The sequence below is a fragment of the Aethalodelphis obliquidens genome, unplaced genomic scaffold (genome assembly GCF_003676395.1).
Source record: "Aethalodelphis obliquidens isolate GAN/ISIS:26980383/991018 unplaced genomic scaffold, ASM367639v1 scaffold3, whole genome shotgun sequence".
NCBI lineage: Eukaryota > Metazoa > Chordata > Mammalia > Artiodactyla > Delphinidae > Aethalodelphis > Aethalodelphis obliquidens.
Window position 1 is genome coordinate 1,678,789 of NW_020837947.1, and position 144,179 is coordinate 1,822,967.

Genomic DNA, 144,179 nt, shown 5'->3' on the forward strand with positions numbered 1-144,179 from the left:
ATTGTATTTAACTTTTATTCATTTAAAGTCACAAAACTACATGTGGCAGGAAGCTACCTTATCAGGCAGCACAGAAGTAGATTAACAATGTGACAAGGCACTCTGTGAACACCGCTCCCAAAGCACTTTCGCGGACACATCACATTTTAGGACCACTGACCGCGGGACTGCACAGCTGTGCTAGGCGTGTCCTATTGTCAGGACCAGTCAACGAGGATGCTAAGGACTAAGGTGGCAAAATATAAGTCCTGAAGGAGGGGCTTCCCAGGTGGCGCAGTGGTTGGGAGTCCGCCTGCCGATGCAGGGGACACGGGTTCGTGCCCCGGTCCGGGAAGATCCCACGTGCCGCGGAGCGGCTGGGCCTGTGAGCCATGGCCGCTGAGCCTGCCCGTCCGGAGCCTGTGCTCCACAACGGGAGAGGCCACAACAGTGAGAGGCCCGCGTACCGCAAAAAAAAAAAAAAAAAAAAAGTTCATCCTTAAATTTGTTCATGTGGTACACTCGGTTGGGTGTATCAAGACGATACCTTTTAACAGCATCCTGGGCTAAATCTCTCAGGCATTTCAGAAGGTTTCTGAGATGTGGTACCTTTGCTCATTATCCGGACCCTCCGAGGGGCTCGTCTCAGCGCTGAGACGTTGCAGAGACGGAAACAAAGAATCAGAACCGGGCTGAACCTCCATCCAGCACAGAGATGAAGCCGCACCTTCCTGCATTCTGGGGACTAAGAAAGCTGAGGCTTATGCTATCTTAGGAATGAATTCATGGCAAGATCGTGTTGAGTTAGCCACACAGATGTGGCTCTGTTTCCACCAGGCAGTGCCTGGGTCGCTCTGACGACGAGGAAGTTACTGCCCCCGGGCGAGCTGTGATTCACTGCCCCACAGTTCTTCCCGGGACTGCGCTGACATCTTTCACCCGTTGCCCTCAGACAACTGCAGGAGCCTCTACCTCCTCCACAGGCCAGCTTGTCGGAAACTGCTCAGCGACCTCCAGACACCACACTCTCCGCTCACCCCACCGGCCCTCACTGCTCTGGGCCGCGTCCACCATCGTCCTGAAACGGCTAAAATCAACCCAGCCTGTTTGTATCTTTCCTGAAGCATCACGTCCGGGATGAGAAGCACGTCTCTAGCTGCGGGTAACGGCGAGGAGAGGAAGGAGGCTTCCCCCCTCTCTGGCACTCATACATCCTTCTGTCCACGCAGCTGGGCAAGCCACTAGCTCGCTCGGCAGCCACGGACGTGAAGGACCAGTGCCTGCAGGGTCGCCACAGACACCCTACGCCGCTGGTGCCCAGGGAGCTCTGGACCCACTCAAGGGAGCCGTCAGCTCCTGCCCCGTCCCTCAGGCTATGGACACGTTCCCGGGAAAGCAGGAGAAATAGTAGCAGGAAGGCAAACCTGCCAGAAGCCTCCACTACCCCAAGCCGGGATCCGGAGTGTGCGGAGGGACGCCTGCGTGGACTCACAGGACAGCAGAGACTTAGGGAAAGGAGGGGGAGGGACAAGGCAAGGGAAGCTGGGAGAAAGTGGATGGACGGGTGACGCCCGGTGACCTGGGAGGTTATTACCCTGTGGAGTGACGGGTGCCACCTCCCAGGAGGGGATGGCCGCCCTCACGCCATCTGCCCCTGGGCGGCCAGAAGCCGGTGGGAGAAGCCTGGAAGGCGAGGGACAGCGGCCCCAGAGGGAGCTTGTCCTCCGGGCTTTTGCCGCAGTTGGCGAGAGGGTCCACTGGCGACGTCAGTCCCAACATGTTCATTTCTACTTAAAAACTGACTGCAGCTGCAGTGCCACCGTTGCTGGCGGGACCGCATTCTCTCTCTTGCACCTGTGCACTTGGCATTTTGGGGACAAGTCAGTAGAGGCTGCCGCTCTAACCTGTTGAGCTATTTTGATATTCAACATATTTGCTATCTATTCCTTTCAAACTTGTCTCTTCAAACATAATCAACCTGCCTTTTTATTTCCATCAAGTCACATGTAATTAGGACCCAAAGAGTCAGGGGCAGAGCCCAGAGGACGTCCCTAGGAGCCTCACCCTGTTGTCACCTGTGCCTGGATCGCTGGCCGGGTGGACGGGGGCTCCTTGCGGGAAGGGATTGTGTTCCCCACGTGTCGCCCACCAGCAGAGCATCGTGCGGCCACGTCGGCTCCCGCTGCCACTGCTTGGTCACGCCGAGCGGGAGCGCTCCAGACGCCCCGCCTGTGCCCGCCGCGCTGCCGCAGGGGCAGGGCCACCCCGAGTTAGAGCAGCTCCCAGATGGGTCCCCAGCCCCCTTCCACCACTCCCCGCACCCAGTGCGCCGGGGGCCAGGCCCTCGGCACCCAAGCTACTTGAAATGCAACGTGTCAGCCTCCTAGCAGGACATGCGTCTCCGGACGGTGGCCCGTGGACGCTCCCCCCATCCTCACAACCCGCCCCATGGTGTGGACGGGGAAACATGCACGCGGAGGATTCCTGGGGCGCCACCGGGTGGGGGGCGGTTACACCTGCGGGCGTGAGGTCCGGGAGTTTCAGGTCACGATGCATCCTGGGGGAGCGGCGCGGGGCTCTCAGAGCGAAGGCAGAGCGGAGTCCACGGAGCCAGAGCCCTCACACGTAGGGGACCCTTGCGCACAGGGTCCGGACCAGCCGCAGCTCAAGGTCATGAAGGCCTTCCTGACATCACCCAGAGAAAAGGAGCATCGCTCTCGGTGGGGCGCAGGGAGACCCAAGCCGGGGAGGCCGGGACTCAGTCCCGCCTGTGAGCTGGGCCGGCGCTCGGGGCTGAAGGAGCTGGGTGCCCGCGCTCCAGGCTGGCTGGCGGCCCTGCGGGGCCCCTGCCTCTGCGTGAAGCACACTGCCTTTGGTCAGGGTCCCCGTCGTACGTAGCTAGCAGCGCCTTGTGGGGGAGCCGTGCTGCCGGACACTCTCAGAAAGACGGTTCCGACGCTCAGCCCGGTAACTCCTGAAAAGCCCCGAGAAGAGGAATGAAGCTCCTGTATGTCTTGTTTCAGCTTCTACAAAACAAGAACGTGCACGACTGGGGCGTCCCTGGTGGCGCAGCGGTTGAGAGTCCGCCTGCCAATGCAGGGGACACGGGTTCGTGGCCCGGTCCGGGAAGATCCCACATGCCGCGGAGCGGCTGGGCCCGTGAGCCATGGCCGCTGAGCCTGCGCGTCCGGAGCCTGTGCTCCGCAACGGGAGAGGCCACAGCAGTGAGAGGCCCGCGTACCGCAAAAAAAAAAAAAAAAAAAAAAAAAAAGAACGTGCACGACTAATACAATGCCTATGACTACTAATCATCACAGCATAACCACAAAGCTTCTGTAAGATAAGGACACAGTCTTAACACAATCAGACATGAATTTATCATGAACTAACTCTATGCAAAGTTGACGTCCTCAATCACAGACACACACGCCGATGCCAGCCAAGGGTTTCAGTGACGTGCGTGCCTGGGCTCACTGCAGATGTTCTGAGCCACGAGATCCGGGCTTTGCGCCTTACAAAGCAGCACACGTGACTTCACATACTTACACAGTTGGCGTATTTAAGAATATCAAGTCTGTCACCCGTGTCCGTAGGAAGCACAGCTCATCCCATGGTGAAGAGCTCGCCTAGGACGTTTTTCCACCTGCTGTTTACTTCCTGTGATGCCCGCCCTCCCCTCCTGGGAACAAAGCTCTAATCTACTATGCAGACCAGCCCCTGGAAGCCAACTGATCACAAGCCGTGGGGAAAACAATGCACGCCCGGCATATAAACGTGCGCAACGGCATTCCAGGCTCATAAACATGCCGTTTCCAGAGACCTTTGGGAACAACGCGACAATGCAACACAATAGCACCCTACGCGGAAGGTACGCTTTCTTCTTCCTGAAATTACTTGAAGGAATTTTGGCTTGAGGACAGGTCCATGGAATGACAGAACGGAGATGCTACTGTTTAATACCAAACACTCAACTCGTGGAACCTTAACTGAACTGAAACAGCTGTTCTTTGTCTCTTTTGTTAAGTCTTTTCTTGCTATGAAATGGAGATCACTTTAGTATGTTTGGGAAACGTTTTCATAAAACATCAAAATTAAACTGAATTAAAGTATTTTTACTATACGGAATGCAGGTAAAGTTATATCCTTTATTCAGAGATGGATTCATTTTACCCGGGTGGAAGAGAATGGAGAATTCATTCTGTATAAACCCGTTCTAAATACACTAAAGCAGTTCATGCGGGGCGGGGCAGGGCTGGGAACCCGGAACAAATCACCCCTAAGGGCACATTAATCCTGTTTACAGATGGTGTTTCCATTGTTGTAATAATTATCTTTTTTTTTTGTGCTTCTAATCTTTACCCTGGTCACATTGTTTGTAACAAAAAGTGAAAAATGCTCTAAACGCATCCACCTTGGAGACCTTCCAGCGGATCCGTGGCTACTTTTCCAGCTTCTTCCAGAAGCCACGGTCTTTAAGAGGAGCTGCTTTCTTTGACGACCCGCTGTATTAATGCCACTGGATCGACACAGACAAACCAGTTTTCTACCATTTGACGCAGAAATGAAAACGAGAGCAACCGCGATGTGTGAAGCTCAAGGACCAGGTAAACGCAGCGATCCGTCTCACGGCCAAATGCATTTTCCTTTCCTATTTTTGCTCAGGACCCCAATCGTGTTTTGAGGCTTAGTCTTCTATGTAGTTTCAGAAAGAACTCCCAAAGTGAACTCCAGCTACAATCGATTATAAAAATGGTAACAATTTTATAATGTAATCAACAAGGCCAGATCAGTCCCTTGGAATGGAACATCTATATCTAATACGCGGAGGGGCTTTACCTCCTAAAATTAAGGCTTCTTTTAATTCCATAAGAGTAGATCTACTGGGATAAACCATAATGGAAAAGAATATTTTTAAAAGAAGAATGTATATATATATATATGTATAACTGAATCACTTTGCTGTGCAGCAGAAACTAACACAAAATTGTAAATCAACTAGACTTCAATAAAAATAAACAAACACAGAGTAGATGTATTCTGACAGGCATGACTTACACAATTCACCAGAAAAGAATCACTCTCACTACTGAACAGCAACATTCATGGTGGAAATGAAGACTGACTTCCAGAGAAATTCTTCCTACCTGGGCAGCGCAGTAGAGCTGGGCCAAGGTCGAGCGCGTGCGTCTCCGCCCATGAGGCCGCTCCGCGTGAAGAATGGTGCCGAGCCAGCGGACGACTTCTAGCCCAGGTCCATGTTCACAAAGATCACTCCAGGTGTCTTGTGGGGAGGACAGGAGGGAAGGGGCAGACCGCTCAGACTACGGACAGAGGTCCGTCCATGGTGGCCTGGACGTCAGACTATCACAGTGGGGACGGATCGATGGATCAAACCCTCGGGACGGGACAGGAATGAGGCTCTGGCCTGAGACGCTGGTGGGGAGGTGCCACGAGGTACTGGGGCAAAGGTAATGAGCTTGGGATTTTGCTTCATTTTGTTTGGTTCCCAGTCTATTTATTTAGGTGTTTATGCTCTCACACTACATCCTTATAAGCCAGTAAACATTACAAACAGTTTTTCCCCCAGAACTGCAACCACATGTTCCCATACAGTGAAAACACCTGGTTGAACTACCAATACCACCCACCATCATGTCATCACCTGCATAATAAGACAGAGTTACCATGTACCCAGCACTGAGATGCACAGCTCAAAAGCCACATGAAATACGGGATGTGCACTCACTTCATTAGCGGGAACCCACTTCTTATCTTCGGGCGGAGCAGAGGGCAGAGACATCTGGGGGGTGATGGGGGGGAGGGACACCATGTGACACTGTCCATGGGGGCAGGTGGGGGACACGCAAAATAATGCCAGCGGCAGGGGGAGGCCAGGACAGAGGGCCCAAGGCACATGCTTGGAACAGTGGACATGGAATCGTGAAGGTGGAGCCAGGACTGAGCTAGGACAGGGACCAGACGCTGACCCCTGTGCCAAGGGACGGGTCTCAGCAGCTGAGCAGCCGGGGTTACGGGGTTACGGGGTGGGAGGCTGGTCCCAGCAGGAAGGGCATGCCCACCCCGGTGCTCCAGGGTCGCAAGCTGACACAGGTGTCCTGACCTTGGAGAGGCAGGAAGCCCGACTGTGCAACAGGAGGCCGGCGTCTCTGCCGGGAGGAGGGGATGCTTGGCAGCGGCTGGGTGAGCAGAGATGGGAGAAGATTTCGGAGGCTTCCCATGGGGGGCGCACACCAGGGAGAGGCAGGAATCAGGCTGGATGAGTACAAACACCGTCACTCGGGCAAAGGGTCCTGGACTTATTTTAGGCAAGTGTGAAACTGAAAACAGGAGTATTAGTCCCGGGCAGGAAGAGCCACCCTGGGGACATCGGTGGGCAGGAAGGGTTGCAGTAACCGGCGACATTATCTTAGGGTCAGGACGACAGCTGTCCCCGGGCTGCACGGTTGGGGGTGAAAATGAGAACACCGTTTCATGGCAGAGTCCTCAGTGCTGGACACGCCATCCACACACACCCCGTCCGCTCCCACTGCGGTTCAGAGGGGCTGAGGCAACGGTGTTGGAAGTTGGGAGGGTGCAGGGGGTGTGGGCCACAAACACGAAGACTTTCTGTTATTTAATTATCAAAAAAGAATACAGGGACTTACAATACAAACGCCCCAAATGTTGCAGACTTCATCTGGCATTCTATAGCTAATGGTCTTAAACATAAAACAAACATTTTTCTTGGTCTCAGTGATGCTTGGAAAACTGGTTGGCTTATCTCATTTTTCTAGAGAGAAAAAAACGGATGCCCGGGAAGATGAGAAATGAAATTTGACCTCTTATGATGGTTATCTGTGTATCTCTAGAAGTTTGCAAGTGACTAGAATTAGGTTTTTCAAGATGGCATGCAACTCGTGCAAAGACTGACAACCATGACAGCTGGGGCCTTGGGCTCCCGAATGCCCACTCCACGCAGAGTCTGTGGACTCCACCCGGGTCTCCATGCTCAGGGTCACCTCTGCCTCTGGACTGCTTGTTCTTTGCAGAGTTTTCAGAACGACTTGCAGGCACTCCTGGGAAGCCAGAGGTCCTGGCACCGTCTGCCCTCAGCCCCCCCCCGCAGGCCCTGGCCCTGCGCCTGCCCCAATGTTCCCCGCAGCCGCAGGAGGCTGTGCTCCCTGAAGACGAATCCCAGTGCCAGCAGGAAAATGTTTCTCCCTCGTCCTGGGTCTTCAGTTTGGGGCAGGAGAGAGCATTCAGGTGAGAGGTAGGAAGGAGAAGTCTCTGGAAAATCCCTCCGGTCTCTGAGCAGAGTCTCAAATGGTAGGTGGGATTGTGGTACAGTGATATGCCAGGAGTAACTTATTCCGCCGGGGAGGAAAAAATACCGAGTTCTGTACAAATTTTATTTTATTTTTTGGCCACGAGGCATGTGGGATCTTAGTTCCCTGACGAGGGATCAAACCCACGCCCCCTGCAGTGCGAGCGCGCAGTCCTAACCACTGGACCGCCAGGGAAGCCCCTGTGCAAATTTAAAACTGTCACCTTCAAAGGAGTAATAAGTCTTGAGTATATATTAATTTCTGGCAGATAAACTGTCACTGTTTTGCATATTTAAGAACTTCCAAAGTCTGTGCCAGTTGTTGCCATCAACCGATTATGCTGGAACCGTTTGCTAATGTTCTCTTAGTTTACATCAGCAGCTCAGGAAGCAACTGCACTGAAGCGTCTAGAAGTGTGAAGTCGGGCAGCCAGGACCAGCCCAGGGCTCCGGGTCCCCCTTCTGCTGACTTGCCCTGTGGGCCTCACACTGTGGCCCAGACCACCAGCCAACGGTGTGAGCTGAACTCCTGGCCTCGATTACCCTGTGTGTCCAGAAACGAACACGGTCTGCCTAATGTAACGCCAAAGTTGGATTCAGATAAACAGAGAAAACCCTTTGACGTGAAGTTATTAATAACAGTCAACACCAGTGGCAAGCACTTAGGAGCGCCCATCCGTGTCTTAGCACGTGACCTGGTCACTGGGCTGCTCGAGCATGTCCACCTGCTTCCGTCAGCACCGGTGCCTGGAGCCGAGTGACCCGCAGGCGCTCAGCACGGCCGGTCCACACCGAGACGTGCTGAGCGCAAAACACACTCCGGATCGCCGGGGCTGCACGAGGAGAATGTGGAACGGCTCAGGGATCCATCCTGCACTTCTTGGATATATTGGGCAAAATAAGGTATTTCACCCATTTTCTAAGTGGCTACTAGAAAATTTAAAGTTTCCTAAGTGGTTGGCATCGTGTTTTACTGCACCCTCCTTTATCTTAGGACGCGGGAACAGGGTCACAGAGCTGAGCTGCCAGCCTCAGTGCAGACCCGGGTCCCGTCTCCCACCCAGCGCCCCGGGGCCGGGTCCTCACGGCTCCCTCGCCCCACACGCGCGTCTTTGTGCTGCAGCCGGGGCCGACGGGGAGGCGCCTCGGTCCCCGTAGGCGCACAGCTCACGGCGTCGTCAAGGCGATGACCAGGCAGTGACGGCCTGTCACGTGACGGATGGCAGGCAGCGGTCGTGAGCAGCGTGGACCAAGCACAGACACTTCTGTGTGTCTCCTGGCTCCACCGACAGAGGGACACTCTCCTCGATGTGGGGAGCGGGGGTAAGTCCGATCCAGCTCCTGCTGTCTGTGCAGCGACACTCCATCGCCCGAGCCCCCCCCCACCGTCCCCGCTGCATCTGGATCTGAGCCCCGGCTGCACGGTCACCCCTGTGCTGCAGCGGCTCCGGAGCAAAATGCTTCCACCGCTGCCTGGCGCCGCTACGTGGTATCACCGGCCCGAGGGGTCTGCTCCCCGCCGCCAGCCCCGCCGAGGGGCGTCTCTCTGCTACTGGGGCCAGACTCCGTCGGTGCCGTCCCTGCCGGGTGCCAACCGGCAAAGTGCCCGCGAGACGGAGGCTCTGTCCTGGCCACCCGAGGGTGGGACCCCCGTCCACAGGCCACTCTTCCTCCTGAGTTCCTGGCGTTGACTGGACTCCACTAGTGTCTTTGGTTGCCACAGGAGATGGGGACCCTGAGAGGAGACCTGAGTGGACGATTCAGGGGGAAGTCAAGCGGCACCCAGTTTCTTCTGAGCCATCACTTTAATTGTATTAAAGATCAATTAAACAACTGGAAAGAATGAGCAAGAAACACCACAAACGGCCCGGAGAGACGGGTTCACTGAAATACGTCAAACTCTACGTCCCAAGATTGGGAGGCTTTGGGACAGTTTCCATGACTGTCAGTATCTTCAAGTACTCGAGTAACGACAGGTAAAGAACAGAAATCAGGGCGGCCGACACGGAGGCCCCGATCCCCGGCTACGCCTCACTCCTTGTCCTGGACACGCCGTGCGGAGCGTGTCACACCTGCTCAACTCAGGCTGTCCCAGTGTTTGGGCCCATCCCCATGGAAGAAAAACGTGGGGGAGACAGGACTTCTTCCAGGCTGCACAATTAACCTAGTGTTTTTCAGGTCTCTCCTTTCTTTGCTGCTAGATTACTTAACGTTTCATACTATGTTTTAAAAATCCCAGTTTGAAGCTGGAACCATTGTCACCAGTTTAGATTTAGGCCATTTGCACCTGTCTTCTCCATAAAGAATAAAATACAAGCTTGACAAGAGCAGTGAAAAATGACGCTTAACCCACCGACGACACGTGACGATACCGCTGTGGCCCTGCAGACACGCTGCCCACGCTCCCCGGTGGTACCTCCACGGACTCTGCCGACTTACCCCCGGACCTCAGCCGTGCCCCCGCCCCCGGCCCCTCCTCTTTCCCACCTCCATCAGCAGCCCATCGTCCACTTGGGTCATTCAAGCTGGAAACCCGCTGTGGGCAAGCCCCAGACGTGCGTGGTCCCCGTCACCCCACAGACGCCGCCTGCCCTTTCTCCCCACGGCGGCCAGAGCCGCCCTCAGGAGGGCGCTGGCTTCCTCCCTCACCTGCTCAGAGCCAGCAGGAAGCTGCGTGTCCAGCCCGCGCCCCCTGGCCCCCTGGCACCGCTCCGCCTGGGCTCGGGCGCCCTGGCCCGTTGCTCTGAGGGCAGCAGCCTTGCCTCAGTTTCCCCTTCTGCCTGTAACAGTCTTGTCTCCCAAAGGGAGGGCTGTTTTCTCAGTCTACCATCTCCGTGATTTCAACTGGGTCCTTCTAGTAAACCACCTAAGTGCCCTGGACATCTTCTTCATGCAAATTCATAGTTACTATGTTTATGTAAATGAACCAGGTATTTCTGTCGTCCAAGACCTGCTTTGGGACACCCGGGTGACCAGTGACTCACAGGTAGGCACTCATAAGGCATATTTGTTGAATAAACTGCGCAAGAAGTTGGCTTTTATATCCCGATTTCAAGTCGAATATATATCTCTGGGGTTACATGACTTCTTTGAATAAACTGCGTGAATATAGGCATGAGAACTGGTCACTTTTTGTACCTATTTCCCTTCTGCAAGCCATTCCACCTCACTTTTGCCAGGGCCTGATGTTACCCTAAATGTGTACCTAAATCTTTGAAATCAGCTTTCCACAGGCAAAGCAGAGAGGAATCCACTGTCCCCCGGCCACACTGGAAAGCTGTCTGGTGCTCGCTGACCCAGCAGACAGACCCCTGGGGTGCAGAGTCATTACTGCCATTAAAAGCAACAGAACCGTGGCCCTGGAATGAAACGGAATCAGTATTAACACCGTCTCTTTTAATTAAGTTTTCGTCCTCCCGACTTCAAGTACCTTTTTGGGCCTTAAAATACACTAAAAGTGAACACTTACAGTCCCAACATGTTAACAGCCGGTGCTACGAGAAGGTCTCCTGAGTTTCTACCACCGAGATGCCCCTTCCTTTGGGAAAGTCTTTCCTGAAACCCGACAGCCCCGCTCAGAGGCCATGGTGAAGGTGGATGGGACAGGCAGGCGACCACGAGCCCCCGGTGGGCGGGCCCTTGCCCTCAAGCACGTGGCACAGGCATCCGGTTCACACACACGGGCAATGGTGGGACGGCATAACCGAGCAGCAGCCTCGGTGCCCAGCAGGACAGAGCAGCCGAGGCGCAAGGCGAGTCCTGGACGCCTGCAGGCTGGGTACTGGAGCCGCGGCCAAGGGGACCTGGACCCTCCATCCGTCCGTCTGTGCGATCGGGATGGAGAACGTCCGCCCGACTGACACGGGACGGGACTGATGCCCGGTGGACGGATGAGTGGGCGGGAGTGGGAGACGGGAGGGGGACTGATAGCACAAAGGCAATCTTTTCAGCACTGTCAAAATCATAGCAAATACACTTAAATACATACAAAGTTTATTAAAAATAGGTTGCCAATGAAATACAGTAGAAATGGAAAACTACAGCAGTTCTGATGTCTTCTCCATAGTAATGCACAGTTATGACACGCACTTCTACACATATTCACATTTGACCTAATCGTCCAAGGACGGCCAAATCCACGTGTACGAGTTTACAACCACACACACCGATATCCCTGCGTGTAAATATTTACAGGTACTTGCATGTACTTAGGTGTATTTGTTGTTTTTCTATATATTAACAGAATCATAGTTCACCTGCATCTTTTTCTTTAAAGAAGGCGTGGATTTAGTCCCCGTAAGGCTGCCAGTGCTCTCAAGACGTCTGGGAGGAGCAAGCATGCACATCCTTCATAAACACTTAGAACCACTTTACTCTCTTACGTAACAAGGGAGCTGGTAAAGCACACTTCCAGGTAAGAACCTGACAGACACAGAAACTATTTACACTCGCGTTTTAATGACTTGCCATATAGCTCTCGTGAAAGTGTGCGTATTCTCCTAACACACCTCCTGGCAAGAGAACAACGTGGTACAGAAGAACCATCGAGACCCACAGCGGGGCTTGTCAAATAGAACATCTGCTCTTAATCACAAAGTAATTTACTGCTTGAACATCACATAATATAAAACAAAGTGAGGTCCGTTTCCCCAACACCAGCCACGTATTCACAGCTGCAGCAGTGACAGTGGTAACTAATAATTCCATACATGAACATTAAATAACTCTATCAGAATGTAAACGAAGAGCCTGAACCGCCATACGAACTTCTCTTACAGTGTTTAAGTTACAGACGCCAAGTGCGATCGAGCCCCCTCCTCTCCCTGGCAGCAGATCCATGTAAATCCAGTCCTTTCTCAAATTTTCAGTTTCCGAGTTGTGCTCAAGTGTCACCTACTAAGCTCTCACTCTTCTTAGATATTTTTGTTCCTATTCATGTCAACACTGTTCCGTAAAGATGTCCTCTTTTATAGATTCCCTTGGAATATTTCAAACAGTTAACTTTCTAACGTAACCGCCACCTTCAAAGTCACCGATGACTTACTGGTATAATAATCATCTGATATTTATAAAAATAAAATTTCCTAAGCTTAAATCCTCAAAGTTTTCTTCTTGGAGAAACTTGTTTTAATCAAATACTAGAGCTGAGCCGGAGGGCTGTCCCTGTAGGGCGCGGAATGGGGCATCTTACTTGGAGGACGCTTGGGTCTGGGCTGCTTCCTGGCTGCAGGGACAGGAGGACGCCAGCCGTGGACTCCTCAGCACACAAGCGCGTCTCCGCGTGGTCCCTCCTGGAAGGTGAAACCTGACTCTCCTGCAAAAGAGACTGCAGGTGCCGCTACACAGTGCAAACGACAGCCTGGGGAGTTCAAGCTTCTCTGTCTGATAAGCAAACATAAGGTTTCAGAAAAAGAACAGAAATAGGATTTCTTCGTGCTCCCTGGGGGAAGACAGGGGAGAAGAAGCATCTCATTATCCTCTGCCGCCCTTCATTCTGCCCCCTTTCAGGCCCAGACTCTAAAAGAGAAACTAAGAGAAAAAGTTATCTTCGTGGGCGTCAGATAATGAAGAAAGCAGACAGGGTCTAAATTGTAGAAATGACACTCTCTTGGTAAAATTAAATGGAATTTCTTAGCGCTGGAACGCTTCCAAATGCCAACGCTTCTAGAAACAGGAATCACCAGTGGCTTGGGAAGGTGGCCCGCCCCATCCTCCGGGCAGGCGCAGCCCGGAAGCACAGCGAGAGGCCTGGGCTGGACACAGGGCCGTCCTCACTTCGTGTTCAGCTCGTTCTCCAGCTCCGTTAATTTGCGAGAGGCTTTCACTTTGTTGGAGACGTCGTGGCCTTGGGAGAAGAGGCGCTGGCGCTCTCTGAACGTCAGGTTTTCAGGGGCTCCAGGACCCCCAGCTACATCCGCGTCTTGGCTGCATTGGAAGGAAATGCAAAGGGTTACTCTTCAAAATAGAAACAACCCGTCAACGAGTAGCTAAGTTTACATAATGCGCAATTACGTAAAAGTTAGAACAAAGACTCATTCTTTGTTAAATTTTCTCATACTCCTGCCTGTGGGCTGTATTTAAACCCGTGTAGAAAAAGGGCAAAATGTTCTCCTTACTAAAATGTTAACTTTCTCCAGTCACACCCAACTCTCAAAAGGCCAGCAACTTCAGTTTCAGCAAGCAGATGCTGCTCAGTAGTTGAGGTGAACTAAAGAGGGTCGTTTTCAAACCCAGCATTTTAATGAATCCTACATGTATCCGAGAGGCATCTATCAACATACTAACTTCATAAAAAGTTACAGTAAGATGCTAAAGGTTTTCTGGATTAGTTCAACGTCAATGACTTAAGAACTGTTTGGGCATCAGCCGTTCTGACTAAAACCTAGTTGAGGACGTTCGCTGAAGCCTGAGGGGGCGGCCTTTCGCGGTCCATCAGGACACCTGGGCTTTTTGCCCTGGACTTTGCGACCTTCTTTGGTGGAAGCGAACAGCAATGTGTCCAGCTGCTTCTAAAGTTCTGACCAGAAAGCCTGGTACCTACGCACCGTCTGAAGTAGAACTATGTTAGCAACACAAGATAAAACAAAGCCTCTGTGCTCACACAGTTCTGTACAATGAGAAACACCTGAGCTGACCACGAAGTCGGACATTTCAGCCCAGCCTCATAAACGGTGGTGCAAGAAAAAAGTCCTTGAGGACGAGACACTCGTCCAGCACACGTTCTAGCAAATACCTTTTAGACAGTTTCTCCCTCGGATCGCGGTAAACGTCGTGGGCCCCGATCAGTGTCCCAGCAGATCCCACGTAAGAGTTGGGTCCTTTCCCATAAAAGGAAAAGTCAAAGTTAAAGTACTTGCATTAGTTCCCAAACTTCACTCATGATGACGATGCAGTGCTCATGACGTCTTTAAGTCCTGAATAAAGCAGCCAAAGGCTCTTCAAATCAGTAAAAGATCCAACAACTGGACATTCACATCCCTCGGTGGCCTGAGCAACCCAGTCAGGACCCTCACAAGGCGCTAAGTGCCTGGCCTGCTGCCTTTTACTATTAGAGAGGAAACCAGCATAAGTCTCAGGGGCTAACAGCCGGAAAGTTCAAATCAGGTAAAATGTGTAAGTATCATGAATTCACGATAAAAATCCACAGAAGACTGACTCAAGTGGGGAGACGGCAACATTTTTCAGACACTCCTGACACGAAGAATTTTCTTACAAAATCACCAACAGCAAACGTAACCCGAAGATGAAGAAGTAATGCTCCTCTTTTCAGGACAGCTACTGAATTGTTCCCCCACAAAATAAATGGCTAGAATTCTTAAAACTTTTGGAAAAAATGAGGTACCAAAACCCCCTAACGTTTGATACTAACGCTGTGTATACAAAATCACTGACAAGACAAAAAGGAGACCTGGATCAGCACGGGGTGGCCGTCAAGACACCTGCCCGGCCCGGCCGGTAACTGTGGGCGAGTGACGTGGGCCGGCCTGGTACCAGCACCACGTGCTCGTCTACTGCAAAGGGCTGCTGAGGATCAAAAGGGAAGATGCACGTAAAAAGCTTCAGACACATCCGAATGTAGGTAATAGTGCCGCTAAGGATGTACGATTAAATCGGTGCTAAGGTACTTCTGCTAACGGTTAACATCAGCAAGAAAATTTCACACGTTGAAAAATCTTTTGCTTATAACCTAGGGTGAAGGAATAAACGCTCAAAGTACTCAGCAAACACTGACAGTGTCGTGCACTGGGTTAAACAGGCCACAAAACTATCACAATATTTCAACACTAAAATTATCCTTTTCAGACAGGTTGCACAAAAATGAATGCTTATGTTTCTTTCTTCCCTTTATAAAAGGAGCGTGTGACGTGCAGCCATGTCTGATACGTCCAAGACGGAGCTCAGTCACTTCTGACGGGTCCCTGCACGCACCGCATCTTCCCTCACGAGTTAGCACAGGCCACCGGATCGTGGCCCGGGAAGTCACCCTCCGCCAAGACTCAAAAGATTAAAGAGAAACACATCTCTAACTTAAAGTAATCTGTTCCGGGCCTTTAGATAAATTATTTGCAGAGTGGAAAGCTTTCAATTTTAATTCTATATTTTTCCTTCATTTTGCCTTAAAAACGTTGTGTTTTATCTTTTGAGCTTTAAGAATACTTGCTTCTTCCCACTGGTAAAAATCAGTTCTTGAAAAATTTCAGAATTTTTCATCAGAATATCGAACAGTTTCGGCTGACTATATATGAAGTAACACTATACATTCTTTTTTTTTTCTTTCTTTTTTTTGCGGTACGCGGGCCTCTCACTGTTGTGGCCTCTCCCGCTGCGGAGCACAGGCTCTGGACGCAGGCTCAGCGGCCATGGCTCATGGGCCCAGCCGCTCCGCGGCATGTGGGATCTTCCCGGACTGGGGCACGAACCCGTGTCCCCTGCATCGGCAGGCGGACTCTCAACCACTGCGCCACCAGGGAAGCCCAACACTACACATTCTTCAAATCATTTTCAAAGAGCTTTAGTAAAGAACATTTTTTAACACGTTGCTATGCTAAAATTTGACATCATCCATTCCAATCCGTACCCTAACCCTACTCCTCACAGCATCAGGGGAAGAACCGAGTCCAGGCCACAGAGGCTCATGGCAGAGGGGGGAGCTGAACAGGGTGAGACAGTGGGGGAGCTGGCGGACACGAGGGCAGAACGCAGACAGCTCTGCACTTTACGAGGAATCTTCAAGAAGCAGGAGCGACCAGACGCAGGGTGTAACCTGCTCCCATGCGGTACTTTTAGTGTGAAATAGAAGGGTTAGTGATGTGACTGAAAGCCCAGATGGCTAGAAGGGACACCGCACTACGATATCCCTCACCAAACCTATTTATCTGTGTCACGACACTCACAAAACAGCTAAGGTTCAGCCTGCAATCTGATGGCATCTTGCTTCAAAAATTGCTATTATCACACAGGTCTTTCAAGGTACCACATTCTAGATATTTGCAACAGAAATTTTACAGAAAGATTTAACGCTGGCTTCTAAGTGACTCGACCTAAGGATTATCTACTAAACCTCCCAAGTGACTCAGAGCTCTGACTCAGGTGGCAAGAAAGATCCTAGTAAAACTCGTTTACCTACGAGTCACGGTTACTTCAGTTTGACTAGTCAGTTCTTTTAGAACTGCCGGGAGCCCGATGCACGGACTCTGCAGAACCGAGAAGACTCAGTTAGAGCATGTTCACCGCCAGCCTCCCAATGTTTAAAGTGGCCAGACCAGGCTGAAGCCTGAATCTTGATAACGCACAGCTGTACTTTCAATCTAACTTTCAGCGCTGTCTCCAAAGCTGATTAGGAACACGGGCCTGCAGCACCCGTGGGTGTGCTCTGCGGTCCACGGAGGGTCACGGCCAGAGGCAGCCGCACGCCGCCTGGGCCTGGCCAGCAGGGCCGGGACGTATGAGCGTGGGAGGGACGGGGAGGGACGGGGCCGGCTCGGGCAGGGGTCGCTTCACACCCACCCCGACAGGGCGGCTCAGCCGGCAACACGAAGTTCTGCGTGTGCTAAACAGCTGGAAGTACACAGGGGCCGACGGCACTAGCGACAGGAAGAAATTTAACTGTGGACACCGAGATGCTCGAGCGCGCACCCACTTATTGAGGTAGGGGACGCGGGCCGGGACCAATAGCGCTTCAAGCGATTAGGGGGACGGAGGGCTGCCGCTGCCGGCTGACTGCGTAAGTGGGACGGTTTCCAGTGCGGAGATCACTGCTGGCGCCCTGAGAGGGCCTGCCCCAGAGCAGGAACGCCGGCCTTCCGGCTGCGGTGGAGCAGAGAGAGCCCCGCTCCATGGCGGGCGGAGCGGAGGGGCTGCCGGACAGACGGCAGAAGCTCGGCTTGGTGGCAGGGGCGGGGGGTGGGCTGGAGGGGAAGACGCCACCGCAGGCCGGCGCCGCGGCGGGGGGAGGGCCTGGCGCGGGAGGCGCATCCTGACCTGCCAGGCCGCCGTCCTCATCGTCGTCCTCCTCGGTGTAAGCCACGAGCTTGGCGGTGTACAGGGCGTCGGGGGAGAGCACCTGCGCCTGCAGGTAGGAGGCGGTGCGCTGGGGCGGCGGCGGGGGCGCGGGGGCCGAGGGCTCGTAGCCCCGCGGGAGCGGAGGGCGGCCCAGGCCCAGCTCCTCGGGCTCCAGCAGCTGGCGCTCGGCCTCGTCGTGCTGTCGGCGCCGCTCGGCCTCCAGGCGGCTGTAATACCCCTCCTCCTGTCGCCTCTGTGGCAGTGGACAGAAGCGCGAGGTCAGCGGGCAGGAAGGGACGGGCCTGCCCCGGGTCCCCCAGCACCACGGCGGATGGACCCGGACACCGTCTTCCCTTGGGACTCGGTCTCCGACGCCAGACCGCGTGGGGACGGGGGAGGGAGGAATGAAGGAGCTGTCAGGGCCCCAGCCCCAGGTACCACGTGGCTGTCCCATCCCCAGCCGCTTCTCTCTCTCTCCTTCTGTTGCCGGTGGGACAGTAACTTACCTGTCACTCCTGACTTTAAAGACACAGGCACCCCAAAGCTAGGCTGCACCTGCCTTTCTAGAGCTGGCACTCCCCGAAGTGCAGCCCTGTGTGCTTTTCCACCGAACCCCAGTAAGCTCAGAAGAGCGGTCCCTCCTTGACAAGAAGGACGTGATTAGGTCACCTGGCTGACTTCTAGGTATTCAGAGGGAAGCGACTAGGAAACCCCGAACTGTAAAAAAACATGACTCATCTTTCCAAGGTCACAACCAATATGCTTTCCACGGTTTTTAATTGGTATTTCAAATCTTAATAAACTCCCGCCAAACAGAAAACTGAGAGAGCCAGGAAACAAGACAGCCAAATGTATTTCGACACGGACTGCACGTTTTTTCTGACATGTATCTGCACAAACCACAGTTGACAGCGTTAACTTAACATTGAAAAAAGTAACAGCGCAGTTTTGTTAAAGATGACAGAAGTTTCAGAACACAAGAGACAAGTGAAGAAGAAAAGAGCTGAAAGATCAAACAGTAACCGCCTTAACTTGAGGAATGTTCAATGCACCATGTGCGCAGAACGGAAGCGCAGTGGACTTTAAATTCATTCAACGGGAGGGGCCAATTTCAGGGGCCTCGCTGGCATTAGGATTGAAGTTTTTAGTCCCCATTTCACTTTGCGCACTGTGTCTTCTCCCTACTCCCTCCACACCACACACACACACACACACACACACACACACACACACGAGTACACAGTGGGCAAAGCTTCACCTTCTGAGGGAGAAAACGCTAAGAACAGGTGCCAGCCTCAATCCTGGCCCTGGGCCCCATTTCTCACTTCATCTTCTTACACTATGTTGAGACACCCTGAAGGAAAAACATTTTTACCTTATTTTCTACACAAAATGAGCGTTCTCTTAGAGTGGGGAATTAAATCTGGAATGACCTCCGCAGAGCTTAAGTGGAGCTGTGAGGAATCTTAGTATTATGTGAACAAAGCTCACTTGGTCACATTTTAGGGAAACCACAACATGTTCTTTCAGTTACACTAAGAGCAGGTGTACAGGCACATGAACCGAGAAGACTTCATTCTACCCGAAAGTGAACGGCACGTTTTCCTAGGACAGAGAAACCCATCAATTTTGCACATTCTCTACAAAAAATAGGTTATTCGGCTTCCTTTTACACTGAGTGCTCAATTATAGAAGCAGTTACCCACACACAGGTGCACCTGACGTAATCACGAGTTGTGAGAACGCACACTGGAAAAAAGTCAAATAACCCAGGAATTTCCCAACGTGGAGAACACGGCCTGGCCGCCTCCCCGCGGGCACTACTCCCAGGTGGCCGAGGGCTCAGGCAGAGGTGGGACAGACAGCTGAGGGGCCCGGCCAGGAAAACACACCCTGCGAGCAGCCCCGGGACAGCAGCACAACAGACACTGTAAAACCCGGGTCTAGTGGCTCAAACTGTGGAAACCCCATTTCCTTAGATGCATTACTGACTTTGACAAGCTCGAGGGGAGCCTCACCACGAAACCCCAGACTCTGGGAACAGCGCACAAGCTCTTCAGGCACAGTTGACAGCACGATGACCGGGACGGCAAAGGCCAACAGACCGTAGACATGGCTCGTTTCAGTGCAGGTGTGCCCACGTCATCTACCTGGCTCGCACTTAACCAAGTCATCCGTCATTTCCACTGTCTTACTCTCTGCCTGTCGCGTCCCCACAGACCCCATCACTATCAGAGCCCCCCAAGCTTCCTCCTGCAGGGTGCGCCATGAGGGTGCTCGCTGGACTTTCCCCACCAGGAGCCATGACCTCAGAGCTCCCGCCTTCACAGAAGGGAAGTAACGGAAGGCCAGCTTCTCCCACACCTTGTCCAGGGACCGGCCAGCCCTGGAGAGACCCAGAAGCGAGCCCAGAGCCGCGGTGACGCGCCCACAGACGGCAGGGCCTGGAGGGCAGCATCACCAAGCGCCCATTTCTCAGGGGAGCTCGTGTGCTGTCATGTTAAAGGCAATTGAAAGGATTACCTGAATCTCAGAAACCCACATACGGAAACAAAGCAATAACTCGGGACATCTACCAGATTACACACTAAATTAAATGTCCTTGTATCGTGTTTTCTATAAGCCATTTGCTCTCTTCACCCCTGACCAGAATTAAGTCATGAAATAACCGATTTGAAACCCTTAAGGTTAACAGTGACTTCCTAGTTTCCTGTCCTTCCCACGGCCCGACCTCCCTGTGAACAACTGGACACTTGTCACCTTCACAGTGACAAGCTGGACCCCGTCCAGCAAAGACCAGAGCCCCGAGCACACAGAGGCCCCACAGTCCACAAGCTTGAGCGACAAGACTCGGAGGAGAGGGGGTGGGGGGAGAGCCAGGAGGAGAAGGGGGAGGGGGGACAGCCAGGAGGCGAAGGGGGAGGGGGACAGCCCGGAGGAGAAGGGGGAAGGGGGACAAGCAGGAGGAGAAGGGGGAGGGGGACAGCCCGGGGAAAAGGGGATGACAGCTCAGAGGACAGGGCCGGGGCCCGGCTGGCCGACCGGGCTCCAGTTTCAACGGCCCGGCTGGCCGACCGGGCTCCAGTTTCAACGGCGGCCCCCTTGCGCGTCCCGGGTCCCTCAGCCGCGCACCCCTCGCCCTCAGAGCACCAGGACCTTTTCTTCGGCCTCGCGCCTGGCCCGCTGCTCCTCCTGCCGGGCCCGCTGCTCAGCCTCCCGGGTCCGTATCTCCTCCAGCTGCTGCTGCCGCCGCCGCTCCTCGTCCTGCAACTGAGGACAGGTCCCGTTCAGTGCGCGCCCGGAGCGTCCCAGCGCCAGACACAGGACGCGCACACGACACAAGCACACGCACGGCTGAGAACAGACACCAGGCGGAGGTCACGGCGGACACCAGAGCCCGCCACCTAACGACTCCGTCCCCACCGCTCCAGAGCTACGCTTCCATCGACTGTGGCTCAGAGGAGGAGGCATTTACCCTGGACGCTCACACGTGAAACAGCACAGTTCTTTCACTAGGACATACTCAGCTTAAGCAGCTCACGTGGGGGCAGAGAAGGCTCCAACGTACGGAGCCGTGAGACACACTGGCCCACCCCCTTCCTTCGCCCCGGTTCAGTTTCCACCGTGAAGGTCAAGAAAGACTCCGCACTCTCGCGGCCCGTGGCAGGTGAACTAGCCTCTGGATGGGGGTGGGGCGAGGCCCACGGGGCAGCAGAAGCTCCAGGGGCCAGCGGCCGCCTCGTCTCAGGGACACGGCTTCTAGCTCTCCTCCTGCCCGTGCCCGTCCTGGCCCTTTGCCGTCCGTTCCCTCTGGGTCCCAGCCCAGACGCCAAGAATTCCTGCCCAGTTCAGGGATCCCCCAAAGTCTGATTCACAGAATGTGAAGCTGAAATTTGGGAGGAACCTTACTGGAACTCTGTCCCGCTACATGTCTGTCAAGTAACTGTCCATCCTGTTCGAGCACCTTCAGTGTCTGGGGCCTACAGCCTGCCTCCCAGGACAGTGGTAACTACTAGTCCAAAAGCCTTCCTACTGTTCTAAAATTCATCCCCTCATCGCTGTCTGTCTTTCGTCCTTCAGGTTCTGCCTTTCTGACACAATACAAAACAGATTTAGTATCTGTCCTTCATACCATTCAAGTACTTAAGGACACCTTCAAACACCTGAGACGCTCGGCTTTCAGCTCCTGCGCCCTCCTGGTCACACCCCTCTGTACACTACAGGTCGAAAACGCCTCAGGGAGCCGTGAATTAAAAGCGCATTTGACTAGCCGAGAACAGAGTAAGGGTCTCTTTTCGCCATGTCCGCAGGCTACAGCTACTTTTGTAGTTACAGCCTAAGGTAACGCGACTTGGAAAAGCTCACATTCACCATTTACTTCTTCTCTGTTCCAGACCTGGGCACGGCACAAGAGGTGACTCAAAATTTTACATTAAAGTAGCACTGAGGCCATCGAGTTCAACCTCTAACCACTGCAGGAACCCGACATAAAACCACTCAAGGTGTACTTCTGCATCTATATAATCACTAGTTACCCTATAGGTTATTCATAGCAAACCCAGAAAACGTTAACTTCTGGATCTGAACTGTTGGAGTGTATTTTTTTCCTAAACAAAAACAAAAACCGAACAACTTGACTCTTGCTTGGTTTCTGTGGAACAAAAACTGTATCTGGTGGGAAAGTAACTAACTTGTGTAATCACGCTTTTTCGTGTCAGTGAACAAAAATAAAACATCTCAGAAAAAAATTAAAATTCCCTTCTCAAGGAGAACAAATTAACTACCTCTTTAGTATACTCTAGGTATAAGCCTAGAAGGATGCTGGGACAATTATTAGGTTTTGGAGGTTTTGTAGCAGGAGTAGATGCTAATGATTAAGCAGCACGGAAACAGTCAGAAGTGCCCTGCTGCGTGGAAACGCAGAGGAAAGGACTTACCAGGAATTTTAGAGTCATCAGCACAAATTATGGGACACAGCATCCAAATAAAAATAACAAAATAAAAAAGCAATTGATCACATTAGACATCTACAGAAAAGTAATTTGTGGAAGAATGTAAAATTGCATGAATGCATCAGAAGTGTTTCTGTTACCCAATAAAGCAAAAACTAATTTCATTATGTTCTCTCAGTACTTTTTAGACCTAATGAAAAACAAGTTCTGAGCAAGAAAATCAGTACACACTGAATCAGCTCTTTTAAGTTAAACAGGATAATTTTAAGAAATCGGAGCAATTTCAATTCTCATAATTAAAGGTACAGAACTCTATCTTATAAATCTATCAACAGGCATTTTCTCTTAAAATCCTGACGGTGGTAAATGAGGAGCCTTTCCCTCGTGCTGTTTCACTGGTTTCTATAAAGGTAGCAAATGAACCAGTGCTGTTAGAACTAAGGCAGTTTCTTTCCACTCTTTGATAAGCTGTTTCAGGTATTTTCATTTTCAAAACACAGGCTGTTTTGCTTTTCAAAAATATGCTGCTTTACTCAAAAAAAAAAAAAAGAGAGAGAAAAGAGAACCTCTTACTTTTCCCCACATAACAGAGCCGGGTGGTACACCGAGGTGTACGGTTACGTCTCACAACAGTTAAAGAGCACTTCAACTTACGCTGGGAAGTTAATGGTTCTGAGAGCCAGTGCCTGACGGGGCCTGAACACTGTGAGGTTACATGAAATGCAGACAAGCTCGCTGTTTCACATTAAAGGAACGAAAAGTCGCATGCTATCAAAACAGTCTCGTAGGAAGTTCTACTTGGGGAAACTAGGCTTGAATAGACACAGTAATCATTCTTATAGAGTGAGTCAAGACAGCCCAGACTGAAGTTACTCCAGCCAAGAACTAGGCTGGGATTCTGAAAGCAGCACGCAAGCCTGACCCGAGGCCTTGCGATACTGAGGCAGTCCGAAAAAAATAGTTAAAAAAATAGTACGTTGAGATCTGTGTGTTTAGACTTTATACTTTTTTTGGGGAATCTTCCCGGACCGGGGCACGAACCCGTGTCCCCTGCGTCAGCAGGCAGACTCCCAACCGCTGCGCCACCAGGGAAGCCCTATACTTTATACTTTTGTTCCACAAAAATACAGTAACTTATATCTTTAATTTCATGTTGAAATATCTGAATACAAAACGGGGCCAAAACATCCTTTACTTTTTGACATTTTCTCTGAAAAGCAACTGTAAGTCTGTTAAGCACATCACCCTTTCTCTCTGCAGGCCTTTTCTGCTTATGCTCCCACCCATTAAAAATACTCACCCTAAAACAACTTTAAGGCCCCCAGATAAAGAGGCCCCGATAGGCCACTTATTAGGACAGGACTCTGGCGTCCTGTCCTAGCACACGCAGCTTCCTGCCGCGTCTCTTCTCGGGGCGGGGGTGGGGGGTGGAATTTCCCTCTGGAGGGAGGGCCCTCCCCATCAGCAAATGGGAAGGGCTGCCACTGGACGACACCAGCTCTCGGCCCTCCGTCAGTGGGGCTCCCTGCCCCGGGTGCAGCCGTCCCCTTCTTTGTAACTGAAGGAACATGATTCTGTCCAGAGTTCTAAGGGGAGACCTACAGGTGCAGGCCTACTCCAGCAGCAGAGACAGGTAAGAAGCGTGGCTCACAGCAGCCCAGAGCAGACATCTGACGTTCGCCTAGGGCAGCTGTTCTCCCCCGACACAACCACAGGAACTTCGTGTTCTACTCCCAAACGCACACATGCTGGTTTGAGTATGAACTTATTTCTCCTCCTTGAATAAAACTGACGCTTCCCGAAGGTGGGCTGTGTCTACCCTCCAGCCTCAACATCCTGGGCAGGGTCTCCCACCTCAACAGGCAGAGAACGCTCTGCTGCCTTCTGAGACAGGCGCCTCCGCAGGCACAACTCTCCGTTAAGGTTCCTACTGATTCTTGCTTGAGGTTTCTACAAAGCGTCTAATTCAACTGCTTCCATACCGGAGATGCTCCGGAGGACCATGGCCAATTTCTACATAAAGGCCGAACAAGAAGGCAGCCCACAGCGTCTCTGAAAACACCCCCTCCCTGCTCTACCCAAGGGGGAGGGATTCTTCCCGTGAGCTGTCGGGTCATCTGAGACGGAAGATGAACCACTCAACTGGCAGGAGACGAAGCTGCGACGGGCCAGCTGGCTGAGAGACTGCTGGTCTCGGAAGCGTCTCCTTGAAAGATGGTTCGCAGTAACCGTTTGATGAGCAGCAGACGTTTTCGTGAAGCACAAAGAATACTAAATATGAACCCAGAATATCCTGGTCAGGATCTCTACGCTCAGTCTACACGACACTGGGTACTAGGCCTGCCCTTCTCGTCTGCGCACGTTGCAGTTGTCACGGACGGGAGGGCCACAGAAGCGGTCACCCAGCCGCCTAGAGCAGTGAAGGCTGAGCTCCCCTCCTGTCTGCAGGGGGCAGGACCGGCTGCCCCTCAGAGGTCAGCAGGGCCAGCAGGCGCGGCCGCAGCGCCGGGTGGGGCCGGGAGGCGTCCTGCGGGCCGGGAGACCCGGGGCGCTTCTGGAGGGGCAGGGGGCCGCTGCAGGGTCGCGGGGCTTCTGCGACCTGCCGGGCGGCGGCGGCCGTGTGCAGGAGAGTCTGCAAAGGGAGCACGGGCCCGGGGCGAGCGAGCCACTCTGCAGGTGGTCAGCTTCCCAGGAAGCTGGGAATCCCTCTGCAGGGAGGGGAGAGGCGCCATGGCAACCGCAGGCTCCCCAGACTGGGCGACTGGGAGAGTCGGGCGCGGCGGGGAAGCTGCAGGTGCAGCAGACGGCAGCTCGCCGTCCAGTCCCGTACGCAAGTGCACGGGAGGCTCGGGTCCGGGAGGAGGTGGGTGAGCGCAGGGGAGGGCGGCCCTGGGCCCACGCGGGGCGACGGGCACTCAGGGACCCGGGGACCAGAGCCGCCAGGGCAGCCTCGCCACCTCGCCGAAGCTCCCATTTATCCCACGCGTCACCATAAATATCCCGGGACAAAGCCTAAGGAAAGGCCTTACAGACCGCACGGGCGGGGCCCTGCACAAGCGGGCACACGCCTGTACCCGGTCCCCATCGTCCCCAGGGGGCCAGTGCCTAACAGCCCCCGGGACAAGGCAAGAGCTCAACTTCTGCTGGGGAATCAGGCTAAGAAATGCTCGGAAACACGGTGCTTACCGCCAACATCAGCACTCGAAATAATTATCTTTTAAAGGAAGAAAACCCCGAACTACGCCTTTGAAATAAAAATCTTAGTGCACCCTTTACCCTTGGGTATTGTCACTCACCTGTCACCACCACGCTCCCCCCCCCCCCCCCCCCCCCCGCCCCGACTCAGGATTCTCTTGGGGCCTCAGTCGGCGCATCTCAAAGCTGAGGCCCCAGGCTGCCTGGCCTGCACGCGTGTGACAAGGACCTGGTACCTGAAGAGACGAGTGGGACTGACTGGTGTCTCCCACCCCCTTCCATTCGGACACCTTAACACACAGAGAGGCAGGGAAAGAAGCAGATTACTTCTCGTCTCTGTCTCATACGGAGAAAAACACAAAGCCCAGAAAACATGCCTCTCAGTCATCAAGGAGAGATGTTTTCAAGAGGTTTCCCTTTGGAGTGACACTGCCATCATGCTATTTACATTGAAAAAAAAGGACAAAACAAAACAAAAAAAGGAGGGCTGTTATTTGGTGAAAAGGCCATTAGCGTCAAACCTGGATTCAGAGATTTTTTAAAAAGTATTGTCAGATACTGGCCTTGTATCATTTAAAAGCTGACTAACAAATGTTGACTTAGAGTCAGTATCAATACACCAGAGCATGAGTGTCTGGCAGCCGCGAGAGGTACCGCCCTCAAGCACGAGGGTGCTAAACGAGCAGCTCAATTTCCCCAATATGGACATAAACGCATCAGTTACAGCAGAATGCGGCCTCAAGTATTTTTTGGCAATGAACTGGTATAGCCGATAAACTAAACTAAAATCATGTGGTGTTACTGAAGAAAACACAGACTAAATGTTTACTGGAAATTCCTCTTTCTCTGCCAATAGACAGTTACACCCTAGACAGTTACATCTTAAGTGACAAACAATGTCAATACCAGTTGAACTGAGCTTCTAATGATGAATACTTAAAACGTATTTCTAATGTAACAAGAAAAAAATAGATTACTCACTGCAAAATTTCTCATTTGCCTATGTATTTATGAGTACGTAAGAATACAGAGTACGAATTTTATGACTAAAACTGAGTAAAGGTCAAAACCATAAACAAACAGTAAGTAACAGTTAAAAAGTAACAGAGAAAAAGCAAAGAATAACTAAATCTAAACACATTCAAAAGCATGCTTCTAGAGTCAGGGAACTACAGATCCTGATCTAGGACACCCCTGAGAACCAGATCTACTGAAAACATAAAACCACCACCACTAAAAGGAAAAAAAGGAAATCAAGACAGGAAAAAAGTACCCAAGGGAAAGAAACAAGAACATACCAAATCTAGAACAGAGATTGCTGGCATAGCAGTCTGCTGCAGGTAACAGAGAAGGAAAAAAAAAAGAAAGATGAAGTGTGAAAAAAAGGTTCAGTTTAGATCTGTATCCGCCACCAGCGTATCTGTGGTTCCCATGCTCCATCTGTGTTTGAAGGACAACCCAGTGAGAAAAGTACGGAAACTACAGACCAATTTCCAGTATTCAGAAATAGAAAAATGCCCGCATGGTATTAAATCCTTGAGCTTTATTATTAAGACACACAGCAACTAAAATGAGTAAAATTTCCCTTAGCTCTCTTATTTGGAGACTAACATATTAATCTTAAAATAAGTAATGATAAAACACACAGATACTTTAAACTATCGTAATTCATACTAAGAAGCTTTGAAATATTCAGTGTTTTTTAATCACTTGGAAAAACTGAGAGACATTCAATAAAATTTTAGCCTTCAGAGGAAAGCATAATTATAGAAATACTGCAACGTGGTTTCTAACTTCTCCCTCAACAGTAAATATTAATGACATCCACTTATTTACCATAAACATCAGCTTTAGATTCAGAGCTAAGGCTGCGTCAGAGGTAAGCCTTCTTGCCTCGCATTGTGGGGACAGAGCCCCAGGGCCACGGCCACAGCAGCCTCTCGGGGAGCCCACCTGCAGCGCGTCCACTAGGACCCGGGTGGAGCAGGGGTGGCGGCCGTGACAGGCACACAGCTAACCACCTACAGACGGGCCAGAGTGCTGACCAGAAAGTGGACATAGTTCAAAGGATCCTTATGCGGAACATAATCAGTCCTTCATCAAACAGCTGCTCTTTCAAACAAAACAGTATTGATGGTAAATACACTTGTTTTTGAGGACGTTTACTACTGATGACTTGGAAACTACTAATAGAACAATGTAATGTTTACCATTTAGACCTTCACTTAAGAAATTTAAGTTTCCTCAGAGGAATTCCAGCTGAATTTTGGACCAAGTTACATATACGTCTGCTTGAGAACACAGAGCTAACAAGAAGTGTGTGCGGTGACATTCCAGGAGAATAATTCAGAGCAAAGTGAAAAGGCATCACAGTGCCGGCTCAAGGCACTCACTGCCGAGGGTCTAGGATTGAATTTCATCCTGAGCTGGAAAGATTCAAGGGTCTGACGGGACAGGAGACCCTTGGTTTAGGTCTCCAGTACAGATGACATCAGAGGTGGAATTAGAAACAAAATCCAAAAGACAAAAAGGACATGCCCTTTGCTGTTTTTTCTCAGAATACTGCATTATATCTGAAAAAAAAAAAAATCACTGAAGTGCATTAACGTAAAATAGTCCCTAGCACTCACTGCAAGTTAATACCAGTAAATGCTTCTCTGTCAACAACTGTCCCGATACACAGGGTAACAGAGAATCTCAGATGCGGCACTTTAACAAGCGACTGCATTAAACTAATATAAATTTAAGTTTTCTTCTTTGACTTGACACAAAAGGAATAGAAGCTATTTTTATAACATGGAGAACCATGAATAAAATTCTAAGTTCTCACTCCCTTTAAGCTACCACTGAAATATAATTGCTTAGCACTTTAATAACACTCGAGAGTCTCCCTCTATCTGGGCCGTGACGCCGGCCCTGACCCTGAGCTGTGAACCGCTCCTCTGCTACCCCTGGGGAGCACGGACCATGGAGACCAGGGGCAGCCCGTCCCGGCATGAAGCTTCAGGGCACTGCACGCCTGCCTCCGTGTGCCGGTGACGGCGGCAGAGCGGGGCAGTTAACAGCCTGTCCGGCCCACAGAGCCTGAGAGACGTTTACTCTGCAGCCGTTGAAAGACACGTTGCCAACCCCTGATCACGGTGATCACCGGTTATTAACGCGTCTTCTCCACCCACGTGCCAGCCAGACGGCCGCAGCCAGTGGGCGCCCCACTGCTGTCAAGCGCCGTCGGACCGCGCAGAACCAGCGCCTCTCCAGCACTCGTGCCCAGAGCATCTCGCCCCGGCGCCGCAGGACAGCATCTCCGGCCACGCCCACGCCCCGCGGAGGCTGGGAGCCCGTGCCGCGTGCCCGCCCACCCGCCCGCCCGGCCCCGTTACCCGCGCTCTGCGCTCGGCCTCCAGGCGCTGCATGAGCAGCACGGTGTCCACGTCGTCGTCCTCCTCCTCCTCGTCGTCCTCGTCCTTCTGCTTGGACTCCTGCAGCCGCTTCTGGAACTGCCACTCCAGCATGAGCTTGCGCAGGCGGTCGCTCTCCTCGGCCGAGCGCTCGGCCTTGCCCTGCAGCTCCTGGATCTCGCGGCTCAGCAGGTCCACGATGTGCAGCTGCTGCTGCTTCTCCAGCTTCTCCCGCGCGTCCCGCTTCCAGGGGTCGGGGGACAGGCTGTCCCCCGAGGCCAGCTCCTCCCTGCTAACCGTGATGTACTGCAAGTCCCGGCGCTCAATGGTGCGCGGCTGCTGCTGGGGCTGCAGCTCCCGGATGACGGTGTCCGGGGCGCGGGCGGGGGCCGGCGGGGCGGCGGGCGAGGGCGGCCCGGGGGGCGGGGGCCCGGGGGGCGGCGCCTGCGCCCGAAGCTGGCCCAGCCTGCGCTCTTGCTCCCGCCGCCGGCGCTCACGCTCCTCCTCCAGGCGCGCCTTTTCCTTCTCGTACCAGCGCTGCTGCTCCTCCCGCTTCTTCCGCTCTGCAGCCGCCTGGGCGCCGCTGGGAGGCGGCGGGAGGGGCGAGTCCGCGGGGACTCCGTCCCCATCGCCGTAGTGCCCGGGGGGCGGGTCGGTCCGCACCGGCGGGGAGGCGGCTGGGGTCTTCCAGCGCCCAGGGCCGCTCTTGGTGAGCGTGGACGCGGGGGTGCCCGCCTTGGAAGGGGGGCCCAGGTGCTCCTGGCTGGAGGTGCTGGAGCCCAGCGAGGAGCCCTGGTTGAGCCACGCGTCGCCGCCGTCAGACCTGCGCTCCATCGCTGCCTCCACCCTCTGCCGCTCCAGGTGGTACGCGACATCCTCCCGGAGCTCCTCCTGGGACCGGGTCACGCGCTGGAAAAAGAAAACGGGAAACCGTTGTGTTTCAGCCACCGTCAGAAGTTACTGAGAGTACATAAACAGTTCAGCTCAGGAAGAAAGGAGTGTTAGGGAAAGTGTGCGGTGAGCGTACAGGACGGGCCGAGGCTGCCCGCACCCAGCGCTAATCCCGAGACGGTGCTTTCCCAGAGGACGTCTGTATCTGTTAGAAAGCTAAAGGGGAAAAGGGAAAGCGGCGCGTCCTGTCCACATCAATGGCCAAACAGCGAAATGCACGAAGGCTCGGGCTCTCCACATCCGGCACCGTCCTTGTTCTGGGGCCTCACGGGCGTCTACACTGCGGTGCCAGACATGGGGCTGACCTTGAGCAGAGGAATGTGCTTAGTCTTGTGTCGTGAAGAGCGACAAGAACTACTTCTCTGCAGTAAAATTCTAATTAGCATTCAGACTAATTATCAAATCCTAGCCACGTGATCCATCCGCGACTTTCCGAGTCCCGCCAGCTGACCACGGGCCCACGGGCCCACGAGCGCACAGACAGAGCCGGGCGCGGCGAGGAGGGATGAGCCTGTACCCGAGTCTCAGAAAGGCGGCGGGATGATCTGAGGGACACACCCGCTGCACATGTACGAAACAGAGTACACCTGCTTCCGAGGCTAGTCTTGCGCGTGGAAGAGGCATGTCTGAAAGTGGCGTGATGCGACAGAAAATGATTTTTTTTTTTTAAGATGCTGGGGGTAGTTGTTTAGTAATTAATTAATTTTTGGCTGTGTTGGGTCTTCGTTTCTGTGCGAGGGCTTTCTCTAGTTGTGGCAAGTGGGGGCCACTCTTCATCGCGGTGCACGGGCCTCTCACTGTCGCGGCCTCTCTCGTTGCGGAGCACAGGCTCCAGATGCACAGGCTCAGTAGTTGTGGCTCACGGGCCTAGTTGCTCCGCAGCATGTGGGATCCTCCCAGACCAGGGCTCGAACCCATGTCCCCTGCATTAGCAGGCAGATTCTCAACCACTGAGCCACCAGGGAAGCCCCCAGAAAATGATCTGCTATGAATGATGTCCCAGCCAAACGGTTTTCTTTCCAGCCCTATTAATGAGTAGAAATTGAAGACACAAATCTGGAAAATAAACTGTTTCCCTTTTCTCAAAAGGCACACCAAGAACAAAAAAATGAAATGTATCACTTGAAACACCAGCAGCCTGCTAGAAAAATGGAACACGTACTTCCCACATTTTCTACAGCTTTGCCGTGTGCGCAGCAGCGCAGCTCTCTGACTGCTGGGCGCACGACCTGCAGCTCACGCGAAAGCACGGCCAGACTGCCTGCTGCGTGTGGACGGCGCTTCTCGAGTCCAAAGCTTTGGAGCTGGTGCGTCCAGACCACACGCCCGCTAGCCCTCGCAGCCCAGTGACAGCAAGGCCACCCCTCGCCTTCCTCGAGGGCCTCACTTCGCTGCTGGCGCCCACTCGCCCCCCGCGGTAAGTCCTGTCCGATTCGTGGCCATTTCGCCACCACGTAAGTGGCCCTTCAGCTCCCCGGCCCTCCTCCGGTGCTTATTACCCACGCTGGGAGGCCGAGGCAAACAGCACTCACAGGCCGTAGGCATGCAGGTCCCTGGCGCTGTCCAACCCCCGTGCCTCCATGCACGGAAGGAGGTCTGCCTCAGGGCGAACGGAACCGCCAGGCGACTCGTGCCCGGCCCGTCAGACGGGGCTCCTCCCGGCCTCGCTCACGCTGCCCCTGCCGAGGCGACCCTCCTCGGGCCTCGTACCCCCAGCTCAGAACCCAGCTCACGTGATTACGGTCCAGGTGAGCGTCCCACCCCAGCTTCAGCTTCAGCTTCACGGGCGGGACCACGGCCGTCTCAGCTTTCCCGGGGCTTGGAACAGCCGCCGGTGCGCGCCGAGTGCCGGGGACGCCTCCTGCTTCCCCCCGCCCCACTCCAGGATCGGTGAGCCTCGCCTACAGGCCCTAGTGAAGCCTTCAGCAAGAGAGCAGAGAACCACCTTTCACGCTCAGTATTCTCTCCTATGCCCTCTTTTCCTCAGGTGACCACGAAACCCGAGAGAAACAAAGAGAGGACCAGCAGTGCTGCTCTGCAGAAAACGGCAGCTGTGCCCCGGAAATCCCTCCGTTTTCCCGCAAGCTGGTCCCCTCGAGGGCCAAGGACGTGTCGGGACCCCGCCCCGCTCACCTGGACTGCAGTACTGGAGTGGCTGCTGTCCGTGTGCATGTGGGGCTTCTCCTCGTAACGGGGCCACTGGTCCTGAGGAGGAGCCGTGCGGTCCTGGGACTTGGAGGCCGGGAAGGTGAAGTACTCCCTGGTGTAGGTCTGCGTCGGGATGGGGTAGGCCTCAGCTCGGGGAGGAGGGGTCTGCTCCTGCAGACGGGCAGAGGAAGGCAGCTGAGCTTTCCGCAGTCCGCACCGCGGACCGATCCAATTTCCAAGGCCCGCTTTTAAAGCAGGGTCCGTGTATTTTACAAGCGGTGTTAAAAATTTAAAGTGCCGGATCCTGGACTGAGAATAATTAAAAACATTTTATTTTGCCCCGACTTACTAACTGAAAGCTCATTTACCCATTATATTAAAAATTCAAAACCCAAACACTCAGGAACCAGAAACCGTGAGAATATTTTCCTAGATAACTCAGGCCCCCTGGGGGAACCCAAGGGTCTGCTGTCGGAGCATCTGTGTGCTCACGTCTCAGACCTCAGCGCAGAGGTTTCCAGTGGAGACGGACGTTATCTTGGCCGCTGTCCCAGAGGTATAGGCGCCTTTCCCGCCGGGACTAGGGGGCTCATCTGTTGGTGGAAAACAGGAAAGAAAGCTAACGTTAAATAAGCAAGCCCCACGTAACATCGCGAGAGCTCTTTACAGGCAGTAACCTCGCGCCGGGCACCTGCACGCCGCCAGCGAGGTGTCGAGAGCACAGACACAGAAACAAGGCGCGTGGAGGTGAGGGCTCACCTCGCCCACTCCCGCCTCCTGAATCATCAAGAGCCCGGAGCCACGAAGCTGTATCTGCGAACCTGGTATCTGGGGCATGTCTCCTCCCAGGAAGCTGCTGCTTCCTGCTGACAACCCTTTAACACCATGAAGACTGTCTGCTGCCCCACGGGGCATCCAGCAACCTGTGCTCCCCCCTCATCAGTGTACCTGCCCGGAGCATCCAGGAATCGAAGTTCCCGGACTAGTTTTTACTTCCTGTTAGCACCTTAGCTGTAGCATCTTTCATGAAAAACACATCCCAGCTGGCTAATCTACGCAGGTAATAATGGTCTTTTAATGCGCAGCAAAGCCGGGGCGCCCTCCTCCCTCTGGCTGTGAGCGGGCACGTGGCGGGGCGCGCGTCTCGACGGGAGAAGGGCCGCGAGGCTCCTCTTACTTGCGACGTTGGGGCTGGAGCGGTGGTCAGCCCTGTTTTTCATCAGCCTGTCGTCGCCAGGCAGCTTCTTTGGTTCGCTGTATTCTGCCCAAGGCATCTGAGGGCTCTCCGGGGACCCGTTTTGAGCTGAATTGTTATAGAGCTCAAAACCCTCACTCTTTGGTCGGGGTTTACCTGATCCACGACGATCTGAAACTGAAATCAAAACACCTTCAAGATCTGTTCCTTTGTTCAAGATCTTATCTGAAACACCGTTTAGTCTTAAAGGAAAGGTGAAGCTACAAATACTGAAAACTCCACGAGTAAGAATCTGTTTTTACCAGAAGAAATGAGGGGATTTTTATATAAAAGTAAAATCTTTCTGAAGAATCTCTAGGCAGTTTTCAAAGGAAGCAACATTTAAGGGTCACTGACGAGAGAAACTACTCCTTCAAAGCTCATTTTCTCACTAGCGTACCTGCTTAGGCAACAGGATTACTGTTAAAGTGACTCTTCTGGCTGAAACATCAACTCGCTTCCCTCAGTTTTTAAAACGTGTATTAATTCCTTTAGTCACCCAGGGTTGCTGTCCTCATCGGGAACCGCTGTGTCACTGCTGTGATTACTCACTCTTTACTTTCTAGCTTTCCTGTCCTCTCACTCCACGGCCCTGACCTATTATTTATTCCAACAGTTTCCCCCGTTGGTCCTAAACTCATCACCTAGTCTGCTTCTTTCAAATGACTATAAACTAAGGCATCAGACAACCATATGTTAAGCACCATGTCATGAAAAAAGCACAACCACAGTGCCGTGTGGAGGCCTGTGTCTGTCTTCCAGGCTCTCAGCGCTTCGGCTGCAGTCACTACCAGGCATGGGCTCCGGGCTCACCCAGGGCACCGGCTCTGGGGATGTACACAGCCAGCCAAGGACGTACAAAGTATGTGGGGATTTCACAGACAATGGGCATCATCATGGTTTTCCCCTGGTTTCTCAGCTAATTCTTTACAAAGCCCCACATTTATACTGATTTTATTCTGAGGTTTTTGATGTACTACAAAACCACGGTTCCCACCAACAAATTACTCATTCAAAAACTGAGCTTTTTAGTTAAAGTGAACTCTCTACATAACAGTCATGCCCCATCTCAGAGCATGCAAGACTGAAACAACTATTCATACACACGCGTGTAAACATTCCTTCGGGAGAGGATTCTACTTGTTCTTTGAAGGCTTTATATCCCGCGTGTGTTTGTCTGTCAAAGATGAAAAGTCATTCCTCCACTTACTACCGACCAAGTGCCCCGAGTGCCGCTGGCATGTGGAACGTGCGGGGTCCCCTGCAGTCACCAGGCGTGTGCACGTTGTCAGTGGCTCTTGCCGGGGGGGGGGCCCTAATAAACTACCACCACCATAGCGCGACTGGCCCCCGCAGCCCATGATCTAGTAATCCTGGGCACCGCGCTCAGCCTCGCGTCTTTCTTTAAAACCGGGGTAGTAACGACAACAGGGCCTATTCCACAGGGTCTGTGAGTATTAGACGAGGCCACGACTGGAAAAAGCCTGGCACACGGCAGGTGATCAGTAAGCATGAGCTACGACTGGCAGCAGTCAGTGGGGGCGGCGGCGACCCGCAGTCCTTACTTCTCTGCATCATGGGCGACGGCTGATTGAGCAGGGTAGCGAGACCGTGATAAATGGCTCCTTGCTTTGCTACTTCCAGCGTCACCACGGAGCTTGTCCTTGTCATCAGTTCTGCTGCCCTGGGAAGAGAGCATCACGGCTGTAAGAGAAGTGATTCAGGCACCCGTCCTGTCCCCACGGCAGCTTGCGGTCAGGGCGAGGCCAGCACGCCCGCCGGCCTCACCCGCCAGCCTGAGTCAAGTTCTGACAGACTCCCTCCCTCTGACTATCAATAAGAACAGTAGATGACTTCCAGAAACTTCAGCAAGTGCTAAGAGTCAAAGAAACGTATTCAGACTAAAATACATAATTTTCATGTACACTAAGACTTTTACACTTAGAGAGGAAGGGCATAGTTTTTAGCATGGTTTTTCGTCTTCCAATTCCAAAATTTAATATGAAATATCCCTAAAAAGTGCTCTTCTTAAGCTTTAAACAGATAAAGAAACGATACCTTTCTTGAGAGAGTCCTACCAGACTCCGTCCATCCACGCTGAGGAGCTGGTCACCTGCAGCCAGCCGCCCGTCCTGGACACACCCGGAAGGCATGCGGACAGGAGAGGAGGGGGGGACAGCAGAGGGAGAAGGGGGGAGAGGAAGCCAACGGTAAGTACGCTCAGACTTGGGTTTTCCACAGGCTAAAACAGCCGGAACATCGCATGTCGTCTGTTAAACACACGGCGCACTGAGAGCTGGCCGCTTTAAGAGTCATACCCACCACGTCAGCAGCACCTCCTTTTACAACAGACTTGACGTAGATTCCAAGTTTGTCTTGACCAGCACCCTAAACAAAAACAAGGTGGAAAACACCGTACTGAAAATACACAGTAAGAAACGTAAAAATAAAACATGCATACAGATGACTGTAAGTAAAGTCTCAGCTATTGTTTTTACATGAAAATTAGAATTGCGAAAACTATATTAATAGAATCAACACTCCGGTAAATATAAAGAAACTAACAGGAAATGCACCCACTTTGTCTTTCCAAATTAAGAAAAACTACTTCTGAAAAATCAGTCAATCACCAGCCAGCTGGCGAGGTGACCACGACCGACCTGCAGTCCTGCAGGCAGAGGTGAGTCCTGGCGGTACAAGTGTACGTGGGCCACGCTCGCAGCAAGCACTGCTGCTCACCTCGATACAAGAGCAGCTCACCAGAGGGTTTCTGCGTTCCAAAGCTTACCCACCTCCCCTTACACCCGTAAAGTTTAAAATCTAAAACAAGGAAAACCTTCTTGTGGCAAACAAGAAGAGGGACTTGGGGAGAGACAATTATGCAGAAAATACTCTACACTGCTGCAATTTAAGGATCACGCATTGTAACCCTAAGGAAGTCCTGAACTACAAGCACCAGCCCGCGCAGCCCGCGCGCGTGCACTAGCTTCACTGCACGCTACATCACGGACGGGCGAGGAACCTCTGTGAGGCGGATGGAAGAAACAGATACAATTGCCTTACAGAATCGCCAGTGTTCTATTTGGACGTTACAACTCCAACGTAACATCTGAATTTCAGATAATTTATTAGGGCCACCAAAGGAAGCATTCATACGTATGAAACGTCATTTGGATGTCACTACCAATATTCTACAACCGAGAACGTATTTCTCAGCTCGAACCTCAGTACTTATGAAATATTGTATCACAAAAGCAAAAACATAAGGTATCACAGAAAGGTATAAAGATAGTTCAACCAATGACTTAATTGACACCAATTTTCTACAACACTCTGGAACTCCCAAATTTCCACTTGAAAACTTATTTTTCCCTTTAGTTGACAGAACAGGGTAAAAGAGGGCAGTCTGCCCAACCTCCCGCCTCAGGGAAAACCCAGCAGGGGTGCCGTTTTGTGAGCCTAAGAGCACCTCCCACTTACCTCTTTCTGAAGACCATACACACTGCCTCAACACAACAGCTCCACTCCAGGCTTCCGGGGGTTACATTATCTGGGAGCTGATTCTACAAAAGCTCTACCCACGGTAAGTAAAATCCGTTTTCTCCTCAGCAGCTCCTGACCCTCTGGCTGAGGTTTCCCGACTGTTCCCCTCAAGACCCCTCTCCGCTTCTGTCTGTCTATACGTCGACATCCACCACCCTGCCTCATTACACGTCTCCTGCCCGGTCCAGACACCCAACCACATGCCCCGAGGACTCAGCTGGCCCTGCTGCCTCACGTAAAAAATTACTGGGATACTGGGGAAATACTGTACTTTTCTGCGTACATTTGAAATTTCACACACACACGTGTGTGTACATATATGTATATATAGTCACTCAATAAACGGGAACTTTCTGAATTTTAGCCTATCGCTTAGCAAAAAAGCAATAAGTACAGCTTTCATCTGACTTCCCTTGTGCCAATATGGTTTCCTTGAACCTGAGGCCTAAGATGATCCGTGGGACACTACTTCTAGGGCAGCCCCCCCTGCCCCATCTGTTAAAGTGGGCACCCCTCCTATATTACCTAATTAAATGACTCCTTCAAATAACATTCTATACTTCGATGTAATCTATGATTAATTACCTAATTGGGCTGTTTGAATAACAGCTGCATTCATTCCGCAAATAGTCACTGAATGCCTGTACCACCCTAAGCTCTCTGGGTACGTGAATGAACAAAACAGACACCTCCCCACGTCCCCACCCCCAAAGGAGCTCATATTCTAGAGTAGGTTTCTTTGCGGATGTCAGATAATATTTCTGACTGGGGTACTGAAAATCCCTCTTTATCTTTTTCTGCAAACGCTGCGTGATTATTTCCTTGTAACAAGGCCAGCGTTTGGGGGAAAGGTTCTAAAAGCATAGTTACTTTTTTCTTCTGCTCTCTATTTGACTGACTATTAAACTTCAAAATCCCAGTTTTTAGTGTGAATGGACACACTACATTTTCACAAGCATTATTTTTTGGGAATGCAATACTGTCCTTGTAATTTAGATAATAAAAATTGTACTTTTAATAAGATAGTCAATCACTACTACCTTTGACAAAAGAAATCTCTAGCAGTAATACCAGTAAGACAGTATTTTTAGTAACTGATGTAAACAAAATACCAAATACATATTTGGATATTTTAGAACACTGAACCAAGCCCCCCTCCCCATTTCTGGTATGAAAGGTTATTATTAATAAAGAAAAAAATCTCATTTATTTGGACAAATTAAAGTGATAAGAAAACTTTAATCTTTTTAAAGTCACAAAATAGAAAGTACAAGAAAACCATGAAAATGCTGTTCTGCTTCCTCTGGATAAACCAAGAACTCGCAAACGCGCTCTTCGCCGCATACCCGTCAGGGCCTCCGTTAGTCACAGCTTTCCCTCCAGGAAGGTGCCCCGGCTGCACGTCCACGATAAACTGTAGCTTCACTACATTATTACTTCCTGTCTTCAACCTCTTCCTTTAGACCAGTAATCACACGCCTGCGGGTAACTACCGGGCTCTAGGATCTCACGACCGCCCTGTATTTTAGACAACTAATACGCAGGCTTGAATTCAGCAGACTCCACATGAGCTGCAAGTAGCACGGAAACAACCCCAAAGCCTCATGTTTTTAAACAGATAATTTATTACGCGTTACATGCAATACGAAATTTAATAAGTCTAAGTTCTAAGTATTCAAGTAACCGATCCTGTAATAGATATTTTTAACAGCATCATTTAAAATTTTTTTTTTATTGAAGTCACATCTTTAAACAAGCATTAGTTTACATTATAAATTTCAGAAAAATTCTGGCAAAATGAGGAAAACTCTCCTTATGACTCGCCCGCTGGCCCCCTCTATCCAACCTGCCTCACAAAATTCCCCTTCCAGAAGCGCACGCCTCCAACAAAGCTCTCCTGACCCAACAGGTCACCAGCTATCTGTCAGTGGGCGCCCAAGTTCAAGTTCGAGCACACCACGCCCACCTGATTGCCCTGCACATGCCCCCTCCCACCCCCGGCTGCCAGGTCCTTGCTTTCATTTATGCTGTTCTCACCACACAACGACTTTCGGATGCAACGGCTCTGCCAAAGTCCTTTTATCACTGGACCCCTAGGCCCACCTGCCGGCCCGCTCACCCTGCCAAGGCCAGGCAGGATGCGACCTCTCGCTGGCTCACGTTCCCATGGGATTTCCTGTGTTCCCTCAGACGGTTACAGGCGGCTCCTCCCCTAGCTCCCTGCCAGGGCCGCTTCCCAAAATCCCTGCAGTCAGGCTACAACAACAGGGTCAACTCCTTATTTTAAAAACCCTCTCTGGGGAAATCCAGAATCTTACTGAATGAATACGTTGGCAGGCTAAGAAGCAGCTGATATGTGCGTTATCTGGGAGCTGGCAACACAGCACTGCGGAGCTACTGGTGTAAAAAGTTAGAAACCTCAAGCATTTCTGAGACACTCGGACCCACCGCTGTCAGGCAGCAGGTGACGAGGAAGGCACGGCGCTGAAGAACTGCTGGACTTACTGCCTCGCATGACGGGAAGTTACCTAAATTCTAAGTCACAGCCGCTCCTTTTAGTTCCAAGTAAGTTCAATTTATGCTTCCTTGTCACAAGGAAGAAACGAGAGGTCATGATTATTAGAGACCTCAATTCAGAAGACCACGAGCATCTAAAAGCTCTACTGAAGGTTCGTCATAAAAACTGACTTTAGTTAAAAGTCATCAACAAAGCACCATGATAAAAGATGATCTTTTAAAAAGACTCTTGGGGGTAGGGAGATACATAAGTAATATTCGAAGACAGGGGTCCCCAACGGCCGGGCCGCACAGCAGGAGGTGAGCTGCGGGCGAGCGAGGGAAGCTTCATAATCCGCTCCGGATCCCCCCATTGCTCTGATCCACCCCCACCGCTCACATCACCGCCTGGGCCACCCCCCCAGTCCGTGGAAAAACTGTCTGCCACGAAACCGGTCCCTGGTGCCAAAAAGGTTGGGGACCGCTGCTCTAACAGGTATCCAAACTTTGGTTGGCATTTGAATCTTCCAAATGTGGTCTCAACCTCGCACTATTTACCTAGTGAATATTCCTTACTTAACAGAGCACTCTGCCTACACGTCTGTCAGCGTGTCCCTTTCTGCAGACTGCCTGTCTCTACGGGGAGGCCCTTCCCTCTTTCCAGGCTGGATCTCTCCCATCTCTCCTTATCTGAATCTTATCTGTACTTCGTGGGTAGCTCATGACTATAAACTGGCCATAAAAATCTGTAAATGCAACTGCTGTACAGATAAATTACAGTTTCACCGGTAACTACTTTAGAAAAACAAAATCAAAGATGAATATACCACCTGGAGATGAAAGAACTCTAAGGAATTTCTTACACTCTCTCTCTCTCCCTCTCTCTCTCTATAAAATCGCCATGGACAGTTACTTTCCACCCAAAGACCGCAATCTTTGAGCAACACTGAGGTGATCCAAGGCCTCACTCTGGCCAGAGCAGCCCTGGCTGGAAGGGCCCCCGTGACTGGGGAGACGGGGAGCTGGTGAGCTGTGTGGGTCCCTACCCACTACCATCTGTACTGGGAACAGGTCAGCTCTTGGAAAAGACGTAATCGTTCCTTAACATTACAGAGCGCTCTGCCTCCCACCCCATTTCATCTGAATAAAAATAAAAACGTTATAGACTATGATAAAAAAAATGAATAAAGCAAAATTTATTAATTCCAGAAATATTAAACCACTTATGTCTCATTTCTACACAATAATGCACACACTAGCCCAGTAAGACTGAACTTTAAAAAAACTTACTCGACAAATTCTATTAAGTTCCTCTTTTATTTACATACGCCCAAAATTAAAATTCATTTTATGGTAATTCTACTTCTCTAATTAAGAAATGAAAACGGAGTCCACAAGTTATACCTTTTTGCTGCTACGTATCAAGGCATCACATCTGTCATTAGAAGAACGTAAAGATGAGGGGCCTAAGCACTGACCAAAGGCCAACAAGAGGAATATACGCAGAGAGCTTTCCAGACGCTCGCTGGTGAAGGCACGTTAGGCGTGTCTGGCACGGCAGCCACGAGGTCCAGGGGCTGCTGGGCGCTGGGATGCCGCTCGTCCAGACCGAAATGTGTAGCTCAGTGCAAAGCGCACCCAACTTCAAAGACTGAGTGTGCAAAAGAAGAATCTAAAATGTCTCACTAACGACTGATATGACTACACGTTGAAATCATAACTACATAAAAGAAGACACACTATTAAAGTTAATTCCAGATTCTTTTATTTTTTTAAATGTAGCTAATAGAAGATTCTGAATTACCTACACGGCCCACGTATTCTATTTCTATTGGACATCACTGCTCTAAAACTATAAGCTTTTCATGGCATATCTATGTTATTAGTAACCAAAGATACTAGCAATAATCTATAATTATGCAGATAACTGTGTAAAAACAAGGTCTAACTGCAACACAATATATACGCTAACATTACACACCCTGATTTCCAACGATGAGAAGAGAACCACAGTATAATAAGTAAATATATAAAGTATTTTAAGAATTACTTGCCTAAAGTTGTCTAAACCGGCATTTGAAAAGATATTATTGTATTTTTGGTCCATGTTATTTGTAAAATTAAAATGAACAGAATAAGCATAACCATTTGGAACTATCCATTCCTCACCTGACAAATCAAATTCCTTTTTAAAAACTGCCTTCTGGGAAGCAGTGATGTGTTCCAAAGGCATCAGGAATTACGGATTTCACTAGACACAACTTTGGAATTAAATATTAAAAGTCCATTTAAAAAAATCAAAACCACACTTTCCCTTCCAGAGGCACTGATGAGGGTAACACGCAGTACAGCACTCGAGCTGTTTGGCATTTGTGGCCTTTAATGTAATTTTCGGGAGGTTAGAGAATGGGGACCACACACACTAGCCAGGGGCACAAAAGAAGGCAGAGGGCTAGATCCTCAGTCCTGAAAAAAGCAGTTAAAGTGAAATAACAAAGGTCACTCCTGTGTGGTCTCAGTATTTAACCTTAAAGTGCATCCTGGAGCTGTTTCCTTTCCCTTAAAAGGGAGAGAAGGAGGCTTGAGGAGAAGGAGTCTGAGAGGAGGAGGAGAGAAGGAAAGGGCAGAGGTTGAAGGGGGTGAAGCAACACCACACCTGGAATTTACCTGCAGAATAGGTACACGAGAGAACGGCGGTCAGCTGACAAAAATGATGCCCAAACAGAACGACAGACAGCAGAAGCCGCACTGCGCTTTCCCCAGAACTAAAGAAACACGCACCTGTCAGTCAGCTGCCTGATGTATCCGATGAGAACCGGCTACAAGTTTAGAAAAGGCTGCTCCTAAATATCTTGTTTGCTCTAAATCTTCTAAGGCACCTTGGGAAAGACTGAAGCACAGGTGCTCTCACCTCCCGCTCAGAGAGACTCAATCAGAAGGAACCCCGCTTCAAACATTCCAGCTGCAACGTCTGAGTGTGTGGGAGTGTGATATGAGTTACAGCATAAAAACATCATTAAAACACAATCCCCTGCCCCGCCGAAAAAAAAAAAAAAGGCAGCAGCAGGAGGAAGACAGACTGGCCAGCCACAGCAGCATGGGTTCAGCCTATTGTTCCCGGCGTGGAAACAGCCTGCACCCTCGCGAAAGGCTTTCAAACAATCAGTGGGCTGGGCTGACCTGAGAGCCAGGAGTATTTAAAACTCATCAGGCAGATTCAGTACAATGCTCTGCCCACCCGCCCCTTCCTCAGTGTTCGGAGCTGCTTTAGTTCTAGTCAGACAAGAGTTCTGATTCATAAACTACTAAAATTCAGACTAGAGTTTTTAAAACATTGTCAGGCTCTCTCTTTTTGGTAGCCATTACCTTAGTTCTGAAACAATCAGTTTTCAAACTCATACCTGAGACACTCTCCACCCTAGCAGCCTGGACGGCACTGGCGTGGTAAGTGCCCTTTCTGCCAGAGACGCACGCTCCAGGGTCAGCTCTGCCCATCTTCTACCGTTTGCATAAAGCACAAACAAACAACACTGTGTCATCTATCTTTTCACTCTCCGTAAAGTAAAGGAAGCAAACCACACTGATTCTGAACTGGGCCCTACAGATGGGCTGCAGGAGGCCTTGGAGCCCGGAAGCGTGGGCGCACGACCCAGGGTGCAAGGAGCGTTCTCCAGGGCGCGAGGAGGGTTCTCCAGGGCGAAGGGGCAGCTTCCCCAGGAGCCTCAGAGCGTCTGTGGCTCAAGAGTGAGACAAGGAAGGTGACCCGTCGGTTCCTGCACGGCTCAGGCAGGTGCCCCGGGGCTGTCTGGGCCTCGCCAGACTGGGCTGCTCCACAGCCAATCCCTCCACCCGGGGACCCTACAAATACCGTCATTCTCTACGTGTACCAACCACCACGTGAAAAGAGGGCTCTGCTTTACATTATTTTAATATTGTAATTGAATTCAGTTATTTCAGTGGACCCAAGAACTTTGCACGTAGGCCACTACCGTAAATGTATAGATAAAACATTGTTCTTCTATATAATTTACTATTAGGACAGAAATAGAAAGCATTGTTTCCAGATTCATAAGCCAACAGCCACGCAGGGCACCCGGTCGTTTCGCACGACTTAACGGAAAGTTATTCCCGGCATGTCCACGGGAGAAACTGCAGTCACCTGGTACTTTGGAATTGCTCTTAAAAGGGAACTGAGAATTTCCCAACCCATTTCTTTGACTAGGTCTTTCCCACCTGGTCCCAATAAGGTCACTAAGGAACACAAGGGTGAAGGTCTCAAATTCCTTAAAGGACTAAACTGTAGTTCACACTCGCTTTGTAAGTGGTGAAAGGCAGTATGATCAATAAACACTGCTTTTAGCCTCTCCTTTTTAAGGCACAGGAATTTTATTTTGTGTTTTAAGCTAAGATTTAAAACCTTAAAAACCGTATATAGTCAAAGCACAAACTAAGATTCAATTAACCATTCATTTTTAAATAAAATAGTAAAATATCCTAAGTACCTTTCAAATTGTCACTTTTATGCTCACTTTTAGAAAAACCAGGTTTTGGAGAAAGCCTGCAGTAAAAAGCACCTAAAGCGGCCCAGAAGAAGTTGCATTGTGGAGATTCCTGCATGTCCTTGGCAAATTCTACAGCAGCAGCTTCCACTGTTTCAAGCAACTTTCACTATACTACAACCGGCAGGAGTAGATTAATGGTTTTTCTTGTATAAAAAGTACACAGAAGCCTTAGAGCTTCACGAACCTCAGGAATCCATAGTGCTCAGCTACAGAGCAGTAAACATCTGGGTGTGTAATCACGAGCTCCCTTACACGGCTGCTGCACGGGCGAGTGAACCCCGGACAGGTTGAAGCACGTTACCCTGGAGGGAAAGCAGCCTCTAAAGAGAACATCCGCGTCCACCACGGCCCCGAAGAGACTCACCACAGACTCTGCTCTTCCGACAACAGAGAGCCACATTTTGGCCTCTCGGGCGCACCAGCTTCTCCAGCTGAAACACAACTGTCTACTTCCCCCGGTGGCAACAGCGGCACACAGCTGGCCTCTCAAGGCTCGCCACCACGAAGCTGAGCTGGACGCCACAACCCGGACGGCATTGAGCAACTGCAGCCAGACCGATGCAACACTCGGACTCTTACGTAACCGGGCAAGCTCAGAGTTTCATTTACTTTGTACTTTATTAAACTTTAAAAAGACCTAGAAAAATAAAAAGGAGGGAACGGTTGCTATTTAAAAAATCCAAATTAAACAGGAAGCACTGTGCCGGCCCTCAGCTGAGTGAGAAGTAGCGCCCCAAACGTCCCCAAAGCAGGGTTTCACAGAGTGGACAGCGCACGACGGTTCCAAGGCATCTGGATCCCATAAAACAGCCGCAGCCTGGAAGGGGCGTCGGCGGGCTGACATCAGAACCCTGCCCAGGCTCACGGCCGCGAGGCCACATGCTAATTAGGAAGAAGTAAAGAAGAACGGAGCCGAACACAAAGGCCGCAGGAGCTCACGGAAAAGACCAAATCACACAGACGCAAGCAAGGGTGACAGGGGTAAAATTCAACACGGCGGCCTGCGGGCTCTTCTGTGCTTAACAAGAACAAGATGACAGGTGACGGCACTGTGTGATCCTCAGGGACCAGCTGGAAACGCCCCACAGGCTCCTCTCCCCGAGACTCGAGGTGCGGGCACGCTGAGCGTGTGGCGGGAAGCGCTCTGCTCCGGGCGCCCACCACGGAGGACGCAGAGCTCTGCGAGCACCCCGGCTGCCCGCGCTCGCCGCATGGCCTTGGACTCTCCCGAGGCCACCTGCGCTGTCATGAGGGCTGACACTGCCCTAGCCGGGCATCAGGCACAGAGCGGTGTTTCAGCAACGTGGGCCCATCACAGGACTTGTTCACTCCTGCTCAACATTCCTTTGTGAGCACCAGACAGACTACAGCTCTGCTGGAGAAAAAGCCATGGAGTCCACAGGTGAACTGCTGGAGTCGTGTCTCATTGTAAGAACAGACATTGACACACTTTTTCATGCCTGAAAGCGGCACGCCATCTGGTTACTAGAGCTTGCTCTTACCCCCTTAGAGCACCCTATGCCTCTGACCCTCCCTCCGAGTTCCACACTCGGGTATCCGGCGATGCATGCGATAACGTGCTCGCTTGCCCAGCTCAACAGGCATCCACCCAGCTCTCAAGTCTAACACGCTCAAAACTGAGCTCTCGATTCTCTCCCTGCCAAAACGTGCTCCTTTTCAGGAGCTCCACCTTCAGTAAACACGCCCACACGCCCAGCTGCTGAAGACAGACCCGGGATACACTGATATTTCTCTCTTCCACTCACTACACACACCCCGTTCAACAGCCAAGGTGAAAGCTGCCATTCAACGAATACACATCAGCGCCCAAGATGCACCGGAAGCTGGCAGCCCTGCAGCGGCGGACACGCCGGGGCCCGGCAGGCGCACCGGAAGCTGGCAGCCCTGCAGCGGCGGACGCGCTGGGGCCCGGCTGCCTGCAGGGGTGTCTGTCCCAGCGACGCCACACTGGTCCACAAGTAAACGTGCTGCCGCGGCTGCCCGGCCTCCGTCTCCGCCGCCACCTCCTTCCCCCGCTGAGCGGACACTCCTCCCACTTGCAAAACCAGGCGTAGCTCCCTCACTAGCCCCTGGCTGCACTTCTGAGCCCCCCGGACCACGCTCTCCAAGGCAGGAGGAATAAACTCTCAGGACTGCACTCTGACGCCACCACGTCTTACGTGAGCCCTTCAGTGGCTACTCCCTCTAAAGCCTGAACTGCAGCAAGCCCTCGGGCTTCTTGGAATCAGCGTCCTGGGGACCCGGCCACACGCCTCACTGACCACTGCCCTGCCCGCTTTCCCGCTGTGACCACACGCCCGCGGAGCGGAGCGTCTGCCCGCCTGGGCCCCACGGGGGCCTGCAGACCCTGCTGCCCGGCGTCCGGCCTCGCCTGCTCTCGGGCCGCCTCCAAGGGCTCCCCTTGCCTCCGCGCGCTGGCCCCGGGGCCGCAAAGCCTGTGCCCGCCCCTCCGCCAGGTTTCACGGCTCACCCTCCGAGGTCCAGCGCACGAGGCATCTCCTCGGGGGCCTTCGCTGACCCCGACTCCGCGCTGGCAGGGAGAGGGCTTCCTGCGGCTGCTCTTCACCGACCCCGGCCACGCACCTGGCGCGGCGGAGCCCTGGGGCTAGCGCCCTTCGCTCCTGCCTCTCGCCGGCAACCGCAGGCACGGGGACAAGGCTGGACGGCGACTGCCAGCCTGGCTCCTTGTCCTAGCTGCCCACGGACACCTGGCAGCCGGGCGAGGCCAGAGGCCGGCCAGAGGGGGTTTGGGGGGCGCTCACGCAGTGCCTCACTGTTCGCTACACTCAGGACTCGGGCCAGAGGGAAGGGCCCAGAGACACTTAAGTAGATCCTACTTAAACCTACAGAAGACAGGTAGCTTTGTACTGAAAGAGATCAGGAGAATTTCAAATCTCAAGTAAGACACGTATCTGAAATAAGATTTTTATATACATATATACATGTAAAAATCAGAAAATGCGGGCGTTACATTTTTCCTGTATACTGGAGTATGGTGGGGTAATTTTTATCCTAATAACTTTTTTCCCGCCCTGAAAATGGGCATTTGACTCGCTGAGCAAAGAGGAGAACAGTCTGCGGCCTGTACCTTCCCGCTCACATCCCCCAGCGTTCTGAGCTGTGGGCCCACCTGATCACGACAGGCGGGAAACATGGCCCACGAGCCGGACCGCATTGGAAGGGGTGAGCGTGAGTCCTGGCCTGCGAGGCTCTGGCCTGGCTCCTTGGCCTCCTTGGGTGAGCCCAGGTGATGCTGTGTCCCAGACCACACCTGCCTTCCACGTGCTAATGCAGAGGCTCAGCTCCTCTGGCTGCTTCAGTCCCGGCGCTGTGCTGCCTCCTGCACACCAAGGCCCTCTGGCTGCTTTAGTCCCGGCGCTGTACTGCCTCCTGCACACCAAGGCCCTACAATCTCGGTTGCACCATGTCCCTTCTTCCTTCCAAACCCTTTCGTTTCTCTGAGAAACAGAACACCCCACCTGTCAACGGAGAGTCTTCAAAATGAGCGAAGGCCCTCTTTCCCCTCCGCTCTCCCCAGACAGGGCCGTGCCGTGCGGTGCTCCCTTGCTGCAGTGCCCGTGTGGCGCGTGCACGCGGCTCGCGGCCTCTAGGACCCCTGCTGCCAGGAGCTGCAGCCAGCGGGGGGCCAGGGACCCGGGGGCCCGCTGCACACGGACACGGGAGCAGGGTGTCGGGTCCCTCCCGCCCTGGCTCCCCGGGAGCACCACCTGCCCAGCTTGGGGAGCTCGCACCCTGACCCGTCCGCGGAGTAGTCACCCCGGGAACGCAGCGAGCCCGGGGCTCCATTCCCACGCCTTCGCCCCCTCCCAGACGCAGAACTGGACGCGCAGCTCGGCCCCGACAGCTGCTGGTCCAAGGCCTCAAGAATGAAGGCTGGCAGCCCGGCCACCACCTGTGCCGTCCTACCTTTGCTGCGACAATGCTGAGGCCCATCCCGTTCTGCTTTTTGAGGGTCACCGTGATTACTTCCGGTTCTTTCCTCAGAGGCTGAGCCTAAGAGATGGAAACAGAACTTTACCACAGGCCTGAAACGCAAGGACCGCCACTCGGTCACTCGTTTTCTCTCCGGTAGTGGGGAGAGGAAACCAACGGAGAGTGGAAAAGGAAACAGTAAAAATCAACGAACACAGATACTCCTCCTGGAGTGACCTGGAAAAGTAAATACCAATAGTCTTGACTCCAGAGCCTTAAAGATGAATCATCACAGATGCTATTTAAATGTTATCTAAAGAACTTAATTTATAAAATAAAACTAACCTTGCATTACTATCGCATGAGAAAAACCTGATCATAAAATTAAATTTTTACTTTATTATCTTTCAGCGCCAATTACTAGGTGTTTTTTAAAAAAGAAATTTACACTTACTTTACACTGTTTATGGGGAGGACTGCAAAAACAGTGACGACAAAGATGATCTCACATCTCTGTCTCTTAAGAAAATTCAACAGCAAAAATACAGCAGCCACAGGCTTCAGACAGTGGGACCCAAAGTTCTGCATGATTCTGTGAAGCCCGTGGCTGGGGAATAAGTTACCGACCAATGAGACAGGCCAGTTTTTGAACAGATCCACCAACAAATGAGCAAGTAAAATTAGCCACTGAAGTTCCATGTCCTGTACATGTCCTACCGCACGTGAAAGAGCCAACAAAAGTAAAGAAGAGACTCCCAGGGCCCACACTGACAGAATTTAATCAGTTAAACACGTAAGTATGCAGGCACGTGGCCAAGAAGTGGTGACTGTACACATGGCTTGTTAATTCAGAACCAAAGTCTGGATGATAATATTTTAAGGGAAATAAATAAGATTAGGTGACAAAGCTTTTTAAAATATCAAGACCTGAAATCTTCTCAGGGATCCATGAATAAACTAGAAAGTTGAAAAGAATCAGTGATTCCATCTAAGGCACTTGTTTTTCTATGATGTCTGGGAATTAGAAATTGCTGCTGCTGTTACTTGCTATGAGCTAAACAACAGCTAGTAAAGAGTATTAGCGGCACATTCACTGTATCGGTACTTAAATGTGATCTACTTGGTGTAACAGCAATCACCAACTAATTCAATTTTTGGAGATGCTCAAATCTAAACTTTGCTACTAAGCAAAAATAATTACTTTGAATTTAATATACAAAACACATCACACTGTTCACCTTACATTAAGTGTTGTCACCTTACATACTCTGGTTTTCTTAGAAATCAGGTAAGTACTAGGCACCATGTTTCGAGTAAGGAATAAGTTAGGACACCACAAGGAAGTTTCTAAAGCTTCAGTAGACTTGTGGCTGTTTTGCATAGACGAGAATCCCTGAATCTTGGCCTGGGCACACTGGTGTCAGGGCCAGGGGACTGACTGCCACGTCCGTCGCATGTAGCACACGGACCCTGCCCACAGTCACCTGCCCAACGTGTGGTCACTCTGCTTGGCTCCCCTGAACCCTTACGTGGCTTAAGAGGCAATTACATTTAAGGTAACGTTTAAGGTAAATGGAATGGAACAAAAGAGTTCTAAAAGGAAAAATTTCATTTGTTTGTGTTTTTCCTGGAATGACTTGCTAGTGTACGTAGCATATGACAACTCTGGTCTGGCACCACTTTCTAAGACAAGGAAAAGCACCCTTTCTTGTTTAAATCTCTGTGGGAAGCAAGGCAGAATTCTCCCTAAAATCTATGAGGCTAGTGAATGCCGGGATGACCGCGCTTTCAGAAAGATACAAAATATTAGTAAATGATTTGGCACACATTTAAGACAAGGCAGAACTGACTAGAAAAAACAAAATACTTTTACCAAAGAAAACTTTTCTAATAAAACCCATTGAGACTACCATATTAATATATATTTTAAATAGGTATTATGGTTGATGTAACTGTGGGTATAAGTATGCCTTATTTTTAAAAGTACCATTTGTTTATAGACAAAACTATACAGACATGGCCTGAAAATAAAGAAAATATTTTCAAATCGTTAAGGCACCCGCTTCTTTTCCTTGTCCGTCTGTCATTGTCACGATACTTGCCAGTTCCGTGTTCTCCCGCGTAAGGTGACTCTCATAATCTGCACCTTCAAAATATATCGTCCACGTGCCTGGCGAGCGCGGGTGAGGAATTAACCTGCAAAATCCTGCGGAGAAAACAGGCAAACTGTTAAGAATGCAAAGCACACGTCGGACCCATAATCTTCAACAAGGGAAGCAACCGAAAGCAGCAACTGCATGACGCCTAATGACATTTATTTTCCTGAATTACTTTCACTCTCTCTGAAAACGGCATCATCAGACATTTAAAACTGCGTATTTGCTTCGGTCCAATGGAATTTCAGCACCAAGCAGAGAAGTGAAATTGGTCTCCCCTCTTCTTTATTCCAAAGACTTTTTCTCTTACATCGATGAAAAATTACAGAAGTGCACGGAAATTGCTTCCTTGCAGACTGGCCTGCTCTGCTCAACTAAGAGCTCCTCAGTCACGCTGAGAATCTCTAACACAGGAAAGGAAAGAGGGGCCAGAGAACGGCACCAGCACAGACGTCTGCGCACAGGCTCACGCGCTGGGGCAAACGATTGATTCCACTCGTGTAGCAATTCTGGGGTAGGACTGGCCTCCTTCTCATCACTCTTTGCCCACATTTTCTGACAAGTCACACTCACTTAAATTTCTTCCAAACGAAAATTTAGAATCATTTTATACTGTTTTAAAGAATATCTCTGATATGTTCATCAGGGACAAATGACATCTTTACAACACTAAGCCTACGTCATTCCTCATTTGTCAGATCTTACAGAGTTTCTCAGAGATTTCGTGACAAAGTCAGATCACGCAGGCCCTGCACAATTCTTTTCTCCAAAGTGGTCTTATTAGCAGCAGCTCACAATTACGAAGAGCACACTGCTTGCCAGACACGCCCTGGTCCCCACGACCTGGGTGCTGGGGGGGTGGGGGGGGGGCTGTTATCTTTGGACAGTTATGAGGTTGTTTGTGGCAGAGGGAAAAGAAGACATCACAAATATACTCAATTAAAATACGGGCACAAATTATTTTTACTTAGTTTTAGTCCTTTTTTTCCAAAAAAAAATCACTGTTTCAATCCAGTTTCATTGAAATATTACTACAATTTACTTCTCTTTCCCATGCTTTAGCGAATCATAATTCTCACGGTTTTGAAACGTCAACAGTTGTAATTTTCTAATTTTTTAAACATCAGGTTTGCATGTCTGGACCATATGCACACAGACAGTTTACTTTCTCAGCATCAGGAACGCACCTCAGGTCAGGTATGAGTCTGTGCTGGTTTTATAGCTTCTCTCATAGAATCGTATCACACGAAAAAGCCAAAGGAACATACATTGAGAGCACACAGCAGTTCTTTCTTTGGCTTACAAAAAAACTGAGCATGAAGAATTAAAACCGCTGACGTCATAGAAGAAAACACCCAGTTCTCTGTAAGTCTTATTTAAAAGCGGCTTTGTACTTGGCTACGTTATCATCTAAGATGTACGAAAAGAGCGTGGGGCCGCCTAGACCGTGAGGAAATACACGTACGCCCCACAACGAATCATTCAGGAAAGCCTAAGGGGAAATCACGGAAAAAATGGCATCGTGCAGTCAGGATGGCGCTGCCCCCGGGCTGGCCAAGCCCCTCTCCGCAGTACCTACTGTGGAGCCGGCAGCTGGGTACCCAGCACGCCTAGCACGTCCCACGGGGGCTGGTGAGTCAGCCTCCGCAGGCTTATTCACAAGGCCCTGAAGAGCAGCTCTGCCGGCACGTGGCCCCGAAGGCCCTCTGCCCGGCACTGAGCAGGCGGAGAGCAGGGACGACCGCCAGCCCGTCCTGCTGGACGCACACAGACGGCTCACACACTGGCACCAAGTGTCACCGAAGACGGGGAGAACCACGGAGGGGGAAGGTGGCAGCAGTGTGAGGGAGAGGCTGAGTCCACAGGCAAAGGGGTGCTGCCTGGAATTTCAGAAAAACAGGGCCACTGCCGGGAGTCAGACAGCGGGGAGAGGAGTGGACGCGGGGAGCGACCACATGGACGCACAGCACACGGTCCAGTACTGGGAACACGGCTCGTGTGCTTGCAGGTAGGGGGCCACGACTGGCAGGAGATGGTGCCACGCCCAACGGCAGGCGACGGGGACGTTCAGAGCAGGAGAGCAGGAACCAGCCTGGCGGTGAAGGTGCAGGGCTGCTGCGTGAGTGTCAGGGAGCCCACGGGAGCAGGGAGGACACCCCAAAGCAGCCCCACGGCCCCAGAGCGGCTGCCCTGGCCACCACTTCCCTACCAGGCCCCCGCTCAGGCCACTGTGGCTCAGGGACTCCCGCTGCCCGACTGAAGCTCTCTCAGACGTGCCTGCAGCCCGCACCCCTCCCTTCCGCCCCGCTTGTCCCAGAGTCAGGGCTGAACTGCGGGCTCTGCCAGCCCACCGCTGCCCCCGCCCCTTCATCCTGCACACACCGATGCTGTAAGAACCACATCCCACCCTGCCTGTGCTTCTCCCAGGACAGCACCAAGAGCTCAGTCAGCGCTCCCGGGAGGGTTACAGACACGTCTGCCAGCTGCTGTACAAACACATTTCGTTACAAGCAGCAGCCTTTATAAAATGAATTTTTTAAAACGATCAAAACCTTTGAAGATGTAAAGACCTATTGTGGTGACTGAAACATTCACTGAAGTTAAAAGTCACACTAAGTTTATATATTTACATATCTACGGACCTTAATTTAAGCAAAAAAAAAAATAATAGAAAAGTTAACTCCTAAATTTTGCTTCTCTTCTGCTACTCATCTGAGCTCCACATTACACAAAAGCAGCAGACGAGAAGTGAAATGCAGTCTAATTTAAAAGCTCGTGGCTCAGGCGTAACTGTGGTAGGCAGACCTCATTTTATCGCACTTTGCAAAGACTGTTTCCCCTACGGATGGAAAGGTCTGTGGCAGCCCTGCCTCAGGCAAGGCTGTCGACGCCACTTTCCCCACAGCATCTGCTCCCTTCAGGTCTGCGTGTCACATTCTGGGAATTCTTGCACTCTTTCAAGCTTTTCCATTATTATCGTGTGTGTCACGGTGGCCTGTGATCGATCTGTGACGACTCAGACTTGCTGAGGCTTGGGCGGTGACCAGCATTTCTCAGCGATAAGGTACTTTTTTATCGAAGGCCCGTCCATTGCTTTTCAGACGTACTGCTTCTGCACGCCTAACAGACGGATGACAGCACGGTGTGAACATAACCTCCGCACACGTGCTGGGAACCAGAGCTCCACGCGCCTTGCTTTCCTGCGGCGTCCTCTTCATCGCCGTGGCCTGGAACCAGACCCACGGCGCCTCCGAGGTGGGCCTGTGTCTTCCTCGGAACACATCAACAAGAGGGTGGACGGAGGGCACAGAGTAAAAGCGGGAAGCGAGATGCGCTGTGCCGGTGCATCGGCACACACGCGCGTGCGAGCTTGGCATCGTGACGTGCACGGGCTCGCCCCGTGCCACAGTGCCAGGGGCTCCACACTCAGCCACCTGCTCAATCCTCAAGACAGCCCCGTGGGGTGGCACCGTCGACACGCCCACTGCACGGGGGAGGTCAAAGGCGACAGTGGGGTCAGAGCTCCGGCCGTCTGGTTCTAACGCTGGTGCTGTTCTTGCCTGCTCTGCTCTGGGGGCACCAACACTTACGGTTCGCGCTAACGGGGCAGATGGAGCTCCCAGGCTCTCACAGAACCCAGGAGGGAGGGGCGGCCAAGGTCCCTCCTGCTGTAACCTGACACCAGGCAAGCTCGCGGGTAGCCGGGGCAACACCCAGGACCCCATGGTCTGCACGCCTCTGACCCCACGTCCCCACGGGACGCTCCCTTCCAAGCCGCTGGACCCCCAGCTTTTCCAGCACACAGGGCGCACACAACGCGGGTGGGTTGACACACACGAGCGCAAGGCTCGCCTGCATGCGGGCCAGCTCGGATGCCAGGTGTGGGCACCGCCACCCACCTCTCTGGCACAAAGGGTCCAGAAACTCCTGTAAGCCGTTTGGGATGTTTCTGACAACGTCGCAGGAGTAGCCGTCCTCGGGCAGAAGGAACGGCAGCTGCAGGTCGGGGTCCTCCTCCAGCTGCACCTCCCGCCCGTCACTGCGTGCCAGCTCGTCGGCTGTGTTCTCCGCCACAGCCACCACATGCTCCATCAGGTCCTGGTTGGAAAACAGACACAGAGCTAAGGACACGCTCGGTGACGGGCGCAGCTGACCAGCAGCTGTCAGAAAAACGTCTAAGCACGCGTAGCGTGGCTACATACACACGCGCGGGGAGAGTGAAGTCTATCAACAATTCAGATCAGTCTGTAAAGCAATAGAACACTAGTACAGCACACACTCTTAATATGTCAGCTTCCATATTAATTATTAATTTCCAAAGACCTGTAGTTTTAAACAGAAAGAAATTCTTCGACCACAAGAAAACGGTCTTTTTCCCTTCTCAAAAATAGTTTTTTCCTTGCACAATTTTTTAACATCCATTTGCTAATAACCTTATTTTTATACTTCACGACATCGGAAAAATCTCACACAATGTTAAATGTAAAAAAAATCAGGACAAAAATATCTATTCCCGGCTTACGCGGGTTATTGCCTTATTATGGGTTTATGGGTGATTCTTGTTTAAAAACTTTCCGTTAGTGAGATAACGTACACACAGGACAGTTCACAACTCCTAACTGTACAGCTGAGCACACGAACGCTCTGCCCCCACCAACCAGCCCGCTCGGGGGACCGAACCACACCCACTGCGAAGCTGCCCTCACTGCCCTGTCCTCCGTCCCCAAAGTCTCTGCCACCCAGGCTTCTAACCCGCGTCCTCCTGTGTCCCCGAGTCCGTGCAAAGGGAAGCCCAGGGTGTAGAGCTGGTACGTGACTTCCTGCATTGCTGTGCAGCCACGTTAGGCTCCTCTACCGTACTGCGACACGGTCTATTTGGGGACAGGTAGTAGTTTCCAGGTTTGGGCGATTCTGTACCTGTCTTCTGTAGGCATAAACCCCACACTGGAGATCAAGCCATCCATCCAATTAGGTTACTTCTCTACCGAATTCTCAGGGCACATGCAGCATTCCTCTCTATAGAGAGCCAGCTGCAGCACGTACTGTTTTCTGTGCTTCTCACCCTCTGTCCCTTCTAGGAGGCATCCCAAAATAGCAGACTCTGTTCTGGACAAGAACCTGGGTTTTACCAGGCAGACACCTCTGCACAGGTTGGGGAGCCCCTGCAGCTATTGCTGCGTGAACACAAGGATGGCACTCGGGGTCTCGGGTCACAGCGCCGCGCCCGGGAACTCAGATGTCAGGGCAACTTCCTCACTCCCCGCCCCGGCTTTCCAACCATTTTCCAACAACCTCAATCCCCGAATTAAATCCCTTTCTACTTAACATGCTTATGTAGTTTCCACTTCTTGCACCGACCTCTAACTCATACAGACATCAATAGCAAAAGTGACCTCGTGAGACGACCAAGTGAATGATCTTACTTACTAAAGAAATAAGGGAACTGATTACATAAACTTCCCGTTTTCTCCACATTTCCCTGTGCAGACACGGCCCGCATGGAGTGGCAGTGTGGTGCTGTCACTTACTGTAGGGACAAAAGGCTCATCGGGTGCACAGTGGTAGTTCTGAAGTAAGGCTTGAAGCTGCAGCGAATTTAACTTGAAGCAGGTACTGTTTATATTTGGGATGTCATCGGGTGCGTACTTATCCATCGTGAGCAAAGTGGTTGCCTAATTTGGAATGAGCAACATGAAAGATCATGATTTAAAAGTATTTCATAAATATTCCCCTTTACATAACATTTGTAAAACTGCAATAACTTGCTAATTTGATTTTGAAATGCAGGGTGTTTTTAAGAAAATACAGTTCCATTAACATTACCTATATGTGTTAAACTGAACTCAAAGCATCGTAAAGGTTTTTAGATGAATTGTTTTATTAAAATATATATTTATAATGAGACTCAATAATTTATGTTCAGAGAGCATTTAAAACTTCTTAGAGGGCTTCCCTGGTGGTGCAGTGGTTAAGAATCCGCCTGCTGATGCAGGGGACGCGGGTTCGTGCCCCGGTGTGGGAAGATCCCACATCTTCCCACAGAGCGGCTGGGCCCGTGAGCCATGGCCGCTGAGCCTGTGCGTCCGGAGCCTGTGCTCCGCAACGGGAGAGGCCACGACAGTGAGAGGCCCGCGTACCGCAAAAACAAACAAAAACAAAAACAACAAAAACTTCTTAGAAACTTCAACATTTATATAACCACTAAGATCACCAATTACTAAGGTCTGAGTAAAATACCACTGTAATGACTTCTTTTTTAAAAGATTTATTTATTATTTATTTGTTTAATTTATTTATTTTTCGCTGCATCAGGCCTTAGTTGCAGCACGTGGGATCTTCGCTGAGGCACGCGGGATCTTCCGTTGTGATGGGCAGGCTTCTCTAGTTGTGGCGCACGGGCTCCAGGGCGCGTGGGCTCTGTGGTTTGTGGCACGCGGGCTCTCTAGCTGAGGAGCACAAGCTTAGCAGTTGCGGCGCGCAGGCTTAGTTGCCCCGCGGCATGTGGGACCCCAGTTCCCGGACCAGGGATCAAACCCACGTCCCCTGCACTGTAAGGTGGATTCTTTCCCACTGGACCACCAGGGAAGTCCCTGTAATGACTTTTTAAATAACTCGCTGATTCAATGAAAGTAAGAGGGCAGAAACCTCTTTCGAAACTAAATCTTTTTAAGAGACTGAGAAAAAAATACAAAATTATACACTGTAATAATACACTGTAATAATACACTGTAATAATACTAAAAAAATGTCCTAGGGTATGAGGCTCTAGATACTCATTTCCTTAACTGCAAAACACCAGTTCCTAGTCTTAATACCTAGGAAGTTCCTAGAACTGGTTAAGCCATCAGGACATGGCTCTGCTGTACTCCTTTGTTCCTTTGCTCTTCTCCTGCTCTGTTCCTGGTGACCTGATGATTTTCTGCAGTGGTGTGCTTAGATCCCTTTCTCTTTATCTGTGTATCTGCTATAGGTCTTTGCTCTGTGGTCACCTGGCTTTGTATTCCTAAAGAGGCAGTCACCATCCATTTTCAAACTGGACTTTATCTTTCAGTAAGGAGCTTCATGAAATATACCTTACTATTCTCAATTTAAAAAACCCTTTAAGGTATTTATTCTACTGAGTACCACCTATTACGGGCTGTACTGTGTCCTCCAAAATTCATGTGGGGAAGTCCTAACCCTGTTTACCTCAGAACGTCACCTTATTTGGAGACACGATCCTAACAGAAGGAATCAAGTTAAATCAGGTCAGTAGGTCTGGCGTCTTCATAAAAGGCGGACGTTTGGACACAGGTGTGCGTCCAGGAAGACAAAGGCAGAGGCGGGGACGGGTGGTGTGTCCACAAGCCCGGGGACACCAAAGACTGCCAACAGCCAGCAGAGCCTACGGAGGCCTGGAGCAGAGTCTCCCTCGCAGGAACCAACGTGCCCTGGCCTTGACCTCAGACTTCTGGCCTCCAGACACAATACATTTCTGCTGTTTAAGCCACCACATTTGTGCACTTTGTTCAAGCAACCCAGGCAAACTAATAAACCTACGTGTACATGTGAAAAACCCCAGAAGGAGGGTGCTGAGCTCTGCGGAGTCCACGTTCCCCCCGTGGTAGAACCAGAGACGTGTACGACAGCGCCACTGAGCGGGGCAGCGGGGCTGGGACCACCCACCTGCACGATCCTGCTGAGGTGGCAGTCGGCCGCCAGCTCCAGGCCCTGCTTCTCCGCCCAGGCCTCCACATGCCCGAGCTGCTGGCGGATGATGGCGCCCCAGTAGTGGGAGCACAGCCCCGACTCGGGGTCGGTCACCAGCCTGTTGAACAGCCACATGTTGATGAAGTGGAAGAGCTGGGAGAAGAGCTGGATGGTCAGCGCGGCGTTGACCCGGCAGCGGCGCAGCAGCGACATGGCCCCCGTGAGCGTGTGCAGCACGTCGTCTGTGCAGAGAGACGGCACTGCGTCACCGAGAGCGCTCCGGAATTAGCGGTAAATGCGCGTGACGTCCGTTCAACCTCTTTAGAACAGCAATCTCACCCCAACAGGGAGCAGTGACGTGGTCTCGAACTACCAATACGTAGCGGTATGAACTGTATCTACTTAAGTTCACCCGGACAGACCTCTGGGAAAGTCTGATGTCGCACCAGCAGGATGCGACAAGGTAACTCTTCTTAAACAAGACACGTGGTGATCACAATTTATTAGTTAAGAATGCCAGATCCAATAGGATGTCTCATTACTTTCATAATACCTCCCTCTCACATACAGCAAATATTAAAATGAAGCTAAAGAAACAGGAGAAGGAGGGAAGGAGGGGACGAAGGAGAAAAAGAGAAGCCTAACCTATTTTGGGTCTCTGCAGACTGTTCTCTTCGGGGTCGTCCAGAAAGGCTGGCATGTAATTATTCAGTTCTGACTGAAGACAGTGAACCAGGTATCTGAAAATACGTAAACAATTTTAATAATCTCAGAAGGACGCCCTGCTATCACCAGACATAATATCACAAGAGAAACAATTCGTACTGTTTAGAAATATCTTTCATGTAAAAAATATATGTAAGAGTTCTACTCTCAGGATTCTTGAAACAGAGCTAAGTGAATTAAATTTATTAAATCAACACATTTTACATATAGTTATTTATGCTTCTTGATATCCATCTTCAATTAGGGTAAATAAAAACCCTTAAAATTAGTTTTGAAAGTTTAACCAGAAAACATGATTTAAATCTTTACAGGACAGTATCATCTCCAGACACACGCTCTTACTTAAAGGCCGTCTGAACCAAGTGTGCTAGAACATCCTGGGCGTCCAGCGTGATTCGACTCAGATCTCGGTCCTGCTTTATGAAGTTGAGCAGCTCAGATGCATTTGCCATCCAGAAAGCAAGCGCCCCTGCAATATTCTTCTGTTTCTGTAGACAGAACACGTTTCCATAGCAACCACAGGACAAACAACAACAATAAAAATAAAAAGGAATGCTCTTGAAAAGCTGCTGAAGATAGACCAGTACCTTCCCATTTTCACCAAGGTATTTACCACAGATACCAGATACTTGCAGAGGAATTTGGGTACATACATAGCAATGGAAAGTAAAAACCCACTGCAACTTCTTAGGATTCATGTATAGACACACGGATCTAGTGAGCTACAATTTATGGAATCAGTGGGGGGAAGGAGGTATCGAATAATGCAACACCAAATTGGAGATTGTGCGTTATCTGGTAATCTGTGAAGTATACACACGTGTATCCATGGTTACCCAACAGCCACCCTGATACTCAAAGTCACTGGCTTGGACACCAAGCAACTCGGTATCAAGTACTGATCTATCGTGTCATCTCCCGACCACATGTGCAGGCCAGGCAACCTCAGATGAGATCCAAAGAATAGGAACCAAGGATAAACGATAAAGAGAAGAAACAGAACTTCTGTCATTTCATATCCACACTGAAGTGCATTAAGCAAAAGTTATGAAATGCTGATAAAGGCTGCACAGTCCAAAAAGGGTTTTAGTACTGCATGTTCCAGCTGCCAAATGAGTGTTATGAGCCTCGGTCCGGTTGTTGTTGTACTTTGACATGGAAGCAGCATGAGAAACTCAGCTAAGCCAACACAGCCAGGAGGATCGGCTCCCAGCAGTATGTCCTACCTGATCAACCTGGTCTACTTCCTGGAGAAAAACAGACGCGGGGAAACCAAGCAGAACGAGAGAAAGAAACTTGTAAACAATCATGATAGTTAAAAAAAAAAAAAAAAATCAAAACACTAACACGAAGGTACGACATGAGGGTACGACATTTAGTTACGCTATTCCCACGTTACACACTCATTTACAGTTCTGAGGCAGCTTTGGAAGCCTAGGGCATAAACGATTAGTTTCATGTTCTTAAAACTGGCACAGTAACGAAGGGAATTCCTAGAGTTTATCTATAAAGAAGATGTTACAATAAACAAATGAATACACTGATCTCTTTAAAAGATTTACAAAGAAAAGGACTTCTTAACATCTCGTAACAGCGTTGCGTGTTTGAGACGACTTAAACGTACATAACTTGAGCGTCTATTCTCCTGGACCAGTTAATAAGAATGAAAAACAAGAAAGACCAGCAAAAACAGTAAGAGCTGAGAACTTAAAAATGTATTAAAGATGCATTATTTCTATACTAGAAGGGAGTAACTTGTTTTTTGAAAGTAGGTTTTTACAAAAAATGAAAGAATTTTAATTATTCCATAATTACTCTCTAAAAATTGAAGATTTTTAGATCTCCAATCACATCCTGAACCTAAATCTGAAGTCTGAAAGGCTTGTCCTGATAATGGTGATTTCACTGCCTAGTTAAGAAAAGTCCATCAAAAGTAGTTTGCTGATGGGAGTCTGATAATTTGAAATTCAAACGCGATGGAAGACAGACAATGGCTCTGAATGACAACTGGAAAGGAAATCCACATCTGTCTATAAAATAATAAGAGAGTAACAAAATGGTATCCAAATAGAACGACTTTCCTTTTTATCTGTTTCCTCACTTGGGTAGAAGACTCATAACCTCCTCAAATTCACAGGCTAACCACTCAAACATAAAAGAAACCCTTCTTGCAAATGTCTGGCCTTTTAAAACAGTTCTGAGGGAATTAAAAGACTAGTCTGCCTCAAACTAGTCTTTTCTAGTTTGAAAAGTATCCTGACAGGAGAAAAACAATCAAACCATCTAGCCATGCTATGTAACATTATATACCTAGAGTTTCACAGCTGAGTAATAAATAGTGTTGACAAGTGATTTAGAAACACTTTTTAAAAAAATCTGTAAATTTACTTTTAAGGACTTTAAACCTCCAAGTTATCTAAAAGTCTGGAAAACGATTACGCCAATTTTATCAACTACAGACAAGACAGTACTAAAGGAAACAAACCATTCTGCCACGAAAACATCCTAATTTCCCGAAAACTTTAAAACTGGTTTATGAAAGAATTTGAATCTGATTTTCATCGTAAGTGAGAAATGTCACGATGTCCATTATACCTACACAAGTTTGCTATCAAAAAACCCAGATGCTAACTACCAACATCCTAGTAGGCTCATTATAAAAGAACAAGTCCTTTTTCATAACCATTAAAAAATTCTAAGGAGGTGTCAGGAACTGATGGGGCGGGTAATGGAGAGAAACTGCTCGGTGGGTGAGGGGTCTGTCTGGAGTGATGGAAAAGCTATGGAACCAAGTTCAGGAGGCTGCACAACACTGTGAATGTACTGATGCTACCCAACTACTCACTTTAAAATGGTTCATTTTATGTTACGTGAATTTCACCTCAGTAATTTATTATTATTTTTTAAATTCTCAATGCCTTCTCACAACTAGTGTAATTTCAAGGGTCTTTTTCATGATCATTATGTTACCATGTACAGTCTCTCTTCCCTTATTTTAAATTTTGGAGGGAAGAAACAGAAAAGAAGTTTACATTTCTTTTCAACTTTTAAAGCTACACGATTTCTAATCCTACTTATGTAACTTTCGTTTTAGAAAAAATTAAGACGAAGTCAAACATGTAAACAAATCTGAAATGTTAAAAAAACTAACTTAACTGATTTAAAAATTATAAACACGGTCATTGAACTGGCTTTGCAGGCTGGCGCTTACCTGAATGACCCCTTCCATCATGCTCACCATCTTGTTGACAATGGCAATCACTTTGTGCGTCCGTTCTGCGGGACTGACATCGGGTCTGTACTGGCTGGACAATACATACCGACACGCCATATATAACACGTATGTAGGTGACAACTTAAAATGGACTGTAGAGCTATTAGTGTAATTTATAATGGCAGATAAAAATGAATCTTCAGCTGTGAAAAGATTTCAAAAAAGAAGAAGAAGAAAAAAAAAAAAAAGAACAAAAAAACCCCATGAAAATCAGATGGAGAAAAATGGAACAAGAAGTAATTCACTACCAATGGAATCTGAAATTACTCACAACTTTCCCTGAATTCAATGCTTGCAGGCAGTATTAGGTCAGGCCCAGGAGCGTCCTGAGTTCTGAAAGAGGAAAATGGCCATTTCTTAAAATCCGGTCACATTAGCTAATAACATCACTGACAACCAGTGCAGATTTCTGCAACTATTTCTTAAATGTCTATATATAAAATTTTTTCAAATAACACACAGCCCAATGACTGGTTTTCACGTGGAACCTATTCAAACGTTCAAATGAGTGAACTGGGAGTGACCACGTCCCAGCTCCTCACAGAGGTCAGGTCCTTGAAGTATCTGCTTCCCTCAGGAGAACAGATCTGACCCTGTTTCTTTATTATTGATGAAGACGTCGCGTGGAGCAGAGAGATCAGGCTGCCAGGCACCTGCTACCGCGATGGCTCAAGTGACAATGAAGAGACACTGCTGGGAGACACAGAGAAAATCTAAACCACACTGAGCTTGAAACTGAGCTCTCACACAGGAAAAAGAAAAGTGTCCTAAGAGCTAGACATCGCCTTTCTCTCCCAATAGAGGTTAGACACGTGACCCCTGCCATTCCAGGTCCCCTTGACCACTCAGTGTTAGCATTTGTCCCCACGCACGGTGACCACGCTGTAGGATGACTAACACGGCTGACTACAGATCCGCAGGTACAGACGGGCGAACTAAAGTGATTCCTTTCCAACAACAAATGTTCTGGTCCCTCCATCCTCATCTCCACGCACCAAAAGATGAATAAGGAGAAATATAATGTGAGTTCATTCAAACTATCATAAACATGAAAAGTAAAAACAAAAAAACCTTCTTTTCACCAAATTACATGCTTCAAAGTTCATTATCCAGTCTATGATTTATTAATTTGGATTTAACTCAATAATTTAGGTATAAAAATGCTCTTAGAAACAGAAGTAATTCAAAAGCTCAATTATTTTAATGTCTTTCTTATGCTGCCGTATTTGTAAACATCTGAAATTGTAGCTAAGCAGTTATTTTCAATTTAATACCCATAACGTGAACCTGGATAAATTTTTACCAAATTTTTTTAATGCTTCATCACTTCAACACATCTATTAAAAATAAGGAATTTAAATTCTCATTGAAAAAAATTTTAAAATGTGTCAGTGGTACTTTAAAAGTCTTTTCCATCATTCATAATTGTTTTCTTGACTAAGGTTAGTATTTAATCGCTCATGAAAGCCACTTAGATTTTTATGACCGTACCAGTGTAGAAGAACTGCTTATACTAACAATGTATTATATACACGAAAAACAGAGACTGAAAATGGTAAGAACCATCTGTTTCCATCACTGTCCTCATATCAACAAAGCAACACATATTTATATCCAGTAAAACTTAAACAAGTCTTGGCAAAACAAAAGAATATGACCTTGCAAAAAACTTAACTAAAATATATGCTCACAGGAAAAAATAATCTCTGACATATAATTAATCATCATATGGCTATTCTGACACTATATTATCATATATTTATTAATGTATTAATAAGTTAGTAAGTATATACTTATTAATTTTGCATACCCTAAAAACATTATCCTAATCAATCTTCCCCTCCCCTAATGATGATTTGCTTATTCAAGTATTTATGGGCTAAGAACTATGATACACACCTCTTGATCACCTTATAAGCAAATGAGGTTAACTCCTTATAATACTAATTCACCGTTCTGAGCATCTAATTCTAGAATATACTACCAAAAAGAAGTCCGGACACAGAAAGTAGGCTATTTATTATTATATCTAAAAAAAATTCTCCATGTATAATGATTCATATTGTAATTGTAAAAAAATTCACAAAAAAATACTGAATAATAACCAAAAGCCCATAATAAAAATGAGGTAAAAACTTGAGATTCCCAGATGAGTCCACAGATTTAATTACTATGATGAACGCTATTAAAATCTTATAATGTACAGTGCCCTCTGCTGCAAGACGGAAAACTTAAGAACTGTATCAGTCGCTTGTCGCCTGTCACCAAATGTAAGCGACCTGCCTCAGCTAATGCCTTGGTTACTGGATCTGCGAAAGGGAACGGTCAGCATGGCCTCATCAAAAGTCTGAAAAGCACCAAAGACGAGCGCTCCCGGCTCCACTGCTGATAACGAGAGCGTTCACACCCAGCTCCCCCGTTTCTGTGCGAGGAGGGCTCACCACCTACAATGAACCACCGTGCTTTCCTACACCGAAACAATTTTAGAAGCCACAAGGAAGCAGAATTCTGACTTAAGGTGAGATATATTTAAAAATCTTAAGAAAAGGAAATAACAAAAGGTCTATGTTCTCTGTTCAAAAAAACTAGGCAAGACCAGTGCCAGCAGAGAAAAAGACTCATCTCCGTCTCTCAACGGGGAGCCGTCAGGGCGTGAGGCAGCAGGATGCGCTCCGTGACTCTGAGACACTCAACCTCAACCTCATTCTTGGCTCTGTGTATTTTTAAACACGTGAGGATTTCCTCTGGAAATGGGTCAAATGATTAGTCTTATCTAAATATCAAAATGATCAAATATTAAAATCCTCCAAAAATTCCCTTTCTCCCTGTTTTTACCAAGTAGCACATTTAACATGGAAACATCTTAATTCAAACTGCCTCCCGTTTCACCTGGATGAGGCCGTGGCACGTAAGCGAGGGATGTAACTGTTGATGAAGCTTTTTTTTTTCAATTCAGTAACATGAAAAGGAAATAACCTTAAAGTACTGCTAACACTCTAAAAATGTCAGCCAAACCTCTGGAGTGAGTAACCTTTAACCCAAACCCTCTCCAGGTGTACTTTCACTCCTTTCACAATTCCAAAGGCACCCATTTCCCACCTGCTTTCTTGCCTGCGGTAGTCCAGCTGCTGTTCCACTCTGACCATGGGCTTCACCATCCCTCGCTCGGCGGTGCTGGCGGCAGACAGCCCCCTGTCGCCGTCCAGCCTGGAGGAGCTCTAAGTCCAGGGGAAACACAGGGCGTTTAAACACAGCACGCGGACCAACCACGCTTCACACTCAGTCAGCGTCGCGGGGGAGGCGGGGGGGGGGGCCGCAGAGGGACAGGAGAGGCCAGGAGGGGCCCAGCAGTGCCGAGGATGCCACGTCCACGGCAGTGTGCCCAAGAGCACAGTCACTGAGAGAATAACAGCACACACGGCCACTTTCCCCGTCTGGCTCTAAAACACAGGCATGCAGGCGTGGGGCACACACACCAGGGCCCTGCAGAAAGTCCAGTAATAGCAGCGACCTGACTCCACGGAGTTCTCCTGGGTCAGGACACAGTGGACAGGGTATGTGCACAACGCGAAGAGGCGGCTCTCTGTTTACTTGTGAGTTTTAAGGAAGGATGTAAGAATTCACTCATCACAGCTCAAAACCTAGTGAAGGGTTCAGTACCGAAACTGGCTTGCTTCCTGCCCTTAATCAACACAGGGAAAAGACACCTATGAAGCAACCCCACACAGTCGATGTAAGTCCCTCCAAGCAGTGCCCAGTCCTAGCCAGCCTGTGGCTGACAGAGGGATGAGTTACTGATGTTCAGAAAACAATCAGAACAGAATCAATAAATTTAGGTAAAAAATCCATTGCAGCAAAAAATTTATGTAAGACTTCTTGCTACATCCCTTACTGTAGAAACTGAGCACAGATAAGTAAATAAAAATCATCCTGGTCTTACCTACCAGAATTAACCTTGTGCAGCATGTATCTTTCCATTCTTTATATCTCCCATAAATGACATTACACAGCCTACACTCTGTAAAAGATTCTTTTTCTGATGCTGTAGACATCTCGTAACATTATTTTTATGTTACAGAATTGTAATGGCTGTATTAACATTCTGTTGTCTATTCGTCAAGGTTCATTAAACCAATTTTTATTAGGTTGTTTAAAATGTTCATCAGTATAAAGTGTCAGGATAGCTGTGCTTGTTTGTGTGTGTATAAATACACACACACACACACACACATATATTCACACACAGCAATTAATTACTTTGTTAAGGTATGGCTACAGAAATAAAATTGCTTGGTCAGCGGATGGCGACATTTAGACTACAAAAAGTTGTTATAAATGAATAATGGTAAGGCAATGAACAAATAAACTGATACGTTTATAAACTAACATGTTACAAAACCACTTTAGCTGTTTTCAAATGATTTTTAGAACAAATGCTCACAAAACAGCTGAAGGAAGCAGGAAAGAAAGGTGTGTGTCTGTGTAGAGAAGGATTTAATCATGTTAAAATACACATGAACACACACACGCATAGGAGTTCAGAAAAGGATCTACCAAAATTTTACCAAAAGCCAACCATGAACTGTTTTCAGTTTTTTTTACACGTTTTCTCAATTTAGCCAAGTTTTCTATATTGACTATGCGTTTTTATAAGAAGCAAAATTTTTTATAAAGATGGTTATTATATTGGGTTCTGAGAGTACTTATTCATTAAATTGCTTAGAAGATCTTTACTGAGACTTTTACGTACTACCAGGCATTTTTCTAAGCAGCAGAAGTGCAGCAGTGAGCACACAAGCCCTACTACCCTCACAAGCTCACACTCCACAGTCAATCGACAAACAAGTAGCGTACGGTATCAAGGGCTGCACAAAGAATGTCACGTACGGTGTGCACTAGTGCCAGGGCGCTCAAGGAAGACTCCTTCATGGAGGAGACTGCAGAGGAAGCCCGAGGTAAGAAGGGGCTCGCTGGGGGACAACCAGTGGAAAAAGCGTTCCACGAGAAGCAGGCCCACCCGGCCTTTGGGTGGGAAGGGGGTGGGCGTCCCGGGAACAGAAGCAGTGGTGGCACATGCTGAGCTGAGAGGGAAGGGGGCCGGGCCCCAGGAGCTGTGTGACACAGAGCGACGACCGTGTGACAGCGGGACAAGAAACCACCCAGAGGCTTCGGAAGCAGGGCAGTAGCAACGTCTAATTCACGTCTTTAATACCTCGGTTCAGCTGCCGGGAGGAGAATGACGGGCCAGGGAAGAGCAGAGGAGGGGCTGCCGTGTAAGAAGCTCTGCGGTCCCTCCGCCACAGGACGGCTGCAGCCTGAGCCAGACTCTCCCGGGGACGACAGACAAAGGCGGGTCAGAGGGCAGGGGCCGTGCCGGCGGGACCTGCCGATGACCGGGTGAGGGCGTGACCAGGTGAGGGGACGAGAGGGGCCAGGGTGGCCCGCGACAGGTTTCTGTCGAGCGATGCCGAGGACGCTGGAGGACGGGACGTCAGGCCCCGAGGTGGGGAAGGGTGAGGGAGAGAAGGTGCGTGAGAAAGAAAGTCTCCGTTTGTCTCAGCTGCGTTGAATGTGACGGGTGCTGCAGAGTCTGGGGGGCTGGCGCCCAAGACGGGAGTGGCGCGCACAAAGGGCATCCAACTGTCTAAGGTCAGCTGCGAACAGGTACCAACGGAAGAGGGGGGCCCGAGGTCTGAAGCCTTGGCCCCCAGTTTCAGAATCAGGTGGGGGGGGGGGACGGGGACCCACCAATCAGACTGAGGAGGAAGGTGCCGTGAGACGGGGGCGAGAGAGGCCCTGGGGCGGAGGGCGTGCACCCGCTGGGTGGTGCTGGCACCGCCGAGACGGACCACGCGGGACCTGGAACCGGGGGCGTCGGTGCCCGGGACAGGTGCGGCCCTACGAGCGGGAAAGGAGATGGAGTGCAGGCCGTGGACACGGCCACCGCCGATGATCCCTGCCAGAAACCGTGCTGAGAACACGAGTAGGAAACGGGCAGTAGCTGGAGAGGACAGCAAGGAAGGGTTTTAAAAATCTGTTCCGGTGCCCGAAGATGAGCCCCACGCGAGCAGCTCCTGCCCCCGAGCCGGGCCCGTGAACGGCGCGGTGGAAGGCGCAAGGCCTGGGAGCTCAGCGCTTCTCGTGAGGCACTAAGACGTCCGCCGCCCCCGTGGAGAGAGATGGGCGAGGGGTCCCGGCCACCAGCCGTCCCACACAAGGAGCCACCAGCAAGACCAGCAGAGCAGACTGAGCCCAAACCGCCCTGCACAGCTACGAAGAAACAAAACAGCTGCTGCTTCAGTCCCCGAGTCTGGGTGCGGGGTGTGACCCAGCAGACGGGAACCAGAACGAGGACAGAAGTAAGCCAGCTGCGCAAGAGAGAGCGCACAGCGCCCACGGGCGTGAAGCGGCAGGCGGGAGCCGGGGCCCAGGCTGAGGGAGGAAGGGCAGGAGTCCGCTATCTGCGGGGGTGGCCTGAGCGAGAAAGGCTGGCCACACAGAGGACAGGCCTAGGACACACTGCTTGGGAGAGAGAGCACAGCCTCCCGGCCTTAGCGGAAAAGACGGTCTGCTGCTCACGTCTCACCACGAGACACACAAGTGGTTAGGACACCCACACGCAGGCCACTATTAAAGTCTGTCTGTACAATGCTTTTACGAGGATGTCATCAGTAGTTCATCAAAGACGTCCTGTTATGCGAAACAAGCACAGTCCTGTTAGGTTAAGAGACAATCACCCACCTTGCTCGCTGGTAATGCTGTCCCACTATGAACATCTCCTCCCAAATCAAAAGTTGTCTCCTGAACGATTCTGTTGAGACAGAGAAAGGAATACATAGAATTAGCAACTGTCCAGTGGTGAGAGGTTAGGGTTGGCTCTTCTCCATAACACAGCTAGCTAAACACCGCAACGTCCAAGGGCCTGCACGAAAGCACTTCGCTGCCAGAATGGGAGCTGAATGAATAAAACTACTGTGACTTTGTGAGCTGTTCCTACCAACGTATACTGAATACTCTTGAGATCAGATTTTTTTTTTTGACTCTCTACTCTGAAAGGTGAGAAAGTGAGCCTTCCTTCTCCACCTCCCATGTTTATTCTTTATTATCATTTTTCTTTTTCTTTTTTTTTAACATCTTTATTGGGGTATAATTGCTTTACAGTGGTGTGTTAGTTTCTGCTTTATAACAAAGTGAATCAGTTATACATATACATATGTCCCCATATCTCTTCCCTCTTGCGGCTCCCTCCCTCCCCATCCCATCCCACCCCTCCAGGCGGTCACAAAGCACTGAGCTGATCTCCCTGTGCTATGCGGCTGCTTCCCACTAGCTATCTACCTTACGTTTGGTGGTGTATCTATGTCCATGCCTCTCTCTCGCTTTGTCACAGCTCACCCTTCCCCCTCCCCATATCCTCAAGTCCGCTCTCCAGTAGGTCTGTGTCTTTATTCCTGTCTTACCCCTAGGTTCTTCATGACATTTTTTTCCCTTAAATTCCATATATATGTGTTAGCATACGGTATTTGTCTTTCTCTGACTTACTTCACTCTGTATGACAGACTCTAGGTCTATCCACCTCATTACAAATAGCTCAATTTCGTTTCTTTTTATGGCTGAGTAATATTCCATTGTATATATGTGCCACATCTTCTTTATCCATTCATCCGATGATGGGCACTTAGGTTGTTTCCATCTCCGGGCTATTGTAAATAGAGCTGCAATGAACATTTTGGTACATGACTCTTTTCGAATTATGGTTTTCTCAGGGTATATGCCCAGTAGTGGGATTGCTGGGTCATATGGTAGTTCTATTTGTAGTTTTTTAAGGAACCTCCATACTGTTCTCCATAGTGGCTGTACCAATTCACATTCCCATCAGCAGTGCAGGAGTGGTCCCTTTTCTCCACACCCTCTCCAGCATTTATTGTTTCTAGATTTTTTGGTGATGGCCATTCTGACTGGTATGAGATGGTATCTCTTTCTGGTTTTGATTTGCATTTCTCTGATGATTAGTGATGTTGAGCATGCTTTCATGTGTTTGTTGGCAGTCTGTAAATCTTCTTTGGAAAAATGTCTGTTTAGGTCTTCTGCCCATCTTTGGATTGGGTTGCTTGTTTTTTTTGTTATTGAGCTGCATGAGCTGCTTGTATATTTTGGAGATTAATCCTTTGTCAGTTGCTTCATTTGCAACTATTTTCTCCCGTTATGAGGGTTGTCTTTTGGTCTTGTTTATGGTTTCCTTTGCTGTGCAAAAGCTTTTAAGTTTCATTAGGTCCCATTTGTTTATTTTTGTTTTTATTTCCATTTCTCTAGGAGGTGGGTCAAAAAGGATCTTGCTGTGATTTATGTCACAGAGTGTTCTGTCTATGTTTTCCTCTAAGAGTTTGATAGTTTCTGGCCTTACGTTTAGGTCTTTAATCCATTTTGAGCTTATTTTTGTGTATGGTGTTAGGGAGTGATCTAATCTCATACTTTTACATGTACCTGTCCAGTTTTCCCAGCACCACTTATTGAAGAGGCTGTCCTTTCTCCACTGTACATTCCTGCCTCCTTTATCAAAGATAAGGTGACCATGTGTGCCTGGGTTTATCTCTGGGCTTTCTATCCTGTTCCATTGATCTATCTTTCTGTTTTTGTGCCAGTACCATACTGTCTTGATTACTGTAGCTTTGTAGTATAGTCTGAAGTCAGGGAGCCTGATTCCTCCAGCTCTGTTTTTCGTGCTCAAGATTGCTTTGGCTATTCGGGGTCTTTTGTGTTTCCATACAAATTGTGAAATTTTTTGTTCTAGTTCTGTGAAAAATGCCAGTGGTAGTTTGATAGGGATTGCACTGAATCTGTAGATTGCTTTGGGTAGTAGAGTCATTTTCACAATGTTGATTCTTCCAATCCAAGAACATGGTATATCTCTCCGTCTATTTGTATCATCTTTAATTTCTTTCATCAGTGTCTTATAATTTTCTGCATACAGGTCTTTTGTCTCCTTAGGTAGGTTTATTCCTAGATATTTTATTCTTTTTGTTGCAATGGTAAATGGGACTGTTTTCTTGATTTCACTTTCAGATTTTTCATCATTAGTGTATAGGAATGCAAGAGATTTCTGTGCATTAATTTTGTATCCTGCAACTTTACCAAATTCATTGATTAGCTCTAGTAGTTTTCTGGTAGCATCTTTAGGGTTCTCTAGGTATAGGATCATGTCATCTGCAAACAGTGACAGCTTTACTTCTTCTTTTCCGATTTGGATTCCTTTTATTTCCTTTTCTTCTCTGATTGCTGTGGCTAAAACTTCCAAAACTATATTGAATAAGAGTGGTGAGAGTGGGCAACCTTGTCTTGTTCCTGATCTTAGTGGAAATGCTTTCAGTGTTTCACCATTGAGGATGATGTTGGCTGTGGGTTTGTCATATATGACCTTTATTATGTTGAGGAAAGTTCCCTCTATGCCTACTTTCTGCAGAGTTTTTATCATAAATGGGTGTTGAATTTTGTCAAAAGCTTTCTCTGCATCTATTGAGATGATCATATGGTTTTTCTCCTTCAATTTGTTAATATGGTTTATCACATTGATTGATTTGCGTATATTGAAGAATCCTTGCATTCCTGGAATAAACCCCACTTGATCATGGTGTATGATCCTTTTAATGTGCTGCTGGATTCTGTTTGCTAGTATTTTGTTGAGGATTTTCGCATCTATGTTCATCAGTGATATCGGCCTGTAGTTTTCTTTCTTTGTGACATCCTTGTCTGGTTTTGGTATCAAGGTGATGGTGGCCTCGTAGAATGAATTTGGGAGTGTTCCTCCCTCTGCTATATTTTGGAAGAGTTTGAGAAGGATAGGTGTTAGCTCTTCTCTAAATGTTTGATAGAATTCGCCTGTGAAGCCATCTGGTCCTGGGCTTTTGTTTGTTGGAAGATTTTTAATCACAGTCACAATTTCAGTGCTTGTGATTGGTCTGTTCATATTTTCTCTTTTTTCCTGGTTCAGTCTTGGCAGGTTTTGCATTTCTAAGTATTTGTCCATTTCTTCCAGGTTGTCCATTTTATTGGCATAGAGTTGCTTGTAGTAATCTCTCATGATCTTTTGTATTTCTGTAGTGTCAGTTGTTACTTCTCCTTTTTCATTTCTAATTCCACTGATTTGAGTCTTCTCCCTTTTTTGAGATCAGTTTTTTGAAAACTAATAACAAAAAATTGAAAGGAAGCATAAAGGAAAACAGAGAAAGCTGTTCCATCAGTGAGTCTCTCTAGGTGGCAAATGGCATGTGTGGGCTCAGGGAAGGCCGGGGTGTGTGAACACAGCGCCGACACCTGAGGCGCCAGGAGCCCACGTGTGGGCTCAGGGAAGGCTGGGGTGGGGTGGGGGGGTGGAGTGGGCATGAAGACAAGGCACAGGCCCAGCTGACTCCTGCCTGAAAGCCAAGCTGATGGTTTTTTAAAAGCTCACGGATACCACCATTAGGCTACAAATAAAGAAATGGAGAAATTTTTGATAATGTCAATAAGTAGATCCAGAGTAATTCTAAACAGTTTTTAAGAATATCTCAAAAATACCAAAACTGTTAAACTTATCATTATGAAAAATTAGTTGAGAATATAAACGAAATCTCATTTCAAAGAGTCAATAATCTGAGGCAAGCTACAGCTCTTTGGCAGAAATGAAGGGTGAATGCAATCCATTTATTCCAGTTCACGAGAGAGGCCCAACCGAAGGGGAGAAAGAGCCCTAAAACATCTGTTGAGAGGCTCATACACCATGATCAAGTGTGATTTATTCCAGGGATGCACACAGATGGTTCAACAGCCACAAATCCACCAACGCGGCACACCACGGTCATCTCCACATATGCAGAACAAGATCTGACAAAATTCAACAGCCATTTGTGATAAAAACTCCCCACAAAGAGGGCACAAAAGAAACATCCCTCATCATCACAAAGGCCACGTATGACAAACCTAAGTCAACATCACACTCAACAGCGAAGAACTGAAAGCATTTCCTCTAAGATCAGGAACAAGACAAGGACGCCTACTCTCACCAATTTTATTCAACAAAGCCAGAGCAATTAGGCAAGAAAAAGAAATAAGAACCATCTAAATCAGAAAATAAGGGAAACTGTCACTATTTGCAGATGACAAGATGCTATATACAGAAAACCCTAAAGACTCCACTAAAAAAATGTGTTAGAATAAGCCAATCCAGTAAGCTTGCAGCGTTCAAAACCAATAACAAAAATATGTTGTGTTTCTATACACAAGTAATAAAATATCAGAGACATTAAGAAAATAATCCCATTTACAGCCGCATCAAAAAGAATAAAACACCTAAAAATAAATTTAACCAAGGAGGTGAAAGACCAGTACACTGAAAACTCCAAGACACTGATAAAAGAAACTGAAGAAGATACAAATAAATGGAGGATATTTGTTATTTTGTGCTCATGGACTGGAAGAATGGATATTGTTAAAATGTCCCTACCACCCACGGCAATCTATACATTCATTGGAATCCCTATCAAAATTCCAATGGCATTTTTCACAAAAATAGAACAATTCTAAAATTTCTATGGAACCACAAAAGATCCCAAGTAGTAAAAGCAACCTTGAGACAGAACAAAGAAAAAGAACAAGTCACTCCCTGATTTCAAACTATATTATTGTACAAAGCTATAGTAATCAGAACAGAATGGTATCAGCATAAAAACAGGCACACAGATCAATGGAACAGGATAGAGAGCCCAGAAACAAACCCACACATGTATGGTCAATTAATCTATGACAAAGGAGCCAAGAATATACAATGACAGAGAACATACAGGACAGTCTCTTCAATAAAAAGTGTTGGGAACACTGGACAGCCACGTGCAAAAGAATGAGAATGGATCATCATCTTACACCAAACACAAAGATTAACTCAAAATGGATCAAAGGCTTGAGTAAGAGCTGAAACCATAAACTCCCAGAAGAAAATATAGGCAGTGAGCTCCTTGACACTAGTCTTGGTGACGAGTTTTTGCATCTGACAAAACAGGCAGCAAAAGCAAAATAAATGAGTGGGACTGCGGCAAAGTAAAAGCTTCTGCGCAGCGACGGGGCCGCCAGCTGCAGCGTGAGCGAGCGGGGGGTGCTTGCAAACCACGCACCTGATACGGGGCTAATACCCAAAGTATACAGACTTCACACAGCTCGGTAACAACATCGCCTCCCAAACAAGAAACAATCAACAAACGGGCAGAGGATCTGAATAAACATTTTCTAGAGACACACAGATCACCAACGAGTACATGACAAGATGCTCGACATCACTGACCACCAGGGAGACGCACATCAAAACCGCAAGGAGGCATCACCTCACACCCACCAGAATGGCCATCATCAAAAGGACAAGAGGTATGTGTTGGTGAGCGTGTGGAGACAAGGGAACACTCGTGCACTGCTGGTGGGAATGGAGACCGGTGCAGCCACTATGGAGACCGGTAATGGAGGTTCCTCAACAATTAACACAAGAGCCACCGTACGACCCAGCAATCCCACTTCCGGGTGTGTATCCTCACCTCACGTTCACTGCAGCCTCACTCACAACAGCCAAGATACGGGAGCAGCCTAAGTGTCCACTGATGGAAGAGTGGATAAGGATGATATAGTGGGAGTGTGTGTGTGTGCGCGCGCGCCTGTGTCTGTGTATACACGCTCACAGGAATATTATTCAACCATAAAATGAAGGAAATCTTGCCACTTGTGACAACATGAATGGAATGTGAAGAAACTGTGCTCACTGGAATGTCAGAGAAAGACAATTGCCATATGATCTCACTTACATGTGGAACTTAGAACAACAAGACAGCCATAAAAGGAATGAAATTTTGCCATTTGCAGCAACATGGATGGACTTGGAGGGCGTTATGCTAAGTCAAGTCAGACAGAGAAAGACAAATCCTACAGACACCACCTGAAAAATACAACAGACTAGTGAATACAAGAAAAAAGAAGCAGACTCACAGACACAGAGAACAAACTAGTGGTTACGACGGGGGTGGGGAGAAGGGCAGTACAGGGGCTGTGGGATGGGAGGCGTAAACCGCCGGGTGTACCACGGGCTCAAGAATATGTTGTACGACGTGGGGAGCAGAGCCAATATTTTGTAATAACTGTAAATGGGAAGTGGCCTTTGAAAACTGTATATAAAAAAACAGTAACAACAAAAAAACCAAACTCACAGATACAAACACTGGTGGATACCAGAGGCAGGGGTGTCCGGATGGTGGGGGGAATGCCAAAATGGGTCAAAAGGTACAGGCTTCCAGTTTTAAAATAATTAAGTCCTGGGGATGTAATGCACAGCACAGTGACTACATTTCCTGAGACTGTGCTGCATAACTGAAAGCTGCTAAGAGGAGATCCTAAAGTTCTCATCACAGGAAAAAACTGCATAACTACGTGTGGCGATGGACGTAACTAGACTTACTGTGATCATTTCACAATACATACAAATACTGAATCACTATGTCACACGCCTGAACTAATATGCCAATTATAGCTCATTTAAGAAATATACATACATGTGTGAAAAAAAGGAATACCTGAGTTATCTACCTAGAAATCTGCATAATGGTTTAACATGAGAACAGTATTAATTTTTATAAAAAAGGAAAGTCCGTTCTACTTTATGGATGTACGTGTAAGTACTGGTATATTCAACCACTAAGCAGTTTTGACTAGTTTTGCAGGAAAAAGATGTAATAAAAATAAAATGTCACAGCAGCACTACCCCTCAATGAGATGTTCTCCATGTCCTTACACGAACTCTGCTTTCAGCCAGAGACAAGACAAGAATCAACAACCGCAGGCCTCCAGAGCAGGAACCATTAAGGCAAAAAGCAGTAGGAGACGGATGTTCTCACCCAGGAAAACGTCGCCCACAAAACTGAAGCGCCGACTGCAAGAGTGGGACAGAGACAGTTTGTAGAACTGTGTTTATGACAGTAACACTACCAACTAACACCATCAAAATAAATATGATACAAAACCTAGAAGTAAAGCCCAGTTGCAAATAAGAGGCAGTAATCGTAGGCACTGCTGAGAGACGATACACACCACACCAGAAGAACTGCTCACACGGTAAGTTCTCCGGAGAAACTTCCGAGGAATAAGCGTGAGGCTATTAAGCAGGCGGGCTTTACCCTGTCCAGTTGTCTGGTTCTGAAAGGAAGAAATGGGGCGAAGGAAAGCTGCTAATTAACATGGAAACCCTTTCAGCAAGACCATCTGCTGAAGAGAAGAGCCAGTGGGAAGGTCACGACAAGAGACAGGAAATGGGGAGACGGCTGATAAACAAATACAACCTGAAGAAAGGAATTTAAACAACCTGGTCCTGCCAGACACAGTAGGGAAGGACGGGTTTATCGCGCGCCCAGTTTAAAGATGGAGACAGGGACCTTCCTGTGAAGAACAGACCCACGCCGGTTCTTTCGGGGACGAAGGGCTCGGTCACTTGCTGAACCCTGGCACTGGAAGGCGAGACGCTGGGACGTCAGATCCCCACACCCGCACGGCAGTCCCTACATCCACCCTGCTGACGCGAACATGCGCGAACCACAGAGCGTCCACCCGGGAGTGGTGTTACGTCTTATCTGCACCAACCGCGACTGCCCTTCACCCTTCTCCACCGCCAGGATTCAATGTGGACAGAGTGAGACGAGAGGCCAAGACGTCCTCAACTGCCTGGCAGCAGCCGTCAGGGTAGAACTCCTAGTGCCGACAGTGAGCTAGCGAAGGGCCAGCACGAGGGAACGGGAACGATCCCCACGTGGCCCCAGGTGGAAGCTCTGCGCGGTTTCACGCAGGAAACCACGGCACAGGAACGAGGAGCGCCACCCCTGGGATGCTACGTCTGTGCTCTCAGCAGGGCCGGGGAGAAGCTACTGCCCCTGTCTTCCCAAGATCCACACCCTAGCAACCTGTAAGACGGGTAATAGTCACCGGGCAGTATATTCATGAACAAAATGTTATCAAAAAGGAAGTCCTATTCCCTTCCCCTCAGAGAAGTTTTCCCAGACGGTAAGGAGTTTCCTTTTCCAGCACCAGGCCCACGTTGCAAGTCCTCAGACAGGCACTAGGTGGAGCCAAATACCTTGAATTCCTTAACAAAGAACAACGTGCTTCACTACTAGTAACAGAGAAGGCACACCTCAACAAAAACACCTCGGTGATGTAAGGCTCATAACACACACCACCATAATTCAAATAAAGTGTTGTTTTAAAGTATCAGCTAGGGCTTCCCTGGTGGCGCAGTGGTTAAGAATCCACCTGCCGATGCAGGGGACACGAGTTCGAGCCCTGCCCTGGTCCGGGAAGATCCCACATGCCGCGGAGCAGCTAAGCCCACGTGCCACAACTCTTGAGCCTGCGCTCTAGAGCCCGCGAGCCACAACTACGGAGCCCGCGCGCCATAACTACTGAAGCCCGCACACCTGGCACCCATGCTCCTTAACAAGAGAAGCTACCGCAGTGAGAAGACCGCGCACCGCAACGAAGAGTAGCCCCCGCTCGCGGCAACTAGAGAAAAGCCCGCGCGCAGCAACGAAGACCCAACGCGGCCAAAAATAAATAAATAAATTTATTTTTTAAAAAGTATCAGGTAAAAAACAAAATTTAAAAGTAAAAACCAGCCACAACTTCCAATTTCAAGATGAAGTCAAGACCTTTCTTCTTCTTCTTCTCTGAAACCAACCCAAATCAACAAGAACCTGAACCACAAACCACAGTCTTTGAAAACACAATAAAACACATAACCTGTGGCGAATTCATTTCATTTTCAGCACGATCACAACACTCTGGAATTCTTAAAGTGACGGATGCTCCTTACCCAGGCCTCTGTCTGGGACCCTTCGCCATCAGGCCTCCATCCACGGATCTCTTGGGCAGAGCGTGGTCCTGGCTGGGGTCCACGAACTTAAACACATGGGACACCCCAAACTGCACCTTCATCCCGCTGTGCAGCATCGTCGTCTCCGAGATGCGCTGCCCGTCCACGTAGGTCTCGGCATCCATGCTCCTCGGCGTGACCGTGACCACTCCATCCATGTTTGTGAGGTCACAGTGATGGGGTTCAATTCCTGAACCAAACAACTAAAAAGAAAGGAAAATCCAAGGAGCGTCCATCACCGACTACAGAGGATTCAAAGACTGAATTTTAAGACTGTAAGTCCCTCTTTTAGGATAAATATAATCTAATAAACTCTGGATTTTTGGTGCTTTCAGGGAATTTCCCCTTAATTTATTAATTAAATAAACACTGTCAAAATAACTGAGTATTTTCACCAGCCAGCAGCCTGATTTAAGGGGTACCACAACTCTGCATTAAAGAGCATATGGGGCTTCCCTGGTGGCTCGGTGGTTAAGAATCCGCCTGCCAGTGCAGGGGTCACGGGTTCGAGCCCTGGTCCAGGAAGATCCCACATGCCGTGGAGCAACTAAGCCCGAGAGCCACAACTACTGAGCCTGCGTTCTAGAGCCCACGAGTCACAACTACTGAGCCCATGTGCCACAACTACTGAGCCCGCGTGCCACAACTACTGAAGCCCATGCGCCTAGAGCCCGTGCTCCGCAACAAGAGAAGCTACTGCACTGCGAAGCCTGCGCACCACAACAAGGGTAGCCCCTGCTCACCGCAACTAGAGAAAAGCCCGCGCGCAGCAAAGAAGACCCAACGCAGCCAAAAATAAATAAACAAATTTATTAAAAAATAAAACGTGGTCATCTTGAATATTAGACAATTAATGGGTAAATCTACACAGATCATCAGGGCTACAAATCCCTGTTCACCTGTTTTACTGCTGTGCTGAGGACGGGGTTAGAACTGAAAATGACATTAGTAATCGGGCCCCTCATGCCACAACTGAGAAGGGAGAATACAGAGAAGGGACATCTGCCCACGCCCAAGCCCCAGGAAGCGAGCAGCCCTGCCCTTCCCAACGCACAGGCACGCTAAGCTCTCCTCTAATCCAGCCTGAGCACTGTGGTTCAGCTAACATTTTAACTATACTTCACTGAACGCCTCCTACTGCGTGTGTGACCCAGTGACAGGCACTTCCACCTACGTTATCCCCCTTAATCTTGTAATCTTGAAACAACCTATAAAACCATCACCATCTTTTGGAGAAAAGCAACAGCCCTGGAGGTCTGGGGGGGAGTGGGACAGACACTCACACTCTGCTCTGTTCACAATGAAGCAGAGAGAAGTGACCCAGAGCAAGCAAGCTGCTTCCATTACATACAAAGGCTTTCCCTCCCTTCCACTCACCCGCGGCGCGGCAGGCCCACACGCTGCCCTATGACCCACCGAAGCGGCAAAGCGGCAGCCGGACACGCACCTGGATGGAGCCGTCGTCGAACTTCTCTGTCCCAACCTCAGTGACACTCAGCTGAAGGCGGTAGAGCTTTGGCTTGTCTCTGGAGTCGGAACCATCTGCGACGAGAGAAGGACAGGGCTTCACTAGCCAAGGCGCATGTGCTCATCATGTTATGTGAAACAAACAAGCAAACAACAGGTTACCTTTGAAGCAACACTACTGTTCTCAATTCTCAGGATTTCTGTTCAAAGAACTCCCCAAATTTATATCATGCAACTTAAGTAACTGAATACACAAAATTCAAAGTAAGACATACGCACATCAGCTTCTGTTTAAAACATAATTCAAGGTACTAACACCGTCATTCATACCGACGTTTTCTTATCACAGAAAAAAATGTTTCCCCACCACACGGTCCTAGACTTGTGTCTGACTCTGAAGAAGACAGGGAGACGCTCCTTCCAGACCAGACCTCCTCACAGACCGCCAGGCACAGTGGAGCTACCGATGGAAGGAGTATGACCTCCCAGCTCACCCCGGACCTTCGGGACCAGACCGACCCCAGAGATGAGGCCCCAGCGCGTGTCCCCACGTGATTCTGACGGCCACCCCTGGCAGGAAGCTCCAGTAAGAACTGCCGTGAAAAGTGCTCACCTCCACGGAGTGGAGCTGGGGTGAAGGACAAAAGGAGAGCCTGGGTTTTTTACTTCTGTGTCATTTCATACTTCCGGGAACTGTTGAGATGTTTCCCTTGCCTGCCATCACTTTGTCTGACGGGCTGGCTTTGGGGGAACCACAAGAGCCGCGGCCCCTGCCCACTGACCCCCGGATGGGCTCCTCCTCTCCTCACCTGCCAACCCAACCCACCTAACACAGAGGGTCATTCTGATCTCAGCGCTATCGCACCGGGGGACATGGGCCTCGGCACTCACGCGCCAGGACACGGTCCCAGGGCCGTGACAGCAGCAGCCTCGCTGTGCCCATGCTGTGCAGGCCCCGCTGCCCCAGAGCCTCAGCGACTTCAGAATCGCTCACCGAGCTGCAGTTAAGATCTCTAGTCCCCAGGATCAGGAGTGTAAACACTGCAGTGTACACAGAGTGCAGACTGCTAAAATCTTAGTGCAGTGTGGTCTCAACTCTCACAGACCGAAGACACCAGGAACATGGGTGTGCAAGCTGTTAGAACGGTTGCTCATTTGAGAGTGCACAAGATCACACGCTAACCACAGGTCTGCAGCGATCTCTGGGATCTGGGTGAAGGTAAGACGAGACTGAAGCAGCATTCGAGAGACACACGTCTCACAGGCACTAAACGCCGGGCCCCGGGTCTGCGTCGCTCCACAGCTCATCCTCATCAGATCTGCTGGCAGCTGAAGCCTCGTTTAAACAACTTTATTTCAACTCCAAGCACTGATCCAAAACGGGGCCTCCGAGTCACGCGGGGCTTTCCCTGGACAGGACTCAGTTCCCTTCTAGACCTGCGGAGCCCAAATCCCTGAGGGATGCTTACCACCCTGCTGGCTGTAAACACCACAGGCAGCCTAAGGACGGTCCTCGTCAAGAAGCACCCTCTCCGGCACCCACCGCACCGAGAGCCACTTCGTCTCAAGCCCACTGGCCATGTCCGGTGAGGGTCTCTGCTTCCTCACCTCTCCCACCCGAGCTCCCAGGCGGCTAGGTCTTTAGAACAATCTCTCCACACCTGGTGCTCAGTGCAGCGTGCGCTCAATAAAGCGTTAACGTATTAACAGTGAAGAGTTATTAACTAAAAATGCGGAGAACAGAATAATGCGATACGGTCTCGCACAGAATTATACGAATGAATTATAAAGAAAGCAAAAGAAGCAAATAAGTGATCAAGAACAACTGTTTCAATCACAATGTTTAAAAAGCAGAAGAACATGAAAAATATGTCTGTTTAGGGGTGAAAGAAAACTCCACATTCGCTTTCTTCTGAACTTTGAATGCTGCTGAAGGGTCCCTTGTGAGCTAATAAATGGGTATTATATACTTTTCTGCATCAACATTTACATCCACAAATTTAGAAATATAAAAAGAAAGGGAGAGATACAAACGTTCTCAGTCTCTCCTTTCTCTGTGACAGAAATCTATCGACAGACGGATCAGAAATAAACCTTCCCAATCCCTTCTTTCTTTCTGCTTCACAGTAATAATAGAAAACAAAGATACCTTTACAGGTATATCCTGAATAACCTAAACAGTGGCCACTCACGTGGCAGATAAAACAGAGTTCTGGGACCTCGGGCAGAACCCAGAAACGGAGGCGAGTAACGTTCACAATGTAACTGACAGCTCCTTGGAGATCCAAGGCCCCTCCTCAGTAAGAGCACAGTCACCTCACAGGCAGTAACAAACGTGTAAAACTGTGGCTTAAAACAAAAACCTTAAAATTTTATCCCCTTCCACAACAGGGATTCTACAAATGCTCTATTTCTGGCTTAAGTACCGGAGCACATCTCTCCTCACTTGAGAGCTACGATGGATCCGCAGTGCCTCTGAAGGCGGAGATAAATCTTCCGAAGTAACCCTACCACACAGACGAGTGCTTCTTCCAGAGGCTTTAAATGCTTTTTAGAAATATTTCATACTTTTACCTTAAAGACACGTACCACGTTCATATGGTGCAAAATTCAAAAGGCACAAAAAGGACCCGGTGAACCGCACCCTTCCCCACCCGGCCCCTGCCTAGTCCTGCCCCACCCAGAAGCAAATCTTCAGAGTCTATTTTGTGCGCATATAATTACACCTCCCGATACTCATGTTCTTCCTTCTCCTGGCTTGCACAAGCGTTAGAATACCATTTGGGGTTACCGAACGGAATATGCAACAACCAGTCAAATGTCCAACGTTTGGGACGCACTTAAAATAGACGACTCTGAGCAAAGCCTGAGAACGTTTTTCAGGACACTTCCGGTGTCACTGCACAGCATGTCTACACATCCAGGCCTGCTTCTGCCTCTGGGCAGCTGGGTGGACGACGGCCTGGGGCGTCTCTTGCAAACAGAGGGCGGGGGACTCACGCGTTTAAGGAGTGCTGACCAGCGCTTCCGTGTCCCAGGCGCCGCGCGGACGCCAGAGGTCTGCGGTGAGAAAGTAAGCTCATGTCCTGGCCCCCAGAGAGCTTCCGTTCGCTTACGTTTTAGCGAACCAGTACAACAGGGAAGAAACTGTTTTCGGTACATACCAGGTAAAAGAGGAAACGTATTTGTCTCTCTGTTTGCTCCATTCTTTTACAGTGTGAAAGTAACCAACACGTGAAAACATTAAGGAATCCTTTTCAGGAATAAAATAACAACAGAAACCTGTCTTAGACTCTACTTACGTATTATATCAAAATAGGTACTAAATATCCCTTGTTTCCATTTTTCTTTAAAAGAATAAAAAACTAAAACTCCAAGTTTGGTTAATATCCAATGAAAACCTGTATGATCAGTTTGGAGAAAATTCAACAAACTGATAAGATGCCGAAAGGCTGAGTCAACTTTATATACAAGAAAGTTTTGATTGTTACATCGACATGTAAAAAATGACACTTGAAATATAAAAACAGACAAAGGAAGTATTTCCATGTACTATTTAAGATGATAGATGCTAATGCACAAAATCTGAGAAACAAGTTCCAAGTAAGAAGGTCCAGCTGCGCCAACCAGAAATGATCTCAAGCAGGAGGGCAGGCCGAGGCCAAGGACGCCCTAAACCTGCTCACGATGGCAGCGAGCGCCTCGCGAGAACGATACAGACACGAGCGGCACTAAGTGGGTGGCGGCCTCTTCCTTCTCAGCCTCCTGGCGTCACCGGACACGTGGCCCCGATCGGCGCTCCCTCCCCCACCCACCACCCCCATTTCTCCTTCTGTCCTCCTCCCCCACCCCCATCCGCACCTCCTCCCCCCCCCCGTGTCTCCCCCTCTTCCTCCTGGGGGCGCACAGGGTCGAAGGACAGGAAAACAGCTCTCTCCCTCCTTTAGTCCAAATTCCCACTTAAAACTTAGCCTGAACAAAGACACCAGACATTTCTGCAAAATAAGCTGCTATTAAATGAAATGAATCCTGGATACGGAAGAGTTAACTAGATAGAGATAAAATGAAAGTACATTAAACTCTTAAGAAAAGTTATTTATATTAATTGAAAAGCCAACACATCCAGCATCTGGTCAGTTACCGCTGTTCTGCCCGCGAGGTTGTTAGTGCTCGAGATGAGACAGTAGCAGGAAGCGCGCCAGCCGTAGCAGGCAAAGCGACCCCTTCTCCCTGGGGCGCGCACACACGCGCGGGACCCGGGTGAAGGCAGCAGCGGCGGACAGAGGCCATGCAGACGCATGCAGGGGAGAGGAGGAGAGGGTGAGCTGCAGGGAGGCGACTGTCCAGGGGGAAAGGCACGTCCCGCCCCAGCCCTGGGCTGGAGGACACGGCAGCCATGCTCCGCGCGGCGTGGGCACATTGCTGAGGGGGACACTGAGTTGACAGGGAGTCCCCGAGCAGCAGGGGAGCAGCTGTCTGTCCGTGACAGGGAGACCCACCCCACTCCTTCCCTGCAGAGCACAGCCCAACCCAGAGCAAGGGACGAAAACGACTTCTACCCCCGTCCCTCCAAAAGACAGTGGAAGCACCCGCCCACATCTCAAAAGCCTCCAAGGACACCTACAGGACCTCGGCCCAACCCCGAGGACACGTGCTTGGCTGACAACGTGTCCAGGGAAACAGTCGCTCAGTAACAAGTCAGCATCCACGAACACAGGGAAACTAAGTCCATTTCACTCCGCGTGCTGACTGGGCTCGGTCAGCAGCGACACCTTAAGAAGACAGCGTGACCTGGTGAAGAGAACAGCTCTGGAGTGAGACAGACCCCGGCCGGCAACCGGGCCTTCCCCCATCCCCCCCCACCGTCACCTGCTCACCTGCGAGTGCTGCGCGGAGCTGAACTTCAGGCACCTGCGGAGCGCTGCAGCTCTCCAGCAGGCAGCCCAGGCGCTCGGGCGCGTCAGACTCACGGGGGCCCCGGCTGCCCAGCTATTCGGACCACGAGTCTCTCTGGAAGCCACCTGAGTCACCTGTGTACCTACTGCACGGCCTAAAGCAGCAGCTCGGTAAACGCTGGCTAAAGTGGCAGAGGGCCGTGAAGGAAGCCGTGTTTTAACAAGCATCTGACAGATGCTGTCGCCAGTACTTGGTAACCAGTAGGACACAGCTAGCGTTTATCTTGGATCCATCAGTTTCTTACACCGACAAAAAATTTCTCTCTGTTTTATTACCCGGGAGGCCGTAAGGATGAAGCAAGCAGTCAGAACGCCAATTCCCACTAGAATCTACGTTCCCACGGCCAGGGGCTTAATGTGCTTTGCTGGTGTGCTCCTATCTCCAAGGTCCAGAACGGTGTCTGACACACAGTAAGCAGTCAGTAAGTACTTGTCAAAGAAATAAATGGATGAATTCTCATCCTGTCTCTGCTGCCCACCAAGTCAACTTTCCACTATTCATTTGAAAATCATCCTACGTCAGGTGCTATTCATCAACTCTCTCTGGGTTAATACTCCTATTTTCAAAAATTTCAGTTTGGGAGAAAACAATCATTAGCTTCTAGCACGTAATGCAAAATCTTGAATGGCAGACCCAATGCCCAAAGATGATCCTAAAAACTTCTAAGTGCAAAAACAGATGGCTGTCTTCCAGTCGCCGTTCACTGCCTCGGACCACTGAGCACCAAACCCTCACCACTAATCATGTCTGCAAACCACTGTGAGAAAACCAAAGTTTCATGAACTTTTCAGCTGGAGAACTGAGAGGCAAGGCAACACTCACATCTTCCTCATAAACAGCTAATCAATTTAAAAAAACCTTCAAACATAATTAAGCATAAAAACCACGACCTGCAGCACACGGCCACGGACTACTAATTATGGAGTATCAGTCAAAACAACAGCATTTTCCCTGTACCAATATAACACAACCCAGTTGTGCCATGGAGACCCCTGGACCACAAGTGCCACATCTAATCATTAGTTATAATCTTGTCAACAAAAATAAATACTCAGGAATCAAAGGGAAAAACATAACTGCCGCCCGAGGAGACACAGGCTATCTACAGAACCAGTCTGCTTTCAGCTCACTTCTTCTATAATTACTTACTGAGCTCTATTTAAAAAGCAGTTCTGGGTGGGAGGGACAACACTCTGTTCTTCACAGCATTTTACAATAAAGGTCACATACCATCATTTTAACCAAATAAATAAGAAATGATACAGTTCAGCTGAACAGTAAGCAAACGTGTCACACATATATTAAATGTGCGTACGAATACGTACACTACATACGACGCGCGTGTAGAAAACATTTCCTTAAGAATGTCAGTGTATCTCTCTGCCTGACGGCTAAGTCATGACAACAGCTTTAGCTTCAGAGAGGAGAGCTCAACAAACGAAGTGTCTGGAAGGCTTAACGTGAGCAGACTTGGTCTATTATGATTGTGAAACTAAGCAAGCGTCGCTCCTCTTACAGGTGGACTTCTTAGGTGTAACTAAATTTACAAATGTTCTTTTGACACTGTTCATCCATGAAGCAACAGTGTGATAAACACACACACACCTGCCTCCATGACGTCTGTCCTAAGAGGACTACATTTCAGCTTCTCATTTTTAGTAGTGAAGTATTTTACAGGGTTATTTTGGAAAAAAAATTTAAAAGGGAGTAAATCATTTAAACTTCTTAAATTCTCTATATTCACTAAAATTTTGTTTTTCAGTATTTATTTCTGTGCAGGTGAAGTTTATTTTTAATGCATATACATATTTTAATGCATATACATATAGATATACATATCCTATAACCTTAATTAAGGGTTTTTGTTTTTTTAATGAATACCATCTTATGATGGTTACTTTTTTAAATAAATGATCTTAAAAAGGTTGTCAGTCAAAAGAAAGACCAATTAAAATAACATTCATTAAAAAGAACAACATGTAAAGCTGAGAATGTACACTGGTAACACCTCTCACCTGGGCTCAGCTCTACGAGGTAGGGCAGTTTCTCCGGTGGGAGTGCAGCGCCGTAGCCAGACCCATCAACTCGCTCCTTCCCGTGCAGCGGCTTCCCATCCATGTGCTTCTGGCTTTTCTTTGGGATGTAGTCTGGTGGCCTCCTCTTCAGCTGAAAGACTAAAATCCCTAGAACAGTAACACTGTAAATTAGCAACCAGACTCAAGTGAGTGTCGACGGCCAGCTGACTGGCAATCAACTGTTCAAAGATTTATCAAGAAAATGTAATTTAATAACATCTCCCAGGGAATAATTAAGCAAAAGCTTTACCCAATTTACACTTTCCCTCAACAGAGGAAATACTACTCTCTTGACATGTTCTTGAAAACTCTAGCAAGCAATTTCCAAAAATTATTTTAAATTAACCCCCTCCCAAGCATATCACATGCATGAAAGACAACACTCCAGTTTCAGAATACATGAATGTTTCTATTGGTAAAGAACCCTATGATCAATAAATACACTCATACACACATGTAATAACACATGCGCACACAAATACACATACATTCTTAGTTAACCTGATCTTATTTAATTCAACTGAATTAACTCAGAATTCAAAGCAATCTGACTTTAATAAAGTTTAGCTTTATACTGTTGAGAAAAGGTACTAAGCAAGTGTATGTTTAAAACTCGCGGTCTACACTCAAGTGGGACTGGCAGTCAGTTTTTATGTCTTTATTAATGCAAAGGCCCTCCACAGAGCGACAGGTAGCTTAAGATGTGTATCTGAAAGCAAGAAAACTCTATTTCATAAAAAACATACCTTTAAACCCTCACTGCTTTGACGTAATTAGGAGAAATCGTTTCGATAGTGAAAAGTCTGGATTCATTACATGAAATGACTGAATTACTAGACGGTATTTAGGGTTGAAGGCTATTTTCCCTATCACAACAAATCTGTCCAAACATCACCAGTCCATCTGGTCGGCAGGGAAAGGATCCCGCTGCTGACAGACACCCACCTCCCACGTCCTGACACGGGGCTGAAGTCCAGCTTCTTCAGGACACGGTACTCCTGCTGCCACAAAACGGTCTGTGCCAGGTCTCCCACTAGACCCACCAGCAGAGAGCGGCCCTCAGGATGCGGGGACCCCCTAGGAACCACCCAGCAAGTCCAAGAAGGGGGCAGAAACCTGCACAGCAAACAGCCCTCAAAAGACTGCCACGCGCACCTTCCTACACCTTCCAGTAAGTTAAACGACTAATATTTCAAGTCGGAGTGTAACGCATCACAGAGGTAAGTCTTGGACAAATAAGATTACTCTTCACCTCTGTCATTCGGCCACTCCCTGAAGATCTGTAGAGGACACTCGTCGTCATCAAGGATGATTTCTTCAGCAGCTTTCTCATCAGAATGCTGGGCCCCAGGAGGAAGCACCACCTGGGAGGGAAGAACAATGAGCTGTGACTACACCCAAAACGTGAATTAGCAGGTATGTAAAAGAAAGGATGTATTGTTTTTGAGGAAATAAAAAAGTCACTGTAGATAGAACTGAATTGGTCAAACACAATGAACAATTCTCAAAAACACTGACAGAAGTGACGGAAAATAGTTTCCAATTGAAAGCCTGGCCAGCCAGCCGGACCGTCTTCCTTCACCTGCTTCTCTGCGCTGCGCCCGGCTCCCCGGCCCATACTAGTCTGAGTCTGCTTTCTGACAAACTCTCTCTTGGAAAGACTGCACGCGACAGTCAACCTGTGCGTAGTTCCTTCGGGAAAGGGGACTGCAGGACCCAGCTTTCATAACCAAACGTTTTAGTGTGGAGTTTCACCTAACAGGTAACCTTTTAGGGTGTAACCATCACATAACCACACAAGAGATTAGCTTTCTTTTTCTTGTAGAAAATTCGTTTTTATGATTAAATTTTAATCAGATCATTTAGACGTATTACTGGGCCGTTCATTCAACAAATGCTTTGAGATACTGCATTCACCACACTCAAAAATCTGTAACACTGGATTACTCTTTATTCTATGTTTTACAGCAAACGACTTTTCTCAATCATTCGAGAAAACTCTCTGTAACTCAGAGAACAGAACCAGCGGCCGCAGGGCTCTGTCTCCGACCCCCCGCTGACTTCTGCCCCACCGCTCGCACCAACCAAAACACGGTTACAGAAAACAGGAGAAGCCAGGCACTGGCACCTGAGAATTATTTTCAGCCTGGAGTTCCTGTAATAACGTCACCCTAACAGACCTCACTCCCAATTAGATCATCGTGTGCATAGACCAGATGGGTTAGACTTCCACAGAACTGTAAAACTTTGCTCCGCACTGCTGCAAATTACCCCAAAAAGACAAGTTTATTACAACACACCCTTATGCTAAAGTAACCAACCTTTCCTTACAGCGTCTTGTATTACATGTAGTACAGTGGGCTTGGAGCACACACTGCTTCAGGACCTGAGCCTCACTCATCTCTTCAAGTCGCAGTCTTTGTCACGTATCCTCATAGATCCAGTCACACAGAACTTCTCCGAATTCTCGACTGGGCCACGAAAGCTCATGCTTCCACGATCCCTTGTGCCTCAAAGGCCCGTCCCCAGCTTTCGGGTCTAGCTAGCGTGCCCTCTCACCTCCCAGCCCAAGTACAACTCCTCCAGGGAGCCTGCTCTGACCTCCGTTCTAATTTCGAGCTCCTCGCCTGCATTTCTTTCTCGGACTCTCTGTCTCCCTGTACTGTAACCTCTTGAAGGCAGCTCTTATTCTTGCATCCCAGCACAGTATCTAACAAATAAGAGGAACCTACATGTTTATTGAGTAATTCACTGAATAGGTATAACAGATGAATGAATGAATATGAAAGGGCTACATATTACATGATGGATGAGACGGCAAGGAAACAAAGGGCTTCCATCTCAAGGCTAAAACAATAATCAACTCCTAATTTATCCTCCTGAAGCTTGCGAAAGAAAATGCGCAAGAACAGAGAGGAATAAAAACCAAAACTAGGCGACCCTCAAAAGAAGTCATCAAGTGATCTCAAAAGGGACCGTCAGTAAAAGCCCAATAACTTCATGCCCTGGTTAAGGTGTTCTTTCACTTTCTGATTTTCATCAGTAAAAACACGGCAGAAATTAAAGAAAGGAAAAAAATGTTATAAAGTTCACTACCACATATCCTATCAAATGCACCTCTATGGAACTGAGAATTATTTAACAGATTTATGTACACTTAAAAGTTAACATTGCCCTGGCGAACGCTCGAGCAATCCCAAGTGTTCGGCAGTGGCAGCTAAGCTCCTGCCCTTGGGCTCACAGCCTGACAGGGACCCAGCTGGAGAAGGGTCAGCCCTCTGTTTAGCAATGCAGACCCTATTTACACCGCTGTCTTACTGGTTTTATCCTAAGAACACTTTTTACAGCAGTTATTAACCAAAACTATGAGGAACGTGTATCAAAATCTACCATTAATCCATGGACACAATTATTCTTTAGGTGTAAATATATTTTCCATACATACACTAATGCTTGCTCCATCCTGCTATTTCTCCCAAGCAGGAAAGCAACGAAGCCATCATGACAACAGGGTCCCCCTGTCTCAAACTCACCTGCAGGAGGAAAACGCCCAGTGTGGCCTGAATCTCAGGTTCTTTCCCTTTGGAGAGAATGCGTGATTATCCCGATGACCTATCCTCCCAACCTCGCCCTCCCAGCCCCTCCCTCCCCAAAGTAAGGCGGGTTTTCAGTCTCTTTCTAATAAGACCAAAAGAAAGAAAAGGCGCAGCAAAAAGCAAACGCTCACGAGCATCCATCTACCTTCCTCCACCCCACAGTGAAATGAGCTCTGCTGTCCTTCCTTCTGATTCTACATAACACAGGCTCAATGCAAAAAACTCAAATACAGAAAAGCATAAGGAGGAGGGGAAAAAAAATCTGTGAGACAATAAGTGTATTTTCCTGATCATGCTTTCTATAATTATGCTTTTTTTTTTTTTTTTTACATAAGAAGGTGCATGGCTTGATCACATGTAACATTTTGAAGTCTCCTGTTCCTCTCCCTCCCCTCATGTAGGTAGTTAAGCTGGTGTGTATTCTTCCTATGCATGTACCTTTCTTGGTGCGCACGTATACATACACACAGAATTTTGTTGTTTGGTTTTATTGTATGGTGACTGTTTTTCCAAAAATAGGGTATTGTATAAAATGTAGATACGTCTAAGTCAACTGGTATTGGTCTAACTCAAAATGTTTCATAATGACAAGGTATTCAAAGTATTCCTTAAGTGATGAGTATTTAGTTTATTGCTGTAACACACAACACGGGAAAAAAGTTTTTACAGAAATACACTCAGGAATTTACTATTTGTTTATTTTGACGTTAAAACTAATATTTACCACCGTACTTCTAAAGAATATTTTCCATCTCAGACATCACCTCCACTCTGAAACAGGTGCCGCAGAGGACGGCTACACAGCGACCCCCAGACGCTCCTTCCCCGTCGCTGGGGACTCCCTTCTGCTGTGCTAGAGCCCGTTCTGCGACACCCCGTTTTTCCCTTTCTTGGCCTACACCACGATTTTGCTGGAGAATGTCCTCCAGCACCTTACTGACAGAGGCTGCGTGGGTGGTAGATTTTTGCCGTGTGTGTCTTAAAACGTCTTTATTCCAGCCGCCCGGCGCCTGACAGAGGGTGTGGCTAGAAGTCGGTTCCCTCTGCATCAGGAAGCGCCGCTCCCCTGAATTCCAAAGTCCACGGCTACTGCTGAAGTGACTGCTGCAACTGTGCCCCCCAACCCTTTATACAAGCCCTGAACCTGCTTCTTTGCGATCATTACCCTCTCTTTTTCTCTAGTTTCCTGCACTTTCACTACACCCTGGTTTGGGCCTTTTTCAAAGCAACTGTCCCATTACTTAGTGGGCCTTTTCAACCTAGAGACTCAAATCCTTCAGTCCTGGGAGATGGTCTAGCATTGCTTCTTTGGTAACGTCTATCTCTCCATTTCTTGTTGCTTTTTCTACCTGGTCCTCCTTGGGCTAAATGTTAAGATATTCTGCACCGATCATCTAAATTCCCGAGCCCCTCTCTTTTTGTCCTCCGGCAGATTTCCTCCGCTTGCTCTTTCATCCCTCCACTGACATTCTGCCCCCACCCCTCATTTACCTGGGCTTTTCAATCCCTAGGAGCCCCCGCACGCTTCTCCTCACTGTGCTCCGGATGCACCGTCCGCCGAGTCTCTTAGCTCTCCCACACTCCATCTGCTTTGTCTCTTGTGTCTGTCTGTGTTGGTCTGTCTTTCATTTTAAAGGCATTTGCAAATGTCTACTGAGTCTGGGCCGTCCACTCACACAGACAACGAGTCACAGGAAAGCTGACGGTAACGGCGAGGACGGCTGCTGGACCAGACGTCCAAAGGTCAGTTTCCATACAGATCTTTCTTCTCTGACCAGAAAGTGCCTTCCGGGAGGAATCCTTCAATCTTCTGGGTACAGCCTTCCCCTCCATCCTCCTGCTTGTGGTAAAGACCCTGCTATGCCAGTTACCCCCAAAGCCAAGGCCTCCTCCCCCAGCGGTTTTACTCTGGCCTTCGGATGGAGAGACGACGCAGCAGCTGGATGGGAAGGCAGTCTGCTGGAGGCTACTACTGCTTATAAAAACTTTCCACCCAATTTGTTTTCAGCCCAATTTTCAATGCCGCCTCAGAACGTGCCAGAGCCCCTCATGCCGGAGTCCGCTAGGGGCTGGGAGACAGGCAGCTGCGCGCTTCCCCTCGGCTGCCCCCTCTGCAGGTCCAGCAACTTAGATACTAACCCACCCGCTGCTTCAGACTCTCATCTACAACTGCTCTGCTGGCCCTTCGCTCACTCTCTTTGTTCTCGTGCACTCCCACAGGGCTTTATCCTTTATTGTCATCTCAGTGGAATCAAAACATCTGCTTTCTCATCTATTTTCAGATGAAAATTGAACTTTATTCATAAAATTACACATCTAACCAAATGGTTTTTCCAACCGAATATAAAGTCTCAGCTTTTCAGCAAAAAGAAAAAAGCCATAAAACTCAAGCAAGGCCTTTTATTTAATTCTCTCTGTAGCAACACTAGAAACCACTGCTGAGAGCTTACAGAAGACCACTCACTCTGTCCACAGCCTGGAAAACTGAACACTGTTAGCATTCGGATTCATCTACAGAGTTAATGCAAACCCAGTCACAACTCCAGCAGGTTTTATGTCGAAATTGATAAGTTGATTCTAAAATTTATTTGTAAATGCAAATAACCTAGAATAACCAAAGCAGTTTTTAAAAGCCAAAGGAGAAAGCAAAATTGGGACTTTATATGATTTTAAGACTCACCATAAATCCACAGTAATCAAAACAGTTTGGTGTTGGTGAAAAGATATAAGATATACAAATGAAACAGAAGATTCCAGAAATAGAACCAAACATATATGGCCAACTGATTTTCAACAAGGTGCCAATGCACTCAGTGGGAGAAAATAAAGTCTTTTTTTCTGTATCTGTACAGAAGAAAATGAGCATCGACCCTAATCTCACACCATACACAAATGTCACCTTGAAATGGAACACACAGACCCAAATGTAAGACCTAAAACCATGAAACTTCTAAAATAAAATATAGGTACACGTGTCTGCAGCCTTGGAGGAAGCGAATTCTCATACAGAAAGTACAGAGCACTAAGAAGTTAACAAGCTGGACTTCAACAAAATAATAAATTGTTCCTCACGGAAAGATACCATCTTAAAAATGAAAAGACAAGCCGAGCCACAGACTGGGAAAAAAAATATTCACAGTACATGTGTCATACACAGGACTTGACATGTATACAGATAATCAGGGAAACTCAAGTTTCCTCCACAATGAGATACAACTACACCCATCAGAATGCCTAATAGTTTAAATGACTGACCAAACCAAGCATGGGCGAGGGGCAGAGCAACGGCATCTCATATATGACTGTGGGGATGCAAATGGCATACTCAGGTGGGAAAGAGTTTCTTTAACAGTTACACATATGCCTCCTACGGAGCCGTTCACTTGAGTATTTACTCAAGAAAAAAAGTACTTCTATGAGAAGACCTGCACATGTATGCTCACAGCAGTTTTACTGTAAGAGCCCAAAACTGAAAACTGGAAACAACGCAAATTCTAACAGGTGAATGGATGAACAAAGTGTGACATGTCCATACAATGAAACACAAAAATACAAAGAGGCATCAGGAAACTTCTGAAGGGGAAGGAAACGTTCACTGTGCTGCAGGCCCAAACCGATGGTGTTATAAACTTTAAATACATGTAATACCTTGTACTTTAATTATTTCTCAATAATCTTGGCGAGGGCAAGAACTAAAACAAGTAACCACACTTTCATTATTTAATAATCAGTTGCTAAGATGAGAGAAAGAAGGATATCTTCTTAAAAAAATCTACTTCCAATGAGATTTTGACAGAGAAATAATGCGTATAAAGAAGTTATTATATACTTGCGACTGACTTAAAGGTTAATAATTTTCCAAAAAGTCTGTCTTAGAAGAGAAACTCTGCTTGATTTTATTTAGTGTCACCAATTCAACTCTGAGGCATAAAATTTCACTGTATTTCTTGAGTACTAGGGTCAAAGATACACCCTTTATCGCCAAGAAGTTACGGATGACTACTAAACCTATCAGCCAAACGTCGGTTAATGATGCACAGCAAACCAAGATTTATTTAAAGTTGGGTCGTTAGGATACATCTTAGTAAAAACCCTAAGGAAAAATCATTAAAGCAGATTTTACTAAAATAAAATTGTTACCTATAGATATGCAAAATAAAAACTGGAAGGATATACATCAAAATGTTAATAGCGCTTATCCTTTGGTATTAGAACTATAGAGGATTTTCTTCCATTTGCCTTTTTATACTTTTCTTAGTTTACAGCAGGAAGACAGATTACTTTTGTAATGGAAAGGAGAATGTTGTTTCTTGTATATATTTACACGTGGTTTCGGTTTACCAGATTCTAAGTGATACAGTGTGGAGAAATTTAGCCTAAGTTTGACTTCCTTTAAAGAATACCTTTCCATTTAAATGCAAAGTTCTAGCACGTGTAATATGGGTAAGTACCGACGTGGCAGGTACTCACGCGGGCAACGCAATAATCCTTAGGATTTTCTTTCTCCAGACCGTACTTCTCTAGAGCTTCAGCCACAGCGAAGTCTGCAGGATCTGTGGTAGACAGCAGGATCGTCTTGTAGGGAATATTTGGTTTTAAACTATCTGCATAAATTCTCAATGTTCCACCTGCAAAAAACATTGTGACATCTTCGATCACAACTTTTATTCCAATACCAGAGATCTGTATACGAATTCTATCCCCACTTCCTGGTAGGTGACACACACTGGCAGGGACGTGCCGACCCAGTGATCCTGTGCTAGACAGGGTGAGTAGTTCTGTGTGACTAGGCTGCTTCTGTCCTCCCTTCAAGCCCGTGCAGTTTTTATAATGACGAACTGATTTCCACTGTGGGGAAAGGACAGAAAGGGAAGAAACCGCGGAGCTTCTTCCAAGTGCTGCTCCTGCTTTGACTGCCTTCTCACTTCCTTACCTACACAGCGTTAGACATCTGCTTTCCCCACTTCCGCTACTTCCTGACCAACAATCTGAAACTTGAAAACCCCAAACAATATTAATCCCACTAAATAACTCAGTTTTTTAAAAAAGTGAACCAGAAATCAGGATACTTCAGGTGCTGGAGTCCAAAGACATTTCATAAGGAACCTGTCACCAAAGCACTGGGCTCTATCTACATTTCCAGGTGCTGCAAACCACAATGTCATTTCTAGCTGTGAACTCATTCGGGAGGGAAAAAAGTCAACTAGGGCAGAGCAATGCAGATCCTCAGCTTTTCTTTTTGTCTGTATATTTCTTTTTAATGCAATCCTACATACGCTATATTACTGACATTTTTGGTGTCATAATTTGCTTTTTACTTATGATCTAAGATTTTTAAGCCCTAAAATCTTAAGTCTAGCTGAAAGACTACTGGGGGCAGGTAGGCAACTCAGGCAAGGTGCCACATCCCCATGCTATGTGGGACCTCGGGGAGGCTTCCCGACTTCCTCTGCTCACCTCTACGTTAAAGAGCTAGATTAAACATCTGTGGATCTCTTGAAGCAAATTCTAAATCTCTATGACTCCTTTTTGCCTCTTCTGAATTCTAATGCAGTTACTCTGGCTACTGAATGTTTCTCACACCCTCTTTTTCAACAAGTCTGGCACACACTGCATTATGACAACTTGACTACAATAAAATAACACTGGTCTTTTAAGAATAATCAGCAATGACACGGGGAGGGGGAAGGGTAAGCTGGGATGAAGTGAGAGAGTGGCACGGACATATAGATACTATCAAACGTAAGGTAGATAGCTAGTGGGAAGCAGCCACATAGCACAGGGGGATCAGCTTGGTGCTTTGTGACCGCCTGGAGGGGTGGGATAGGGAGGGTGGGAGGGAGGGAGACACAAGAGGGAAGAGATATGGGAGCATATGTATATGGATAACTGATTCACTTTGTTATGAAGCAGAAACTAACACACCATTGTAAAGCAATCATACTCCAATAAAGATGTTAAAAAAAAAAAAAAGAAGAAGAACCAGCAAGCCCAGGCTGGTATTAGAACGCGGACCTGCTGACACAGGCCAGGGGTCAGGCTATCTACAAACCCACAGGGATTATAAGGTCCCCCTACACCGCCCGTCCCAACGCTGAGGACACAGCATGAGCTGGTCATCGTCCTAGGCTCCGAACAGCTTGTAACCTGATTGCGGGGTCGAAATCAGGGGGAGAAAACAAACAAGACAACAACATGAAGACATAAAATGTGACATCAGAAACACAAAGTGCAGGGGAGGGAAGTAAAAAATGCAGATCTTTTACAATGTGTCTGCACTTAAATGACTACTAGTTTACCACAAGTAGATACAGATCAACATATATGAAACCCATGGCACCCAATAATCAAAAACCTACAATAAACACACAAAAACTAGAAACAAAAAAACAGGTACCACTAAAAAAAATCATCAAAATACAAGGGAAGAAACAGAAAGAAGACATGAACAGAGAAGTACAAAAACTAGCAGAAAACAAGTCCTAAAATGGCAGTGAGTACACAGCTATCAATAATTACTTCAAATGTCAATGGACTAAATGCTGCAGTCAAAAAACAGGATGGATGATTGGATAAAAAACCAGAAGCCCCTATGCGCCGCTTACGAGAAACTTACTTCACAGCTAATGACCCATACAGACTGAAAGCGAGGGGAAAGAAAAAGGTATTTATTTCATGCAAGCAGAAATGACAAGAAAATGGGGGTGGCAATACTCCTATCAGACAAAACAGACTTTGGAGCAAAGTCTATAACAAAAGACAAAGACGGGCATTATATAATGATAAAGGGATAAATACAAGAACACTCAGTTCATATATATGCACCCTACACATGAGCACCTAACTACATAAAGTACTAGCAGACATAAAGGGAGGAACTGACAGTTACACAACAGCAGAGAGGACCTACACTCCACCGACATCCATGGACAGATTAATAAGTAACTGACTGGATACAGTCTAATTTAAGAGGTTTTTAGTTTACAAGCATAATACCATAGTATCATCACAACAGAAATACATACCTCCCAATTTCCTAAGGAAGGGGAGATAGAAGAAAAGCTAACATTTTAAAATTCTACCATCGACTAAAATCTGTTTGTATAAATAAATATACATTTCAGTTCTAAAATTAAGGGAGGATGATTCCCCTATTCAGAAGATGAAGAAAGCGTGGCCCACGGAACACAAGGGTCCCTACCGGAACCCAGCTCCAGAGTCCGTGTCCTAGCACTCCACAGCTCCAAGACTGCTGTCCACAAGAAAACTGAGGCAGAAGGGCTGACTCCCAAGGGCATTCTGAGGTCAATTATACTTGGAAGACATCAAGAAAGTAAATACGTCTGAGTGTTAAAAATACTTTATGAGCTCCGGGGCCAAGGCTTGTTACAAGTTATGACTTCTGATCCACTGTGAAGTGAGTCAGATCTCTTTAAGTACGTCATCAGAACTTGGGGAACCAACGCTCGGGCGAACAAGACAGGAAAATTACAGACTTGGCTGTTACTCTCAGGGAACCTTACCCACCCGTGACAACATTCTTCACCAACCTAAGCGCTAAGCTAACAGCCTCAGTAGGTTATAAGGATATCGTTTTGTAAGTTGTTTATTAAAAACCAACAGAACACTTGAACTTACTATATTTGACTGCATTAATATTAACCACAAACAGCTATTCTGCCAACAGTATCCAGTTTTTTAGGGTTTCCTAGGAGCTTGTACAGAAAAATGTTCCTTCCACCCAACCACCCCTGTAACAGACAAGCTCTACTCCAGTGGGTGTTTTGCTGTTTCTTCTCCTAATTCTCTGGGGTTTTGTTCCTGTTGTCTTGGCCTACTGCTCAACAATGGCCGTGTATTACCGGTATACTTCCTACCTCCACCAAATCTCTTCCATGCCCATGATGCTGCATCCCAAGAACAGCTTGCTCCCGAATCTTTCTCTCCACCTGGCACCGCTGACTAGCACTCAGCCACCGAGCTGGCAGCCTAAAGGCACCCCCCACACCACGCCGGCCCCTCCCAAGACACACAGACGAAGCCCGTCTTCTCCTCCGGATGCTCCTTCACCCAGACCCACATCCATCCTGCTCAAGGCAGGGCGGCATCCGGAGGGCCTCCTCTCCTCAGAAAACTCAGGCTGGCGCTGCTTCCCGATCATTCTCTCTTAACATCGCTCCCGCTTTTCTCTCTTCATGACCACTGTCCCCGACTGAGCTCAGAGACTCGGTCCTTCCGGGGCCACACGAGCCTTTGAAGGGGGACACCTGCTTCTGACCACAATTCCCTCAAATCAACCCTAGATTCTGCTCTCAGAGTAACCGCTCCAGATTGGAGGCCTGGGCTAACTGAAAGCGTTCTCAATCCCTAGCTTAAAACTCTTTCAGCAGTTTATTAACAGATCATACCAAATACTTCCATCAAAGGACCCCCAATGGCACAGGAAAATAAACATGGATCTCTGGGGACACAGGCTGAAGTTACCTGCAAAAAGCTTCCTGCTTAGGGCTTCCCTGGTGGCGCAGTGGTTGGGAGTCCACCTGCCGATGCAGGGGACACGGGTTCGTGCCCCGGTCCGGGAGGATCCCACATACCACGGAGCGGCTGGGCCCGTGAGCCATGGCCGCTGAGCCTGTGCGTCCGGAGCCTGTGCTCCGCAACGGGAGAGGCCACAACAGTGAGAGGCCCGCGTACCACAAAAAAAAAGAAAAAAAAAGCTTCCTGCTTTATCTTAACAACATATATAATGTTACATCCTGACCCACATTAAAGACATACTTTTTATAAAAAGATTTTGTTAAGTTACTTATAAAAACGGACACTCTAAGCCAGCTCTCCTTAGTCTGACTCACATACCCCTGAGCCTATACTTGAATATTCCTCAAGGGGTCACTGAGGAAGTTACTTCCATAACGATGCCAGACTCCTTCCCGTGGTCGGAAGCGTGGTCAGCACGTGGCAGGTACCTCTGAGCATTCCTCTCGTCCTTCCTAAAACTTTTACTACATTTCTCCTTCCTCACCTTTGTAGTTTCTCCCTCCTTTCTCCTTACTTTCTTTTTCTTGTCTTTTTCAATTCCTGATTGAACAAGACAGAATATATACAAGCAGATAATCATTTAGGTCTCAAAAGCCATCTATCAAATTATTTATAGAACTAATAAGTCTCTCAGTGTCCTAGTTTTTTTGAATCACTGATACTATAATTCCCATGAAACATATAATTGAGACTCAGTTCATACAGGCACTAAGGGTCAAAGCAAACCCGTGATGCTGGAGAGACAACCAGGTCTCAGGGCCGGCTCCCACCATGGCTGGTGCCGTATGACACGCCACCCTAACACAAAGCTCTGGGCAAGCTCACCAGAAATGGGGTCACCAGCAGTTTCTGTCAAGTGGGCAGAATCAAGCAACCATGCATTTCAGAACCATGGTCCACAGACTACCTCGTGAATGGAGGTAAGGTAAGAGAGACCACTAATAAAGCAGAGAATAACGCTGCTCCCACGGGTGTGACGCGAGTGTGAGCACAGCTTCCCCTGACAGATCCCACCTGCTGCCACATAAACATATCGGATAATAGGAGGGTCTGGATAGGGACTAACACCCTTTGACTCAGCCCTGGAGCTGAGAGAATGGGCCCACAATTAAGCAACCTTCCCAACCAAAACTGCTGTAAACCCGGCTCCAGAGAAAAGCCGCCAGTCCCAGCACTCAGACCTTAAAACTCGTGCGTGAGCTAGCAGGAGCGCAGTGCTACACCAGAGCCGCAGAGGCGATGACGTACCAGGTCAGACGTTTTTAGGAAAGGCTGGATCAACGACACAGCCTTCTAATACAAGGATTGTTTTTGAAACAAATGATTATGCTATTATTTTTTAACAAGCAAAACCACTTTACTTGCTAAGTATAATTACAGGTTAATTACAAATAAAAGTTTTATATCAAATAGCTAAAAATACACAAAACCAATTTATAGCTCACAGAGTAGTCATGTGTTTTAACTTCTCGTTTTAACCTTTATTTCCCTCAGAAATACAGGGTGATCTCCAGGAAACATCACGGTGGGACATGTGTACAGGATGTTGCCTTTGATTCAAGGGGTCCACAGGGACAAAAAAGCTGGACTTCTCTAAACGTACCTTGTTTTGCAGATTTGACTTAGAAACTGTTAAACAACACTAAATTTTAAAGAAGCAAACCTGCAAAGTCAAAAGTAAAGTAAAACAAACCTCAGTATAAATCAATGTGGGCACACAATCACATACACAGGAATCGAGCATGCGATTTCAAACACAGCACAGATTTCACAAGAGGCTTAAGCAAAATGTTTTCAGTATCATATTGGTATTAATAATAGCCCTATTTTGATTTTGGTATTATACCTGATTAATATAATTATGTTGTTAATAATTATTCTATTGTTCTTAGGAGGGAAGAATTTTACCTTTAGAGAAAAGACACCCAGATTTTCTAAAATCCAAGTAGTAAAAAAACACATATTTCCTAAGCTCTGTCCACCAAACAGGCTTAGAAGCAAAGACTAACCAGTAACAGAGAGCGCTCCTAGCAACCAGACACTTATCCCAGCAAAAGGAACAGGATTCCTCCGAGGAAGAGCTGACTCCTGGGCTGGGGCAGGAAAGCACGAGGTGAGCAGACATCCTATCCTCCAGGGAAGCTCTCGAGATCACTGGGCCACGTCACAGACCCGGGTGCCAGCTGGAAGACAGCCCCGCTGGCTCGAAGCCACCATTCAAGAATCAGACGACAGTAACCGCAAAAGATGGACAAACATTGAGAAGCTTTACATCCATGAGCTTATTAAAATTTTACAAACCACTGCTCACCTGGGGATGACACTAAGGTGAATATTCCTGTCCCACCACCTACCACCAAAAACGCTAACCCTGTACCTCTATCTAATCCAGGAAAACAAGAGGAAAACCGCACAGGATGCCGTCAGCAAGACCTACAAGACATCCAACCCAGGGTTTTAAAACAAACCAACAAACAAGCAAACTGAGAGGTTAAGATACAGGAGAGGGGAGGGGTTAGAATGAAAGGCAGGAAAGACAAATTAACCAATTGCAAGCGCAACATTTAGGTTTTATTTGTATCCTGGCTCAACTAAAGGAATTAACTGAGGCACACCAGGAAAATCTGAACAGTGACTAGGTAGCTGATGATTTTTAAGGAATCACTGTCGATTCTCTTCTACGTGACAGTCGTACTATGGTTTCCTTTATTTTTGTTTTTGCTTTTTTAGAATTGCTACCTTTCAGGTAAATATATCAAAATATTTATGGATGAGATAATGAGAAAGTTGGGATTTGATTCAAAAATAACACAGTCTGGGAATGAAAGCAATACATGTAGAAGCAGAGATGAAACGTGTTAATTATGGAAGGTTGCTTGGTAATAAACACATGGGAAGTTCATTATATCTCTATTCTTTTGTATATACTTGACATTTTCCAGAATTAAAAAACAAAAAAGCCATACTGGGGATAAATACGTAACTAAACGTATTGAAGGCAAAACTGACTTTGTACCAGACACACATGGCACACGCTTGCTATGAACAGGCCACATCGCCCATTAACTTCACTTATTCAGGGCCTCATGCATATATAAAAAGGATTATGAAATTAACAGACTTTACAACAAATATAACAGAAAAACAATTCAAAGTCTGCACCTGAATCAGGCCGCCCATCTGAGCTCCGAAATTCCTGCATTCTCTTTTCCAGTTTTTGTTGTCTCCGTCGTTTCATAACCACCTCGGGATTAGAAATCGTTCGGGTAAAGCTAGTTTCAGGCATGTCTTTGTAAACCTCAGCAGCCAGTCGAGAATTTTCACTGTAAGGAAAAAAAGGCAATAACAAGATTTTTTAAATTTTATATCAGAAACAATTATACTGAAATCATACAAAACTCAAAATGGCAGACGTTATTAGCCTACACAGTTCTGCCGCGTACCATTCACCACGTGCTAATTACTAGGGATAGAGAATACACTTCCTCTCAATACCAGCTGAAATACTGAACTAAGCAGAAATTTATAATTAAAATTTTATAGTGAGTTTACAGAACTTAATTATTGAGTATTCATTAATAAAGCTAGAATGTATAAATTATACATTTCAGTTCTTTCTACCACGGTTATCTTAAAATAGACTAAATGAGGGATACAACATTCCAACCACTAGAAATAAAGGATTGAACATACTTTAGTAAAAATCTGTCTTCAAATTACAGTAATCCTGAAGAACTCAAACAGCCTGATTGTTTAACAACTGAGAGATTTACCACCATTCACTCTCTGGAAGCGAAAGTTTTAAAAGGAAATTGCTCCGTAAGTTCCTATAACGAGTCAACTGTATAGAATGATGGGTTGAAAACTAAATATTTAGGTAAGATTGATATGCTTGACTAAACTTTGATAAATATACTTTAAGGATGCCATTTTTAAAATCACAAAATAATTTCATTAAGTCAGTCAAGCTTCGAATCAATAAGTTAAATTTAACTCATTCTAAGTAGCTCATTTCCTTAACACAAATAGTTTATCCCCCATAAACTAACTAAATAGAATAAACTGTAGCCTAAGTTCTAAACTCTCCTTTTCCTTGGTATTTTTCATATATGAACAATCTATGTATACAAGTTCTTTCTCTTGTATAAATACACTAAGTAGAGCCTTACTATGTAATACTATAGTCAAAAGTTCATGTGCATCCCATAGGCATCTCTGCCTAACAGATTAATATCTAAATCCATTTGGATGCACTCTACAATGGGCTCAAATTCCACTCTAAAGTAAACTCCCTTCACTGACAAATGGTTAATATCCTCAAGGCACACACAACACTTAGAATCAACCAAAAAATGGAAAAAAGACTTGAAGAGGTCACCGCAGCAGCAGAAGAATAGCAACAGTTAATAAACGTGCAGAGAGACATCTACCTTGTTAATGATACAGTAAGCTCGAGTTATTGAAGGTCTCGCATACTGCAGAGACCGTACTCTGCTCTGTTACACTCAGCAGTACTAAGGGTATGGAAACGAGAGGGCCCGTGGGCTGTGCAGACCTTTCCAGGGGCTGTCTGGCAACACAAGCATCCCAAGGGGTCTCTGAGCCATTCTTCCAGAGCATTTCCTTAGGAAATATTCACATGAGTCCTCAAAATTGTAAAAACAAGGATATGCACCAGAGTATCATTTATAATACCAAAAAAACCCTGTAAACTCTCCACAAATACATGAAAAGGGCTGGTTTCATAAATTATGGGAAAACTATACGATAGAATACTGCACAATCATTTAAATTATTTAATATGTATGTTTTTTGTGAACATATATATATTTGACTGTGTATTTACGTGAAATACATATAATTTTAGTGGAAAAATGTCATGTGAAAAGTTCTGGTTTCAAAAGACTGATTATACTTGTTTAAAAACTCTCTACATAGATATATGAAGTGCACATATTTGTGCTGCATAAACAAACTACAGCTCTCTTTGGGTTCATACGTGACAAGAAGCTCCTTTTCCCTTTCTGGCAAGTCTATCTACTCTGACTTTCTAAAATAAGCTGTAAACAGAACACTATGCCGTCAACTCTAAGGCAAGGAAGAGGCCTAAGAGAAACCACGATAAGAGAATGACATGAACTGAAAACTGGCAAGGCTACAGAGGCCAGGAGACTCCAAGCGACGAGCAAAGGCCAGCTTCTGCTCACGTGTCCTTTCTGTTACAACGAAACACAGCGGTTTCCCTTATTCCCTCAGCTCCGAGGTCAGAAGCTCAAATCCCTTCAGACAGGCAAAGACACCTGTGATGGGGCTGCTGTGCGAGAATAAGGAAGGGGGGTGGGCGGGGGCTGGAGTGAACCTGACGGTGCATTTGAACCTGAAAAGCGAACACCAGCTTTTCTCACTGGTCTTGCCAACCTCTGATCAGGTGTTAAGAGGACCTGAGGTGTCTAAGAATCCACTGCTGCCTTAAGGACCAAAACAACAGAAAGGAAAGGAAAGGCCAGGCAGAGACGAAGAACACCCTGCACCCAGTCTACCCAGGAACGGCAACACTGTTCATCAGTCCGCATCTTTAAGAAGAGCGCACACAGCGAGACCAGCCCTGTGAGCGACCCGTGCAGCTCAGTCAGAGCCCCACCGGCTTCCCTCGACGCCGAGGACCCAGCACGAGCCCCGACGCACTTACCTGAGGCGCACCCTTCGGCCTTCACTTGGTAATTTAAGGAGGTCTGCCACACGGAAAACACCGGGCTTAGAACACAAAGAAACAGGAATATTTCCAAAATTAACTTACGTGTCATCCCCATGGAAAGGTCTATCGTCTCGATCAGACGCCTGCCTCATTGCCTCTTTTTCTCGCTTCTTTTTTTCCTTCTTTTCTTTCTTTGAGAGAGTTCTCTTGAAGTTCTGGATAACACCTTCTTTTTCCTGCTTTTCAGGTCCGTTACTTTGAGCCTTCTGATAAAAGTAACATTATCACTACACTGGCTATGACACAGAATGACATAAAGCTATCTATGGCTTGGCTAACTTCACCTCATACGCTGCAGCCAGAAACAGAGCCACTGGGGCAGGGGAAGGTCTGGGGTGAGAAACGTTCTTTGTCTTGATGGGCCGACAGTTACGTGAGCGTACTGATCAAAACATACACATTCAAGATCTCATTTCACCGTGTGTAAATTGTATCTTAATTCAAAACTATAACCAAGGAAGCAAACACACAAGAAAATCCAAACCCAGTTAGAAAACTGGGGTTGGAATCACACCAGCTTATTTATTATTTTTAACAAATAAAAATCCAAATAATTTACATGAAGTAACTTAAATAAAAGGAAACTAATGAAAATATGGAAATAACTAAGTGTTTGAATCATCGTCTACTTTAAATATGTTTTCTTTAACTTCAAAAGAAATGTTAAGAGGAGCCCTAATAAACTGGCTTTGATGAAGCAAAGTTATAAGTACTGTGTTTGTGCAAAAACTTCTAATTTCTTTTCCAGATCTTACTCGTTTCCTTATTCTTAATTTATAACTTGGCCTGCCAGCAGATGACACAGAGACAGATTATTTTTATGTGACTTAATAGGTTGGCTGGTAAAGAATCAAGAAAAATAAAAGATTATCTTATTGGGAAAGAAAACCGCCTTCTGCTTTGAGAGCGAGCATCTCCGCTTCCTTGCAAGCTACCCCAGCACCCTCCTGTCATCCCGACCCCAGAAGAGTTCTACTACGTAGCAAACGGGATCTGTGGCTCCGTGAAAAGGTACTTTAGCTGGAACCATGGTGCAGAAACAAAATAAAACATGGACACACACACACACACACACACACACACACAAGTATCCGTTCTTGTATCACATGTGTTCGCCGCAACGGCAATAAAAGTCCCTGGAGTGCAGGAACAGGAACACAGAGGACATGACACGGACAATGTGAAAACTGCTGCCCTGAGTAAATAATGGTACTTTCCCCCCAGTCTGCTGGGGCACAAAATTAAATACAAGATTTTTCTCAAAATATTCTTAACCTCTGCATTTGCTATCACTTGTCAATACTGAATTCTAGTGTAAGAGGCCACTTGACTTAAAACAGAATTGTAATTGTTTTAAAATTGTATCAATATTTCATAGTATTCCACATAAAAAGAACAGTAGCACAGGAATTCCAGACATCCTACTACCTGAGAAAGTTTTAGACTCACTCTATTTCATCATCCAAAGAAACTCAAGGAAGTTTACTAATTTCTAACCTTACACATAAAACATGAAAAAGGTCTTAAATATGCCTTATTAAGTTGTATCTAAAAGTTCACATATGAATAGGTTATTAAAGTTTTATTTTCCCTTCTGATTCCTATTAAAACCTATTTTGACTTTATAATTTAGGGAAAAAAACCTGAAGCTGATTTGAACATTAAGTCTCTTAGGAACAAAAGCTTACATAACTCTTCTTTGAAAAGGAAGGAGTAATATTTTGGATTATTCAGTGAAACAGAGGATGAAGCAGGGAGAAGCTGGGCTACTTTTAAATTATGTTCCAGGACGGGGGTAAAAGGGTAGTTCAGGAAGAGAAGCGAAACAGAGAGTGAACCCCTCCGACACGACACGCGGTCAGACGCAGGCCAGGCACAGCACGGGCCGAGACCCAAGGCCTCACCTTAGCAGGAATGGCATCGTTCTCATTCTTAAGGACAAATCTGCCCTCTCGATCATCCTTATTCCAATTCAACTGCACAACAAGGGGTTTCTCGTCTATATCCAATCTTCTTTCTTCTTCACAACATGAAAAGAAAAAGAAATAAGCCGTGGTTATCTAACGGCACTAGCCAATGCGACATTCTGATACACGATACATTTTATAGACAAACACACCTAATTCCCTTGATTATTTACTGGTAGGCTGAAGTGTAATTCACACTGTGAAGTTAGAGTTTCAATGACTAATTCAGTATTTTGGTGCTACTGAATGTGTACTAGCACGTGTCCAATGCCAGACACGGACCAGGCACAGCTTCCTGGCAACATTTAGAATCTAACCCAGAAAATAAGAGAAATACACATGGACTAGAAAAAATTATAAGCAGGGCTTTGCCGTACGTTTGTTTCTATAAATCAAATTCCCTCACATACAACTGGAAAATACAGAAATAATGTTAATATCACACAGAAGTTCCACTGATTCATGGGATTTTTCTTCTCATGTTAATGTTAAGATGCTGTCAAGAAACGGCACCACCGCCATCAGTCTTCACTCTCCCTCCTCCCCCTGTACCTCTGACTCTCGTCTCCAAAACGCACACTCCTCGACCCGCACAGCCCCTCCCACCATGAAGCACCAGCCTTTTCTCTGTCGATGAAGTGCTATGTTAAGTGACTACTTCCTCCCTTACTAGAAACCTAACAAGCCTCATGGCAGCCCACTGAGGGCCCTACACAGCCTGACCACCTACTAGAAGCCGAGAGCTGGCAAGGATTACCCAGGTAAACGCACACAGGATGCACCACAACACGGGCAGCAAAGACAGGAAGCAGTGAGACCAGAGGGGGTGAATGACATTGGTACAGGAAGCAAGTCAACGGGGCAAACTGAGAAGATAGTTTATAGAGGCTTTCAGTGAATATTATAGGTAAACAGCAGTGTTAACGATCAGAATACAGGAAAAAAATTCTAAGTCATTATTTTATCAACTGAAAATATGAGAAAAGAGTAGTAAGTCCCATATTGGATCAAGAAGTTCCAAATTCCTGCTGCAAAACCAAAATTACCAAGTTGTTCGTGTTGCAGAATCTTCACTAGATCAAAATCCCTCATGGCATGTTTTTTAGAGAACCAATCTTAAGAACAATTAAGTCTAAATCATAAAACAAAAACAAGGTGAGCTGTTCTAAAGCATACGTGCCTAACTACTGCATGCAAATATAATTAGGGCCCTGCTACAACTTTGTAACTTAAGGTATCTTCTGCCTTATGTTAGAAGGGCAGAATCCTTTTTACTTTTCCAGTTGATTTCACACAAGGAACCCTAACGCAGAGAAGGGCTGAGAGTGGCGTTTCCATGGTGCTGGGCCAGCGCTCTGGTTCACACAGCAGCTGCAGTGTCCAGCGGCTCACTGAGGAGCACGTTACATTTCCAGCGAAACGAGCTGCACCTGCCGGATGCTGCAGGAGCTGCTGGTTCCCACCAGGTTGCGCACTGTCCCACCAGGGTCACGTCGGGCTTTCCACGGCGCTGTAGAAACAAGCACTGCCCGCAAACCAGTGTGAACAGGAAAGGAGGGCACTGCCCCCACCCAGGAGCTGGGCAGGGCCCAGGAGGCACACGTGCCCCGTCAGGGAGCAACTGTGGTTAAGAACGGGATGAAATTTTCAGTTTTCCTTTCATCTGATCTGTACTGTTTTTTCACACATCCACCAAGCTGTTAAAGCATAAATCCTGATGAACGCGTCTGAATCTATGCAGTAAAATGAACTGTTAGGTATTTCCTTTGGCCTAGAGATGCCACTAAAACAATTACTGACACACTAAGGGCTCCGTGACCCGAAAGAGATTGAGAACCTGCACGCCAGGGTCTGCTCCTCTCTGAGACGCTGGCGGGGTATGAAGGTGCAGGAGGACACGGCCAGGCCAGCCTAGTGGTCACTGCAGGGGCGGGGGAAGATGGTGAACACTTCCTTCTTTACACACCTTCCTTGTGTTTTCATCCCTTACAAGTAACATATTTTACTTTTTAATTAAAAACAAATCTAGCAAAGAAAGTTTAAAGAAAAAATGTTCTTTAAAAAAAATCAAACCCATTCCATTTTTAGATCTCAAATCCCAATCTTAGATAGCATTTCAAAGACCTCACTTGGCAGCATTCAAATGACCCAATGGTGCAGCGAGAAGAGGGCTGAAAGTGAGAAATACTTTCTTCCTCTTTGTAACCTATTTAAAAAGATTCTGAGGTAAAAGGAGAATTCAACCTCAAAAAAACGTCCAAAATTGAGACCATCCACTATTGTCAAATTCAGTTTGGGTATTATTTATGTAGGTGATACCCTAGTAACCTTAAACGAGTGATAAACAAGTACAGCCTACCTAACATAATACTGGTAGCATTTGGTGACACCTGAATTCCACACACTACAAAAATTTCAGCCCAATTTCAAATGTACAAAGAAAGCTGTACTTTTGAAGATAAGAAAAATAAATTATGTTCCAACAGGTTTTGTGGCTGAAACTTAAACAGGTATTCAAATTGGGCTTGTACTATATACAATCCTTTGTTTACTGCATTAACTGGAATTTGTTATTTTTTTTAAACAGGTGACTCAGTACTTCAAAAGCATTCATAAAAAATTTTATAAATTTCTACATTTCTAATCAGTTCAACTTCAATTGCCATGTGATATATAGGATACTTTCAGAAATTTCAAATCTTAAAACAAGGAGAAACTACTAACTACATAAGAGAGTTTCCTCAAGATGTCCTAATTGTTCCCAAAGAACGTTACTAAAAAAAAAAAGAACGTTACTGTTTCACATTACAAAAGTATTACAGCAAGCATGATAAAACACTGGGTTTTACTCATAAAATACTGTACTCATAAAACACTGGGTTATCGTTAATTGTAATATTATAACCTATGCAGAAGAGTTACATGAAATACTTCTCCAAAATTAAGCAGCCTACTGTACCATGAATGTATGTGACAGACCTGCTGGAGAATTTCAATTATGAAACGCTATGCTACTTATCTTTGGAGAAGTGAGCACACGTAAAACTAATCTATTCATTCTAACTCCCAACAAATAAATGCACCTACTAGGAACTTATGAGGACATTTCGCAGACATACTCGAGTTTTGCCAACCCGTTAACTGCTTCCCCGGCCCCTCCAGAATAAGAAAGAGGGGGTCAGCAGTAAAGCAGGGCCCCCAAGCCCCATCTGTGTCCACTGACCTCCGCTGACATGCACTTCGTACAGGGAGTACTTGGGTGATGACAACATCCGCATGTCAGGGCGGAATTTCTCAGCGAGCGTTTCCAGCACGTCCTGAGTGGTGGCGGTACTAGAGACCCGGATACATTTTGTTGCAAAGTTCCCAGCAGCTTTATCTTGAAAATAAAATCTCATCACTCCATGGAACTCCAAATCCTAAAAGGAAAACAAATGATACATTTTTGGAAAAACAACATCCTAAAATGATGTCTTCAAATTTAATTATGTGACTTGGGACAAGTTATTTACAATCTATCTCCTTCTTACGTGTCTCAAGTATAAGGTAACGGCTGTAGAGCACCTGACGTCAGAGCCGTCAGCAAATGCCAGGCACACCTGGACAGGCATCGTTTTATCACGTCTTTATAACAACCCAGTGAAGCAGATACTATGACCAAACCCAATTCTCAAGATTTGGTCTTTAAAACTCACAGAGTTTGAGTATCTTGCTCAAGCAGTTGGTTATGCAGCAAATCCAGAATTAAACCCAGATCCACTGAACTTTGAAGTCCATACGCCTATCTGCCCGAGGTGCCAGCCCATCCCGAGATTACAAAGCCTAAATGAAGAGACTGTTCTAAAAGCAGAGGGGAGATGTTAACCCCAATCCTACCATGAATGTGAAGAAATGGAAACTCAACGTTAGCGGAATGTAATTGTAAGTGATTTTCACTATGAACTACTTGCCCCAAATCAACAGACACAATTTAGATTTTTCTTAAAACCTTACTTCTAGAGAAAAATTCGACAGAATGTCAACCAAAGACTACTTCAAGCAGGCTGAAGCCCATGCGACTGTGGAAGTCTCCTTCCCATGGCTGCCTTTTTTTTTTTCTTTCCAATCAATTACGAGATGGTTATTCAGGCCCTTTGCTATCACTGTAAAAATAAGACTCAGCAGTTCACATCCCACAGACTGGGAACCATCGCATCAAAGAGAATCCGTGTTTGTTTGGCAGGTTACACTTTATCTGGGGATGTAAGCGAGTGAGGTCCAGGGTTCCCGTGCACCCCATTACTCCCATGAACACAGAACAAAGCACAGCTCCCCGCCAACTCCTGAGGAGCACTTGTGACCCGACCCCGAGGTTCTGTGCTCAGCCTCCTGCAGCAAAAAGCCTCGGCCGGGCTGCTCTTCAACGGCCGCCTTTCTCTCCCCGCCACGTCTGACACATGGAGTCTCTCCACCTCCAAATGTATCCAGAATCCATCCAAAACCTTGTCAAAACCCAGTCGGATAAATCAGTCCTCGCTTTCTTCCTCGCAGCGGCTTTCGCTCTCAGACGTCAAGTTTCTCCTGCAGCTCAGAGACCATCACAGTCAAGCTTCTGCCCACGTCCCAGTCCAGTAGCCTAACCTTCACTGAAAATTATGAACTGGGAAGTATTTATCTGAAGAAAAGGCAGGCAAATGGAATATTATTGATAGAATGGGGTTAATGGTGTAACCATTCGAAAGTTAAACCGGAAAAACGAGACTATGAGGCACGTTTCTAGCAACGAAGCTTTTACTGTGCTCGCCCAGACCCTGCCCACTGGGCCACCCGCCCTCCCTGTTCCCCCTGCCCCGGGGAGAAACACAGGTAAGTGAGCATGTGTGTCAGAAGACCACCACTGAACCACAGACTCTGGGATGAAGCAGGACCACGGTTACGGGGTGAGAGCTGAGAAAGCTTGATGAATTAGGAGTCTTCTTGGTCTGGCCTGGGTCAAGCAGCAAAAAAAATTAGGCTGATATCCTTTAAAAATAAATATCTCCATCTCCATGTTAGTCTGGCAACCCTAAAGGCCATAAGTAAGGATGCATGGGAGAGATGCCCCTCAACTCAGAATCTGTACGCAGGTTCAGGTCAACACCAGGAACAGCCAAGGCCTCCTCAGCACGCATCTGCCCCAGCCAGGCAAGGTGCTCAACGCTCTCCACATGGCTCCCTTGGCTCCAGCCCGGGAAGCCACTCAGGGACCCCCATTCCAGGTTTCACTCTTCCTACCGACCAACCTCCTCCACAGGCCCCTAAGACAGCACTTCAGAAAACAACACTTAGTCTGGAAATCTGGTTACATACACGTAAGTTTTTATTATGGGAGTCACATTTTTATCCCAGAATTCCGCTCCTTTCACCACCGCCGCCCTGAAATCATCTTTACGCTGCACCCAGCAGTCTCCTCTGAAGGCCCACCCTTACACCTCTCTAGATTACCCTCCGTAGCACTCAATCGTTTTGATAACTGGGTTGTTCTAAATACATCATTTATGATGAGAATAAAACAGCTAGATACACCTACAGGTCCCGAAAGACACGAAAGCACCAGCTTCTCTGAGAACGGCCAACAAGTAATTCCCAACTACCAGATATTGAAGGAACAGAGGCAGCATCTGTGGCTGAGAGGGGCTGCCCACCCCAACTGGGCAAGAACGAAGGAGAGCATCTAGAATGACTAGATGGAGGCAAGCCTGGAGACAGCCCCCCGTATCCTTGGTCACCCTCATCAAAGTCCCTCACGTACAGATTACTACCCTTTATAGGTACAAAGAAAACTACAAATGTTAACCCTCCATTATTAATGTGGTTCAGCTACTGATCTTACATAAAATGTTGAGATAAAAGATTTTTTTTTAAATAGAGTACACCCAAGGTTACAGACACAGGTCTCCAGCAAGCAACAGCTGTCTACAGAGAAGTAATAATATTTCTATTGATGTTTTTAAAGAAAAAATTCTCCAGGTCTGTCGAGCCTAAATAAAGTAGCCAATAAAAAAACTACCTTTGATTTGATTTCATTTGCACTAAATAAGTATTAATAAATAACTATTAATTAGTTTGCCTGGTGACCTTGACATCACACAGAACATGTGAGTAGAGTCGTTACTGGGGTGGTCCCTTAAGGAATGAACACATTAGCGTTCTGTTCGATCCTTCAGCTAACTTTGGCTGGTGTGGATAAGTCCACAGAACTTTACCAAACCTGAGAAGGCTGCTAAACTCAAGCTCCTGCACCTAAACCTGGGCATGGAGCGCCCGACGAACACACAGTACTAACTAACTAATACATATGAGGGTCTACCACGTGCCGGATACTGACGGTCCAGCATGTAATTCCCCAAACTAAGGGTTAGGTACTACCATCAGCCCCCCTGCACAGGGGAAAAAAGAAAAACGAGGTCCAGAGAGGCTAAGCACATGAGCTACAATCACACAGCCACCAAGTGGCGGGCTGCAGGCACCAGAGGACAGCTGAGTAACTGAGAGCGAAGGTTCAGAGGGGCTGGAGACCTGGACAGCACGTGCTCAGCTGCAGGTGTCCTCATGGCCCCCACTCCCCACGGAGCCCAGCCCGGCGCAGGGGGACACCCGGGGGAGGCACAGCAGGGCACAGGAGAGCAGGCACCCCTGAGAGAGTCTTCATCACCCACGTGAGCTCGGATGCCCTCAACTATAAAGTGGAGGCGCCAGCAGTGCCTGGGCCCCTTCCTAAGGTGACTTCCTCTCGGCCTCTCCACGGACGGCAGCTCTTCTGAGATGAGGAGCTTTCATTCACAGTCCAGGTCCTCCCTCGGTCTCCAATGCTTCACACATAAAAATCAAACCCATTTGAGTCAAAACTTCCAGCAACAATGTCTGATGCCTCCAGCTATGGTTGTCTGTTCTCACCTGATCAGAACTCTGAAAAACAAAACTTTACACTTGCAATCAGTAGCCAGCTGGAATTCTGATGCTGCTGCAGCCAACACGGCCGTAATTTTATAAAGGCAAACATTTCCTTAAAAAAGACTCCTCCTCTCCTTAGTGCTGGTTACACCTATCACCCAAGATAAAACAGCATTTAAAATAAAAGCACTGGGACGTCCCTGGTGGCGCAGTGGTTAAGAATCCGCCTGCCAATGCAGGGGACACGGGTTCAATCCCTGGTCTAGGAAGATCCCACATGCCGCGGAGCAACTAAGCCCGTGAGCCACAACTACTGAGCCTGCAAGCCACAACTACTGAGCCTGCGAGCCACAACTACTGAGCCCGCGAGCCACAACTACTGAAGCCCGCATACCTAGAGCCCGTGACCCACAACTACTGAGCCTACATGCCACAACTACTGAAACCCGCGCACCTACAGCCCGTGCTCCACAACAGGAGAAGCCACCGCCATGAGAAGCCCACGCACTGCAACAAAGAGTAGCCCCCGCTCGCCGCAACTACAGAAAGGCCTCATGCAGCAACGAAGACGCAACGCGGCTAAGAATAAATAAATCAATAAAAGACTTGACCTTAAAAAAAAAAAATCTTTAAAATAAAAGCACTGCTGCAGGGCCTCCCTTATCTGGGTGAAGTGCTGCCTGCTGGCAGCGAGTTTTCAGGGAGAAACTTCTGTCTGGAGCTGGCGGGACAGTAACCAAGCCCCTCTCGTCACCTGCGTACTGCATATCCACCACAACAGCTCAGTGCAGAGGGAAGGAAAAGACAATATAACCATCACTTGGTTCCTTTCCTTGATGGTTACTTTTCCTGACAGGAAAACACCTTTCTTTTTTTCCTAAAGGTATATACTCACCTTTACATAAAGTGAGAAACACGATCACTGACGAATTCTACAACAGAAATGCAACACTGCCTGGGGCTGTGTTAACCACTCTGAAACAAAAGCATTTTCATGTTTATCAGAAAGAATGCAACAGACAAAAAAGAGAGAGAGAGAAGGCTTCTTATGAAATTACACACTAAAGAGCCAAAGCAAGGAACCACGAGTTAAAGATGGAGACTTGCTTTTCAATATTTTATCAATATCTCATCAGTGAATGAAACTGATAACCAATCGGCCTTCTTATCCAAAAGAACAGAAACTCACCAGAGCAACCCCAAATCTCCTCTGGCTCAAGCTAATCAGAACGACTTGCTCTAAAGCTTAAACAGGGCAACCAGGCTCCACTCACGTTTCTTCTCCTCACTTTCAGCAGTTATTTGAAATCCACGTCTTAGCCTGTAGCACAACAATGCTACCTGCAAACAGGTAATCAGCTTCCCAACCCCCCCGGAGGGCACAGCCACTGACAGTACCACCACTTTACACACACACACACACACACACACACACACACACTTTATTCCCAGGCTGGCGCCTCCAACACAGGGGCAAAATGTTAAGAAAAGATACAGCCGTGCCTTCAAAACACACACATCACTACACAAACCATCAACAGCACAACCGCCATCTGACTCACGTTGTTAAAAACAGAAGTAACATTTCAATGTCAACAGGTTAGGTAGAGAATGGAAGAAATACTTGAATATGGGTTTCTGCAATCTTACTTGTATAAACACTATCTTTTAAACTTGTATGAACTATTTTTTAAACCAGTACTTCAAGAATACTTTTTAAAATTATATGCATTTCATTACCTAAAACTTTTGCAAGACAAATACTCCTGAAAGCTTAAAAGAACTATCTGGAAAGTACCTTCACCCACTTCTGCCCATGGCAATCATTTCTGTTTCATCACCCGGCCTCCGCAGGGCTCCATCACTCTGTGTGACATAAACTGGCCTACAGGCACACCTCACTGTACTGCACTTCACAGATACTGCGGTTTTTACAAATTGAAGATCTGAGGCAACCCTGCGTTGTCAGATGATGAATGGTTAGCAATTTTTAGCAATAAACTCTTTTTTAATGAAGGTATGTACATTGTTTTTTCAGACATAATGCTACCGTGCACTTAACAGACTACGGGATCATGTAAACATAACTTTCTATGCAACCGGAAACCAACACAAGTCCACGTGCCTCGCTTTACCGTGGCATCTGGAACGGAACACACCGTGTCTGCAGCGAGCCTGAGTCGTCATCTGAGAGCAGCTGCTCTGACCCAGCAATCCTCACCCAGCAACAGTTTATACCTGCACACGTCTAACTGGTCTTTATAATAAAATGACTCCAATACATCTTTCTGTCTGAAAATAAAGGCAGAATCTCTAACACATCACAATGCACACCTGTTGGATGTGAGCCAACTACTGTTCTCCTATCTTGAGGCTAGGTTACCAAAGCTGAGGAAGACCAAGTTCACTGAAAATGGGAAAAAGTCATCTTTCAGGATAAAAGTTCTCTGGACTAAAAAACCGATCGAAAACACACACGTCCCACAGAGAGAACACACGCAGATCGCCCCTTTAATGAACTCTAGCAAAAATCCATCCAGTATCCAACCATGTCAACATTATAAATAAGACAATTCTCTGCCAGAAAACACAGGCTGCCACGAAAACCAATCGGCCACCGTTTTTCTTCTTTAAAGGCCACAGTAATCACTGCCAACATCATCTACGTAACACCTGCCCGCTCACAACACAGAACGACGAGCCATGAAGTCTGCCGGCTCCCAGGCAAGTTCCGTCTGTGCTTCCCTGTGAGACTCCGTCGGACCCGGAACTCTACCCGCCCTCAGTCAGCATTATAACGGGATCAAAAGGTCAACGTCTTCCCCACAGTCCTCTTAGAATTTTTAATCTGTATCTGAATACCTACCACACAACGTACACTGGGGAAGCGAAAGATATGACGACTTGAAGAACACATTAAACCCACGTGACCGAAGAGCAATAATCACAAATGTGATTAAAGACCATCCTTATTTCTACTGTAACCTTTACATACTGCACTTGTACAAATGTGAAGTGCAGCACAGAGGCAAACGGAACAGCCCTCAAAGCCCCCTCTCGGCGGGGGTCTACCCAACTGTGCCAAGGATCCTTTGGCAGTCTGGCGAAGCCTATGCAACTCTTCTCAGAATCAAAATGTTAAATGGGGCTTCCCTGGTGGCGCAGTGACTGAGAGTCCGCCTGCCGATGCAGGGGACGCGGGTTCGTGCCCCGGTCCGGGAGGATCCCACGTGCCGCGGAGCGGCTGGGCCCGTGAGCCATGGCCGCTGAGCCTGTGCGTCCGGAGCCTGTGCTCCGCAGCAGGAGAGGCCACGACAGTGAGGGGCCCACGTACCGAAAAAAAAAAAAAAGCTAAATGCATAAAATAAAATACAAAGGATTGCAAAGTGAACAATTACATTAAAATACAATTATCAAAATATTTTTAAAACCTGTGACATAGTAACATGAGTATTCTTTATTAACATTAAATAAGGCCTAGATTTTATTTTATGCATTTAAAATTTTAGAACTCCAATTTTGAAGTAGATATGAGATTAAACTCATAAATGAAGAAAATGCTAAATTTCAGTTAGAGGCTAATAAAATTTACTGAAAATTAAGATGTACTTATTTTCTCACCCACGTTGAAAGATCCCATGGGATGTATTCATAGACCTCAAGTTAAGAACGCCATGGAACATCTCCAGTGATAACAAACGCACCATCCAGCCAAGCAACGGATGCTTTCTTTGTGCAGCTCGACAGCTAGAAAGTACCGCCTTATACAAAAGCAAGATTCATCTCACGTCGCTTTGCCAACTGCTTAACTTTGCCTGTTGGTATCATTGAGACCTGTATTCAAACCGTGGTTTATGAATGATCATTCTTTTCCATTCACTGATGACGTGAAGCAGGGCAGAGTAGATTTCCCAGGCACCATGCGCTCTGGGCTAGGAGACTTCAGCTCCAGGCGCGGTCCTGTGCACGCCCTGGGCTCCTAGGAAAAAGGCAGTTCTTTCTTACTACCGGTCACAGTAAATGGGTTTAGATGGAGAAAAGGGCTTCTGACGTTTTGGGCTGGATTGATTCCTTGCTGTGGGAGCTGTGCTGTGCTCTGCGGGCTGCCTAGAACATCCCTGGCCTCTATCTACCGGATGCCAGCAGCACCCACCCAGCTGTGGCAACCAAAATTGCCTCCAGGTACCTGCACAGACTCCCCAGGGGATAAAACTGTCCTGGTGGGGACCCAAGACTCAGAATAAGCCTGGAACCTCTTCAACATCGCATTCTAATTCCCATTCAACCAAGTCTTCTCCTACCTGGGACATAATCTCAGATCCACTTACTATTGTGTTCACTTCTCTCCTGAACACATTCATGTTCTAGCCTCTGAGCCTCAAATAGTTTCCAGACTTGATCACAGAACTCCAGGTGTGTCTAACCAGCTGCAAATATACTGCTAATGCTAATATCATACCTGTAATTAATGCAATTTAAGATGACATTAGCTTGTTGGAGAGCACCTAATACTGCTGTTTCACAGGAGGTTCCAGTAAAATGACAAGTCTTGAGTCACTGCCCCATTAGTCCACCCAGGAACCTTTCTCCAGCTTGGCACTAATTTGTTAAGCAACAGCCTTTGGGTAAAACTAATCACCCGGTTCCTAATTCATCTCACTGCACTTAGATCCAGCCCTTAAACAGAAGAACAGGATGAAAGACACTGTTGAATTCCTTGATTAAAGTCCAGACACATCATGACTAATGCATTTCCTTGATCTACAAATCTGGCAGCCCTACTCTCTCTCTCTCACTCAGGCATACACACAAAATGACATCACTGTATCCACTGAGTCAGGCTGGTTCCTGTGAATGGGATTACATAGCTTTCCAACCCCAAGATTCAGCTTCCTTTTCAGTCCTACCACAATCACAGAGAGCATTTCTATGAATAGTTTAAGTTCATCTCTACAGTGTTAGTGTAAATAGTTTACACATTGCTTTTAAAACTTGTGTAATAAATAAATATCCTCATGGAAACCCACACTTTAAAAATTATAGATGTCATCATAAGGCAATTTAAGAAATGTTAATAAACTTGTCTACATAAAAATAAACTTGATGGGACTTCCCTGGTGGCACAGTGGTTAAGAATCCGCCTGCCAATGCAGGGGACATGGGTTCGAGCCCTGGTCCAGGAAGATTCCCACATGCCGTGGAGCAACTAAGCCCGTGCGCCACAACTACTGAAGCCCGCGCACCTAGAGCCCACGCTCTGCAACAAGAGAAGCCACTGCAATGAGAAGCCTGTGCACCACAACAAAGAGTAGCCCCTGCTCACCGCACCTAGAGAAAGCCCACACGCAGCAACGAAGACCCAACGCAGCCAAAAATAAAAATGAATTTAAAAAAAACCCAACAACTTGAATTTAGCAAAAAAAAAAAAGGCACACAATAAGTGAAGTCCAAAGACCAGGGACACACTGGGGAAAAAGCATTTTGAACTTACATGACAGAAAGAAATATAATGTAGTATATAAAAAGTCTCTAAAATTTGAGAAGAAAAACATAAATAACCCATTTTAAAATGGGTAAAAAAAGCCTCAACAGTTACTTCACAAAGAAGTGAATATGACTCAAGTATAAAAAAGGGTGAACCACCTCATTAATGATAAAACTTCAATACTTTAAAATAAGATAACAAGGGCTTCCCTGGTGGCGCAGTGGTTGAGAGTCCGCCTGCCGATGGAGGGGACACAGGATCGTGCCTCGGTCCGGGAGGATCCCACATGCCACGGAGCGGCTGGGCCCGTGAGCCATGGCCGCTGAGCCTGCGCGTCCGGAGCCTGTGCTCCGCAACGGGAGAGGCCACGACAGTGAGAGGCCCGCGTACCACAAAAAAAAAAAAAAAAGATAATAAGATGCCGTTTCTCAATCAAATTGGTAAAAATCTGAAAGTTTGACAACATCCTCTATTAGTGGGGCTGGCAAAACAAGGTACACCAAGGAGCAGAACCGTGGCAATATTTGGCAAAATGAGATACACATGTACCTTTTGACACAGCAATTCTACTTTTGTGGATCTATTCCAAAGATACACTAGCAAAGTTATTCACTGTAGCACCATTTATAACAGCAAAAGTTTGGAAATGCTGCAGCAAGGTATGCTGGTTGAATAAACTCTGGTCCTTTCATATAATGGAATAAAATGCTGCCACTACAAGAAATGAGGAAACTCTTCACCCTGTGACATGGCACGGATCACAAGTACACAGTTAAGTGAAAAAAGCAAGGAACAAAACAGTGTATATGGTAAGCATCTTTTACGTGAAAGGGCAAGAAACACACACACATACACCCCTGATCATATCTGCACAAAGAAACCTTCCCTAAAGTGGATGAACCAAAATGTAGTAAAAGATGGAAGCAAAGCCTTTCTAAATCCACTTGATTATACAGCTTCAACTCTGGACCCATTTAATTATTTTAAAAATTAAAACTTAAACGAAAAGTAAACACTAAAAATTTAAAACAAACAGAAATTAACATCTAACTATATATGAAGTTGGTCACATTGCCATATAGAAAAAAGACTCATTTTCAAGTGACCTTAGAAAAGTGTTTTGACTTTACATTCCTAGTAGACTCTATTCTAAGGATAATTATTTTGCGAAAAAATATTAATCTTTATTCAGAAGCCCTATTGTTAATAATAATATTAGTACCATTATGTCTAATACAAGAACTACATGATAGAATGAAGCAAACAAGTACTGTGTTAATATAGTTACAAACACACAATTTTCAATGTAAGAGAAAAGAGACTTTTAAAAATCAAAGTAATTACACATCAACCCAGTAGGGCCAAATCTGAACTGGAAACATCAGCAGAAACTCATGGATTTTTTTTCCCCACAGAAAAGTATCTTCTAGCTCTTACCACTGAAATGGTCACGAAGCAAAAGACAAGCTGTAGGAATAAGCACCTCTGGCACCTAGACTGCTGTCTCTAAATACTACTCTCCACTAAAAGGAACCCAGGCTCCCTGGAGAAATGGTTTAATCCAGGTATCGGTCACAAAATGGACAAGATGAGTTTGGGACACCTTGTTATGCCATAAAACAAGGAAGTTCTCAAAAAAAACTTCTCAAAAAAAAAAAAAAACCCTCTAGACAAACAAAAGGTGCACCTGGCCAAATCCGGACAATTTGAATACCGGCAAGAAGAATGGCTGCAACTCACAGAGACACAGAATCCAGGAAAATCCTCAAGTTTATAATGACAGTAAACAGAAATGAGAAAACCCAAACAAAACCAAAATCACTGTTACCACTGGAGGCGACAAGGGCACCAACTCCTCAGTCGGAAAATAAGCAGTTAAAGTCAAAGAATTAATAATTCCTTTTGCTTTCCTGTAGCTTAAAGGAGGAAGATGTGTTTCTGTTTTTTAAAGAATTCCCGCCAATAAATGTGAAAGAAATGACAGAATTCCGATCGCGATTTTTTAACCCTTACTTGATTTAGGCGAAGACTGGCACTGGCCGAGCCAAGGACGGGAAGGCTGAGGGGACCCGGCACTGAGGGTGCAGAGGCGCAGGCTGGCCCAGCTCCTCCGCCGCTACCAGCACGGGGCCCGGGACACACACGGCACGGCTTACGAGGCCCTGCTGGATACCGTCACGGCTTTGAAGCTACAGAAACAAGTCACACTCCACTGCCCACCCTTGGAGAAAAGAAAGGGCCCGTCCAGAACAGGGACGTCCTACAGGAAAAATGAGCACTTTTTCTCAGCAAGTCTGACGTGAAATAAAAATGGGGGTGGGAGGGGGGTTAGAATGCTCTAGATTAAAAGAAACATAAGAGAACTAAATATAACGTGTGGACCCTGTTTGGATCCTGATTCAAATAAATTAACTGTAAAAACACATGTTCGAGGGAGACAGGGAAATCTGAGTGTCGTCTAGATACTAGAAAATAAGGAATTACGGTTAATTTTGTTGATGGAGCTACCGTATTTACGGTTAAGTCGTTTGGAGATGCACACTGAAGTAGAGGGGAAATAACGTTAGTTTTTAGGATTTGCTTTAAAACACTTCAGCTAAAAACAGCAACAGAAAATAATGAACTAAGAATGACAAAATTCTGAATATTCTGAAGTCTGGGGGGTGGATATAAGTGAGTTGTATCTATGTTTGAAATTTTTCCTATTAAAAATATGAAAATAAGTTGTAAGTACAAACTAAATAGTATTAAATATAAACCTGTTTTCATAAAAAGAGACTCTGGGAAAAAAATCCAAAGAAATTTGATACCGTAGACAGGTGAGGAATTAACATCAGAGGCCAAACGTCTGTCGTCCACACTGAGCAGCCAGTGTGTGGTGGAAAGAAGGTGAGGCAGAGCCTCAGGAATGGCCAGACAGTGGTTAAAAGTCCCAGTGCTTTCACCTAAGGCGCTTGCAGCTCTGGGTAAGACGTCTGAGTCTCTCATTTCCTACCTATAAAATGGAGAAGCTACTATTTATTTCACAGGGTTTTGTGATTACTGTGTTATTTATGGCATATAAACACACCTGCCACAAAAAAGGCACTAAATGATAAATGTCATTTCCCATCTACAAGTTCTCAAGTGCTCATATACTTACATGAGAACTAGTTTGCAAGGTATATAATCCTATCTCTAGCAAAAAAAAAAAAAATATATATATATATATACACACACACATACAAATATACACACAAAGGCAAAAACAACTGAGCATATATTAAAAGTCTATATGCACGTATATGAAAAATACTAAGCTTTGCAGAAAAAACCACACCGTACAACACTCATAATTCTATTTCTGAAATTCACTGTCCAAAAGTTATCAATCATTTCCAGTGCTCTGACTGACTGCAACCAAACCAACACATATAAAATGCTGAAATGTCTTCTTGTTCAAAGAAAATAACCATGTCCCTGAACTCAACCTCAATATTATAATATCCAAAAGAAAATCCAGAAAGATAAATGAGGAAATTCTCTTTTAAAACCTGCTTCTTATATCTGCACTGAGTCTTAAGTATGTGAAATATTAAAAAGAAGTTTCTAAATTTGAACAAGGGTAATGCACCATACAAATTATATACAGCAACTGGTGGACTATCATTTACTGTATTTACAGTAACTTTCATATCAAAGTAAATACTCAAACTATAACAACTGATTCAAAGAAGCTTCCTATAATCAAAATGCTTCCATCTGAATCCTTTTAATAATACACTAAAAACTGAATTCATAGTACTCAACCTATTTTGATTAAAAAAAAAACCCAAGCAACTTACCTAAATTAAAAATATGTTCAAATCTCTACTGTAGTATATACTGCATGAGTAAAAAATACATTTTGAAACACAGGCAGTTTTTTGAGTCCTTCCATATCTTAAGGCCTTTCATATCTTATATAAGACACTTGAAAGGGGGTTGGAACAAGGTAGAAAGAACAAATTAGAAACAAAATAATTTTTGGATACAGGGTGCAAAAGCAGTGACATGAACATTACTGCCTTCTAGTTGGGATTTTATAAAGAAAACAAAAGACTTTGTTTTGGTACAAGTATCTGACATTCTCTCCCCTGCTACGATGAGGGACACTGAACTGCATATCTGGTGCCAACCAGTACCTCCAGACTGTACTTCCTGTTTCACTCTTCATTATCAAATGACCACAGGAGATTGGAATGTCGCTTGGTACCCGGCAAGAGAAAAACAAAAAGGTAACCTGCATAAACCAGTGCAGAGACTTTGGAAAGGAAGCATATTGTTTACGAGTACTTTTTATTTTTTTTATACAGCAGGTTCTCATCAGTTATCCATTTTATACATATAAGTGTATATATGTCAATCCCAATCTCCCAATTCATCCCACCAACACCACTTTCCCCCCTTTGTCTCCAAACATTTGTTCTCTACATCTGTGTCTCTATTTCTGCCCTGCAAACCGGTTCACCTGTACCATTCTTCTAGGTTCCACATATATGCGTTAACATATATTTGTTTTTCTCTGACTTACTTCACTCTGTATGACAGTCTCTAGAACCAACCATGTCTCTACAAATGACCCAATTTCATTCCTCTTTATGGCTGAGTATTATTCCATTGTATATATGTACCACATCTTCTTTACCCATTCGTCTGTCGATGGGCATTTAGGTTGCTTCCATGTCCTGGCTATTGTAAATACTGCTGCAGTGAACATTGGGGTGCATGTGTCTTTTTGAATTATGGTTTTCTATGGGTATATGCCCAGTAGTGAGATTGCTGGGTTATATGGTAATTCTATGTTTAGTTTTTTACAGAACCTCCATACTGTTCTCCATAGTGGCTGTATCAATTTACATTCCCACCAACAGTGCAAGAGGGTTCCCTTTTCTCCACACCCTCTCCAGCATTCGTTGCTTGTAGATTTTCTGATGATGCCCATTCTAACTGGTGTGAGGTGATACCTCACTGTAGTTTTGATTTGCATTTCTCTAATAATTAGTGATGTCGAGCAGCTTTTCATGTGCTTCTTGGCCATCTGTATGTCTTCTTTGGAGAAATGTCTATTTAGGTCTTCTGCCCATTTTTCGATTGGGTTGTTTGTTTCCTTAATATTGAGCTGCATGAGCTGTTTATATATTTTGGAGATTAATCCTTTGTCCGTTGATTCGTTTGCAAACATTTTCTCCCATTCTGAGGGTTGTCTTTTCGTCTTGTTTGCAGTTTCCTTTGCTGTGCAAAAGCTTTGAAGTTTCATTAGGTCCCATTTGTTTATTTTTGTTTTTATTTCCATTACTCTAGGAGGTGGATCCAAAAAAATCTTGCTGTGATTTATGTCGTAGAGTGTTCTGCCTATGTTTTCCTCTAAGAGTTTTATAGTGTTCGGTCTTACATTTAGGTCTCTGGTCCATTTTGAGTTTATTTTTGAATGGTGTTACGGAGTGTGCTAATTTCATTCTTTTACATGTAGCTGTCCAGTTTTCCCAGCACCACTTATTGAAGAGACTGTCTTCTCCATTGTATATCCTTGCCTCCTTTGTCATAGATTAGTTGACCATAGGTGCGTGGGTTTATCTCTGGGCTTTCTATCTTGTTCCACTGATCTATGTTTCTGTTTTTGTGCCAGTACCATATTGTCTTGATTACTGTAGCTTTGTAGTAGAGTCTGAAGTCAGGGAGTCTGATTCCTCCAGCTCCATTTTTTCCCCTAAGACTGCTTTGGCTATTCGGGGTCTTTTGTGTCTGCATAAAAATTTTAAGATTTCTTGTTCTAGTTCTGTGAAAAATGCCATTGGTAATTTGATAGGGATTGCACTGAATCTGTAGATTGCTTTGGGTAGTAGAGTCATTTTCACAATATTGATTCTTCCAATCCAAGAACATGGTATATCTCTCCATCTGTTGGTATCATCTTTAATTTCTTTCATCAGTGTCTTACAGTTTTCTGCATACAGGTCTTTTGTCTCCCTAGGTAGGTTTATTCCTAGGTATTTTATTCTTTTTGTTGCAATGGTAAATGGGAGTGTTTCCTTAATTTCTCTTTCATATTTTTCATCATTAGTATATAGGAATGCAAGAGATTTCTGCACATTAATTTTGTATCCTGCAACTTTACCAAATTCATTGATTAGCTCTAGTAGTTTTCTGGTAGCATCTTTAGGATTCTCTACGTATAGTATCATGTCATCTGCAAACAGTGACAGTTTTACGTCTTCTTTTCCAATTTGTATTCCTTTTATTTCTTTTTCTTCTCTGATGGCCATGGCTAGGAGTTCCAAAACTATGTTGGATAACAGTGGTGAGAGTGGACATCCTTGTCTTGTTCTTGATCTTAAAGGAAATGCATTCAGTTTTTCACCATTGAGAAGGGTGTTTGCTGTGGTTTGTCATAGCATATATGGCCTTTATTATGTTGAGGTAGGTTCCCTCTGTGCCCACTTTCCGGAGAGTTTTTAATCATAAATGGGGTGCTGAATTTTGTCAAAAGCTTTTTCTGCATCTATTGAGATGATCATATGGTTTTTATTCTTCAGTTTGTTAATATGGTGTATCACATTGATTGATTTGCGTATATTGAAGAATCCTTGCATCCCTGGGATAAATCCCACTTGATCGTGGTGTATGATCCTTTTAATGTGTTGTTGGATTCTGTTTGCTAGTATTTTGTTGAGGATTTTTGCATCTATATTCATCAGTGATGTTGGTCCGTAATTTTCTTCTTTTGTAGTATCTTTGGTTTTGGTATCAGGGTGATGGTGGTCTCATAGAATGAGTTTGGAAGTGTTCCTTCCTCTGCAATTTTTTGGAAAAGTCTGAGAAGGATGGGTGTTAGCTCTTCTCTAAACGTTTGACAGAATTCATCCGTGAAGCCATCTGGTCCTGGACTTTTGTTTGTTGGAAGATTTTTAATCACAGTTTCAATTTCATTACTTGTGATTGGTCTGTTCACATTTTCCATTTCTTCCTGGTTCAGTCTCAGAAGGTTATACCTTACTGAGAATTTGTCCATTTCTTCCAGGTTGTCCATTTTATTGGCACAGAGTTGCTTGTAGCAGTCTCTTAGGATGCTTTTTATTTCTGCAGTGTCTGTTGTAACTTTTCCTTTTTCATTTCTTTCTTTCTTTCTTTTTTTTTTTTTTTTGCAGTACATGGGCCTCCCACCGCTGCGGCCCCTCCCATTGCGGAGCACAGGCTCCGGAAGCACAGGCCCAGCGGCCATGGCTCACAGGCCCAGCCACTCCGCGGCATGTGGGATCTTCCCGGACCGCGGCATGAACCCGTGTCCCCTGCATTGGCAGGTGGACTCCCAACCACTGTGCCACCAGGGAAGCCCTCCTTTTTCATTTCTAATTTTATTGATTTGAGTCCTCTCCCTGTTTTTCTTGATGAGTCTGGCTAATGCTTTATCAATTTTGTTTATCTTCTCAAAGAACCAACTTTCAGTCATTGATCTTTGCTACTGTTTTCTTTGCTTCTGTTTCATTTATTTCTGCTCTGATCTTTATGATTTCTTTACTAAGAAATGGGTTTAGTTTGTTCTTCTTTCTCTAGTTCCTTTATGTGTAAGGCTAGATTGTTTATTTGAGATCTCTCTTGTTTCTTGAGGTAAGCTTGTATTGCTATAAACTTCCCTCCTAGAACTGCTTTTGCTGTATCCCATAGGTTTTGGATCGTCATGTTTTCATTGTCATTTGTCTCTAGGTATTTTTTGATTTCCTCTTTGATTTCTTCAGTGATCTCTTGGTTATTTAGTAACGTATTGTTTAGCCTCCATGTGTTTGTGTTTCTTATGTGTTTTTCCCTGTAATTGATTTCTAATCTCATAGCGTTGTGGTCAGAACACATGCTTGATGTGATTTCAATTTTCTTAAATTTACTGAGGCTTGATTTGTGACCCAAGATGTGATCTATCCTGGAGAATGTTCCATGTGCACTTGAGAAGAAAATGTAGTCTGCTGTTTTTGGATGGAATGTCCTATAAATATCAATTAAATCTATCTGGTCTATTGTGTCATTTAAAGCTTGTGTTTCCTTATTAATTTTCTGTTTGGATGATCTGTCCATTGGTGTAAGTCAGGTGTTAAAGTCCCCCACTATTACTGTTACTGTCAATTTCCTCTTTTACAGCTGTTAGCAGTTGCCTTATGTATTGAGATGCTCCTCTGTTGGGTGCATATTTACTTATAATTGTTATGTCTTCTTCTTGGATTGATCCCTTGATCATTATGTAGTGTCCTTCCTTGTCTCTTGTAACATTCTTTATTTTAAAGTCTATTTTATCTGATATGAGTATAGCTACTCCAGCTTTCTTTTGATTTCCATTTGCATGGAATATCTTCTTCCATCCCCTCACTTTCAGTCTGTATGTGTCCCTAGGTCTGAAGTGGGTCTCTTGTAGACAGCATATATATGGGTCTTGTTTTTGTATCCATTCAGCGAGCCTGTGTCTTTTGGTTGGAGCATTTAATCCATTCACGTTTAAGGTAACTATCAATATGTTTGTTCCTATTACCATTTTCTCAATTGTTTTGGATTTGTTTTTGTAGGTCCTTTTCTTCTCTTGTGTTTCCCACTTAGAGAAGTTCCTTTAGCATTTGTTGTAGAGCTGGTTTGGTGGTGATGAATTCTCTTAGCTTCTGCTTGTCTGTAAAGCTTTTGATTTCTCCATCGAATCTGAATCCTTGTTGCATAAAGTAATCTTGGTTGTAGGTTCTTCCCTTTCATCACTTTAAATATGTCATGCCACTCCCTTCTGGCTTGTAGAACTTCTGCTGAGAAATCAGCTGTTGACCTTATGGGAGTTCCCTTATATGTTATTTGTCGTTTTTCCCGTGCTGCTTCCAATAATTTTTCTTTGTCTTTAATTTTTGCCAGTTTGATTACTATGTGTCTTGGCATGTTTCTCCTTGGGTTTATCCTGTATGAGACTTGCTGCACTTCCTGGACTGGGGTGGCTATTTCCTTTCCCATGTTAGGGAAGTTTTCGACTATAATCTCTTCAAATATTTTCTCGGGTTCTTTCTCTCTCTCTTCTCCTTCTGGGACCCCTATAATGCGAACGCTGTTGCGTTCAATGTTGTCCCAGAGGTCTCTTAGGCTGTCTTCATTTCTTTTCATTCTTTTTTCTTTATTCTGTTCTGCAGCAGTGCATTCCACCATTCTGTCTTCCAGGTCACTTATCCGTTCATCTGCCTCAGTTATTCTGCTACTGATTCCTTCTAGCGTATTTTTCATTTCAGTTATTGTATTGTTCATCTCTGTTTGATCTTTAATTCTTCTAGGTCTTTGTTAAACATTTCTTGCATCTTCTCCATCTTTACCTCCATTCTTTTTCCCAGGTCCTGGATCATCTTCACTATCATTATTCTGAATTCTTTTTCTGGAACATTGCCTATCTCCAGTTCATTTAGTTGTTTTTCTGGGGTTTTATCTTGTTCCTACATCTGGTACATAGCCCTCTGCCTTTTCATCTCGTCTATCTTCCTGTGAATGTGGTTTTAGTTCCACAGGCTGCAGGATTGCAGTTCTTCTTGCGTCTGCTGTCTGCCCTCTGGTGGATGAGGCTATCTAACAGGCTTGTGCAAGTTTCCTGGTGGGAGGGGCTGGTGGTGGGTAGAGCTGGGTGTTTCCCTGGTGGGCGCAGCTCAGTAAAACTTTAATCCGCTTGTCTGCTGATGGGTGGGGCTGTGTTCCCTCCCTGTTGGTTGTTTGGCCTGAGGCAACCCAACACTGCAGCCTACCTGGGCTCTGTGGTGGGGCTAATGGTGGACTCTGGGAGGGCTCATGTCAAGGAGTACTTCCCAGAATTTCTGCTGCCAGTGTCCTTGTCCTCACGGTGAGCCAGAGCCACCCTATGCCTCTGCAGGAGACCCCCCAACACTAGCAGGCAGGTCCGGTTCAGTCTCCTGTGGGGTCACTGCTCCTTCCCCTGGGTCCCGATGCGCACGCTGCTTTGTGTGTGCCCTCCAAGAGTGGAGTCTCTGTTTCCCCCAGTCCTGTCGAAGTCCTGCAATCAAATCCCACTAGCCTTCAACGTCTGATTCTCTGGGAATTCTTCCTCCTGTTGCTGGACCCCCAGGTTGGGAAGCCTGATGTGGGGCTCAGAACCTTCACTCTAGTGGGTGGACTTCTGTGGTGTAAGTGTTCTCCAGTCTGTGAGTCCCCCACCCAGCAGTTATGGGATTTGATTTTATTGTGACTGCGCCCTTCCTACCATCTCATTGTGGCTTCTCCTTTGTCTTTGGATGTGGGGTATCTTTTTTGGGGAATTCCAGTGTCTTCCTGTCGATGACTGTTCAGCAGTTAGTTGTGATTCCGGTGCTCTCGCAAGAGGGAGTGAGCGCACGTCCTTCTACTCTGCCATCTTGAACCAACCTCTGAACTCCTGCTGAAGGCAAAGTCTAGGAGGACTTGTAGCAGCACTAATCTAGCAAAGACACTTAGAAGGGCAAAGTGACACTGATGAGAAGAGCTCACTGTTCAACTGAGGAGTTTTCTTAACATAACTGCAAACGAGAATTTTCATGAGAAGAAGCAATCACTGAAGCAGATTCTCACTCTGCTCACCAAAAGAACACTTCCAACTTCTATTCCAGAACTGTCCACACTGTCCACCCTGAAAATAAACATTCCAAATATGTGGGAATTTCAACTATAACACATATATATGAATAAACTAAAAAAGTACATTCTGGAATAAATTCTTTAGATAATTAATGGACTATGTTGTAGGCATGAACTCAAAGACAAAGATACAGATAGATGAGAAAAAAGTGTTAGCTTCTGTAAATGAAAGCCTCAAAAACCACTGATTCTATTTTTATATATAACATTACACTGTATCTTTTGAAGAAGATATTACCACTTCTAGACAAAATCAGAAACAGTAACAAATAAGAGTTTTTTTCAATCTAAGATATGGAATACAGAATCAACCTAAAACATACAATGGGGCCCCACAAATAACCTCAACTGATATAAGGCCAGGCAGACAGATCTGAGTTTCCGTCCCGAGATGAACAAGGAGGACAGTCTGCTGGAGCAAAGAAAGCAAAACACGGAAAGGAAGAAAAATCCAGATAATAATGATGACAGAACGATACAAACAGAAGAGCGCCTGACTCGTGTAGGTACGCACCCTAACAGAGTCTCCTCGGTTCAGAAGTAAAGTAGCCACCTTGAACTAAGTGCTTTCTTTACATCACCTACTTCAACCCTAACAGCAGCCCTATGAGGTGGGTGCCATTATCTCCCTGTCTTACAGATCCTCATGTGAGCCTCAGAAAAACGAAGGCACTTGACCATGATCACACCGCTAACACCAATGGGCCAGAATTCTTACTCAGGAAAATCTCAAACCAGTGGCCATACTTCTAACCACCATGTGAAGCTATCTCTGACCTTGTTGTGTAAAAGAAGGCTGTAACCCTCCCCACTTTCAGCCACATGCAGACTAAGCAATCGGTAAGCATCCCACTACGTGACAGATAACACAAATGTGTCAGCGTTTTCTGACACACACTGAGTTTATGAAGAGACGTCCAAAAGGGAAGGCCAGAAAAACCAGCACTGAAGCACTGGGCTACAATGGGGGTGGAGGGTCGGGGGAGTCCCATATCGCAAAGAAATTCTAATTAGACTAAATACCTGAATGTACAAAGTTCAACTGTAAAACGTTCAGAATAGAACGTGGAGCATATTCATCAAACAAGAGGGAAAAGTTCTAACAAAAGCTTAAGGAGAAGACTGATGAACCCAACTACATTTTAACGTTTTTAAGTCTACGTAATAAGACATTATAAACAATAAAAAACCATAAACAAAAATATATTGGCAAAATATATAATGTACAAAAGGTTAGTGTTCAGGATTTATAAAGGTTTCTACAAATCAAGTAGAAAAATACAAACAGCTCACGGAAAAGAAAGGACAAAATACATATAAACAGGTAATTCACAGAGGAAATCAGAATGACCACAGACGTAAGAAAACATGTTCGCTCACGGAAATCAGGTTAATGTAAGTAATAACTATTATTTCATATATTCCAGCTTACAAAACATCTGAATATACTGAGGACGTGAGGAATTCTGAGGTCTGAAATGTCAACTGGTGTAACCATCTCAAAGACCATCTCAAAGACCAATTTGGCAGAACCTGGTAAATTAGAAACTGTGTATGGCCTCTGACCGAGAAATTACACCTCTAGATATCCTCCTAAACACTGTCATTAGCACAGAAGGAAACACGGACAAGGGTGTTCTGTAAATCCTCCTTTGTAACACGGGACAGCTATGAACAACCTGATTGTCCCTAGACAGGAGCAGAGATAATGGACAGAGGAATACTACACAACAGTTCAAACACACAAACTATTCTCTACCGTCTCAGGTCAGTAGTTATCTCTGGAGGCCGAAAGGGAGAAGGAACTATAACTACTAAGTCCTTGAATTTTCTGAGCCTCATTCAACTGAAAGAGATGTAGGTAATAATAATAATACATCCCTTGTTGATTCGGGAATTAAATGGAGGGACAGGTTGGCTGTGCATCTAAACCACTGCTCGGCGTGTAATATGTCAGAGGCGTGGCCGCGACAGTCACTCATACAGGAGATGGGCCGGGAGGAGCGCGGGACCCCCCCAAAGCACTACCCCCACGACAGAGGACCCCCCAGGATGCCAACTGTGGTAGAACCATGAACCTCCTAGCCAGAGCTCTTCAGGACAAGGGTTCCCTACAATTTTCCAGTAATAATTCTCCAGGAATGGAAATGGAAGAAAAGGGAAGGAACTGTCTAGAAGGGAGGACAAAATAAAAACCATCACCACAGGTCAGATTTCCAAAGCTGAGACATCAGCCAGTTCAAAGGTAAAGCTCACTTCACAGTAACGTTTTTACGCTGTATTAAAAATGTAAATATTCAGTAACACGGGAATAACAATCTATAATAAACGTTTCAAAAAGAAATGAAAACTGTAATTTAGTAACCGAAAAAGACTCAGAACAGACCTTAAGCCTAGGGGGTAGAACATTTTTATCTCCAGTTAAATCATCACCATCATCACCCGCTCCTCCTCTTCTTGTCCCCGAACTCTAGGCGATGGGGGAAGAATAACAAACAAAACCGTCTCTGTTCTCACGGAACTTAGAATCGAACAGGAGGAGATCACAACAATGACAGATGGTGATACAAAAATTAAGTAAGGCAGAGGGACCAAAAGTCACTGGGGGATGTAAGTGGAAGGGGGACTTGAACAAAAGCTGAGCTGTAGGGAAGGAACATTCCCAGCAGAGAAAACGAGAGCAAGACCCCAAGCAGAAGCCTGGTGGGCACATCTGAGAAACGGCGAGACCACTGCTGCTAGAGCAGAATGAGACGGGAAAATGCAGCATTAGACCTTCTCAGAAAACAGCATCGTGCTGGGCTTTGGAGGCTGAGCTACACTGAGTAACAGTAAAGCCACTTGAGAGCCTGAACAGAAAACTGTATTATTAACTTAAGGTTTAGAAGTGTATCTCTGCATGGGAAACAGACTGTGAGGGGGGCAAAGGTAGACAACGGGAGGGGAAAAAAAAAGCAAGAGGTTACTGGAGCAGCCCAGGTGAGGGAGGAGGCCCTCCTGGACTGGGCCAGCAGCAGGCAGCGGGGATGCCGAGGACAGGCGAGACAATGATGATGCCTGGAAGGCAGAGCTGCCAGGTTCTGCCGCGGCTGATGGAACGGGAGGTCTGCGAGCTGGAACGGGGGCAAGGCTGGGGCGCAAGGTGAGAGCCAAGCAGAGGGCCAGCTGGTGCTCAGGCGGGGAGGCCACAGGGGATGCAGGTGTGCACGGAGTGGGGAGTCAGCACTGGGGCCGGACACGTCCCTTCTGGGCAGTGACCACACCTGCAGATACAAACTGGGCCGTGCCGGCACCTGAAGCCCTGAGAAGGAAAGAGCTCCTGTGGGGCAGAGGGGAGGTCACAGCCAGACCTGGGTGCTCCTCCCCACGGCAAAGGAGAGCTGACCAGACCCGGAGGCCAAGTGCAGATGGAGTTAGGTGGGGGGGAAACTCAGAGGGGCGTGAGGTGGTGACACATCCGGCGGTTTGAAGGTCACTGGTTTGGGTGAGGTCGAGGGTTGAGCAACTTAGGGTGAAAAGCAATGACAAAGTTCTAAAATTTAACTTTCATCTTTAAAATCAGACAATTTAAACTGACAGCAAAGTACAGCTGTACTTCACGGTTTTCTTCTTTTATAGGTGGCTGTTCACATCAACCAAATAACCAAACCAGCAAAATAATCATGTAATTACTGACTGTCTTAACAAGGCAGAATCGCTCGGCAGAGTTAAACAACATTTGGTACACACACACACACACACACACACACACACACACACACGCAGTTCTAATGATGACTTTTACAATGAGTGATTCCCCTGAAAATGCCATTTACTAGGCATCCAATACGCTACCTCTCCCCCAAATCACATAGAAGATTCTAAAAGATAACACCAGGAAACAAAACCACCTGTTTTTTTAATGCTAATCATCATTTTTTAACATATTAATTTCTTTACTGTGATATTTATAGAAATAACATAAATTGAAAAAATACATACCATATCACTAAGACAAATCAAATCAATGAGAAGTTTTAAGTAGTCAGATAACCTTAACTATTTACAACTAACAATAAAGCTAATTTCTGCAAAGCTCATGACTTAGCTCTGAACTTCTAAAGTTCATATTCTGGTTTTTGGAAAAGGTTTTAAGTTCATTTACTGCTAAAAAGGAAAAACATACCCCTAAAGTTCATCCTGAGAATCTTCTCAATGCAGAAATAAATAAAATCATTAAAGTAAAATTAATTTAGCATTTTATAGTTATATTGAAAACTAGGGACATAAAGCAAAACTCCAAACTAGTTCAACATTAAAGACCTTAGAAACAAACCTATCTATGTGTAAGCCTCCTTCTGATACTATAAAGTCTGGTGGTGGAGAGTTTAATAGAGTTGAGCCTGATCTAAGAAAGAAAGGCTGTCCACACGCTTACAAAATATGGTAATTACTAAATGTAAAAGGGAAGAGAGAGAAGCTCTCAGCTGTAACTCAAGCTAAGACAGCTACAATTTTAAAAACAGGTGCGGATATAAAATTAGAAGACCAAAATGACTAAGTAAAAAAAATGTTTTTAATAGAGGTAAAACATCAATATGCATTTGTACAAACTGAAAAGATTAAAACGAACATCGCAACAGAAAAAGGGATACTTCACCTAAAAAGTATAATGGCCAGTGACTTCGTGAAAGACGCTCCACCCGAACAATGAACAAGGAAATGTGAAGTTTGAAACCGATGACCTTTCAACTGTCAGACTGAGAGACTGGTTCTCAATACACAGCATTAGGTAAAGGGTCATACCCACAACCACGGGGGTATGAACTGCAACAGCCTTTTAAGGTAAGAATTTGGCAAAGTCTATCGAAATGTTCGGTGATGTAAATTCTGCTTTTGGAAATCTAGTTTATAGAAATACGGCTACAGAAAGAGATGTTAGCAAGACGTTCACAGAAGCATTACCGGAACACTGTATTGCAGAGCGTGAATAGTATGACTCGTACGCGGAATATCAATTACACAGCTGTCCAAAATTAAGAGAATTTTATATAGGTGTTATAAAGGTGTCTATAGCTTCCTTTTGAGTAAAAATAAGTCAGTTACTACTCACCTAAAAGTCTTACTTAATTTTAATTCTTCAACAGCCACTATCGCAAGGAGGTTCTGCTCCTGGGGCCAGTCAGACACTGAACCGTCAACAAAATGTAACCACAGAAGGTTCTAACTAGAGGTCACAGCTCTAGGTAAAAAGCAGCGGCGTTTTTCTGGAGAGAATCTATTCTTTCTCACGATGTGCTGTCAAGTCGTTAGTCTCTGCAATGAGCTACGCGTGTTTCGGAAGTTCCCTAATTCCTAGAGTAAAACCACGCCAGGCGCCTGTCTTCTTGCAGAGACCCCACAGCAACTCCGAGACACGCGTGGCGCAGGAGAGGAGGAGAGAAGGCGGCACAGGGGAAGCGGCCACCAGGACACCAGCCCTCCCACGAGCCACCGCCCCGCGGTTCCCATGACCCAGCAACACCAGCAACATGTGCCCGTATCCACGCAAGCGCGCCGTCTACAGTCAATGTCTTAAGTAAACGTGCTGTGTCAGCTCCGCTCCACACCAACCTGCCCGCTAGACCTCAGGATAATGGTCCCATACTTAATTACAGGTCTTTTCTGAATTAAAGAAATAAGGAGGGCTTCCCTGGTGGCGCAGTGGTTGAGACTCCGCCTGCCAATGCAGGGGACACGGGTTCAAGCCCTGATCCAGGAAGATCCCACATGCCGCGGAGCAGCTAAGCCCGTGCGCCACAACTACTGAGCTTGCGCTCTAGAGCCCGCGAGCCACAACTACTGAGCTCCGCTACAAGAGAAGCCACCGCAATGAGAAGCCGGCCCACCGCAACGAAGAGCAGCCCCCGCTCACCGCAACTAGAGAAAGCCTGCACGCAGCTATGGAGACCCAATGCAGCCAAAAATAAATAAGTAAAATAAATAAATAAATAAAATAAATTTATTAAAAAGAGATGTTTGTACATGTTAAAAAAAAATAAGTAGAGGATAGAGTCCAACGTTAAAATACTTACAACGCCAAGAAAGAAGAGCCAAATGGAGTCACCCAGGGGAAACCAGGGAAGGTGAAAATGCACAAATACCACTGCAAAGAAAAAGCGGGGGCAAATGAAGTTTTCTGTGGGCCTGCAATGGGCAACTGGTTCTGGCAATTAGGAAACCAAGGCTACCTCAAGAAAAGCAGTTTAGCAGGCTAGGAGGATTGGAAGCAAGAAGGCAGGGACGAGATGAGTTACAGGGTGGCTACACATCACAGAACAGAAAGCTCAGCACGAGACACCTTCGCTCCAAACCTTCCCCCGGGCTGGACAGCAACATGCTCTTCTCCTGTACTGGACTTGGATGGCCTCTGGCTTTCCGTACGCTCGACCTCAGAGAGTTTGGTTGTCAAGCTTTCCGACCTAGGTCCTTTCTCTCCTGAGGCTCACCCAGCCTTGGCTACCTTCCAGCCACACCCTTCTCCCCCGTCCCCTTCCTCTTAGCTGTCTATGTAGGAAACTTCTACCCGGACATTCATAAGCACCTCACATTCAATACATCTCAAAGACAACTTTTTACTTCCCCACCCAAATCTAATCTACCACTTGTATTTTTTTTTTAACTCCGCCTAAGGGTACCACCACCTACCTAGTAGCTAAGTACAAACCTGAGATGATCCTGGACAACTTTTTCTCTTCAACAATCTCCTTGCCACTCTCCAAGTCCCAACTGTACCTCCTCAGGTTTCATCCTCTCCTTCCACATGAACTGCAGCCTTGATCCCACAGACACACCTGCCGTAAACCCTGTCAGCCTCCTGCCTCCAGGCCCGCTCTCCCCTTGCCCCGTAGACTCTGACGCCAGCGAGGTCAGGTGCGCTCAACTGCAAACTTCATCGCCTTCTTTCATTTGCAGCGTTCTCACCTTGGCTTACAAGGCCCGCAAGAAACCAGCCCTGTTAACACCTGCAGCTCCATAGCCAGCAGCTGGCACCTTGGAGGCCAGCGGGCACACTCATACATCCAGACACACACGGACACACACTAGGCCATGCTGCAAAAACAAATGAACTCAAGAGCTCAGGGGCCACAACTCCAAAGTTCCATTTCTCTCTCGTGATCACTCTGTTCCAGGCTTCTTCATCAGCCCCAGCCTGGGACACACTGATTCATGGAGGAGGGAAGAGCAGTAACAGAAGCGTGGATCTGGGACCTAAAGCTGCTGCTCAGAGTGGCGTGTCACTGGCCAAAGCAAGCCACGTGGTCAAGCCTGGTGCCAAGAAGGCAAAGCCCTACGATCCTCTTTCAGGGAGGAGCAGAAAGTACTGACGAACAAGCCAGCCTGCAGGTCACCAACGCACCTGCATGTTCACGGGCGCAAAAAGAGATTCAACCAGATTAAATACTTTTAAATAAGTTTTCCACCTTTTCTATAAATTCCTCAGGACTCAGAGTAAACATTTCCTAAAATGAACTCAGTGAAGCTTTGCTGACCTGCCCTCTAGGGGAGGTGCAGTGCCCACGTGCTCCCCTGGTCCCCACGTGCTCCCCAGCCCCCAGATGCTCCCCCGGCCTCCACACCTGTTTACTCTGCCCGCCCACGTGCTCCCCCGGCCTCCACACCTGTTTACTCTGCCCACCCACGTGCTCCCCGGGCCTCCACAGCTGTTTACTGTGCCCACCCACGTGCTCCCCTGGTCCCTACGTGCTCCCCCGGCCTCCACACCTGTTTACTGTGCCCACCCACGTGCTCCCCCGGCCCCCACGTGCTCCCCTGACTCCTCCAAACCAGCACACAGATGTCTCCCTTGATCGCCGCCGCCCCACAGGTATCAGATGAACACATATTTGCTGCACTAGTAACGCTCTTTGCCAGGAACACCCTCCCCTGATCCACAGGGAAAATTCCCCATCATCTCAAGACCCATGTCAACAGTCTATGAGGAGGCCCCTGCCCCTCAGCATCCCAGCGGAGCACTCACCACACTACTGCCATGCCCTTCAGTCTACCTGCCACACTAGGACGGGAGCTACTTGAGAAAAGGATCGGGGTCCACTAAGCTTGGCAGGCTCAGCACTTACGCAGCAACTGGCACGCAGTAGGTGACCACTGAGTGAGCGCCCATGGATATGCGGCGGCAGAGAGGGTCACGGGAACCGCGTGGGAGGGCCAGGGCTCTACCTCAGGCCCAGGCGCTGTCGGCACTGCGGGCCACAGCTTAAGCTTTCTTCTTAGGGCACAATGGGGCCATTATTCCGAGTCTTGTTTCCCTTCCCTCCCTCAGATAGAGCAGTTCAGCTTTCTCTCGTGTAGGCCCAGGCCCTATAAACAAAGCCTAAAACATGGAGGCACTCAATAAATATTAGTCTGAATGAATGAACACTGCACTAGCCTATGACAAACCCAGGAGAAGCGTTTAAATGCCATGGTTTTAACAGGGCTAAGCCACTAGAAAAAGAAACAAAAACAAATATGCCACAGAAGCAATTTCTCACAGCACTCAGGCCCTGAAGGAAGTGCCTAACCATTTCCAAAATCTTTGCTCACACGTTCATAGAAGCAAACAAGAATTATCACTGTACTTAAATAAAGTCTGTAATGTTTCTCAAGAATCGAGCTGTTGACGCCAATCCCATGCGTTTGTAACTACACTAAAGATAAACTGTCTACAAGCGTCATTGCACCAATGAAATGGAAACATTCCTGAAGCACTGGAAACGTGTTCAGAAGCCGTGCAAACCACAAACAAGTAATATTTAATAGTTTAGGCGCCACTCAGTCAAAAAATTAATGATAACTTTAAAGTTAAATTATATTTTGCGCTAGAATAGGAACCACAGAATCTAAGGCAAATGCAACATCAAACTGATACAAGTAAGGAAAATATGATGGGTGACAACGTGAAGTTACATGCATCTAATCACCCTGCAACGCTAGTTTAGTGAGTACACTTAGTCTGCTGTCATCACAAACTGGGTATGCTAACGCGTGGTTCCCATAATCAGATACTCAGCCCTTGGCTCATAAAAGAAAAGTACACTTAACTTCCCACCGAGAAACTTCCTCCACGCTTTACCATTTCTTTCAAGAAGAGAAAACGTAGGCTCATGACAGAGAAGTAAGTGAGTATGATCTCGAAGGTCCACTATACTGTTCTCCAAAACAGCCGTTTTTGCCTGTAATTCTCCCTTCCAGTTTGGGAAAGGCAAATACTTACTCAGTAGACCTTAGTTAGAATCGTCAGTAACCAACAAGGAATTAGCTCTGGAAGACTCTGTTGAAACTCCAATGTCACCTGGGGGGGAAATTGCTAGGTAATATGTAAACAACACTTCATGAAGTTAAATTAACTGAGCCCCGGCAGTTTTGCTTGTCATTTCATTTGAGGCACAGACCAGGAAAGGGCCAGGGCCACAGCCAGATCCAGAGTAAAGTCTGGAAGAAAGGCAGTGAAGGAGGCCATCAAGAGGAAAGGGGACGAAGTACACCGGGGTGGGCAGATGGCTGGACTCCAATCACCGCCCTGCTGCCAGAAGAGCGCCCCGAACCTCAGGGAGGCAGGGCCTACCTCTCCGTCCCTCGGGCACAGGAAGGCTATCAGCGAAGCTACCAAATTCTTGGCTACTGTGCAAGATACAAGGTATCCAACAGTCTGCGTACAGTTAGAAAATAAAATACGGCTGCACCACGTTGACTACAAAACACAGAATCACCTGCCTCCAAGATAAACGATATAATAGGGCTTTAAAAAGTCAAGATGAAAATCCACACACTCATGTATATGTAAGATACGCACACGCATGCACATACGGTCTCACTGTGTCATGCCTGTGGTTCTTCCTTAAAATTAAGCTCTAAATTGTTCCGTTTCTAAACTGCAGTGATCTTAACTCTCCAAGTTCTCATCGTGGTTACAGGAAGGCTCTAGAGCCAGACTACCCGGGTTCCGATCACTGCTCCCAGCTTTACCAGTTCTATACCCTTGAGCAAGTTATTTGACCTCCCTGTGCCTTGGTTCCTTCAACCAAAATGAGACTCTAGCAAAAGTACCCACCTCGCAGGATTGCTGTAAAAACTAAGAGAGAATACATGCAAAGCATTTACACTAACGCCATGCGTACAGACACTATACAGTCACGGAATGTTAAGTATTATAACTGTTATCAGAATAACCTACGAAGCTTTTAAAAACTGGATTCCTGACAGACCTGGCTGATTAGATAATCTAAATAACATGATGAATAACATAACATGATTCAGTACTGGTTAAAATGCAAATAATTAATAACCAAATGCAACTAAATATACATGTATACTTCAAGTGCTTCCAAATATTCTAAAATAAGCACATAATCTCCATAATAGAAAAAAAGCAAATGCATTAACTCCTTGATGTCTAACAACATTTTCAAGAATACACTTCAAAAGTAAACCATAAAAGAACATCATAAAGGTTTTTTAGTGCTTTTCCAGATTTACTGGTCTTAATTTTACTGTCCCTGATATTCCCAAAATAACAATTTCATGAAGGTAATAAAAAATTATTTTTAAAACCCGAAATCAAGCTTGGCACAAAAACACCTTAACTGTACTATGAACTCAACAAGGTCACCTTTGCCAAACTAGAATTAAAAACACATTTCAAAATATTCGAGGTCCTAAATATGAAATGTGGTGAAAACACTGTCCCTGGCGCTCTGGGTAGTCTCCTCCTCTGAAGAAGCAGAGCTCAGCTGATCTACAAAGGAATCATTCACAAATTCACTTATTCAGCAATTCAGATTTCTTATCTGTATTTTATTACTCTGGTAAATTAAAACAAGATGTCTATTAATAAACATGTCTCACTAAGTGGTCAAAAACAGTGCACCATCAAAATAATTTAGTACTACTATCAGTAGAAAGGAAATGGTCACCAAAGTTTCAAAATGAACTTACACCTAGCCATGAATGAAGAACACAACATATCTGCTGCAAAAAAAGCTGCCACTGAGTAGCTACATTAATCTTAAGTGTTGCTAACCTTTAACATAAATTCAGTATTCTAATATTTTGTTTTTACCATATGCATTTTAAAAAGTAATATGTTCACCTATTATTTATAAGCATTACAATTCCATATCGTGCATGGCGAGTTTTAAAATATAAATACTACCTGTGTTGTCCGTCTCTCTCTCGGGAGATATATTAAAGCTAAGGGAAAATACAAACTGTTTGTTGGTTAAAAACAGTAGGAAAAAAACATCTTTATGGGATTCCCTGGTGGCGCAGTGGTTAAGAATCCACCTGCCAACGCAGGGGACATGGGTTCGAGCCCTGGTGCGGGAAGATCCCATGTGCCGTGGAGCAACTAAGCCCGTGAGCCACAACTACTGAGCCTGCGCTCTAGAGCCCGCGAGCCACAACTACTGAGCCCGCGAGCCACAACTACTGAGCCCGCAAGCCACAACTACTGAAGCCCGCGCACCTAGAGCTCGTGCTCTGCAACAAATGAAGCCACCGCAATGAGAAGCCCTGCACGGCAACGAAGAGTAGCCCCCGCTCGCCACAACCAGAGAAAGTCCGCACGCAGCAACGAAGACCCGACGCAGCCAAAATAGATAAAATAAAATTTAAAAACAACAACAACAACAACAAAAAACATCCTTACACAGTCAGTGGTTGGCATAATGCAGAGCTGATGTTTGGGAAGGAGAGACTGGAAAGGGCAGACAAGCACCTGAAGACATGAGCCCACATCAACGACACACCCACCAACCACGCTACCTGCCACTGTTCCGGCCCAGGAGGGAGTGGCCCAGGTCACAGCCTGAGTGCATCAGAGTAATAAAACTTCACAGTCACTGCTTTAGCTGGGTTATGGCCAGTACCCTTCAACAGCAAAAATGTAAAAATGCTTGCATCTTATTACTGATAACTAAGAATTAAAATAGGTATTTATAAACAAAAATTAAGCAAATATATGTCAAATAAATTAATATATGTTAAAATATACCTTTCTATCATAATGAGTCTTATGTTCACACTTCAAATGTTCCATGTTAATCTTATAGCCCTAGTTGGAAAATACCATGAATACAGACTTTAATATCCACCTGAGAATATATTTTAAAAATCAGCCCAAACCAAAACTCTTAAAACCAATCACTAAGTATTCTAGGGTAGCAGCTCACAAACTGTAGTCCAGGAATCCCTGCGGTCCCCCCTCAGACCCTCTCAGGTCAACTGGGAGGTCAAAACTCTTTTCCTACGAATACTCAGGCAGTATCAGCCTCTCTCACCACGTTGGCATTTAAACTGACGGTAAAATGTAATGACAGGTAAATCTGATGGCACGTTACCACAAGTCGAGGCAGCAGCAGCAAACTGGACTAATGGCCCACGTATTTCTCACCGCTATTCATTCACACCTAAAAAAAGGCCAGTTTCACTTGGACTCTTGAGTATATCTGTTCAATATTCTTTTGCCAAAATACGAAGTGCACATAGAGAAGTTCCATTTATCAGAGTCCGATGGCTCTCTCAAGAAAAAGCGCGTGTGCGACCGCGCAAACGTTGTGAGCTGAGCGAGCCGCTTCTTTCACGGAACAGCACTCCCACCTGGAAGAGCTGCTGACAAACTACAGTTATTCGGGTGTGGATGTGGGGCCTTTCCTCAGGAACAAACGAAGCGAGAGCCCCTTCCTTCAAGTGCTGCTGTGGCAGGGCTGCCGGCAATAGAATCTGAGCTTTGACAGAAAACCAGGCGTTTTGAAAATGTGTCTCCACCACTGAGCTTGAGAGCTTCCCAATACTTAAGATCTTGTTTTCTAGTCAGTGATGATATTAACAATGGGATCGTTTTATATTGTTTAAAGAAATGTATCAACATGTGGAAAACCCACATAGCTCAGTGAACCAGTATTTTCCAAACGGTCAATGCATGGCGGCACAAAACCACGCATGCGTACAAGATCCATTCCAAGTGCAAAACAGACAAATGGATCTTAATGTAACAGAATATGAAAAATACTTAAAGCAATCTTCCAAAGGAGAATTGTGTACCAGAAGTGAAAATACTTAGGTTCAAACCAGAAATCTTCATATAACTGATTCTTACTTTTATTACCAATGTCTCTTAAAAATAATCACCCCAATAATCCCCCCAAGTACTTGCCAACACAAAAATTCATTAAAGTGAAAAATCTAATGTAACATAAACTAAGAACTCATTAAGGAGCTCATGTAAAATCATGGTATATTGTAAACTTACGTCAAACCACGGTAGATTTCACAAGCATTTCTCTACAAGTCTGGAGCACTCAGAAATTTATTCAGATAATATCAATACCTACCTAAAAATAATGTATTTGAAAGACACCTTCCCAAGGTACACATTTTATACCAAGTATGAATACAGGAAGAGTCACGCATGTGAAGAATACACTGGTTTTTAAACATCTGATCGTGTCCAACGGTGACTGTATTGCTGCTCACGTTTCATTTTCTCTACTCAACATATGGAACTAGACCAGATTCAAAGCAAAAGGGGAGAAAACTGGCAACCTCCAGCCTCAGTACCAAAAGCTGGTAACAGCAGCACAAAAAGAAATTATAAGATAGAAGTTCTGTTAGTTCTCCTGCAAAAATCAGGAAATAGAAAGTATAATAAGTAAGTCACCATGGAAAGTACCACTATTAGCAAACAAGGGTAAAGAGAAGGTACATTGTTGGGGCTTCCCTGGTGGCGCAGCGGTTGAGAGTCTGCCTGCCGATGCAGGGGACACGGGTTCGTGCCCCGGTCGGGGAGGATCCCACATGCCACAGAGCGGCTGGGCCCGTGAGCCATGGCCGCTGAGCCTGCGCATCCGGAGCCTGTGCTCCGCAGCAGGAGAGGCCACAACAGTGAGAGGCCCGCGTACCGCAAAAAAAAAAAAAAAAGAGAGAGAGGGTACATTCTTTAAAGGAACAAATGGTTTAAATTTGCCAAAACCAAAGTCTGATTTTCCTTTAACAGAACATGTGTGAAATCAAGCAACAGAGAACTGTAAGCTATGATTCAGAATAAAACACACCAGCTAGACTGCTCTTAACCAATAAAATACCCAAACAATAGTAAGGAATGAGCATTTTTTTCTTGGGTCCTATTTTTGGGGGTCAAACTCTCTTCTACTCTGAATAACAGTGAAACTCTCAGGGGGAGTTTTAGGAAGCTAGGCGAGACTTCTCCTTTGGAAGCACCTGTCCCACTGTTTGTACTGCCCGACAGTAGCAGAACCAGATTCAACAGTGACATGTCCTCCTCCAGTTTACTCCGTCCAACCGAAATGGAAAATGGCTTTCTTTAAAAACACAAAGAAGTGAATGATCCTGTCCAGCGTGCCGAGATCAAATGGGCACGAACAGCACTAGTAAAGTCAGGGAATGGAAAAAACAAACAATGTAAGCAAGTTCATCTTGTTCACGCCGAAGAGTGAACCTCCCTCACGCCTGTCATCCTGGTGTGATCAGTCGTCACAGCAGTGCTCCACAGGTCAACCCAACTATGATGCAGTGACCGCCCTGAGAAAGCAAAGCATGCTGTGTGTATCCAACCTAAAAACACGACGACGCAAACAACAGCGACAGAAGTTCACACCTTATTTTCTGTAAGTGACACAACTGACTTTTTCCTTAACATTAAACTTCTTTTGAGTGAAAACACAGAAATTTTGGCTATTTTCCAGTCATCGTAAACTATTCAATCTCGGTTCCTGTAAATAATTTCATTCATGACACACAACTGTAAAACTGCCAGTATAAAATTCAGATCATCCTTATTGTTTGGGGTCCACTGATACTGGGAAAACACTTTCCCGGCTTCCACGTGAACTGCTGACACTTCTCTGTGAACTTACTTTAACCTTATAAAGCACGTTCACTTTCTGAATTACATGTGTTATGGTTCTGGTCAATCACCTATGCCAAAACGATAAGTGAGCTTTTATATTTTTATTGTTGTAGAACAAAATCTCAACCAGATGACCTGAGACAGACAGGCCAATACCCCCGCCCACCAGCCCTCAGCCTGCTTTATTTAGACCCCATCCATGACCCCAAATACAAGGAAAAGCTCCAGCTCGTGCACAGCTCCTGCATAAAGATGATCCACCTTGACAGCACGCCCACACCTACCGTCACCTCATACCTGTGGGGCCCTGACTGGGAGCCACCAATGGATTCCCAGGGCCTGCCAGCCTGTCAGTGTCAGCCAACGCCTGGGACACGCCCAGACCTGGT

The 144,179-nt window shown here is 46.7% G+C and overlaps 1 protein-coding gene across 14 annotated transcripts; it reads right to left on the reverse strand.

Moving 5' to 3' along the window:
- Positions 1-11,274: 11,274 nt before the first annotated feature.
- Positions 11,275-109,304, reverse strand: AFDN (afadin, adherens junction formation factor). 14 transcript variants are annotated; one of them, XM_027081207.1, is made up of 32 exons: positions 109,086-109,304; positions 105,800-105,912; positions 103,938-104,101; positions 101,303-101,463; positions 94,073-94,230; positions 87,259-87,370; positions 85,947-86,114; positions 78,956-79,050; positions 77,449-77,711; positions 68,325-68,394; positions 64,683-64,801; positions 61,855-61,916; positions 61,521-61,726; positions 59,536-59,556; positions 58,652-58,797; positions 58,229-58,323; positions 57,560-57,825; positions 55,423-55,566; positions 53,794-53,992; positions 49,841-49,944; positions 47,733-47,819; positions 35,506-35,571; positions 35,242-35,315; positions 34,749-34,867; positions 33,127-33,321; positions 32,451-32,542; positions 31,935-32,120; positions 28,833-29,759; positions 20,462-20,575; positions 17,285-17,558; positions 14,037-14,121; positions 11,275-13,228 (listed from the first exon to the last, which is right to left on the reverse strand). In XM_027081207.1, exons 1-32 carry the CDS (start codon positions 109,258-109,260, stop codon positions 13,075-13,077), a joined length of 5,214 nt encoding a protein of 1,737 aa, XP_026937008.1. In that variant the 5' UTR covers positions 109,261-109,304; the 3' UTR covers positions 11,275-13,074. The 14 variants fall into 14 exon arrangements, with proteins under 14 accessions (XP_026937008.1, XP_026937018.1, XP_026937027.1 ...); XM_027081217.1 differs by having other exon boundaries at positions 103,938-104,098; positions 105,800-105,915; XM_027081226.1 differs by having other exon boundaries at positions 20,462-20,569; positions 105,800-105,915.
- Between the last annotated feature and the right edge of the window lie 34,875 nt (positions 109,305-144,179).

What these genes read in the sequence shown, in the direction of transcription:
- AFDN (XM_027081200.1), bottom strand. Translation starts at nt 109,260, where the DNA reads ATGAGATTTTATTTTCAAGATAAAGCTGCTGGGAACTTTGCAACAAAA. An exon ending in GGAGTGGCCGAATGACAGAG is followed by an intron (nt 86,115 to 87,258) that starts GTGAAGAGTAAT and finishes TTACTGTTCTAG; the next exon opens with GGATTTTAGTCTTTCAGCTG. An exon ending in GTCGCCCATGATGCAGAGAA is followed by an intron (nt 33,322 to 34,748) that starts GTAAGGACTGCG and finishes TTTTGATTTCAG; the next exon opens with TTTCAGATCGTCGTGGATCA.